The sequence below is a fragment of the Dasypus novemcinctus genome, chromosome 25 (genome assembly GCF_030445035.2).
Source record: "Dasypus novemcinctus isolate mDasNov1 chromosome 25, mDasNov1.1.hap2, whole genome shotgun sequence".
Classification (NCBI taxonomy): Eukaryota; Metazoa; Chordata; class Mammalia; order Cingulata; family Dasypodidae; genus Dasypus; species Dasypus novemcinctus.
The window spans coordinates 10,371,213-10,515,391 of record NC_080697.1 but is presented as its reverse complement, the minus strand read 5'-3'; the positions used below and the strand labels follow the sequence as shown (position 1 = coordinate 10,515,391).

The 144,179-nt window shown below is 42.4% G+C and overlaps 2 protein-coding genes across 21 annotated transcripts in view; both read left to right on the top strand.

Moving 5' to 3' along the window:
- Nucleotides 1-34,283: 34,283 nt before the first annotated feature.
- Nucleotides 34,284-120,785, top strand: PUM2 (pumilio RNA binding family member 2). 19 transcript variants are annotated; one of them, XM_071211888.1, is made up of 22 exons: nucleotides 34,324-34,569; nucleotides 54,342-54,410; nucleotides 55,381-55,505; nucleotides 61,303-61,411; nucleotides 64,451-64,638; nucleotides 66,080-66,249; nucleotides 69,033-69,303; nucleotides 69,543-69,636; nucleotides 74,250-74,375; nucleotides 77,028-77,176; nucleotides 79,109-79,247; nucleotides 93,149-93,292; nucleotides 93,406-93,696; nucleotides 97,684-97,920; nucleotides 109,068-109,335; nucleotides 110,382-110,511; nucleotides 111,542-111,676; nucleotides 114,764-114,901; nucleotides 115,601-115,726; nucleotides 115,875-115,996; nucleotides 116,507-116,699; nucleotides 117,766-120,785. In XM_071211888.1, the coding sequence occupies exons 5-22, from the start codon at nucleotides 64,459-64,461 to the stop codon at nucleotides 117,895-117,897; spliced, it is 3,045 nt and encodes a 1,014-aa protein (XP_071067989.1). In that variant the 5' UTR covers nucleotides 34,324-34,569; nucleotides 54,342-54,410; nucleotides 55,381-55,505; nucleotides 61,303-61,411; nucleotides 64,451-64,458; the 3' UTR covers nucleotides 117,898-120,785. The 19 variants fall into 19 exon arrangements, with proteins under 19 accessions (XP_058143650.1, XP_058143647.1, XP_058143645.1 ...); XM_058287664.2 differs by lacking the exon at nucleotides 55,381-55,505 and having other exon boundaries at nucleotides 34,298-34,569; nucleotides 74,253-74,375; nucleotides 111,542-111,670; XM_058287662.2 differs by lacking the exon at nucleotides 55,381-55,505 and having other exon boundaries at nucleotides 34,298-34,569; nucleotides 74,253-74,375.
- A 15,235-nt stretch (nucleotides 120,786-136,020) lies between these two features.
- The window catches only part of SDC1 (syndecan 1), a 22,555-nt gene continuing 14,396 nt past the window's right edge, over nucleotides 136,021-144,179 (top strand). Inside the window, exon 1 of one of the 2 annotated variants that reach the window (XM_071211887.1) lies at nucleotides 136,021-136,281. In XM_071211887.1, the coding sequence (XP_071067988.1) occupies nucleotides 136,036-136,281 (246 nt within the window). In that variant the 5' untranslated portion in view covers nucleotides 136,021-136,035. Of the gene's footprint in view, nucleotides 136,282-137,208; nucleotides 137,616-144,179 lie in introns of those variants that run through there. The other variant, XM_058287660.1, reaches the window with a different exon arrangement.

Here is a 144,179-nt window from a genome sequence, read left to right as displayed (position 1 = left end):
CAGGGGCTTTGTCCGTGGCACCACGGTGGCTCATGCTTAACTTTTTCAAGCCATCAAGGGAATCACAGAGGAACTTCTGGTCAGCATGAGATCATCAGTGTGACCACTTCAGCTGATGCAATTCCAAGCAGAAGAAAGAAACTTGGTGTTTCACTTTGCCTGTACAGTCTGGCCAAAGGCAACTAGAGTCACAATTTCCACTGGACTCCTGGAATGTTGAAAATATATGGCAGACTCACAGATTCTTTAAGGGTCCAGGATTCCAGAAAAAAAAGAATCTGCTATCATGGGGGAAAAAGACAAGTCTTTGGAGTCTGAACATCGGTAGTCACATCCTGGCTTCGCTTCTTACTCTGTGCTAAGGACAAAAGGTACAAAAATGAACAAGAACAGGACAGTCTCTTGGCGCCTCCAACTAGAATAGCTGATTGCTTTGCAGAGTGAGGAGTGCAGCAGTGGAAAAGCCCAGAACATTCAAAAGTGCAGAAGAGACATGTATTTGTCAGCCAAAGGGGTGCTGATGCACAGCAGCAGAAGCCTGTTGGCTTTTATAAAAGGTATTTATTTGGGGTAGAAGCTTACAGTCAAGGCCCTAAAGAGTCCAATTCAAGGAACCAGGAGAGATACTCACCAAAGTCTACTGCCACATGTTGAAGCAAGATGGCGGGTGATCTCTGCCTGGTCTCTCCTTCCTTCTTCCTCTTGAGGTTCCATGGGCCCAGCTTTTCCTGATCTCGGCTGTCAGCTGGCATAGGGCTCTTCTCTCAGGGCTTCGTGCAATCAGTCCAGCATAGGGCTCATGTCTTTCCAGGCTTGCTCAGCTGCTCAGGTGCAAACTCTCAGGCCAATGGCTCATCTCTCCCCCAGGGTTCCAGGATCAAAACTGACAAAGTTCCCTCTCTTCTGTGGAGCTCTCCTCTTCCATGTCTTCTTCCGTGTGTGAGCATGAGGATCAGCCCACCAAGGGGGCGGGGACTCAACCTGAGACACGCCTCACTGGTGTGGTGGAATCAAAACCCTAATCTTAACAAGTAGTTTAATCAAAGACATCTCAGCTGAATCCAATACAATCAAAGGGCATCACACCCAGAGGTACAGACCAGTTTACAAATATAATCTCTCTTGGGGGATTCTTAAATAATCTCAAACTGCCACAAGACACATAACCTCTTCAAAGGGATCAGAGCAGGTTTCTGGAACACACAATCCCTAAAGCAATATCTGAAAATAGGTGCTAGGCCAAGAAAGGAAAAAATCATTCTAGGCAGTGGAGCAAAGGCCCAGAAGAAAGAGTGAACATGAAACAACTCAGACTGAAAATATTTTGGATATTACACTAGAGTATACAGCCAATGAAACAAGGTTCCATCCATTCCCAGTAACATGCCCCTAAAACCTTAATTTACCCAGAATTTTATAAATGTGATAAAGCTAGTTAACTACCATACCTGATGCCTGGCTATCATCTACTCACTTTCCAAAGTTAAGTTACTTTCATTAAGCCTTAGTGACAAACTGAAAATTTTGTAAATAAACTACATAAACATTGATAGCAATAAAATTCTCTGACACAAATTTACTATGAAATCTGGACAATCAACATTACTTCCCCAGGTTCTATGATCCATATTGAAAATAAAGAGGTTGGAGTCAATCCTCTCAAAGCACTCAAATTCTGTGTTTGGAACAGTATTCAAAACATTGGACATTGGACAATAAAGGACAGCGTTCTCTGACAGATGGGAAATAAATGAGGTGAGCTCTGGCTGCACCAGCTTACAGAGTCACCTCTGATATGACAGTATGGAGCAGGGGACTCGAGGAGGCCAAGGTGGCTAGAGCTCAGGAGGCAAAGTACCAGAAAGGAGGGAACTGCAGAGAGAAAGAGAAAGAGAGATTCCACCCAAGTATTAACCAAAAAGATCTGGAGTAGTGATATTAATATTGGGCAGAATAGGTTTTAAATACAAAATTGTTATAAAGGTTGAAGAAGGTCACTATATACTAATAAAAGAGGCAATTCACCAAGAAGAAGCAACTGTAATAAATATTTATGCACCTAACCTGTGTGCCCCAAGATACATGAGGCGCACACTGGCAAAATTGAAGGGAGAGGGGAGTGGATGTGGCTCAAGCAGTTGAGTGCCTGCTTCCCACTTGGGAGGTCCCAGGTTCGGTTTCTGGTTCCTCCTGAAAAAAAAAACAAAACCAACTGAGAGAGCCAATGTGGCTCGGTGGTTGAGCAGTGCTGGCTTCCCACATCCAAGGTCACAGGTTCAATCCCCACCCCAAGAGGCTCCCAGTGCCTCCTAAAGAAGATAAACAAACAACAAGCAGCCAATGAGCAAAAAACAGTGAACAGAAAATGAGGAAAAGCAAAAACAACAATGAGCAGACACCAGGCAAAAACTATGAGCAAAAACAAAATAAGTAGGGAGCAGATATGGTTCAAGGAGTTGAGTGTCCACCTTCTACATGAGACATCCCAGGTTCAGTTCCCAGTGCCTCCTAAAGAACAAACAAAAACAGACAACGAGCAAAAACAATGAGGAGAAAAGATGAGAGAGCCATCCCAGAGGAGGGGTGAAAGACATTGAGTGAACATACAAAGAAACTGTAAACATACACACAAAAACAGATCTTATGGTAATGAAAGACACAAAAGAAGAAATTAAAAATACACTAGAATCACACAACAAGCAGAGGAACAAATTAGCAACATCAAAAATAGGATAACTGAAGTTTCACAGATAGTAGAACAAACAGACCAAAAAATGGAAAAAATTCAGCAGGGAATTGAATGATAGTTCAAAACACACAAACATATGCATTACAGGTGTCACATAGGAGAGGAGAAAGGAAAAGGGCCAGAAGGAGTATTTGAGGAAATAATGGCCAAGAAGTTCCAGACTATTATGAAAGTCATAGATGTACAGGTCCAGGAAGCACAGCATACACCAAACAGAATAAATCCTAGCAGAACTACCCCAAGATCCATACTAATCAGATTGTCAAAAAACAAAGATAAAGAGAGAATCCTGAAAGCAGCAAGAGAAAAGAGAGCTATCACATATAAAGGTAGCTCCTAAGATTAAGTGCTGATTTCTCATCTGAAACTGTGAAGATGAGAAGGCAGAGGTATGACATAGTTAAGGAGCTGAAAGAAAAAAACTGCCAGCCAAGAATTCTGTATCCAGCAAAACTGTCTTTCAAAAAGGAGGCAGAGGAAAGTGGCTGCGGCTCAATCAGTTGGGCTCTCGTCTACTATATGAGAGGCCCTGGGTTTTCATTCCAGGGCCTCCTTGTGAAGGCAGGCTCACCTGCACACTGCAGAGAGCCGCCTGGCTCATACGCTGCAGAGAACCACCTGGCCCACAAGCACCAAAGGAGAGCCAACTCAGCAAGGTGACACAACAAAGAAAGGGAGACAAGCAAAAACACAGAAGAGCACACAGTGAATGGACACAGAGAACAGATAGCAAGCAAGCCGCAAGGGGGGGCGGAGAAATTGTTAAAAATATATAAATAAATTAATTTTAAAAGAAGAGAGAGTTCAAAATATTCACAGAAAAACGAGAGAAATTGTCAGCAAGGGTTCTGCCCTTCAAGAAATACCAAAGGGATTTCTGCAGGTTGAAAAGAAAAGACAGGAGCGGGAGGCTGGAGGAGAATGTAGGAAGGAAGACCATTACCAGGGTAACGAAGTATCCCTGTTAGGTGGGCCATCCAGAGACTTCTCTTCCTTCTGTGGCACTGACCACCTTCCCTTTCATTTTCTAATGATGTGTTTCCTTGTCTGCTTACCCGCTCACCAGATGAGTGCCTGGGATATGGGGACAGGTCTCCTCTGCTTCTACACCACTTGCAGTTGAACCCAGCACAGAAGTGATCAGGAAATGTTTTCTGGATGAGTGAGGGAGTGAATGAATGAATGAACGAATGTAGAGATGAGTGAATAAATGAGTAATCGGATGGATAAGATGGTGTGTGAATGAATGCACTCCCACTAAACTCTGGCTCCAGGGGTCGGCCTGAGGCTTGGCTGGATGGCACGAGGTGGGTCCCCTGCACTCCATGGGAGGAGACCTGGGATGAGCATTTAGCACCACAAGGGCCTGGCAAGAGGAGAATGAGCCCCCGGGCAGAGTCCCCAGGGAGGCAGCCTAGACCAGGCCAAAGAGCCTGGCCGGTGGCTCTGGGAGCTGGTTGGATGCTGGGATCTCGGCAGAGGTACCTAGGTTGTCCCTGGCCTAAGCAGCGTGCCCACCCAGGAGCCTTTGGGTCCCCCCACCTAATGGGATTTAGAAATGAGACTCTGGCCCCCATCTCCGCACACATGGGCAGGCCTCTCTTGCCTCTCTCAGGGGTCCTGACCCTGGAGATGGGGGCTCTATCTTCTCTTTGCTTTCATACCTGACCCCAGACATTAATATATAGACCCCCAAGGTTGATGTAGCTCATGCGACCCTCCTCACCTCTCCCTGCCCAGCCCCATCCATACATCCATCCCATCAAGCTCACCTCCAGCCACACTTTGGACCTTCCTAGAAGGAACACATTAAAGAGCAGGCAAGCAAGATGCTAAAGACGCTCCCCATCTCCCACTAGACCAGCACTCTCAGAGGGTCATCCAGTTGTGCCAAGGAAAGGTAGCTTCCTTCCTTTCTTTTTTTTAAAGATTTATTTTATTTCTTTCTCCCCCCATCCCCATTCCCCTGTTGTCCGCTCTCCGTGTCCCTTTGCTGGGTGTTCTTCTGTGTCTGCTTGTATTCTCATTAGGTGGCTCCAGGAATCAATCCTGGGACCTTCCAGAGTGGGAGAGAGGCAATTGTTCTCTTGCACCACCCCGACTCCCTGTTTTGCTACGTCTTCTTATTTTCTTTCCTCTGTGTCTCTTGTTGTGTCATCTTGCTGCATAGCTCTCAGCATCAGCTGGCACTCCTGCGGGGAGCAGCTTTCCCTCGCTGAGAGGCATTCCCATGCAGGGGGGCCCTCCTGCATCGGGTGGCATTCCAGCATGGGCCAGCACTCCTCATGGCCCAGCTCACCAGATAGGCCAGCTTGCCCTCACCAGGAGACCCTGGGCATCGAACCCTGGACCTCCTATGTGGTAGACGGGAGCCCAGTTGGTTGAGCCACATCCATTTCCCTCTTTCCTTTCTCTAGCTGATATCAATAGCCCTCTGAGTAACTGGGTGGGAAGACTTAAACTTGTCCATGAATGGTTTCTCCATCTCTTCTATTTAAAAAGTCTCTTTAACTCAATCCCTTCAAACCCCAAGTTCTTCACATTTCCTCACTCACCCTGCTACCCCCCAAAATAGCATCTGTGTATATGTGGGGTCTCTGGTGACTGCATAGCAACAGGGGTGCAGGACCTCAGAAGGTGCATGAAGGCCCGGGCCCGCTCTGGCCTCTGGACACAGCACCAGCACACTTTGTCTGCCTGGCCCCTGGGCAGCAGGTGGGCACCCATCCCTAAGGCCCATGGCTGGTCAGGTTTCAGCCTGTTCTGGCTCAGGCAGGTCCCAGTGGCTGATTCACACCCACTGAGTCCCAGCCACCCCTCCCTCTGCCCTGAGTCCCAGGCTCCTAGGGGAGGCACCCCATGGCCTCCCCCCATAGGCAAGGCCCCTTATTTTCCACACAAGGACATTCTGCTATGGGACGTGGGAGGACTTCTAGACCTTTTCACCCCACGTGGAGACCCAGAGAAGGGTGGCTCAGCCCTGCCCCTAAATAACCACAGCACGAGGACAGTTGCAGGGGCTCAGGGACAGCGGTCCAGTGCCAAGAGGTCCGCAGAACACTGGTCAGAGAGAGTGACTCGCTACTGAGGGCGCTGGCCCCCTGCTCCTCCCTCACTGGGATGGTTCTCTGAGCCCAAAGGCGCCGACCCCACCCAGAGTTCCGGGTGGAGCTGGCTGGGGAGGAGGCGCTGCTGGAGCCTGGCTTAGTGCCCAAGAAAAACCTGCACCCGACCGTGTCCAATAGACAAGGATGACTTTTTTGGGGAGTGGCACGTGTCTGTCGGGGTGGCAGGATGCTGCTGGGGCCGGGCTCCAGGCAAGCACTCTAGTCCCCAAACTGCCATCGTCGGGGCTCCTTTCAGGCCCCTGCTCCCCTGGGGGGTCTCGCTTGACTTTCCTTCACTTGGGAAAATGCCCTTTCTCTTGGCCTGCCCGTGTCTTTAGGAAGACACAGAGGCCTCGGACGCAGCGCCCCTGACCTCTGGTCCCCAGGGGTCCATCTGGGGTCCCCAGGCCTAACGCGCCCCGGCACCCAGGCCCAGGGGGGGCGGGTCCAGGCGAGATGGGCTGGAGCGGCCCAGGACTGGGTGGGCCTTTCACCCCCTGCACAGCCTTGGAGCCCTTTATTTCAGGCAAAATCCTTTCGAGAATACCCTGGAATAAAAACACCGAGAACCTGACTCAGTCCCCACTTTCTAATGCCCTGTGGCCCCGAAGCCCCGCGTGGGGCTGGGGAAGTGACTGGCCCTAGAGAGGCCTCTCTGTGCCCCAGCCTTCCCAGTGCTCCACACGGGACCCCTCACGCTCTCTGCTGAGCACATGTCCCACCACCCCCCAGCTCGGGAGAGGAGCTGCCTGGCCAGGTCCAGGCACTCTCTCACCCAACGAGGCCGCCGCAGGGACTGGATGCTGCTGCCCCCTAGTGGCCAAGAGGGAGGGAGGGAGGGAGAGCTGGACAGTGGGGGTTGGGGGGGCAAGAGGAGCCAGGGAGAAAGGCCTGGGAGCCAAGGCAAGTAGAGGGAGGTGGAGGAGGGAGGGGGCGGAGGGCACCCCTACTGAGCCTCCCCACCCTGGGCAGTTCTGCTGCTCCCCAGGCAGTTGCTGCTGGCCCTGATTGGCACATCGATCACCGAGAGCTCGGACCGATGCTCACACTCAACTCCAAGAGATCTGACCCAGCTGCACATCTGCTCCCACTGAGCCAGGAGGCCAGCCGGATGCTCCTCTCAAACGCCCTCGCAGGGCCAGTGCCAGGTGGGTGTGCTCCAGTGCCAGCTCTCCTTCCAACTCCAGCTGCCCCACCTGTTCCTCTGGCGTCAGCTCCCCCTTTCTGCCTCAGGAAATCGGAATCTCTGGTCTCTACCCCCGGCCCGAGCTTCAGCCCTCTATGCGTGGATGCTGCTGGCTGCCCCAGCCACAAGTCCCTTAGACCCTGCAGTCAAGTGCCCCCCAACCCCACTCCTCCTTCTGCATTCCTCACCTCACAAACCGCACCATGTTCCCTTCGTGTGGTGTATGTTGGAGGCCCCTCAGGAACCGGGGGCTTCTCCCCAGCTGCTGGGAGTGCTGCCAGCACAGAGCCTCAGCTGTCCATCCCTTTCAGAGATTTCCTCGGCTGCAGCGAACTGCCTTGCCCAAGTGCTTAAGCTTCCCAGGCAGACTCACACCCGGTGACTGGTCCATGTGGGGACAGAAAAGTCCAGAGCCACTGCCCCAGTTCAGCCCAACTAGGCAGAGGCCCCCTGGTCTCACCACTCCCCGTAGGATCACCTGAGCCTGTAGCTCAACTTCTCCCACCTCTGAACTCCACTTCCCGGCCTTACCTTCCACAGGTGCGATCCCAAGAGCTCTAATCTCTAATTGCCTAATCTCTAATCCAGAGCTCCAGTCTCTGGCACCCAGACTCCTTCCCAGGGGATGCAGTCTCGAACTCCTGTCACCCAGGTGACACCCAGGTCCCCCCAGTCATCACAGACGTCCCCTCACCTGGGACCCGGAGGACCGGGCAGTTGTCCCTGGCCGCACCTCTCAGATCTGCCCAGGCCCCGCAGAGCCCCCGCTACGGCCCGAGGTGGCTGCCCTCCCGCTCGGTCCCCCTCCAGAGCCCGGCTCGCTCTCTGGCCTGCCCAGGGCCCTCCACTCCCCGAGCCCTGTCCCCTTCTCCTCACTCTCCTGGGCAGGGTCCCCGGGCTGCCCCCTCAGGCTCCCCATGTTCCCGGGCGGGCAGACACAGGGGGGCCCCCGGGACAGAGCCCGGAGCCGGGGACGCCACCTGAGAACTGCCCGCTGCCCGCGGGGCTGGCGTGAACCCTCCCTGGGCTGGTCACCGCGGGGTCCCGCCTCACGCTGCAGGGAGTGGAGTGACCGTTGTCCTGCTGGCACCAGAACCCAGGCCCGGCAGACGGAGACCGCCCGGCGCAGGGTCGCCAGGCGAAGGCGGGGACACCCAGCCTCAGCCTGCCCCAGGGCCGTGGGCGCCGAGGGGGCCGCTCGCCTCTGCCCAGGGGCTTCTTCCTACCAGATTCTCTCTCACCATCTAGGCTTTTCTTTTTCTCCCATCACTGAATAGATTTAGTAATACTGACTAGGTAAGAGATTGATCTATTTACCCTTTTGGTGAAATCAGGCATATAAATGCCATTTACTCTTTAGATTCAGAAATTTGTCCTTCTAATATTTTTCAGGGTCTTTTAGTTCTTTGTTTCGTTTTAGTTTTGCTCTTTACACTGTGTTTTTAAAAGAACAATGGTTGCCCTCTGCTCTACAAGGTTTAAAATGGCATTTAGACCAAACTATAAACTTTTGTCCTTTTTTCAATAGTAAATAGTTTTTCACCATCATAAACTAGAGAAGCTTTTGTTTTTAAATGAAAAAGATGTGTATATACAAATCCAAACTTTACGCCTAGAAGAACAAATTATTTTTGAAGTTTATCAGAGTTAAGTGCATTTTCTGTTATTTATTTACTAATACTGTTTCTAAATAGTTCATATCCCCAAGGACCCCGATTTCATGGTAAAGACAAGGTTTGGGGGAGACCCACTTAAGCGACCCCAATTATAACCTACGATTCTTCACTTAGGAAAGGCATCCAAAGAATGTCCTTCGGGAATTGGATTTGGCCCAATGGATAGGGTGTCTGCCTACCACATAGGAGGTCCAGGGTTCAAACCCCGGGCCTCCTTGACCCGTGTGGAGCTGGCCCACGTGCAGTGCTGATGTGCGCAAGGAGTGTCCTGCCACACAGGGGTGTCCCCCGTGTAGGGGAGCCCCATGCACAAGGAGCGCGCCCCGTAAGGAGAGCCGCCCAGGGCAAAAAAATGTGCAGCCTGTCCAGGAGTGGCGCCGCACACACGGACAGCTGACACAACAAGATGCTGCAACAAAAAGAAACACAGATTCCGGGTGCCGCTGACAAAAACAGAAGTGGACACAGAAGAACACACACCGAATGGACACAGAGAGCAAACAACTGGGGCGTGGGGAAGGGGAGAGAAATAAAAAAAAAAAAAAAAAGAAGATCCTTTAAATGCGTTAGCAACCAGACCAGAATTCAGTGGCACCCTTGTTTTACACACACACCCACGCACAAGCGTACATTTTGTGCGTGCTGGGAACATTTCTGGAAGGATCCTGGAGGAAATGTTAACTGTCGCTGCCTCTGAGGAGCCGGGTTGGGCCGTGAGATGAAGTCACTCTTCGGGAGCTGCCGCTGGCGGCCAGCAAGCACCGGCGGGGAGGCGTTTGTTTCTTCTGTGGTTGCAGAGTCAGAGCTGGCAGGGGCTGGTCCCAGCTTGGGGCACGACAGGAGCCAGAGCGTGGGACTCCTTTTCTTTACCAAGGACTGCAGTGGAGGTGGGAGTTCCCAGGGCAGTGGCTTCCTGAGCAGGCAGCCCCATGGGGGTATGTCAAGGGAGTCTGTTTCGGGAGACTCTGCCCTGAGTATACTCCTCTAGCTCTACCGGCAACGTTTAATCACCCAACTCCCATACTGTGTCTTTCTACTTAAAATGCCTGGAGTCGAGGAAGCGGATGTGGCTCAACTGATAGAGCGTCCGCCTACCATATGGAGGGTCCAGGGTTCAAACCCAGGGCGTCCTGCCTGTGTAATGAGCTGGCCCATGTGCAGTGCTGATGTACGCAAGGAGTGCCGTGCCACCCAGGGGTGTCCCCCGCGTAGGGGAGCCCCACGCACAAGGAGTGCACTCTGCAAGGAGAGACGCCCCATGCAAAAAAAGCACAGCCCACCCAGGAGCGGCACCGCACACAAGATGAAGCAACAAAAAGAGACACAGATTCCCAGTGCTGCCTGACTAGAATACAAGCGGACACAGAAGAATACACAGCAAATGGACACGGAGAGCAGGCAATCGGGAGGGGGAAGGGGGGGAGATAAAAAAATAAAATAAATCTTAAAAAAAAAAAAGCCTGGAGTCATTTCCATGTTCAGTAACCAAGCTTGAAGAGATAACAGGATGGAGAAGAAAATCACAATTCTCAGAGAAAGGGGTTTTTCACACAATATTTAAAGAAATCCCCCTCTATTCAATCGACCCTCTAAGTACGAGCACTGACGCCCTGAACTGGATCTTGTTCTCTGCCCAGCAATGCTCAACCTTTCCTTGTCCTAGTTTCCCCACCTCTTCAGCAAAATATCTGTGTTCACACAATTAGTCAGGATTATTTGGTTGCAAGTGACAGAAACTGTTCATCTATTTTAGGAAAAAAAAAAAAATAGATGGCATGAGATGACAACCAACCAGCAGGCAGGGCCAGGTGGATTCCACTTTTCCTCTCCCCCACTGTTTTTCTCTAAACTGTCTTTCTCTCTTTGCACCTCACTGCTGCAAATCTCTATCTGCTAGCTTCTCTCAGTTAGACTGGCTGTCCCCATAAAGGTGTAATCAGGACCGCATGAGACTCTGGGCTCCTGTCACAGCTTGCAGCAGAGAGGAGAGGGGCTTTCCTCTCCCAACTTCAGTTTGAAAATTTTCCTGGGGAGTGACATATTGAATCATTCTTCAGATAAATCACCAGACATGGGAGTGGCTTAGCTTGAGTCAAGCAGGACCTGATACTGGGAAGGACCAAAGGAAATTTTTTCTAGAAAAGTAGATCACCATTCTCATGTGTCCTTTGACTGCTCAGCACATAGGCAACCCTAGTTTTCTATTTCTGCAATTCTAATCACGGGTCGGTTTTAGAGTTGGGACTCTCCAGTACCACACTGAGTATGACAGATTGCAAAAACAGCTGCACTCCTCCCTCTCCTGTATCCATTTCCTCAAACAACCCAAGTGGTATCCTGGGAAATGGATTGTCTGAAGGAAAAAGCCCCAGCATGTCTCGTTTGCCCATTTCTGTAGTATGAGGTCTCCCACCAAGGCCAATGTCAAGGCGCCAGCAGGTTAACCACAGGTTCACAAAATTCCTGGAACTTTAACAGCAACCCCTCAAGCTCTCATACCACCTTTCATCCTTTCACTCCGGCCCTGGGTTTAGCATCACGTCATTTCATGTGACGGTTGCAAATACAAAGCAACCAGAGATTTGTGCTTTGAAACTTATCCTCTCTTGCTCCACTTGGAACCCTGACATCAACTATGTGACTATGTCAGGGTCAGCCTGCTGGATGGTAAGAGACCCATCCCCATCGCCCTTGTCGCCCCTGCCAGCAATCAGAAATGTGAGAAGGGCCATCAGCTGAAGGTCTCAGAAGCTTGTTTGAGGCCAGGCAGTAGAGATGTCCAGTGGAACCAGCCCCAACCGCTGAGCCACAGAACCATTGACTAAGAAATGGCTACTCTTTTAAGTCACTAAATGGTGAGGTAATTTGTTACACAGCCTTAGCTAACCAATACAATCAATCCTACTCCTGAAGGGAAACAACCAAGAATAATACCCAGTTACTGCATTCAGCTTTGTCCACGATCTAAGTGATCTTGTTCATCTCTGAAAGTTTAAGGTATGATTCAGCATCATCATATTGCAATGCATACATTAGATGGTAAATTCAACCATATCCAAAACACCTGATAAAAAAACATGATGGAGGAAAACAGGAGAACAAAAGTCCCTTGCAGAAAAGAAAAAGAGAAGAGCAAAATAATCTCTAGTCGAATGACATTGGCCATTATTTTTGGCTGCCAAGCACCTGAACTCTTTTTTGTATTCAAGGAGGCTCACACCTTCTGAAGCAGAGCCTACACCCCACTAGAGAAGCTAAAAAATATTCCACAGACTCCCTGGAGCTTGGCTCCGGGCACCTGGCTTCATTTACATTTTGAATCAGGAAATTGTGACGGGCAGGAGTGGGCCCACAAAGACCCCTTGGGTGGTGAGTGGTGGCCACGGTAGTGGCAGCAGTTCTGGGGAAGTGTCCAGTGGTGTTGGCAGGGAAGTGTCAGGGTTTCCCCTGGGGGGTGCGACGGTGGTGAAATTTTTATGTTATGATCTGGAATATTGCTCCTGGTTTCCTCTCCTTCACGCCTGGTATTTCAGCCTTCCACACACATACACACACCCCCAGCGGGGCAGGTGCCAGAAACAGATAGACCCCGAGTTTCTCTAGCGTTACTTAGGAGGCAGCCATGTGACCTTGGGCAAGTTCCTTAATTTCTCTGTGCCACTTCCCCATCCAAACTGTGGGGTTAAAAATAGCACCAATCTCAGAAGGACAATTGTGGGTGTGAAGGTTGTGGAAAGGGTTAAGTGTGTTTAATCCATTTGTGAAGACTACTATTCTTGTAAGAGTCATGTTAGCTATTCTTAATATTACCGAATATTAGATTGATAAATTCCTTTTCTACTTAAATCAGCCAGTTTCTGTGGCTTGCAATGTAAGAATGTTGCCTGCTCCAGTAGGTCAGGGCTAGCTCCCCTTTTGGGGCCCGCTTACCACCAACTTCCTTATCCTTTTGGCAGAACCGTGTATCTTAAATTCTAACTAAATTTATTTCTTCCAGAATTAAAGCCTTTCCCAATAAGATATTAGTTGCATGGGGATTTCATCCAGTTCCAACCATGGTGCCAGATGGGTCTTCCTTCAACTCAATAGAAGAACCCTACTCTCTGCCAGGCAGGGCCCTACAGAAGAATGACCATCGCCCTTCAGCTCCACCCCCCCACCTTATTTTTTCTGCGCAGCTACACTCAGCTCCCCCTTAAGAATAAGGGTGTAAACTCTCTGAGGGGGAGTTGAGGCAGGTTAATATAGGAAAAGAGGGAAGACGGGTCACAGCTGAGACCCGGCAGGGAACAGGGCCCTGAAACCCCGCCCAGAACCCTCTGCTCCTAAGAACAAAGCTGGAAAGACCCCACCTAGGCCCTGGCCACCAGGTTGCATTTGGAACTCTTTCCAGGGTCAAGGGGAAGCCCGGACACCTTCAAACCAAGGGCCTCCGCATTGGGCCCCTGAGAGGTAGGAGGTGGGGATCGTAAGGCAACCAATCAGAACAGCAACGAGCCGGGGCCCCTCCCCAACACTGGGCAGGGGGAGGAGGAAAGGTCTTAAGGAGGCCGGCCCTGGAGCCCCACACGTGCAACTCATCCTGTAGCACACCCACAGCCGATATCTTGAATTGTGTACTTATCTCTTTTCTTCTTTCTTAATAATCTCTTTACTCCCTTGCCTACAAAAATAAAACATTAAATTAAATTTTAAAAAAATACTACCTGGTACAATTTCACGAGTCCTGAATTTGTACCATATCCTGCTGACCAGGACTTACTAAGTTTCAACCGAGCCGCTTTGGCACGGCCCTGGCTGGGTCTGCCCCACCCGCTGTGGGTACAGCTGTAAGGACAGTGGGGAAGGCCCTGATGCTCCGAGCAGCACTCTGGAGCCACAGGAGGTCAGAGGGGTTTCTTAAGGCACTTGGCCTAAACATTCCGTGCCAACACTTCCCCATTTCCATGCAGCGGCCTGCTGGCTTGCAGTGGGGAGCTCTAGGACCTTGCATGTTCTCCTGCCTCACCCCCACTCCGCCCCACCTTGGAAGTGAACCCAGGTTCCTCTGCCCTCTGATCCCTGGACATATTTGGGCATTCTTTTGTCTCTCCATCACTCCTGTGTTAGTACATTTGCACACCCCACTACATAGGTGTTTGTGCAGGTCCTTTAAGAAGCAGATGCCAAAATAAGATTAATTGAGCAAAAAATTTATTTGAGGAAACACTGATGAGAAAAAATGGGGACGAAGCCAGGAAAGGCTGGAAGGGATATCAGTCCATAATGCAAATCTGACCTTTAGGGAAGGAAGGAAGGAAGGAGGGAAGGAGGGAAGGAGGGAAGGAGGGAAGGAAGGAAGGAGGGAAGGAGGGAAGGAGGGAGGGAGGGAGGGAGGGAGGGAGGAATGGAGGGAGGGAGGGAAGGAAAGTTGTAAGGAGAGTTCAGTAAGAATTTTGGGGAGCCCTGGAACCAAACATATATATAAAACGACTTACACACCACGACCAAGCAGGATTTATTCCTGGAATGCAAGGGTGGTTCAACATAAGAAAATCAATTAATGTAATATACCACATTAACAAACTGAATGTGAAGAAAAAAACACACATGATCATCTCAATGGATGCAGAAGGGGCATTTGACAAAATCCAGCTCCTTTCTTGATTTAAAAAAAAACACTTCAAAAGATATGAATGGAAGGAAAATTCCTCAATATGATAAAAGGCATATATGAAAAACCCAGAGCCAACACTGTACTCAATGGGGAAAGGCTGAAAGTTTTTCCTCTAAGACTGGGAATAGACAAGAATGCCCACTGTCACCACTGTCATGCAACATTGTACTAGAAGTTCTGACTAGAACAATTAGACAAGAAAACAATAATAAAAGGCATCCAAATTGGAAAAGAGGAAGTAAAACTCTCACTATTCACATATCACATGATCCTATATTTAGAAAATTCTGAAATGTCTACGACATCTATTTGAGCTAATAAACAAGTTCAGCAAAGTGGCAGGACACAGACTCGATATGGGAAAATCAATAATGTTTTTGTACACTAGTATTTTTTTTTAAAGATTTATTTATTTATTTATTTATTTCTCTCCCCTTCCCCCCCCACACTCTGGTTGTCTGTTCTCTGTGTCCATTTGCTGTGTCTTCTTTGTCCCCTTCTGTTGTCAGTGGCACGGGAATCTGTGTTTCTTTTTGTTGCATCGTCTTGTTGTGTCATTTCTCTCTGTGTGGGCAGCGCCATTCCTGGGCAGGCTGCACTTTCTTTCACGCTGGGCGGCTCTCCTTACAGGGCACACTCCTTGCCCGTGGGGCTCCCCTACATGGGGGACAACCCTGCATGGCAGGGCACTCCTTGTGCGCATCAGCACTGCACATGGGCCAGCTCCACACAGGTCAAGGAGGCCTGGGGTTTCAACCGTGGACCTCCCATGTGGTAGACGGACGCCCTAACCACTGGGCCAAGTCCACTGCTGTTGTACACTAGTATTGAACAATCTGAGGAGGAAATCAAGCAAAACATTTCATTTATAATAGCAACAAAAAGACTCAAATACCTAGGAATCATTTTAATCATAGAAGTACAGGTCTTATATGCAGAAAACTACAAAACAATCCTAAAAGAAATCAATGAAGACTAAATAAATGGAAAGACATTCCTTCTTCATGGATTGGAAGACTAAATATTATGAAGATGTCATCCTACCCAAACAGATTTATAGATTCAATGCAATACCAATCAAAACTCCAACAGCTTATTTTACAGAAATAGAAAAGGCAATTACCAATTTCATTTGGAAGGAAAAGTGCACCTGAGTAACCAAAAGCATTCTATAAAAGAAGAGCAACATGGGAGGAATTTCACTGCCAGAACTTGAAACATATTACAAAACTAAAGTGCTCAAAACAGCATGGTACTGGCATAAGGACAGACACACTGATCAGTGCAGTAGAACTGAGAGTCCAGAAATAAATCCTCACCTCTATGGCCAACTCGTTTTCGACAAACCTACCAAAGCCATGTTAATGGGACAAAAACAGTCTCTTCAAAAAATGGTGCTGGGAGAACTGGATATCCATAACCAAAAGAATGAAAGAGGACTCCTAACTCACTGCCTATACAAGAATCAACTCAAAATGGATCAAAGACCTAAATATAAAAAGGACCATAAAACTACTAGAAGAAAATATAGGGAAATATCTTAAAGACCTTGTGGTAGGTGGTGGTTTCTTGGACTTTGCACAGAAAACATGAGCAACAAAAGAAAAAATAGATAAGTGGAACCTCCTCAGAATTAAACTTTTGAACCTCAAAGGACTTTGTCAAAAGGGTGAAAAGGAAGCCGACTCAATGAGAGAAAATATTTAGAAACTACATGTCCGATTAAGGTTTAATATCCATGTTATATACAGAGATGCTACAACTCAACAATAAAAAGAGAAACAACCTGATTTAAAAATGGGCAAAAGACTTGAATAGACATTTGTCCAAAGAAGAAACACAAGTGGCAAAAAGCACATGAAAAATATGTTCAGCATCACTAGCTATTAGGGCAATGCAAATCAAAGCTACAATAAGATATCATTTCATATGTATTTAGAATGGTCACTATTAAAAAGACAGGAAACTGCAAGTATTGGAGAGGCCATGGAGAGATAGGAACATTTATTCACTGTTGGTGGGAATGTAGAACAGTATAGCCACTGTGGAGGACTGGTTGGCAATTCCTAAAAAAGTTGAATAAAGATTTACCATATGACCCGGAAATACCACTACTGTGTATACACACAGAAGAAGTGAGAGCAGTGACACAAACAGACAACTGCACACCAATGTTCATAGCGGCATTATTCACAATTGCCAAAAAACAGAAACAATCCAATTGTCCTTCAATTGATGAATGGATAAACAAACTGTACTGTATACACACAACGAAATACTATGCAACTGTAAGAAGAAATGAAGTCACAAAGCATATGACGACATGCATGAACTGGAGCACATTATGCTGAGTGAAGCAAGCCAGACACTGAAGGACAAATACAGTATGATTGCACTATTATGAACTAAATATATTATGTAAACTCATGGAGTTAATAACTTGAATATGAGTTACCGGAAAATAGAAAGAAGTTAGAGAATGGAAAGCTGAGGGTTAGCTCATGCAGAATTGATCAAAAGGATTTGTGTTAATCTTTGGAAGTGAATAGAAAAGGTAAAAGCCCAGCATAATGTTTGTACCTGGCAGTACTATTCTGTGGGCATGAAAGTGGTTTAAAGGGAATGTCTAAGGTCATGTACAGTACTAAAAAGAAAGCTAAAAAATGTAACATAAGACTGTATAGCATAGTAAAACTGCATGTGAAATATGAATATGGGTAAAATTGCATATATGACTGTTTTTCTTTGAAATTGAACTAATACATGTTAATACTACAAGATGTTAATATTGAACAAAGAAATTAAGTGAAAGAAACAAGACACGTGCTACATATATGATTCCTCTTATATAAAATATAAATATAAATCAATTTATAAAGATGAAATTAGATTACTGGTTATGTAAGGCTAGGGATGGATAGAGGGATTGAGAAGTGACTGCTAAGGGGTGTGGAGTTTTCTTTTTGGAATAATGAAATTGTCCTAAAATTTTCTGTGGTGATGAATACATAATATTGTGATTATCCTAAAAGCCATTGATTATACACTTTGGATAGATCATATGGCATGTTGTGGGAAACTGGCTTACCTGTTTGTTATTGTAAATGTTACACCTGTTAAATGTAGCAGTTGTTAGCTGTTGCAGTTGTTCCCTGTTATTGTAAATGATGTTGCAGTTCAGATAGCAAACAGCTGCTTGGTAGTTTCCCAATAAATGCGAGGTGGAAACTAGGGTTGAGGCTCTCAGTTCCAGAAGCTGTGAGTTCCCTCGTCCCAGGTTTGTCACCCCTCTTGTGTCTCTACCTTTATCTCTGTGTTGCCTTCCCTTTGAGCCAACCTATTGTGAGCTGAATGCAGCAGTATGTGACTATATCTACTGCTTAGAAATAATTAATTAATTAATATGCAAAAATAGGCAGAAATAGCAGCTTTGAAAAAGAGAGAGAGATTATGTGAAAATCAAAGTTTAAAAGAATGTGAAGAAAATGTAGAAGAATCAAAAGCAGAAGTTTACTCATATTGTTTGGAAACAAGAATCTAACTGCCAGAAGATACAGCTGTAAGAGTCTAGACTGATTCTCTCTGGGATAGAGAATTCTGCTACAAAATACTCTGGGGGGGTGCAGGTCCCTCAAGCAGCTGAGTGCCCACCCTCCCACATGGGAGTTCCCGGGTTCAGTTCCCGGTGCCGTCTAAAGAAAACAGACAATGAGCAAAAACAACGAGCAGCCAATGAGCAAACAACAGGCAAACAGACGAAGGAGCCAACTCACGGGAGCTAAAGTGGTTGAGTGCTGGCCTCCCGCATACAAGGTCCTGGGTTCAATGCCCAGTCCCAGTACCTAAAAAAAAAAAAAAAAAAAAAAAAAAAAAGCTCTGGAAGAGAGGAAAAGTCATGCTGGGCCAGCCCAGTGCCTGAGGCAAGGGATTGCTGGCTGCAGGACACACAGTGCAGGGAGCAGGGCTGCAGAAACACTGTTTCCTAGGAAAGGAGGACATTCCTATCAGTGTAAACTGGGGAAATTCCTAGGGCTACATGCACATGCCGTCCTTGTTTCTGAGGAACAAAAAGAAAAAATGAAGAAAAGTGAACAGAGCCTGAGGGACCTGTGGGATAGCGTCAAGCACGTCCGTATATGCACCAGGGGAGGGCCAGAAGAAGTAGGAGAGAAAGAGGCAGAGAGAATCTCCAGAGAAAGTATGGCGGAAAACACCCCCAATCTAACAAAAGACATGAATACACACAAGCAAGACACTCACTAAACTCCAAAGAGGATTAGCCCAAATAAACATACACCAGACATATTATAATCAAACTGTCAAATGATGATGATAAACAGAATCCTGAAAGCCACAAGACAGAAGCGAAGCAGTTGATAAGCCCCAAGTTAGTGTCCTCAATCTGACTCATCACTGCTTCCTCTCAAATAATGTATTCCATTGTTAGTATAAAAGTGTACTGTTGTTGACTCAAAAGAACTTGGCACTTCATAAATAAAGAATGAAAAAAAAAAGAAGTGCGTCATGTACAAGGCAACATCAGTAAGGTTAAGGGCCAATTTCTCACAGGAAACCATGGAGTCAAGAAGGCAGTGGGATGACATTCTTAAAGTTCTGCAAGGAAAAAAATCACCAACCAAGAATCTGGCAAAAAAAAAAGGCCTTTCAAAAATGAGGGAGAGGGAAGCGGACTTGGCCCAGTGGTTAGGGCGTCCGTCTACCACATGGGAGGTCTGCTGTTCAAACTCCGGGCCTCCTTGACCCGTGTGGAGCTGGCCCATGCGCAGTGCTGATGTGCGCAAGGAGTGCCCTGCCATGCAGGGGTGTCCCTGCATAGGGGAGCCCCACATGCAAGGAGTGTGCCCCCTAAGGAGAGCCGCCCAGCGCGAAAGAGAGTGCAACCTGCCCAGGAATGGCACCACACACACGGAGAGCTGACACAACAAGATGATGCAACAAAAAGAAACACAGATTCCCAGTGCCACTGATAAGGATAGAAGCAGTCACAGAATAACACACAGCGAATGGACACAGAGAGCAGACAACTGGGGGGGGCGGTGAGAAATAATTTTTTTTTTTAAATGAGGGAAAGATTAAGACATTCCCAGATGGACAAAAGCTGAGGGAGTTCATCTCCCTAGACCAGCCCTTCAAGAGATGTCAAAGGGATTGCTGCAGGTTGAAAGGAAGTGACACTAGACAATTGACAAAGTCACATATAGAAATAAAGATCTCTGGTGAGGATAACAACAGGGGTAAATATAAATGCCAGCACTCTTGTACTTTTAGTTTATAACTCCACTCTTTACTCTTTATAGGATCTAAAGAGCAAATGCATAAAATGTAAAGATGAATCAGTAGTTTCAAACTCATACTGTATAAACATGCCATTTGTGACAAGAACTACATAAAAGTGGGAGACAGAGGTCCAGGAATATAGTTTGTGTATACTGTTGAAGTTAAGTTGGTACCAAAGCAAACAAGATAGCTATAGATTTAGAATATTAAATTTAAGCCCCATGGTAACTACAAAGAAAATATTGGAGAATATGCAAGCTTATAAAGACAGAAATTAGAGTACAGGCTGCTAGGGGCAGGGGCAGGGGGAATGGAAAGTTCATGCATAATAGATATAGGGGAGATGGGAAAGTTTTAGTAACGGAAGGCGCTGCAGTATTGTGAATGTGAGTCATGCCCCTGAACAGTATGCTTGGAAGTGGTTGAGATGGGAAAGTGTACATTGTATACATGATCCCACCATTTAACAAAAAGAGAGCAACTAAATACAATACATGATCCTGGTTTGGATCTAATAATGGAGGAGAGGGAGTGGATGTGGCTCAAACAACTGGGCACCTGCCTCCCACATGGGAGGTCCCAGGTTCAATTCCCAGTGTCTCCTAAAGAAGACGAGCAGACGCCGCAATCAGCAGATGCCACAGATGCTGCAACAAGCAAGCACCGCAATAAGCAGAAGCCACAACCAGCAGATGCCTCAACCAACAGATGCCACAACCAGCCAGGAGCAGAAGTGACTCAAGCAGTTGAGTACTTGCCTCTCACATGGGAGGTCCCAGGTTCAGTTCCCAGTGCCTCCTAAAGATAACGCTCAGACAAAGGAACCATCTTGGGGGTGGGGGTGGGGCTAAATAATAGTAATAATAATAATAATGGAGAAGAAAAGGTTAAAAAGAACATTACTGGGACATAAGAAAAAATTGAACTATAGCCTATAAGCTTTATAACAATGTTAAATCTCTTAAACTTGATAACTATACTTAAGGTTATTATATAAGTAAATATCCTTGTTCTTAGGAAAGTACAGGGAAGTATTATGTGTCCAAGAAGCATGATGTATCCCATCAGTGCCTCAAAAAAAAAAAAAAGCATGATGTATACACACTACTTTCAAATGTTTAGAAAACAGGATGATTCGGCAAATGTGGCAAAATCTTAAAATTGATGGATCTGGTATCTGATAGTAGTGGAGCTATTGGAGTTCTCTGAGTTCTGTATTATTTTTATAATTGTCCTATAAGTTTGAAATTATTTCAAAATTAACTATTAAAAGGAAAATAGCCTATTAGAGTACACCAATATCCATAGCAGCATTATTCACAATTTCCAAGAGTCCATCAACAGAAGAATGGGTAAACAAAAGATGGTATATCCATACAATGGAGTATTACTGAGCCATAAAAAGGAATGAAATTCTCATCCCTGCTACAAACAGATGAGCCTTGAAAACAGTGAGCCAAGTAAAATAAGCCAGGCACAAAAGGATCAATATTGTACGACTCCACTTACATGAAATTTCTAGGATAAGCAAATTCATGAAGAAAGAGGGTAGATCAGTGGTTCTGAGGGAGGGGGGGTTATTGCTTTGGCAGGACAGTGGTGATGGTAGCACAACTTCGTGGATGTAATTAATGCCACTCAATTGTGCATTTAAAAAATGGCTAAAATGGCGAATTTTATTATATATATATAATAGACATAGGCCAAAGAAGAAGTCACATTGTTTTTTTTTTCAGACTCGCCCTGGAGACCTGATCCCATGGGCTTCTTAGGACATGGGGAGTCAGAGACAGAAGGAAGTAAAGACGGGAGCAAAGAGGCTGGATGGGAATGAGGGGGAGGCCAGAGTCAAGAGGAAAGGAAAACGACCTGGAGTCTGAGCTAAGAAACCAGCAATTTCTAAATTTCGCTCCTGATGAGACTTGACTAATAACCCACACGCCCGCCTTTTAAGCCATACCGGCAGGGACAGAAATGCCTTGGAGGTCTTCTGTGGCCCATTGCCTGCAGGAAGATGGGGGTGGGATAGGGGCTGAGCCCACAGGTCGTGGGCCTGTGCCCCAAAGAGCCAGGGAGGCAGGGCCGGGGGCTTGGAACCTACTGCCCAGAGAATTAAGGTGGGGGAAGACGGGCCGGCTGTGCCGACCTGAGCCAGCGCAGTAGCAGCCTGCACGGGCCCCGCTAGGCCGCTGGCCACCCGCCGGCGAGGCCTGGCCTGCTCTCGGCAGTGGCTGAAGCGGGCCCTGGGGACCAGGGCGTGGTATTTTAGACGTCGGCCAGTGCTAGGAGCCCCGGGCTGGCTCAGCATCCGTGACGGGGAACCCATAAGGATCCCAAAGTCGCCACGTCCCAGCAGCCCCCAAACAAAGTCACACGAGCATCAACTCATCAGTCTCCTGCCCTTGTCCCCACTGGCCAGCTCAAGACCCCAGGGACGTCAAATCACCCTTGAGTTTCTTGGGGCGTTCTCGTGTGGACCCCCAGACCAGTCTCCCGGGCAATCCTGCTCCTTTTGGTCAGCGGCCCAGCTGGTGACCTGGATGCCACTTGCCTCATCCGGGCTCCGAGGCTGCTGCCCCTTGTGACAGCGTCAGCACCCGTCCCAAGAAGGCTGGGGATGCTGGGGTCCAGGCCGAAAAGAGGGCTCTCCTCCTGGTTTTGTGGAACACTTGATCACCTGGACCCCGGGGCAGCCGCCCGGCCAGACCTCAGGAACCTAGACGGTCACAGCCGGCCATTTGAATGACAACAGCTACACCGTAGGGACCCCGAGGTCCTCTCCACCCCCCACCTCCCTCTTTGCCAAGTTCAGTACCAGAGACCCCTGGGGACATTCTGCTGCTTTGGTTTGGTTTCCCTCGTCACACCCCTGGTGTCCAGGGTCAGCAAATGTCACCTCTGCACAGTCCTGCGGCTGACCTGGGTTCTCTCCAAAGTATCGTGGACATAATTTGCCCTGGGAAGCACAAGGTGCTGTGCTCACAGTGCCAAGCGTTCTTTATTTTATTTTATTTTTTTAAAGATTTATTTATTTCTCTCCTCCCCTACCCACCCCCACCCCAGTTGTCTGTGCTCTGTGTCTATTTGCTGCGTCTTCTTTGTCCGTTTCTGTTGTTGTCAGCGGCACAGGAATCTGTGTCTCTCTTTGTTGTGTCATCTTGCTGTGTCAGCTCTCCATGTGTGCGGTGCCATTCCTGGGCAGGCTGCACTTTCTTTTGCGCTGGGCGGCTCTCCTTACGGGGCGCACTCTTTGCACGTGGGGCTCCCCTACGCAGGGGCACCCCTGCGTGGCAGGGCACTCCTTGCACACATCAGCACTGCGCATGGGCCAGCTCCACACGGGTCAAGGAGGCCTGGGGTTTGAACCGCAGACCTCCCATGTGGTAGACGGACGCCCTAACCACTGGGCCAAGTCCGCTTTACCCGAGCGTTCTGTAGAAAAACTATTTGCCCCGAAGCCCCTGAGCTCCCCAGCTTCTCAGACGGACCCCAAGTGCTCACAGGGTTCCACCCCAAGAGAAATCCAGGCACTCCCAGGGCCGGCTGCGTAGCCCTGTGCCAGGGGTTATGGCCGAGTCGTCCAGGCCTCCCACGTCCCTCCAGGCACTGGCACCTAGGAGCTAAGGCCCCCCACTCCCCTCCAAGCACCCAGGAGCGCCTCCACGAGACCCAGGACGGGACCCAGGGGCAGTGACGGGCTCCCAGCATCAGCGGCTGAGACCCCCCTCCAAACTCCCCACCTGCCCGGCTTAGAACCGGGCCAATCGCCACCCGAGCCGTGCCGGCCACACACCTGGCCTGCACCCCCGGAGCCCCTGCCCTGTAGAAACAGCATGCCCGCTTTCTGCTCTCCCGCTCCCGCTGCCTCCTCCTCCTCGCCCCCAGCCAACCGGCACGGAGCAGCCTGCAGTCCCCAGGGCAGCGAGCGCCAGTCATTCTGGGCCCAGAGGATCGGGCAGCAGTGGGGCCAGGCTGCAGCAGGGAGATAGCCTCTGCCTAGTGCAGGAGTGCCAGGGGTGATAGCAGGGTGGGGACCTGCAGAGGCTGCCCGGTGCCTTACTGGGTCACTCCCAAGCCTCGGGGACGCAGGCAGCCTGAACTCTGCGGGTTGCGGGGAGACCACTGTGCCCCATCCCTGCAAGAAACAGGGGGACTCGCCACAGAGGTGATCTGGTCACTCTCCTGACCACCAGGGGCCCATCCTTGGGGTACCTCCAGCCTCTGCGTGGCCGGCAGCTGCTGGTCTGATGGAGAGACAGGGCATAGTACTATCCTTTCTGCATTGGGAAGATGCCCGGTGCCCTTCGCGGCCTCAGCCCTTCACCATGAACTTGGTGGGCCTACCCCAGGTCTCTCTGCAAGTCCCACAGGCAGGTGGGCAGAAGAGGGCTGGGAAGGCTCCCATGCTGCTCCCTTACGTCCTGGTCTGATGGGAGTCTGGCCTTCGCACTGCCAGGCCAGTTTGGGTGACTTGACGGCACAGAGCCCACGCTCCTAAATGTGGCAGCATCTCTCCCACAAGTCATCATCTCACTTCCCTGGAGCAGCTGCCTGCATTGGTAGGGACAGAAGCTGCACCAGATGACTAAGGGGCTAAGTTCTTCCTGAACATAAGTCTCAAGGGACTTCCTATAAAATATTTTTTCCCCAGGGAAGCGGACTTGGCTTAACTGATAGAGCGTCCACCTACCATATGGAGGGTCCAGGGTTCAATCCCCAGGACCTCCTGGCCCATGTGATGAGCTGGCCCATGCACAGTGCTGCCGCATGCAAGGAGTGCCGTGCCACACAGGGGTATCCCCATGTAAGGGAGCCCCATGCATGAGGAGTGCGCCCCACAAGGAGAGCCGCCCCACGCAAAAAAAAGTGCAGCCCGCCCAAGAGTGGTGCTGCACACACGGAGAGCTGACACAGCAAGATGATGCAATGAAAAAGAGACGCAGTTTCCCAGTGCTGCCTGACAATACAAGCGGATGCAGAAGAACACACAGTGAATGGGCACAGAGAGCAGACAATGGGGGGGAATGGGAGAGAAATAAATAAAATAAATCTTAAAAAATATATATATATATTTTTCCCCCAGAGATGCTTAGGCAAGAGTGAGTAGACACCTTCCCATGATGAGTTCATTCATTCATTCCAGTTTATTTCTTAATAAGTGTGGCAGTTAAGTCTATGCGTCATCTTAGCTAGGTTGTGATGTCCAGTCATGTGGTCAAGCAAGCACTGGCCTGGTTGTTATGTGAAGGCTATTTTGTAGATGGGTTCGACTGCATCTACAATCAACAAAGGAGACTGACTTCAGTAATGAGGGGAGAATAATTTGACTCTCTGACTCACCCTTGCATAAGCTCAGAATCACCCCTATGGTATGCAAGTCATACCCTGGGAATTATGGAAGAATGGCCCATCTGAGCCGGTACAGGGTGTCTTGGTTCAGTTTTGCCCTTGCCTTGGTCAGAGACATGGGACAAAGTCATACGTCTCCCTGTCTCTAGGACTTTCTTATGGTTTAGCCAAGGAAGTCCCCCGCCCCCCCCCCCACTCTGCCCAAGTGTGACGCCTAGCCAGGATTTCCCTCTGAGAAGACACGGAAGCTGGAAGAGCACCCCTTCCCCATCCAGGTGCTCTTCAGTCTGCCTCTCCTTCAAGGTCAATGGATGGTGTAAGATTACCACTTGGCACCCCCTGCACAACAATCCAGGTAAAACTGGAGCCACCCACCAGAGCAGTTAATAATCTAGGTCATTTAGTCATTTGCCCAGCCAGAGTAATTGTCCCCCAGACCCGAAACATACGACAATCCAGATCCCCACTGCTTTATTGTCATGAAAGAACCATAGGTAGTCACAGAGGGGTTTTGTTTTGTGCAGGCTGTGAGGAAGGGGGTGGAATTCAAGCCTGCATGAGCCACGTCATTCTTTAGAATTCTACCAGCATGACAGAAGGAAATGGTGGAAACTACCTTGAGATCGGAAAGAAAAGCTTTGGGGCCAGGTAAGGGATGTGTAAATTCATCATATGAAGAACATCTAAGAAATTTCTTCATACTCTTGAAAATGAGAAATTAGTATCCACCCCGCTTCCACAAACCCACAGCTGCTTAAGCAATTGGACTCTGTTCTGGAAGGGAGAGGAGTCAGCTTGGGCTGGTCCAGAGCCCTGATTTTGACAAGTGCTGAGACAGCCCTCTAAGCCACAGGATGCTCCCACGGGACGAGCCAGGGAGCAAAGTGGAAGGCACCATAGCTTGCCATCTTCCAGGGCATTCTTAGATGACAGGACAAGCTCCAGACCCTAGTAGGAGAAGAGCCCCCCGCCTGGGTGCCTTATACCCTGGAAAAGGATCTCTATTGAGAAATCAGAATCTAGGTTCTCCAGCAAGTTTTCTCTTCCCCACCCTGGTGTCCTCAGGCTACAGGAAAGAGGTTTAAAATTACACCATAGCTCAGAAGGGGTGACAATTTGGCCCCACACGAATGAGAAAGCTGTCAAGAAGATTTCAGTGCCAGGCACAGAGCGGATAGAAAGTCTGCCCACGGTCACCCTGCGTTGGAAGGAATTGTAAGAAGTGGCTTTACCATTAGGCAAATATACCGTGGGGAGTGGAGTGGGACACTTCGCACAGAAGACAAAGCACCCGTTCTGAAAGAATCCACAACTGAAGAAACAAAGGCACACGGAAACGTGATGCCAATGCCAGTGGCGCGTTATTCACAGCTGCCCAAGCAGAAACAACCCAAGTGTCCACCAAAGGATGAACGGGGAAACAAAATGTGGCATGTACATAAAATCAGAATATAATTCAGCCATAAAGAAGGAATGAAGTTCGTATATATGCTACAAAATGGGTGAACCCGGAAAATATTATGCTAAGTGAAAGAAGCCAGACCAAAAAAAGCCGCATATTGTATGATTCCATTTATACTAAATGTTCATATTAGGCATATCTATAGAGAAAGAAAGTAGATTTGTGGTTGCTTAGGACAGGGGGGTGGGGAGGGAGGTGGGGAGGGGTGGGTGAATTGGGGGGGCGATGATAGCCTAAGGGAATGAGGTTCCTTTCTGAGGTGATGAAAATGACTCTGGTGGGAAGCAGCTGTGACTCAATCAATTGGGCTCCCATCTACCATATGGGGGGTTCTGGGTTTGCGTCCCGGGGCCTCCTTGTGGAAGCAAGCTGGCCCACGCCCGCAGAGAGCTGATGGTCCGCGCCCATGGAAAGCTGGCACAGCAAGATGATGCCACAAAGGGAGACAAACAGACACAGAAGAACGCACAACAAATGGACACAGAGAGCAGACAGTAAACAAGCTGCAAGGGGGGAGGCGGGGTAAATAAAAGTAAATGAATAAATCTTTTTAAAAAAATTACTCTGGTGATGGTTGCACATATCTGTGATTATATTAAAAGCCATTGAACTAAACACTTTAAATGGGTGAATTGTATGGTATACAAAAAAATAAGAGGGAAACGGACTTGGCCCAGTGGTTAGGGCATCCGTCTACCACATGGCAGGTCTGCAGTTCAAACCCCGGGCCTCCTTGAACCGAGTGGAGCTGGCCCATGCACAATGCTGATGCGCGCAAGGAGTGCCCTGCCACACAGGGGTGTCCCCCCCCGGGGGAGCCCCACACGCAAGGAGTGCGCCCCATAAGGAGAGCCGCCCAGCGCGAAAGAAAGTGCAGCCTGCCAGGAATGGTGCCACACACACGGATTGCTGATGACTCAACAAAAAGAGACACAGATTCCCGTGCCGCAGACAACCAGGGTGGGGGGGAAGAGGAGAGAAATAAATAAATCTTTTTAAAAAAACAAACAAACAACAAAAAAAAAGAACAAAGGCACAATTACTGCAAATGCCTATACTAGAAAAGAATTTAATAACATGACTTCAGTAAACCAAGGTCTAGAAGATGATGCAATAGTGCATCAGGTAAGGGCCAATCAGGAAAATTGAAACCACATTTATTATTTTAAAAAAGATAATATGTGGAAAGGGTAAAATGGCTATCTGTGAACTGACCCACCCCCCCCCCCCCCAATAAAAAGTTAGTGAGGGCACAGGCGGGTAACTGCAGTAAGCAGCTACCACCCCTCGGGCTGCGGATATTAAGGAAAGAGGTTGATCTTCTCTGAACTTGGAGGAGTGGCCCCAAGGAGCTGGGACATGGACCTCTGAGGAAGACATGTCCTGGTTGCTGCTGACACCTCAGGAGTGTGGAGAAGAGTCTCATGATACTGGGTCCTAGACCTTGGAGGAGGGCTACCGCCCAGCTGCTGCGAACACCTCTGAGGCTGTGAGAAGGCTAGTTCTCAGAGTGCGCAAAGAGGTTAGAACCCGGGACAGCTGCTGCAGCTGGACGGGGTCATTCTGATGGGAATAACAGGCAAACGGGAAGGAGCTAGAGGCTTCCCCTTCCTCCTGCTTCCACCCTCTCCTCAGGTGCCCACTCTTGGCATAGCCAAACAGGAAGGCAGCTGGGAAAGAAGTATTGTGTTGGCGGTTGAATCAGGCAGGCTCAGGTCCCAAGCCCCAAGGGTGTGAACCCATTTGTAAATAGAACCTCTGGGGATGTCATTCTTTGAGGTGTGCCCAAATTGAATGAGGGTGGGTGTGGCGGACTGAATGGTTCACCCCAGTTTGGACATGTTCTTTGTCTGCCTTCAGGTGGGTGTGGACCCCCTGTCAATAGGACCTCTTCCAGGTGTTCCTTCAGGTAAGGTGTGGCCCCACCCCATCGGGTTGGGCTTTAATCTGAATTAAATCTGAAGGTGAGAAGGAGAGAAAAGCCTCGGGGAGCGGCCAGAAGCTGGGAGTCAATGGAACCCCAAGAGAAAGGAGATGCTGTCCCCATGTGCATCAAGCCAAGGAACCCCAACGTGGCCAGCCAACCAGAAGATACCAACCCTGGGCAGAAGCAAGCTTCCTACTCTCTGACACTATGTGCCAATAAATTCTCACTGTTCAAGCCAACCAATTATATGATATTTGTTTTAGCAGCCAGGAACTAACACATGAAGCTTGCTGAATCCCAATCTCAGCATCACAAAGTTGGAGCTGAGAAACAGTAGATTAATAATCAGTTCAGATGATCTAATGCAACATCAAAATGAGATGAAATGGAACAATGAAACCAAAACAACCCTGTTAAAATTTCAGGATGCACAATTTGCCTAAAACTGAATTAGCAACATGGAGGAAAAAGACAAAGATAATAAAGCATTAGCAAGCATGGAACATTAATAGTTGTCCTTGAAGTAAAAAACTATCAAACTGTCAGAAAAAAATATTTAGAGATATAAGTTTTTCCCTGAAACGATAAAAGAGTTAATTTTCAAGTATCAGGAGTATACTGTGATACCACAACAATCTATTAGAGAATGATTGGCATTGAGACACAGCATAATTAAGATATTGAACTTCAAAAGTAGAGAAAAAACTCTCAAGGAGTTTAAAATCAAACTGGCCTCAGACTTTTCCAAACACAATAGAGCAATGTCTACAATTTTCTGAGGGAAAAAAGAGGTCCAAGAATAGTTTTTTAAGTTTAAAGGAAACAGGAAGATATTTTCAAACATGAAATTTACGTAGGGAATATGAAGCTATCATGAGAGGTTGCAAATGGATACAAACTCTTTGTAGCTCTTCCCATCAAAACATAGTGTTTCTTCATCTTCTGAATATTGATTGGACTTATGGTTTGCTTTAACTGAGAAATTCTGGGGGAAGAGACACTAGATGAGCTCTGAGCCACGGTCTCTCTCTGGAGGACTTGCAGCTTCCATTCTCACTGATTGCTACCACATGAACAAGCCTGAGCTAGCTTGCTGGAGGGGCTCCAAGTTGCTTTGGCTGACAGCCTGCCAACCGCCAGGCACAGGTGAGGCCATCCTAAACTATGCTGCCCTGGCCAAGCCACCAGTTAATTGAGATCACGTATGTGGAGTCCAGCCCAATTAGCCAACCCACAGAACTGTGGTCTACTAAATGACAGTTGTGTTAAGTCACTGTTTTAGAAGTGGTGTGTAGCATCAGTAAAGGCTGATATAAGGCAAAACCCCTCTAGCCAAATCAAAAGGAAGTCAGAAATGGAAAAGCAGTGAACAGTGAATACATTTAAATACGGATATTAAAACAAGTCAATAGGGGAGGTAACAGATAAAAATAGAATGGAAATGTTATAAACCCTGACAAAATGAAAATAAACAAAAAATTCAGTGGCCAGGGGAAGGAAGTGGAGGAGTGCTAATCTATCTTTCCCAACAAGGAATACAGTACAGACTGTCTAGTTTCCCAGCTGCTATGACAAATACCACACAACTGGTTGGCTTAACAACAGGAAGTCACTGGCTCCCAGTTTTAGAGGCTAGAAAGCATGCTTCTTCCCAGGGTTTGGTAGCATTCTGATTGGATGGCAGTCCTTGGGGTCCTGGCTTTTCTGTCACATGGTGATGTCTTCTCTCTCTTCCGGGTTCTGTTAACTTCTGGCTTCTGGTTCCTCCCTGTGGCTCTCTCTCACTATTTCTGAATTGTTTCGGCTTATGAAGGACTCCAATAAACCAGATTAAGATCCAGTCTCATTCTGTTGGGCCACGCCTTGTCTAAAAATAACATCTTCAAGAGATCCTATTAGAATGGGTTTACACTCACAGGAATGGCATTAAGGTTTTTTCTTCCTGGGGTACAAAATTCAACCATCACACTAAGCAATATTGAAACACATAGTTTGAAAAAGTTACTCTCTCCTATCACTTTTTGTGTTTAAACTTAGAGAAACCTTTTATGAATCAATATCTCTTGCGATGAAGAAATACATGTTGGACAGTTATTTCAGTTTTTTGTTTTGTTAAATTCAAATGTGAGTTCAGGGAAGCAGACTTGGCCCAATGGATAGGGTGTCCGCCTACCACATGGGAGGTCTGCGGTTCAAACCCCGGGCCTCCTTGACCCGTGTGGAGCTGGACCACGCGCAGTGCTGATGCGCACAAGGAGTGCCATGCCACGTAGGGGACCCCCATGTGCAAGGAATGCACCCTGCAAAAGAAAGTGCAGCCTGCCCAAAAATGGCGCCGCACACACGGAGACCTGACACAGCAAGATGACACAACAATAAGAGACAGATTCCTCGTGCCACTGATAAGGATAGAAGCTGTCACAGAGGAATGCACAGTGAATGGACACAGAGAGCAGACAACTGGGGGGAGGGAAGGGGAGAGAAATTTAAAAAAACAAAAAATAAATCTTAAAAAAAATGTTAGTTTAATACTATGTTTCAAAAATACTTTACTTTTAAAATAATATGTGCGGAATGAGCCTATTCCTTTACCTGTTGCCCTAGCTACGTCCCCCTCTCTCTCTCCATTCTGCTGTCTATATTTATGCACATAATGGTATCCAAATGTGGATAGTACTATTTGTGATTTTAAAATTGGGATGATTCAAACGTTTCTGGATTTCTTGAACTTTTTAAAAAAGGGTCTGTATTGTTTTTATTTTAAATAAAAAACAAAGTTTTAAGAAGAGTTTATAAGACGCTTCATAGCCCAATGAGAAGGGGGCATTTGCATAGGAAATATTAAAAAGGCATTTTGCTATAGGGTGTGATCTAAATTGGCAGCTCTCAATCGTGGCTATACCTTATATCCATTGAGGAGCTTTTTAAAACTACCTATGTCCAGGCTTCCGCCTGGACCCATTAAATCAAAATCTCAATTCTCGCCACATGATTGTAATGTGTAACTCTGGTTGACAAGCATGTGTCTCAACAGGCCGTACAGACACATTCCCAGGATGCAATGCATGTTGTTGGAAAGCCAGACGCTCATTCCGTCGGGTGCCTCCAGAGCCCTCAGGAGCATCACACCCGGACCTGTTGGTGCTCAGGAATAAGGGGTGGATGGATTCTGGCCGGGCTACTAACAACCCAGCAATCTCAGCCAGTCTGGTTTCCCCTGTGGTCTTAAGATGCCTGCCAGTGGGAACTGGGGCAACATGTTTTCTTGTTGACCTCCAGAAGGGGAAAAAGACTGGCTTCTCTGAGCTGGCACCCCTTTGTGTCTCACTGGCTCAAAATGCTTAAGGCACACTCATTACCAAACCAAGTGGGTGGGAATTATTGTGATTGGCTTACCAATGCTTCTTCTGCACGAATTTAATTGTGCACAAGAGTTACCCAGGAACCTTGTTAAAATGCAGATTCTGATTCAGTAGGCTTGGAGTGGGGCCAAGATTCTGCTTTCTAACAAGTTCTGAGGTGTTCTGAGGTGATTAGAGGCTGCTGAGGCATCGATTACAATGTCCACCTTAGCTATCAAGCAGACCAGATATTTATATTAGCTGAGGAATACATGTTTTCATTGTAGGTAAATGTGCGGGAGAAGCCAATTGTAATCAGAAGGTGCTTAATGACCATGGCCAGATTGCAAAGCATATATGTGAAGGTGCAGAAGGGACCACAAGACGATGCTGGAGAGGAGACAGGGAGTTAGGCAGAGGCAGGTCACTAAAGGGTTGAGCTTTATACTGTGTTCTGTAGGGCACAAAACCTGTAAGAGATTCTCCAGCGGTGGTGGGGGAGGGGGTTTCCACCTTGACTGCAGTCACCTGCAGTCAGATTTGTTTGGAAAGTGTTGTACACTATGTCCCTTTTACTTGGATATTTACAAATGTTTCTTTTGATTTCAAAGGTGCTAAGTAACATCTGGCTATGAAGAATCTTTTTTTCAACTGGAAGTAATACGGCATAGGCTGGGCCTGTTACCTATTTGTGGAGCCCAGTGCACAATGAAACAGGGGCGCCTTATTCAAAAACTATTAAGACTTTCAAGAGAGCGTTGACAGGGCGTTAAGCCAATTGTGGGGTCCTCCTAAGCATAGGCAGCTGCACGGGCCACAGACAGATATTGGGAGCCTTAAATCAAACAACATGTGGAAAGTGTTTTGGTGCTCTTATTATAAGCACTAAGTAAATAACTATAGTAGTATACACACAGCTTTTAATTAGGACTTTTGGTTGTGAGAGACTCACTTTACCTAATTTAAGCAAAAAAAGCAGAATTTACTGCATATCCAGGAATGTGTCTGAGAATCCAGGGGGTGAGAGAACCAGCCAGACACAAAAACAAAGTGGAAGAAAAGCACCATCAGGATTCTCCTTTTCTCTCTCAATTTCACTCTTCTAGGTTCAAGAGGCTTCCCAGGGAAAAGACGGCAGCCTCCCAGGGAAAGACAGCTCTGTACTCTGATGCACCCACCTATTTTCACCCAGAAACCGAGACCTGGGAAGAAGGCAGTATTAGAGGGAAGTGGAGGAAGAGATGATCTCCAGAAATATTTAGGAAGTAAAATTGCAAGGCTTGGCAAGTTATCTATAGGGATAGGCAAAGGGGACAAGGATCAGTTTCGGGGACTGAATAGGTGGTGGCACCACCGCTGTGAAATAACGCAAGGCTTGTGAGTTCAGTGTTTAAAGTTTGGTGCCAGGAAGACTATTCACGTGGACATATCTAGAAGCCTGAGACTTGGGCAGGAGGCAAAGGCTTCAGATGGATTTCGATGTCATAAACTTTTTGATAATAATTAAAAATCGAAGAGCACATTCGTTCTGGAAATGACCATTAAACACCGAACGTAAGCACAGACGCGGGGGAAGGGGTAGAGGGGTGAGGAGCACATGGTCCCTGTCCTCGTGGTTTACACTCGCCCAGGGGAGGCACACACACTAAGCAAGGCAACGCCACGGCACTGCATCAGGGATAAGAAGGGCTGTGCCAGGCCATCGAGAACAGGACAGACGCGGCGCCCAGGCTGGACTACATTACAGCTATGTGAATCGGGGGGAGACGTCCCACTTGGCCACAACTCTGGAATCACACCACCAGAGGGCCTGGGTCAGTAGCCGGCTGTGCCTCTGCGGGACCTTTCGGCGTCTCCAAGTACCCTGAAATTCGGGGAGGGGACCACGCTCAGCCAAGGTGGGCTGCCGGCGACGAAAAACAGCCGCGAGTGAAGATCACTGGCCCCGCTGGAAACCGACATGCGTTTCCTTGGTGTCCCCCGCACCGGCAGCCGGAAGTTTGCTGACAGAGCGCTCCACCTGCTCCGGGAGAGAAGTCTAGAAGATCGTCCCTTTCCAAGATGTGCCCGCCCGGTCTAGCTAGGAGGCAAAGGCAAGGCCGAGCGGCCTGGGTCGACGCCGGCTCCGGTGGTCCCAGCGCCCCGGAAGCGAAGGGGCCGGAGACACGCGGTGGGGAGCGCGCCGCCGAACCCCGCACGAGCAGCCGGGTGAGAACAATGAGGCCGCGGCAGGCGGCGGAGGTCAGCGAATTCCGAGGCCCGGCCCCACGCGACGTTCGGACTCCACGCCTGCGCGCTCTGAGCTCCGCGCGCGCTCCCGGTGCCGCGCCTCCCAGCCGGGGCAGGCGGCGAGCCCGCAATGGGGAGGGCAGGCGCGTGCGCGTCGGGGCGACGGCCGAGAACGTGAGGGCGCACAGGACGTGCGCACGCGCAGAGCGCCCCCCCGCCGCTGGCCGGGCGCGGGCGAGGGGGCGGAAACCACTGAGCGGACTGGCGCCTCGGTGAGTGGCTCGCCCGCCCCTTTCTCCCGCCGGGCACCGCGCGGCGCGGTGGGCGGAGGGAGGGGCGGGGAGGGGAGGCGGCGGCGGCAGCCATGTTGTTGTGACTCTCTGTGTCTCACCCTCGGTACTTCGGTGGTGCGGAGGAGGAGGGGGAGGAGAAGGAGGAGGTGGAGGTGGGGTGGGGGGGAGGGAGGCAGGTGGAGAACGAAGAGGTTGCCGCCACCGGAGGCGGAGGAGGGGACGACGGCCCAGAGCGACGCCGCCGTGTGCCCAACGGTCGGTGTCCCCGGCTAAGGCAGCGCGGCCGCAGTAGCCCCGTAAGTCAGCGCGCTCCTTCCCCCGTCCCTTGGTGCCGCCGAGGCCGGCCGCGCGGGGCTTTGTGTGGCGGCCTGGGCCGGGCAGGCAGGCGGGCCCGGAGGGGCGCCGGGCGGGCTGCGGCCTGGGACCCGCGCGCACAATGCAGGGGGAGGGGTGCCGGAAGGGGGTGTGAGCGCGGGAGGGGGGCCCTCGCGGCGCTCCGGCTTTCCCGCCTCGCGCCCTCCCCCGCGACGCAGCCTGGCGGGGCCCGGGGACTGACCCAGTTCTCGGGCCCGCGCTGGGCCTCGACACCCAACTCTCCGTGCGCCCAGCCCTCGGGCTCGGAGAGCGGGAGGCACAGGCTGGGTCGGGCCCGGGAAGTGGGTGACGAGAAACGAGTGGGCTTAGGAAGCCGGTGTGGGAATGCTCGAGGGCCCGGGTACGTCCCGGAAGAGCGGGCCGTGGACAGATCGGGGGCTGTGAAAGGACCAGTGACTTAGGTTCGACTTGCCCGGTGCTATTGGTCACGGACGTTGTGTGTTTTAAGAGGTTGATACCCAGAAAAATCTGTGCGTGAAAAGCAAACAAAAGGTTGGAGGTTGCAAGTAACTTTAGCTATCATTTTGTATCTGAATTGTGCCAAGCGTGGGGGAAATGTTTATATACAGAAAGTTGTATGCCCAAGCACGAGTGTAGAAGTTAGTGCTACTTTTGTGAACACAGCTGGAGAAAACCACGCTTCTGGACTTAGCTTTTCGTTCTAACAAATCCATTTGGGGGGAAATGCATAGCTGACATAACAGGGTGCAGTAGGACAGTCATGTCAGTTAAAATTAGGGCTTGGTACTTTAAGAGTCTTTTACTTGTTGAAAAAAACTGAGAACAGACTTATAAAACCTTTAAAAACTTAGAGAAAAATGCTTTTAAACGTTTAAGGGAAATGTAACATCTGTAAACGGATTGCATGTTGGGAAAGCCAATATCAATAAAAAACCCTAAGGATTTTAAAAGCTTGTTTACTGCCTAAATTTGCCTTTAATAGGTGACTCCACCATGAGACCTGGGGTATTACAGTATGATTTAAGGAATTCCGGCTAGTTATCCTGTTAAAAATATAGGGATAAATACTTTAGTTGGTTAAGTTTCTTTTCTCAGTCTTTTAATATCTTTCTGTTTTAAATAATGTGTATATCATGTGCACAGTGGATGATAATTTCTTTATAGCAAGAATGTCTTTAAAATGTCAATTTTTGTTGAAATTAAGTTGTATAGAATTGTTTCCTGGTATCCTTAAGAGTGGTTTCGTAGGTAGAAAAGGTTTATACTATTTAAAATTAAGGTTATAATTAAAGAAGTCTGATCCTTAGGCTTTTATGTTCAGTTTTCTTATTTTTTGTAAAAGTCTATTTTATCTTCAAATTAGATTTGCCAACATAAACGTCTTCAAGTAATTTAAGCTGCATTAAACTTAGTGTTTTAACTTCATTTGTCTCAGCCTCGTTCTCTTAGATGTTTCATTACTCAGTAAAATTTGAATTTTGAATTTGATTTAAAATTACTAACATTTTAAATTAGTCTTACAAGGTTGTCAGTTTTAATAGGCCAATTCTCTTAAGCATTACAGTATGTAAAATAATGCAGAGTTTTAGCACAGATATTAGTATTATGATTTTCTCTTAAATCTTTTCATACTTGTTTATAAATATTTTTGGTTTTTAAAGATAATTTGCCTTCCTGAGAAGGTACTTATCATCCCATAATTTAGCAGAAGTATTTATGTTGAGCAATTTGGGCCAGGTGTGACATCCAGAGCCATTCTTTCTCAGTGACCAGCCTGTCTCCGTAAGTGGAATTTGGTTCCTGGTTCCTAGCCTCAAGTTACACCTACTTCCTAATTCAAAAACATGTGAATTTGATGGGTTCTATGTTAATGAAAATATTTTTCCCATTTAACTTTAAAGACCTCTTAACTTGATTGAATTCTGTATTTTTTCATATTCTTAAAACTTGAAGGTATTTAAATTAATGGAATGTTTGTATTTGCATGGTTTCATATGATTTGCATTCCCAGTTTGAGGCCATTTTACTGACAAGTCTAATTAAAATAATTCTTGTACTTAAAACTCTGGGTAAATTGGTATGAGACATTAGATGTTCTGTTTTTAAGAAGGCATAACAATAGTCTTACTTGTTCCTATTGTCCCACCCCCTCACTCTTCACTTTGATGTGTTTGTGAGTGGAAAGTGGTGGAGTATGATGGCTCAGCCCCTTTCCTGTCTTTCTCTTTTGAGAGTCTGACCCCTGCAGGAAGCATTTAATCTGCTCTGCTTCTTCAGGAGACCACCAGGAATAGACTCTTTCCCTTTCATGAGAATGTTGTTTGTCCGGTGCTCTGTGACTGAGTTTGGATAATTATGATGTGCTGTAAGGAAGCCCACTTGGCCTACGTCTAGGTCATGGCTTCCAGTCTATAACTTTATCGGTAATAAAGGTGATGCTTGAATTGCCGTCAGCCTCACTCCTGCGTCTTCTCACTTGCTTTTGAATTCTGGTGTAAGGGGAAAAAGTTTCCTCAAACCCTATCATTTAGAAACTAACATTTTAATAGTGATTTTTCTATTCAGCAATATGCGTAGAAGACATTTCATTTAAAAGTTATTGCTTTTGTAATGGAAAAAGTGAATTTGTGAAGAGAGAACTATTTTCGGAGTTGACCAGCGATAGAAGCACCATAAAGAATTGTTTATATAGGTAGCTGCATGATAAATGCTTTTCCTTCTGAATTTTAGAAAGCAGATTTAGAGACAAGGTTAAAATAGTTTTCCCTTAGTGACCTTTTCTTCCTACAAGTCAAAGATCCAGCTTCTTTAAAAATGAAAAAATTAAGACTTACCAAATTAAACACAATTGTCATCTTCCAGAGAGACATTTTAATTCTTAATGAAAGTGAGGAAGTTTTTGTCTTTTGTTGAACTTTTTTTTTTTTTTAAACCATTTGATTGACTCTGGCACGGCTATTTTTTATATTCTTCTAAGTACTTTAAAGAATTAACAAGGATTCAATTGTGTTGGTAAGAAGATAGTTTCTTTACTATGTTTCCTCTACTGTAATCTTACCCATTTTTGGTTTACATATTACTGATTTTCATTTCATTTACTATTCTCTTGTGAAAGGATAAAGATTTTAGGGCAGAACACTGGGAAATATCCAAATGTGCATATCCCAGGATTTTATTGTAGCTGCCAAGTACCCCCCCCCCAAAAAAAAAAAACAATTATGAAGTATGAAGGGAGAAAGGATAGTTGGAGTGTAAGACTACTTTAACTGCAACTAGGACAGGAAAAAAGGCAGCATTTATCACCTGCTCTGGGCAAATAAATGTTTGGACCAAAATATTCTTCTGCTTCCTAGAAGGGATTTGGTAAAATTGACTATGAAGGGACATAAAAAGTGTTACAAGTTCTCCATTTCAAAGTTTTTAGGCACTATGTCTAAAAGAGTTATTAGGAATCAGTAGAAGATAGTCTTGACTATATGATATGCAACTGGTTTTATTTTTTCAGATATTAAAGAAGATAAATGGGTGGTAGCAGCAGGTTTACCCTAAGTATAGATCTTTACTAGGCAGTTAAATGAGGTAAGTTTTAGACAGAAAAATATGGACTGCTTTGCATGATTTTGTTAAATACCAAGAAGGAATAATATACAGGTAGGAGTTCATCTTCATTTTGATGACCAGGTCATCTTTTGCACTAGTTTATTTTGAGCATCTCCTGTTAATACATCAGTAACTCTAAGCATGATTAAATGCAAAATATCAAGTTTTCTATGATAAAACCTGAATCTTTAGAACCAATTCAACATAAAGTATTAAATTTTGAAGTTCAGAGATGATAGCTTCAGGTTTTGCCTACAGGTGTTTTTTAAGACAGTCTTCCAATTGAAGTTCAATTGCTTTCCATGCAAGGGCATCTTAGATACCTTAATCTCAAAATTCTGTCGATCCTGGACCAGCAAAAATCAGATTTTCTCTAAGCTCTTGCCAGAGATAAATTGTGTGCTAATTCTTATTAGAAGTCTCGTTGAGAGGATATTTATGGAGTATTAAGAAGATTCAGGGAAGCAGATATGGCTCAAGTAATTGGGCTTCCACCTACCATATGGGATGGCCCAGGTTTGATACCTGGGCCTTCTGGTAAAAAAAAGAAAGAGAAAGCATGCCTATGCGGCAAGCCAGTGCCTGTGCAAGATGGTGACACAACAAAAGAGAGATCAAGGAGAAAGTCAAGGTTGAAGTGAAGCACAGCAGAAACCAGGAACTGAGGTGGAGCAAGTTACGGAGAACCACTGTACACATCAGTCCCCAGAATCAAATCCCAGTGAATCAAAAAAAAAAAAAAAAAAAAATGAGAAGACAAAAAGAGAAATAGATGCAGAAGCCACACAGCAAATGGACACAGCAAAAACAGCAGGGCAGGAGGAGGGAGAGTGGGAAAAAAGAACATTCAGGTCTTTTTGTTATTCTGGACAATTTAAGAGTTATGGTTTTTATCAAGCCAAGGCTACTAGGTTAACATTTTTGAGACTAGCAGACCTATTTTGTGACAGACACTGTCCTTGGTATCCTTTGGTGATACCAAGACGAATAAGACACAGTCCTTGTTCATAAGGAGTTTACAGAAAAGTGATTAAACTGGTGAATATGGTACAGTATACCAAGTGCCATGAAGACGGTATTATAAAAGTGCTGTGGATTCCCGTAGATATTGACTTCTAAACAAACTGAAAATATGTTCACTCATGGGGTGTCATTACTACTCTAGAAAACACTTGACATATTTCAAGTGTTACCTCGTTTAGTCTTCACAATAACCCCATGAGGGAGGCATTGTTATTCCCATTTTATAAAGGGGGAAATGGGTTCAGTTTCTTGATTAAGATATTCAGCTAGAGACAAACTTGAGACTGTATATTAGGTCCTTTGAATCTCATTTCTGTTACACCATGATGAAGAGGGTGCTAACAAAATGTTTTAGCCAGAAAACACTCTAGGGTCTTTGTTGATATATTGCTTAGCTATAGGTGATGTGTACGGATCTCAACCCTCTCTGCACAGGAAGCATCACCTGGAAAGCTTTAAAAAGTACTAAAAAATTCTGTGCTTGTCTGCCAGCCCAGACTAACTTAAGCCAGTATTGGGTTGGATCTGAGCATTTGTAGTAGTTTTTTTTTTTTTTTTTAAAGATTTATTTATTTATTTAATTTCCCCCCCTCCCCTGGTTGTCTGTTCTTGGTGTCTATTTGCTGCGTCTTGTTTCTTTGTCGCTTCTGTTGTTGTCAGCTGCACGGGAAGTGTGGGCAGCGCCATTCCTGGGCAGGCTGCTCTTTCTTTTCACGCTGGGCGGCTTTCCTCACGGGCGCACTCCTTGCGCGTGGGGCTCCCCCACGCGGGGGACACCCTTGCGTGGCAGGGCACTCCTTGCGCGCATCAGCACTGCGCATGGCCAGCTCCACACGGCTCAAGGAGGCCCGGGGTTTGAACCGCGGACCTCCCATATGGTAGACGGACGCCCTAACCACTGGGCCAAAGTCCGTTTCCCCATTTGTAGTTTTTAAAAGCCTAGATATTGATGTACTATGAAGGTTTGGGAACCTGTGTCCTTAAAATTGAAGTGCTCATATCCCTGAGGTAGATGAAGAGTTTCCAAATGTCTGTGAACGTTTAGTTTTCTGGAAATCAGTTAACAGGTTCTCACTATGTATATTTAAAAAGGCATTATCCCAAGTCTTAATCTGATTCATTTACTCCAGAGTGGTAAACCTTCAGGATTCCGCACATAGATGAAGTTTCATTTAATTATTAATCAGAGCTTCCTATCATTCAGATTGCTTGTATGAGTGAAACATGGTTTTAGAACTGGGATATACTGGCCTCCACTGGGATTTTTTTAATTCACATCAGTTATAGTCTTGAGTAGTAAAAGTAATGACATTTTTTTAAACCAGTTCTTTTCCGTCCTTCAGCTAATGCCAAAGAATGCATTATAAAGCAAAGAATAATGCTAAGAAATACTTGAATTAAATGTACATTAATACTTCAAGGGAAACGGACTTTGGCCCAGTGGTTAGAGCGTCCATCTACCACATGGGAGGTCCGAGGTTCAAACCCCGGGCCTCCTTGACCCGTGTGGAGCTGGCCATGCGCAGCGCTGATGCGCGCAAGGAGTGCCGTGCCACGCAAGGGTGTCCCCCGCGTGGGGGAGCCCCACGCGCAAGGAGTGCGCCCGTGAGGAAAGCCGCCCAGCGTGAAAGAAAGTGCAGCCTGCCGAGGAATGGCGCCGCCCATACTTCCCGTGCCACTGACGACAACAGAAGCGGACAAAGAAACAAGACGCAGCAAATAGACACCAAGAACAGACAACCAGAGGAGGGGGGGAAATTAAATAAATAAATAAATCTTTAAAAAAAAAAATACTTCAAAAAGTATTTAAAATGTAAAGTAAAAGTTGACAGCTAGAAATACCTAGTGTTTAATAGAGTATGTTCTGTCAAATATATTGAAATAAATATATGATTTGGTTAGCTCCATTTTTACACTTGGAGGAATATGTTAAAAAAGTAGGAAAGAAGAGGAATGAAGAAAAAAAGCTTTAAATGGAGGTGGCTTAAGCGATTAGGTGCCTTTCTCCCACGTCAGAGATCCAGGGTTCAGTTCTGGATGCCTCCTAAAGAAACAAAGAATATAAACAGGCACAGCAAGTGCAAATAATGAGGGGGTGGGGAGATAGAAATAAAATCTTATTTAAAAAAAAAGTCATGATATATTATTATATAGTCTGTGTATAGGTGTTTTTATCTTGGGAAAAGCCAGTTCTTGCTTATTTTAAAAAATACATTGTAGTAAACATAAATTCTTCAAAGGTAACCTAAAGGACTCACTTTTTTTAGAGACATTAATGTGGCATATTAATAACTAATTGACTTATTAAATATTTGAGGCCATTGATTGCCAAGCTAACTTGATTATAGGAACTGTTAATATGCTTAGTGGTTTTTTAACATCTGTATATATTAAATATTTTCAAAGATGTAAGTAATGAATGGGAAATAAGTAGTAAAGAACTATAAAATGTAAAGTAAAAGTTTTCGTATACCTTCTTTCCATATCTAAGGTCTATTAACAGTTGTGTTACTCTTTCTCATTGTTTTCTGTGTATACATGTATATGAATGCTTGTTTCCTGTTTTTACAAAAGAGGAATGATAATAGACGTAGACTTTTTCACTGACTTTAACTTAAAATCCTTGGATATTTTTCCCCATAGACACACTGATGGAGCTATCTCCTACTACTTGATAGTTGCATATTTGATAATTGTATCAGTTTCCCTTTCTCCCTTTTATAGAATGCTTCCTATTCTTCCTTTTGGTCCTCTCCCTCACAGCTAATAATATTTCATGGCACCCTGGTATAACCAGAACAGTCTGCATTTGTGCCTAATTCTGATTTAGAGGCGTTTTAAAATCTTACGAGTAAGATGTTATTAGTACATTGAAAATACCAATTAAATACTGTGGAATTAAGAGAAGGATTGCTTAGGGTTGGCTTTATGGAGTAAGTGGCATTTGAGCCAAACTTTGAGGGATTTGTAGAATTTGCATTTGGAAGAGAAAATGGTGAAGAGCTGTCCATTGGGCTGTGGAGTAGTGTGAGCAAAAGGAAGATTAAGGAGAAAGCACTTTTAGAGAGATATAATTAACATAGCTCAGTGTTTGTATGGAAAAGAACATGGGGCTTTGGGTTTTTGACAGTATTGAATCCTCTGCCATTTTAGTATCTTTGTTTGGGTAGGGTTATCAGCCACAATTTGTGAAGTACAAATACAATACCTTTTTGGAAAAAAACAATATTTTGGGCTGTAGTGACAATTCGATTTATGTACATAGTGTGAACTCCAGCATATAATTGAGTGCTCAGTAAATTCTGTTGGTGTACTCTTTGGAGGAAGGTTTTCTCCCCTGAAGGAGGTTTTACTCATTTCTAAATCATTTTTTAGGAAAATATTTCATGAACTATTTGTCAAAAATAGAATTTTAGGAAATAATAGGTGAAATTAAGTTCATACAGTAGCTTGGACCCTAAGTGGTAAACATTGTGTAGGGTAAGATCTTTTTTGAGTTGTAGCTCATAAATGTTTACTGGGAAAAAAAAGGTTTTGTCCAAATTGTACATATCCTACAAGGCCCAGCTTAAATGCCTTCTGCTTCACAGTGCAATCTGTCATATTGTTTTGAAAACAGTATGTCCCTCTAAAATCTGACCCATATGACCTTGGCAATCATCACTTTCCTTTTCGTACCTTTGTCTTCTGATACAGAGATGCCAGGTATTTAATGATACCTTAATAGTCCTTAGTTAATGTTCTGACCAGTTTGTTTATATCAACTTCAAGGCATCTAAATGAAATACATTTTTTGTGTTCAATTTATTAGTTTTATTATGTGTATTTTGTTAAACTTTATAAGGGAAAATTTCAAACAGAAGTGGAGAAGAATAGTAAAATCACCAGATGTCTTTCACCATATTCAACAGTTATGGTAATCTTGTTTATACCTATATTGTACTTTCTCAAAAATATTTCAGAGCAAATCCCCAGCAACATGTTCATTTCAAGCATAAATTCTCTTACTGATGAGGACTTTTTAAAAAATACAACCCTTTTGCTGTTATCAAACTAATATAATTCCTTAATATGACTAATATTCTGTATCTGGATTTTCCTGATTGTGTCACAGAAGTCTTTATAACTGGTTGTTAGACTCCAGATTCAAACGAGGTTTCTACAATAAACATTCTCTTAGTTTGTAATAGTCCTCTTTCCCTCCTTCCTCCGCTTTAAAATTTCATGTCATAGGTGTGTAATTTTTTTCCCTTTAAGCCAGGTGATTCCCCCCCCCCCTTTTAAACATCTCATTCTGGGTTAGGCAATTACTTTCTTTTATGGTATTTGTTGATTTTATTCTTTTATCTCTCATATTTCCAGTAAATCAGTGTTTAGATCTAGTGGCTTGATTAGGTAGATTGAAATTTGAAGTGGTTTTCTTGTTGTTGCTTTTGGTTTGTTTTATAGGCAGGAATTCATTCATAGGTGATGATGATGTTTCCTATTGCATTACATCATAAGGGCTATGTCTGCTTGTTCGAATTTTAGGACAGTTACCCATACTTAAAAAAAGAAAAGGTAACTTAGAAATACTGGTTTTGGGGGCTCATCTCAATATATCTTTAACAGTTCACATGTGTCTTGTACATTGTCAGTAAAGCCATATTTGGCATTAACAGTTTCCTAAAGTATGTCATTTTTGGTTTCATCTAAGTTGTTTGCCCTCCTCTCAGATGATGTTGAAAGACATCAAAAACTAGCATTGATTGAGGCTGTTTCAGGCTGTTGCTCTTCTCTGAGCAGTACTTTGTTTTTCAAGAAAAGCATTTGGGAGAATGTCGGGTGATAAAGGACTTTGTAAGGACTCAAATATATGTTAATTCTCCTTAGAATTTTTGAGGAAAAACATCTTGCCTTTTGTTTGCATTTTATATACATATATGTGTGTATATATATATATGTATGTGTATGTATGTGTGTGTGTGTATATATATATCTATATATATATAAAACTCTTGTCTCCTTGGTTAATAGGATCTCCCAAATAGGTTTATCCTCAAAGAGCTAAAGCATTTTTGCAAATAAATAAATTTGGTAAATTTTTATTTATTATGTAAATGCTGATGGTAGAATAAAGCGTTTAATTAGAAGATTAGAGCTAATAATTGGACCTTTGAAGGAACTTACGGTTGCAGGAACCTGTAAGTTGATAACACTTATTTTTATGCCAAATTTAATTCAAAACATAAAACTTGACTTTTCTTTAATATAACTGAATCAGTAATACTGTTCTGTGCCCTAGAGTTTTTGCCTTTTGAATAAAACGAGCACAGACAATCCACTCGTAAAGTACATAGACAAATAAGTAGAAAATATCAAGGGTGTTCTTAAGGACGTTAAACCTGTTTGTGGGCAGTGGCCACCTGTTCAGTGGTTAGGGAAGTGGACTTGGCTCAGTGGTTAGGACATCCATCTACCACATGGGAGGTCCACGGTTCAAACCCCAGGCCTCCTTGACCCGTGTGGAACTGGCCCACACGCAATGCTGATGTGCGCAAGGAGTGCTGTGCCATGCAGGGGTGTCCCCGTGTAGGGGAGCCCCACATGCAAGGAGTGTGCCCCCTAAGGAGAGCCGCCCAACGCGAAAGAAAGTTCAGCCTGCCCAGGAATGGTGCCACACACACGGAGAGCTGACACAAGATGACGCAACAAAAAGAAACACAGATTTCCGTGCCGCTGACAACAACAGAAGCGGACAAAGAAGACACAGCACATAGACGCAGAGAACAGACGGGGCAGGGTGGGAGGTGGTGGGAATAAATAAAATAAATAAATCTTAAAAAATGTTCAGTGGTTAGGTTCATTAGAAACAGTCCAAGCGGGATGACTATCAAGAATATTTCATACGTACCTTAAATCTATCAGTGTGCATTGTTTTAGGTTTATGCAAATCAGTTAAGTTTCCACGTAATTTTGTTGTTTTTGAAATTGCTAGAAAAGGTAGCAATGGCTTTTTAGATATAGAGTTCCAATTTGGAGAACTAATGCTGGTGGGAATTTGCCCTCGTTAGTCATTTTGTGTTGGTAAATATTTTCAGCAGTACAAAACATCTGAGGAAGAGCCTGGTTCGTTATCTATAAAAATAAGCATTATATATTGATATATATGGAGGTATTTATAAGCAGTCACTATCTAGATATTGAATCACAATTCAGGGAAAAATTTTTTTTCGTTCAATATATATTTGCACTTTTAGATGGCTGAGATGTAATTCCTAGTCCCTTTAACCTTAGAGTTTAATTTCTACTATGGTATTAAAATACAGCTAATTATAATATGAAAATATGATTAGTTCCATATGGTGGTAGAGAGTGCTTTAATTCCATTTATTTGTACCTCTAAATGTTTTTCCCCCTTTTTATGGCAGGCATATGATAGGGAATTGGATCAGATATCTGAGAAAAATTAGTGCTACTAATGATATAAATGTATTATGTTAATATATTAATGCATATTCTTGGTTCTTTACACAAGCTATTTATAAACCTTTTGGATTAGATGTTAGTAAATTTGGAAACCATCAGGAACTTAACCACGTTATTGTATTTGAGGTACTTTATTTTTTCTCACATAGACATGATAATGCTTCTTACAGAAAAATTAGCTAATGTTAAGCTTTAGTCAGACTGCTTATTTCTTTTGCTAGGAAATAATTTTAAAATCATGTATTTCTATAAATTTTATTCTATATTAGCAAATCCTAATTATTCAGTAGTATTGGGAGGTTTCATGTTGTAATAACACAGACCAAATAATTGAAGACAGAAGTTACACTGGATTGGTGTGCTACATCTGCTGAATACCTTTTCTTCAGATGAACCTAGTTAACTCTGTTAATTGGATGCTAGTAGATTCTCTTGCTTGTTAGAATAAAAGATGGTTCTGTTCCTCTCCAATATCCAACCATTCAAGGTAAAGTCATTAAACTCAATGCAAGCTCTTCTCCTTTGCCATCAGATGACACCAGATCTGTAGCTGCTTAGGAGGTAGCCGACTGATTTGTTTTTAGTTCTGGGTTGTTTTTTACTTTTCTGACTGGTATTTTGCGAAAATTTTTAGAGTCCCACTTAGTGGCATATGTATAACCCTCTTCCCCCTCAACAATATGGAGGTTACTATATGAAAGTTGAAATAGTGCTTAATTTCTTTTGTTTTATTTCTGTTCCATTGTCTTGCCCACTTTCTCCCCCCTCTCATTAAAATAAACAATAAAACCCTAAACTGAAAAGCCGTGCTTGAGTCCTGCCATGTGGGGTTTGTGGTTTTGCTTAAGTCTTTTCCCTGTAACTTTCCCTGGCCATTTTGGAAGATAATAAAATCTAAACCTCCATTTGCATATCATCTGAAATCCCATTCATTATAAGAAAAAATGGGTGTGGATAATGGAAATGAAAAAGTTAAAAGCAAAGGCCTGATGCTTAATTTTTGGTTTTCTCCTGTTTGGGAGTGGCCTACTTACATTTGGTTTTTGTGTAGCAGTCAGAAGAGTAAATACACTACAGTAGAGGTTGGCAAACTATGGCCTGAAGGCTAAATCTGGCCCCACCACCTGTTTTTGTATAGCTCACTTACTCAGAATGATTTTTGCATTTTTAAATGGTTTTTAAAAATCACAAGAATAACACACTTAGACACATCTCACTGTTCATAAGTAAGTTTTATTGGGATACAGCCGTGGTCATTCATTTAGGTATTATCTAGGGTTGCTTTATTCTACAAAGGCAGAGTTGCATCAGAAACCATATTACCCTCAAAGCCTAAATAAAATGTTTACTATCTGGCCCATTACAGAAAAAAAAAGTTTTATCTAGAGGTACCTTAGCTTATGACCTCTTCTGTATGGATCACAGATGAAAATGTGAAAGTAAGTAAACAAAATAATGTTTCAGTAAAGCTCCAGTGCTTTACTCCTGAGAAAATTTCTTAGGTCTGTTACTGTTCCCTTTTTTTTTTAGAATAAAAATTCCCCTCCCATTCAGGAGTTATACAGATTTTGTAGAAAGACAATAAAATACAGATAAATAGGTAGAAAAAATTAGTGGTAATATTATCACTTAAAAAGACTGGATTTTTATTTGCTTCCTTGCAGTCTTAACATTACTATATAAATATTTTCATTTCAAACATATTTTTAATAGCGTCATGATACCGAGGTTTTATAGATGTTGTTATAGCTCTTGTTGGACAGTTAGCAGTTTATAATGTTAGGATCTGTAAGTAACACTACTATGAGCATTTTCATACATAAAGCTTTTTTATATTTCAGGTTTTGTTGTTAAAATAGATTTCCCAAAATTGGAAGAAAATGGTTCAAGAGATGAACCTAGGCATGAAGCCAAATTGCCTGCCTTAGGATAGTTAGAGGTAGTGTCTTTCTTAGAGTCTGTGTATTCTTTTCTGAGGTTCTGGCGCCAGGGATTGAACTGGGGACCTAAGGTGCTTAACCACTGAGCTACACCGGCTGCCCCAAGTTGGTTTTTTCATGTGTTGTTTGGGAAGCAGGCACTCGTCCCCATGAGCTACATCCACTTCCCAGTGTTTACTCTTACAAGTCTACTGTACTTGGATATCTGAGGCTACAGATTGCTTGTAAATTAAAAGCAACTGTCTAGAACTGTCAAAGTGGCACCCTTACTATGTTAAAGTCACCTGACACCTGACCAGAAGACAGGAGGCTGAAATACTATCAAAAGCAGATACAAAGCACAGAAACACTGGGCATCCCAAGAGACTGAGAAAACTTTTTGTTCTTTTTGTAAGAGTATAGTGCAATGATGATGGTGGTCTTGATGATGGCTAGTGTTTTTTGAGCACTTACTAATAGCTCACAGAACAATTTTGGATGCATTATCTCATTTGATCCTTACAACAGTAAGCTAATTTTAGTAAACTAAAATTTGGAAAATTAGATGATGTGCAAAAGGCAAAACTTGAACTCCTTTGAGCCTAAATCAATTTTTCAACTCTACCATATTGCATTACAAATCAAATTTTATCCATTGTACTTTTCTGTAGGATGGCAAAGTAGTAAGAATCAATTTTAGAGCCATTTCCACTTTACATAATAAGAATGTTTTCAACCCTAATGTTCATCTAGTAAGGACAGTCCAGAGGATACCGGTAAATAAAATTTAATTACATGAAAGATTTAAGAAAAAAGTTACCCTAGTTGGTGTGATCTTTGTACTTTGAGCCCAGGGTTTAGGGCTTAATATTATTTAATACATGTTTATAAATTGAGTTACGAAATCAGAATTATATGTATGGTTGTGCTCTTTCAAACTGGTAGGATTTAAATGTGAAGCATTCTCGACAAATGAGAAAATGGCATCAGTATCAGGGAATGATGAATTTCCCCCCAAATACAATCTTAAAATCTCGTAAGTGATTGAAAGTAAGTGATCCCTGATAACATATGAACAATATCCTGAAGTTTGCAGAGGACTGGCTGTTAGATTTAGGAAATAGTTAATGATAGGTTAAAACATTCTTTTTTTTTTGTCTTTATTCATTTTTTTAATATTACATTCAAAAAATACGTAAAACATTCTTAATGTCTTTGTTACAATGAAGTTGTTTTTTTTTTCTGACTTGGAAGAAGTTGGGACCCTATGTGATAGGAAATCTAGAAAATATAAGATTTAAGAGAAAGTGAGGGAAGTGGACTTGGCTCAATGGATAGGGCATCCACCTACCACATGGGAGGTCTGCGGTTCAAACCCCAGGCCTCCTTGACCCGTGTGGAGCTGGCCCTTGCGCAATGCTAATGCTCCCAAGGAGTGCCGTGCCTCGCAGGGGTGTCCCCCGCGTAGGGGATCCCACACACAAGGAGTGCGCCCCATAAGGAGTGCCACCCAATGCGAAAAAAGTGCAGCCTGTTCAGGAGTGCTGCCGCACTCAGAGAGCTGATGCAGCAAGATGACGCAACAAAAAGAAACAGATTCCCTGTTGCTGACAAAAATAGAAGTGGACACAGAAGAACACACAGTGAAAGGATACAAAGAACAGATCATTTGGGTGGGTGGGGGGAGAGTAATAAGTAAATCTTTTAAAAAGAGAGAAAATGAGACCACAAATTTAAATCTAAGAAAAACTATTTGTAAAGGACATAGGGTCTAGGGCAGGAATTCTTAACTTGTTTTGTTCCATGGGCCCCTTCTCAGAATGTGGTGGCAGATAGTTTTATGACACTCAACGTTGGCATGTCTTTAAATTAAATTCTAGGATTATTCAAAATTATATTTTACAGCTTTCCCATAAATTCAATACCTGATAGCCTAACATGGCTCAACATCTGTTTGAACAGTCATTTTTGGCAAACATTTAGAAATTCTAGTTTTCCCACAGAGTCATAAAAACAACTCCGCCATCCTTACCAACATTCATCTGTTGATGGGTGTATTAGTCAGCCAAAGGGGTGCTAATGCAAAATACCAGAAATCTGTTGGCTTTTATAAGGGGTATTTATTTGGGGTAAGAGCTTACAGAAACCAGGCCATAAAGCATAAGTTACTTCCCTCACTTTGTGCATGCAGTTATTTACCACACTCAAAACAGGCTACATCAAAATAAAAATCAGATTAGGTCCACACTATACAGTGTATTGTTTAATAAATATATCACACCCACACCAGCATGTCACCACAAGGATGATTTTTTGAATTTTCAGTTGAAGTTCACAGAGCCCCTGAAATCTTTGCTTGGATCCCTGGTTAAGAACCCCTGGTCTGGGGCAATATGGGAAATTTTATGAAGTGGTACTTACAGAATAATCAAATGTCAAATTTAGGAAATTTTAAAGAAACGTTTAGAAATTAAAGCTGATCGGAGCAAAATATAGTAGACATTAGAATGGATTTCTTTTTGTGTGATCTGTGTATCTTTAAAAAAAAAAGATAAATTTTAAAAAATACTGCTATAGAAAAAGAATGGATATCTATGATATTCAGACTGAGAACTTTGGACACATTTAGACCAGGATTCTTTTATTTATATTGGTAATTGGAAGGTGTGTGTTTGTCTTCCTGCCGTGAGAGAATATTTGGTTTTACCGATAATTTTACCTTTTTTAAACCCAAAGTGTCATGACGGTATCGCTAGAGATATTTATAGGTGTTGGGTGTACAAGTAAAATGGCTCATTTACGTATGTGATATACCCCCACAATAGTGTTAAATTTTTTGCTTTAAACAGATATATGTATTTTGAAGAAATTAAGAGGAAAACTAGTTCTTTGTATTTGTGCATATATTTACCATTTCTGGTACTCATCATTCCTTCCTGAAGGTCTGACTTTCCATCTTGTATCATTTTCCTTCAAAAGAACTTTTTTTTCCTAAGCATTTCTTGAGGTGTGTGGAGGTATGCACAAATTTTCTTAGTTTTTTTTTTAATCTAAAAATGCCTATTTTAAGCTTTTATTCTTGAAGGGTATTTTCACCAGATATAACATTCCATGTTGGTAGTTTTTTTTCCTTCATCACTTTAAAGATGTCATTGAATTATCTTCTTTTCTCCATTGTTTCTTTTTAAAGAAGTCAGTGGTGATTCATATCCTTGTTCTCCTGTGTGTAATGTGTTTGTTTCCTCTGGCTGTTTTCAGGATTTTTCTATCTTTGGCTCTTAGCATTTTGATTGTGATGGGCATAGGTGTGAGGTTCTTTTTATTTTTGTTGGATTTCATTGAACTCCTTAGATCTGTTAATTCGGCTTTGACTGTGTTTGGGGAATTTTTGCCATTATTTCTTCAAATATTTTTCCCATCCCATTCTGCTTTCCTCCTGGGGCTCCAGTTACATGCATTTTAAACCTTTTGATATTGTCCGTAAGTCATTAAGGCTCTGTTCTGTTTTGTTTTTTTCTTTCTCCAGATTGGAAATTTCTTTTGATTCTTCTTCAAGTTCTCTAATCCTTTCTTCTTTTATCTCCAATCTGCTAGTAAGCACACCTGGTAAAAATTTTCCAGATTTAGAATTTTCATTTGGTTATTTTTCTAGTTTCTGTTTCCCTCCTGAATTTTTTCATTTTTGTATTCATTAGATATATTTTTCTTTTAATCTTTGAATACAGTTGTAATAGTTTAAGATTCTTGCTTGCAATTCTAATCTCTGGCTCCTTTTGGAGGGCAGTCTCTATTAATTGACTGCCTTTCATGTAGGTAACATTTTTCTGTTTTTTCATAGGTCTAGTAATTTTGGATTGTATTCTAGACTTTATGATACCCTAGCCTTTGTTAATGCTCCTATGATGAATACTGGGTTTTTATTTGTTTAGCTTTGTTTTCATGGGACTTATAAACTCCAAATTCCTGCCACTCCTATGGTGGTCAGCCGCAGAAAGTTTTGTTTTGTTCTTTTAGTCTTAATTGTACTCACTTAGTGAGAAAACTGTTAATGAATCAAACTTATCAAGCATGTTAACAAGAGAACAGAATAGTTGTGAGCCTTTGACTTACGTACTTTCCCTGCTTCAAATTCTTGCATCTGTTCCCATGTTTTAGTTGTGATATGAGTACTTTAGCTGGATTTTGCTTACAGAAAAAAGTTTCTTTGTGCCCTAAAATTCTGTGGGTTTAAACAGTCATAGTTGTGTGTCTACTACCTGAGTCCCATAGAGATGATTTCATCACCCCAAAAATTCCTTTGCAGCTAGCACCTTCCCTCACCCCTATCTCCTGGCAATCACTTTGAATTTTTTTCATCCCTAAAGTTCTGCGTTTTCCCGGAATAGCATATATATGGAATCATACAGTACACAGCCTTTTGGATTTGGGCTTCTTGGTAAAATTCACTTAAGATTCATCTGTGTTGTGTGAGAATCAATAGTTTTGATATTGCTGAGAACTGTTCCACTGTATGGATGTACCCTAGTTTGTTGAAGAACATTTGGGTTGTTTCCAATTCTTGGCAATTATGAATAAAGCTGTAAACATTTGAGTACAGCTTCTGTGTGTACATAAACTTTCATTTCACTTGGATATTTAGGAGTGTAATTTTGGGGTTTGTGTAAGTGTATTTTTAACTTTGTAAGAAAACAGCCACACTGTTTCCAAAGTGACTATCATTTTGCGTTCCTAGCAGCAATCAATGAGAGTTCCTGTTGCTCTATAATCTCATCTGTACTTGCTATTGTCAGGCTTTTTTGGTTTTGTCTTTTAACTATTCTAATATATGTGGTGATATCTCATTGTGGTTTTAAAATTATATTTCCCTAAAGACTAATGATGTTGAGCATTTTTTTTCATATGCTTCTTTGCAGTCTGTATCTTCTTTGATGTATCTGTTTGGAACTTTTGCCCATTTTTTAAATTGGGTAGTTCTCGATTTTTTTATATGTTCTTTGTACATCTATTATTGGATATGTGATTTGCTAATATTTTCTCCTAATCTGTGGCTTGTTTTTTTTCATTCTTTTAACAGTGTCTTTTGCTGTTAAAATCGAATTTATAAGGATTGTCTTTTTATGAATCGTGCCTTTGACGGTCTAAAAGCTCGTTGCAAAACACACAGATTTTCTCCTGTATTCTTATGAGTTTTATAATTTTACATTTAGGTGTATGGTCCATTTTGAATTAATTTTTTTATTAAGATGTGAAGTATATGTTATTATCTAATTCATTTTTCACAAATCTATGTGGCAGATGCTGCTTTTATTCTCAGATGAGAAAATTGAGAGAGCAAAGTTTAGCTTACTTGCTCAGAGTTGTAGAAATTGAGTTACAGAATTTGAATTCAGAAATTTGAGCTTTATCTTTAAGGCCAGTGGCAGGATTCACTTACGGAAATGACATATCTAACACCATCAGAAAGATGACTAAATGCATTTTGAAGTTTAGATTGCAGGATGGGAAGACAGGAACAACAGTAATTGGAATTGAGTGATATGGATGAATTTAAGCGAGGTAGGAGGTCGATTTGACAGGTCTTTGTAAGTAATTGGATAGTGAGCATAAGAAAGGATAGAAAGTTGGAAGTGGAGAAGAATAAAGTTGGAATTTCCTGTGGTAGATTGGGGGACAAGGGAGTGTACAAGGAGACAGACAGTTCCAACAGTAAGTAGATGAGATTGCCCCTGGGTGAAGGGTAGAAAAGAGAATTCTGAGGAACACTAACATTCAAGGGGTGGGAGACAAATAGTCTTTGAAGAAACTTGAGAAGCAGCAGCTAGAGACAAAGGGCAGTAACAAGATGAATTATTATTATTATTATAAGAGGGCAGCGTAGTAACAGAGAACTTACTGGAAGGGAGGGGTGCTTTATTACATCAAATGCTGTAGAGTTTTTAGAGTGATAACTGACTAGAGAAAATAAACAGGAATGTAAAGCCCATTTGGGTTTGAAGGCTATGAATTTGTCATGACTTCTCTGTAGTAGTTACTACAGGGAGCCAAGGGCCACTAACTGTAAAACACATTAATTGCCCTGTGAGATAAAAGGCAACTTCTAAACTATTTGTTAGGAATATAAAGATACGCTTTAGTTTTAGTTTGAAAAGAAGGGAAGGGAATTGTTCTAAAGAAACCTTACTCTGACTACTGTAATTATTCTCACAGGAGATTAGTTTCCATGTTACTTTGAATTAGAACTGGAGCACCATCTTATTGAGTTTATTTTACTACTTAAATATTTTCAGTGAAAAATTTTTATTTATCATTGGTGTGTAAAAGCTATAAATAATGCAAGGCTGAGAACTTTTGAAAAATATTAACTGAAAAAATTAATTGCGAAATAATTTTCTAATAGGAAATACAAAATAAAAAGACAACTTTTTTGGTGTCTGTGTTTCCTTCTAATCTTTACCTTCTATCAATTCTTTTGCCCAGAAATTAGTAAGGGTTTTTGTTGACACAGAAGAATCCAACAAGGGCCCTCAATCTCTGGTTTTCCCCACAAAATTTAATGTAAATTATCATGTGCTTTCTTTGGAAAAACCTGTATTTTTAGAGAACTAAAGCCATTCTTGTCCCTCTCAGATTATGCTAACATCAGTAGTAATATTATATAAAAAGTTGATGTAGCCTATTGTCTAAAAATATTTCTATTAATTTTTGTTCTTATTATTCAACAGGTTTGATCTGTGGATGAAATGAATCATGATTTTCAAGCTCTTACATTAGAATCTCGGGGAATGGGAGAGGTAAATATTTATGAATATTTTGAATGGGAGAGGTAAATATTTATGCTTTGGTTATTTTTGCCTTTGAGACTTAATTATTTTTCAACCATAAATCTTGAAAATGGTTATATCTTCCTAATAAAAGTTTGGTTTAATTTCAGATCATACAGTTATGTGGTTGTAATGATTTTAAGCTGTGTCTCTTTTTTCTTTATCTTTTAGCAGTAATTTTTAATGTGATAATGATTTGTGTCTAGGTGATTGAACTGGTTAGAGAATGTCTTATGTTTTTGGTAATGAACCTTGATTAGCTTTCCTCGGAAGAAAACACATTCTTTACCGTTGTCCTGATATTTTATATGTGTATGCCATTTTTGCTTTAGCCACACTTGACTATTCACTATTCTCCCTCCCAAAAATCACTCTTGTTCACCCACAGCTGTTAGCTTAATAAATTAATCATCTGTAAGACTCTCCTGAAAAGTGACTTGTCTACTGTCCGGTTGCTGTCTGCAGTTGAATTAATTGCTTCCTCATCTGACTTCTCATAGTTCTTTATACATATTTTGGTTATCTTATTAGTCATTTTTTATATTTGTCTCTCTCCCTTGTAGGTTGTTAGCTTTGACTGCCTAAGCATACAGTAGGTACTCCAGAATTTTTAATGGATTTTATCACTCCTGTTAATCTATAATTTTCATTCAGGGCACCGCATTTAACCTCATTGTTATATGTTTAAGACTTCAGAAATACTTAGTTTTCTATATACCTAAGAATATTTAGAAAACTTTTAAATTAATTATGAAAACCCTTGTGGTCTCATCTTTACTTTGTCATTTTCTTAATACCTAACATGGTGTGGACTTTGATAATAGAAAGTAACAATGAACAGACCTAAGATGTAATTAACTGCTTGCTCCTGGAGATTATTTTACTTTGGTAGATTAGAGACCTGCATGAGACTCACACCATCCAATGCTGTGCTCTTCAGATGCAGAAAAAGAGTCCAGTCACTCCTCTGGGCCACAAGAGGGCACCCTGCAGCTAGCTAACCCTCCCCTTCTTCAGAACAGCGTTTTCCAAAGAGTTTGTCAATTTCAGAGGACTGATTTAAGGGTGAGTTAAGGTGCTTAAGCTTAAGTATTGCCAACATAAACTTGTTAGTCCAGTGCATAAGGTAAAATTCTGGGCCCTAAATAAAATGTGAGAGAGGGAAGAATTTTTTATTAAAACGAACCAAAACTACAGCTTCACTGCAGTGCATTGGCTGCTTAGGCATTATTTTCACCACAGAGGAATAAAAAGATGCCATTAGAAAGGGCTTTCGTTTTTTCCCCCTGCCTGTTGTTTTCTTTGGTCTTTAGAAAGGAAGCAAAATAACGGATCTTAAAAGTGGGTAAGAGTACACACCCCTACCCTAATTCTAGTTAGACTCCTATACTACTTCGCAGACCTGCATTGTACATGTATTTTTAAATTGGCTCTTCTCTTTTTTCTAAATATAGCATTTGACAAATCCAAAGACATTTTTGCAGGTCAAATAGATGGCATTATCAGAAATGGTAGTTGACAGAGCTTAGTTATTTGGGGCCGGAGGAGGATGTATCTGAGTTTTCAGAAGAGGAGTTGGATGGAATAGTTTGTTAAACTAAATAAACATAAATCCAGGCTTTCTTAATGGAAGCGTCAGTGTGCAGAGTAAACATGACTAGGATTCTAGGCTATTTGCTACCCTGCTGAAAAGCAGCAAGTTATACTGCATTAGTGACCTTCATCCAGAAAAAATACATTTTTAAATACACTGTTATTCACTAATTTTCTTTTCCGCAACAGTTTATTATTTACCAGTTAATACTGCTACATCTAAGAAGTAGCTAAGAAACCTACTCCAATTTCTGTCTCTGGGTTCTGTCTCCCACCAGCCTTTCTATCTTTCCTCATCTCACAGGCAGCAGGGAACCTTCTGGGATTTCCTTCTTTGCCTGTCTCTCTCTCACCAGTCTTCTCCTCCTTTCCTGACAGGTGAGGTTTTTTGTTTTTGTTTTTATCCCAGAATTCATTCTTGTAATAAAAAAAAATAGCCTTGAGTTTCTGCCTCTTGAGTTTTCTAAAATTGCTTGGGTTTTTTGGTTTGTTGTTGTTTTTTTTTAATGCAAAAATCCTTTTTTAATGGATTGCCCTGGTCTTGACTTTTTAAAGAATAAAGTTTTTGCTTTCTATGTCTTAAGTTGTTGTACATCTCTAATGTCCAAAACGCTGCATTTACTTACAGAACTAATTGCAAATGTACTGGTTTTTTGTTGTTGCTGTTGTTTGTTTTTTTTCCTGTAGATTGTGATGACTTTTACTAACCCATTATCAGAGGACAGTCCCTTATAGTTGTTCATCCAGAAATAGGAACAAAAGTGTATTTTTCTATTAATACACTCATCCTTTCCATTTTTTCACTAATAGCACTCTTTTTGGTCAGAAGACCTTACTGATGAGAGTTATGCCAAGTGGTTTAAAAAGAGCAAAGCTAAACCATGGGAATGTGAACTCAGATTCATTAATATAATGTTTTAAATAAGAGCAGAGGGCTGTGCCTAAAGTTCCTGAGGGAACTCAGAATTTAACTGGTAATCAACTGCTTAATATGTTGTATTTTGGCACTGTATTCATAGGTTGGTATGATAAATAATGTTACCTCCTTTCTTTTCTGAGGTGATAACTTAAAATATTTTTGTATTAAGATCCCAGGTAGTTTAGTGAGAGGGAAAACATAGTGGATAGGGAGAAAGAAACTTCTGTTTTCTCTCAGATCTGTCATTAGTGGTATGAACTTGAATAAGAATGGAATTCTTTGAAGATAGTGGTAGCCTTTTGTTTGAAGCACATGTGTCTTTTGAATGTTCTACCTCTAATCTGAACTCTTAGGGATAACTGGCATGGAAATCAGGTGTTTCAAACATTGTTCAACAATCTCAGTCTTTATCTACTATAATGAATGTCCACCTTATATGGGAAAATGTATCATGATAATATCTTACATTGTCTTATCTCATTGTGTTTCTCATACTGGAAATGTTCAGAAATACTGATGATTTAGACTGTCTTTTATGGTAGTTAAATATAAAGAGCATAGGCCTCAGAATTAAGTGAATAAGGGTTCGAATCCTTATGCTGCCATTTACTAGCTAGCTTTGTATATAACCTTGGACAGTTTATTAAACCTGATTGTTTCCTTATGCAAAATACTAGGCAACTATTCTTCGTAAGTACGTGGGGAGTCGTGATTCCCCTCCTACACTCAAAGACTCAAGAAAAAAGAAGGCAACCGGCTGTGTATGAGATCTTTGTAATGAATCTTTGAACTAATTACCTGGTTAAATGTTGCTGGCCTTTGTGCTATTCATGTTTTATAATGTTTATGTGCCTGCTATGTGCTCCATGCTGTGCCAACTAGTTTGCTTAACATTATGGCATTCTAACCTCATGAGAACTCTGACAGGGTCTTTATTATTATCCTTACTTGACAGATGAGGAAACTGAAGCTGAAAAGATTAACTGATTGGCCCAGGTCCACATGATAGTGGTTGAACAGTGGTTTGAATTCATGAGTGTCTTAACTGTTCACAATACTACTTCCCATTGGAAGTGACATCATTGCTGATGATATTATGTGATATTTGGAATGGAGACAATTTGGGGAAATGTATGAGTTGGAAAAAAGATAAGTCGTTGTAATGTCTTTTATTAACAAAAAAAATAAAGTCTGGAAAAGCACCATTCTGGACTTCCAGGAAATTACCTTGTGGTTTTGGGTCTCTTGACAATTTAGTTAATAGCATCAATACCTATCTTTTATGAACTTCCATGATAAATATGGTGACCCTTACATTCTAATTTGTCCAGAGGCTATACCTGTTGTTATGGCATAATTATTAATAGAGCCCCCTTTCTCTAAAATATCCCACTTTGGATGATAGGTTTTGGAAATACCTATCATAATATGGGTGTTTAAACTTGAAATCCTTTTAATTTTTTGGAGTATGTTAATTTGTTGGTTTTGGGATTTTATGAAACAATTTGTACTATGAAATCTTAGTGTTAATGCACTTCATAGCATAAATCCTTCTAGCAGGATTTTTTTTTTAAGGCACTATTCTAGGATGTTGACTAATTAGTTTGTGGAGATGGACAGAACAAGCCATTAATGCTTTCTGAAGAAAAGAACAAATAAAATGGTAGACAGCTAGAAAATGAATTTGTACGTTCATTCAGTCATCATCTCTTAGGTAGGAGACCAGAGGAGCAGGTTGACAAGAAATAGTGAGTTGCCTGGCCTTGGTTTAGAGCTTTTGTGAGTTGGAAAACTAATATGAAATGGTATAGGATATTATATTTTATAGATCTTCAAGATCTCTCCGCCCTTGTTTTCTGTAGTATGCTTCCTCATTTCTACTAAAGTAAAAGAGTCTCCAGGGGCAAATCTCTTATTTTTGTTGCTATTCTAGTCAATATGTTGCTGAACTTTTAAAAAAGAACTGTTTAACACCCTGAATTATTGCCTTGCCCTATATTTAATCCTTTTTAATCTATTTTTGGTTATAAGCTAGTAGTTTCTCTAAAAGTATTTGAATAATTGAAATCAATGTTTAAACTGTCACAGAGGTTTCTAAATGTTGGTGTAGGCCTTCAATAAGCGAAGTCTTAATTTATTAACTACTAAATTTTAGTCCAGTGCATAACATATGAAAGTTTGCAAATTGAAGAAATGCTCATATTGCATAGTATGTAGGTAAAAATTAGCACATTTGATATGTGCTTGACTTTTTATTTTCATAGTCTACTCAGTGATTTTAAGATAAATATGTTTCAGCCACTTATATATATATGTAGTAAATGCTTCTGTTTGTTGATACAACTAATTTTTATTTTAGATTACTTGTTTGTTACTCTTATTTTGATATTAAAGCATTTTTCTTGTAAGAAATGAAGTATGGATGAAATCACTCTTTTATTTTCTCAGGAATTATTTTCTTCTGCCCAAAATGGCTTATTTTAAAGATCTGTTAATGGGGGTTAATATATTGAATGTGATTCTTTAATGTGTTATCAGCTTTACATTTTGATTTAATATTTACATGAGTCTTTTATGATGAGGTGGTTGTTTTTTAAGTCAAAAAAAAAAGCATTTTACTTACTGGTATTTTTGTTAGAGTAGATTATTGTTAAATGTCTGTACTTTAATACAAAGCATTTGCAGCCCAGGAAGACACTAATAAGTAAAAATTTTTCTTTTTTAAAGTAGGTGAAGTTAGTTTCCTTTAATATTATAACTATTTAGTTCAGCAAAAGATCTGTAAATTAGAAAATGTCAAAATTGAATTTTTCCCCCTTCCTTCAAAAACCAGAGCAGAACACCTTGCTGTTCTCCTGTTTTTCTCATTTTGGTCATCAGCACTACCTTATTACCGAAATTTTTTAAGTTTTTATCCTTTCATCCACACCCATTCCCCCCTAACTTGTATTCAGATCCTATTGGCTTTCCCAGATGTTTCTCAGAACCGTTTTATTTTCTCTTATCTTTCTGCCAATCCTCCCCTCTTTCATTCTTGCATCTTGAACCTGCTATAATCCTCCACAAGTGGTTTCTTTTTGCCTAATCCTTCCTCCTTTCTATCCATTATTCTTACTGCCACTTGAGTTGTTTTCTGAAACATAGTCATATCCCTCTTGTCAACCTCTCTTGATTCCCTATGGCTTTCATTTAACATCCCATTTCCTTAGCTTGCCTTTAAAGTTCCTCTTGATCTGACTTAGCTTTTCTAGCTTCAACTTCTGACCTTCCTCCATTGGTTCCTCCATCTCATACTCTGTTCTCCTCATTGTGCATTTTTTTAAAGTTTTGCCTTCGTTCATGCTTTTCCTGTGCCTTCTTCATCTTCCACTCCCACTTTCAACCCCTAATACACATACGTATATTCTCTTTCTCTCCCTCTTACCTTTCAGATCCAATTTGGGTATTACTAGGTTACATTCTATTATAGTTAGGTTTTATACTTGTGAGCTCTTTAAAGATGAGCTCACCATGCCCTTAAGGAGGCAAACACAGGTAATTTAGTAGGATCACTGCAGTAATAGATAGATACACAAGTTTAACTATGAGCACTGAAAGACTGGGCACCTAATTGTGGGCTGAGAAGATAAATGCCAAATGCATACCTTAGAAAACTAGTATACTCTTAAACATATCCTCATTCCACCTCCTCTGAGTGGTCAGACAAAAGAGAGAACAGACCTGGATGAGTGTTTAATAATGAATAGAAGTTAGCTAAGTGTGCATTTTGAATAATCAGTGAATGGTTGTATCATTTTTATGTACTGTGTCTGTCACAATATAGGATACCGCATAGAGACTGGAGATTGTTATCTCAAAAGTATTTGAGTTCTTTTGTATGTATCTCTGCCATCCAAAGTATCCCAATTTGGGGTTGACAGATTGTTAGTATGTGGGAGCTAGTAAGAATTGTGAGGTTAACTTCCATTGAGTAACTGAAGCAAAAATGAAAAATATTTTCTGTTCTGGAAACTAGGATAGGTGGTAATCCAAGGGCTGTTTTTTCACTATGTGGAAGTGAAAGAAAATCTTTAATCATTCCTATAAACATTGTTGGTTCTTGAGTGTGAAATTTAGTAAGCCTTATTTATATATAAAGAAAGTCTCATAATATCCAAAAGATTTGGAAGTCAGAAGAGGACTTTTAAATACTCAGGTCTAGAATTACTAGAGTCAGTACCTAAACATAGACTGACTAGTACATACCAGTGTTAGATTTGCTTTCCCCCTCTCTACATATTAGTCATTTGTAATTAGGATAAAATTTAAATGTAATTATTTGCTTCCCTTTTTTTTTTTTCCTCCAAATAGCTTTTACCTACCAAAAAGTTTTGGGAACCTGATGATTCAACAAAAGATGGACAAAAAGGCATATTTCTTGGGGATGATGAGTGGAGAGAGACTGCATGGGGAACTTCTCGTAAGTTATTGGTATATGTGTGAGAATTATGAATTTATTCAAAGTTTTTTTTTAAACAAATCCTCTTTACCCCTAGGATATATTGGGAGAAAAGTTGTAGTAGCGTTTGTTGAAGATTTCATAAATTATTATAATGCACATTTTCTTATGACTTTTAACCTTTGACAGCGCAACTATTGGCTAGATGTTTTTGTCACCGTAAGATTTTAAGTTTATTTAAAATGAACTCTGATTCTGAATTTCCATTAAACTGATGACAAATTAGTTTACCCATAGAAACTTTCAACCTTAAATTGTATTAGATAGGAAAGACTGATTTATCTAATTGTAGCTCACCGCTGTAGCTTTATTAGACGTTTGTCACACCAGGAAAGGAAGTCACTCAGTAATGTAGTAGTCCCAGAAAAGGAGCGGAGTTTTGAGTTTTTTTGATTTCTGGAAATAAGTAGTGGATAGAGACTCAGGTCTGAGAAAACTGTTAAGGGGAAATGAACTGGCAAATAAGGAGTGTAACTCCTAGGGAGCATATATTCTTAAAGTAGCCAGCAGATTTTTCTAATAATATATTTTAATGTTTTTGACTAGTAAAGTATGAAAGATGTGCAGATGGAATTACCAAAATGAATTTTTATAAATAAGTTTTCTCTCTTTACAGCTGAGTTTAATGCAGTTTGCTTCAGCTATGCAAAATGATCAAATTTTTTTGAAAAACTAATTTCGGGATTTTAATTATCAAATTAACCTTATATTTTGAGTGTAAACTGCCAGGTGGTTATTTATTCTCCAAATCATTAAAATATATTTAAAGGTTTTTAAACTCTATAGTTTTAAAAATACAAGTTATCATTAATCTGAAGTAATTGCCTCAAACCAAAAAGGTTTGGAAGTTCTAGACTGTTTTGGTGATAGTACTTCTCATAATCCAAATGGGTTAGAAACTTTGGTAACAACTAATTGAGACTAAAATTTCCTTAAAATGTTGGAAATGTCCTAGGAATTCAGCCAACTTATGCCAGGTTTGGAGGAAACAAAGGTAATGAGATATGATCCTTGTCCTCAAGGATTGTTCATTTTCTGCATTAGAATTAGCCTGAATTAGATTGGGTTAATTTAAAATACTAGTAATTTGTACTGGAACACTTTCTCCCCACAAAAAGTACATTCTTTGGTAAAATCACGTGTGTTTTGATGCCTCGGTAGATGGACATAATTTTGATTTTCATTTTAAAGACAGAATGGTTAATTACTTGACTTACCATAACCTTTTTTTTTTTTTTTTAAAAGGAGTTACTGAGTATTAGAGCCAAGACCTCATACAGGGGAAGCAGGTACTCACCCACTGAGCTACATCTGTTCCCCAATGAGAGATGGCTTTTTTGTTGTTGTTTTTTTTTTTGTTTTTAGGAGGTACTGGGGTTCAAACTCAGGACCTCATACATGGGAAGCAGGCACTCACCCACTTGAGCTGCACATTTTAGAGGTGTTCAAAGCAAAGCATCTCAAGCACAACATGGTAATGAGAGATTGTTTTCAAGATAGATAGATGGTTGGGAAATATTTTTTATGCTATATTTGGAGCACAACTAGTATCAGCAATCAAACATTTAAGCAACACATTTATATGTTCCTATTATTGTAAAGTTTATAACTTCAGTCAGTTCCTTCTATCACTCCTCCAGACTTAACTCTTTTAGTTATACAGGTATTAGTGCTTTACCGGGAAATGTGAGAATATTAGAAATGAATGGAATTTTATGTTTTCTGGACTTTTTTTTAATGCCAAGCATGTACAAATACGAAGAACGCATTTCTTGTTCTAGGTGAATTGTCATTCTAAGGAAGATTCATTCTTTAACCCTGGAAAGCTTTATTTTATACTGTGCTCCCTTCTCAGCTGAACTGAACTACTTGTAATTATCAATTACATTATGTTCTCCTAGCACTTCCAGACCTTTGAACATGTCAGTTTTTCTAACTGGCTCTTTCTGCCCCCTCCTTCAACCAATTTTGTGCTCATTTTTTAACCCTTCACCCTTTGTATTTAGTTTATGCATCACTTTGTTTGAGATTGATTCACTAAGATTGGGAAGAGTTGATTGATGCCTGTTTCTGTTCCAGTGGTGTCCTGTATTATTTTCATTGAAGCGCTTTTACTCCATTATGATTGCCTCAACAAAAGCAGCAAACATTTAAAAACTACTGCAGTTAATGAAATAATGACTGACTACCCCTTTGGTAGTTTAGCCCATTAAGAGTAAGAACCAATGCTAACTATTAAACCTTTGCACACAGGAACTGGAGGTAGCTGGTAACTTAAAAAAAAAATTCAGCAAAAATTCTGAATGTTGCATCGGATGTTCTGTTTGCATTCCATTAGCTCTTGGATATTAAGTATTGCTATTCTTTTTGTTATAAAAATATATAGAAAAGGTAATTATTCATACCAGATGAATCATTTTGTTTTAAACAAACAAAAAGGAAACTATGCTATCATGAAGGATATTTTTGGAAAAGATTTTTGGATGATACTTATTTTTTTTCACCAAGAACAGAAAATTTTGTGGTATAACCATGTTTTCAGACTTGTTTGTTTTTCCAGACCTATATTCATGCATTCTGAATCTGTCCAGTAACGTAACTGTCAGTTTGAGAAGTGCCTCTGCCAATGTGAAATATTGTTTTTATTTTTCGGGATCTGTTCCCTGAAGGTTTTTGTTATGACTCCATTTTACCAAAAGAACATTGCTTATAGGCAATTTAGCCTTCAGGTTAATTTTTTCCCTCCATCGACCTTTGTGTTTTGCTTGTTCTTTACATAAGAATTTTACTTATTATCAAATGGCTCTTCCCATCTGTATTTTCAAAAGATGTGACTAGGTCAGTGAATCTCAAAAGAATGAAAAGCTTTTTATAAAGATTATAATAACCTTCACAATAAAACTATGTGATTTTTCTTAATTTAGTATATTGTATAAATACTTTTTGTTGTTGTTGTTGTTAAAGGTACAGGTACATAATTATATTCTTTCTTCCAAACAGACCATTCAATGTCCCAGCCTATTATGGTACAGAGAAGATCTGGACAAGGTTTTCATGGAAACAGTGAAGTAAATGCAATACTGTCTCCGCGATCAGAAAGTGGAGGCCTTGGTGTGAGCATGGTAGAATATGTATTAAGTTCCTCTCCTGCTGATAAATTGGATTCTAGATTTAGGAAGGGAACTTTTGTAAGTATTTTGAATAAAGAAATATTTCATATTTGCTTGATGGTTTGTTAAAATTTATTGAACTATATCATTCATATATAAACATAAACAATAATTGTATAGTAATAGTTGTGTACTTAACAATGCATAACATCATACAGGGGTCCTATACATCAATCTAGTGCCGACACCTTCCATTGTTGTGAGGCATTTGTTACAAATTATGAAAGAATATCATCAAAATCTTAATACTGACTATAATCTTTATCTTAAATGTGATGTATTTTTCCCCTAACCCATCCTATTATTTTTAAAATATATTTTCATGACAGAAGTTGTAAACTTACAAAATAGTCATACACATGTGCAGAATTCCCTTACAACACCTATCAACACACCACAGCACACCGTGGTGGGAACATTTGTTATAGATTATGAGATAATATCAGACTATTACCAGGTCCGTATACTACATTTGGCACTTTTTCCGTATTTCCCATTATCAACATCTTTGGTGTAGATGCCTGAATATTAAATCATTACTGTTAACCACAGTCCATAGGTTATTCCAGTTGTATTTTTTGCTTGCTTCTCCACATTACCACCACCCTACATGTAGTAATGTACATCTGCTCTTGCTCACAGAGGACACTTGCATCTGTACCATTAACTACAATTCTCATCCACCTCTGGGTTTACTGTATTATTTAGTCCCTACGTTATTCTCTAGCTTCTTTCATTTGGCATTTACATCCCTAGACTACCCTTTTCAGCCACATTCTGATTTGTAATCAGCTGTTACTCACTATAATGTATTACTATCAACTCTATACATTTTTAACACTTTTAAAATAAAGTTAATTAAAATTTCTACATACATTGAACATCAGTAGTCCTTGATGGTTTTCTTTAAATTAGTTTACTGTCCCTTTGCTTCCTAGAGCTAACGGATCGAGCTAAAGGAAATTTAGAAGCTAAGCTGTTGGTGCTCTTGTTTTCTTCATTTGGCCACTTCTTGAATACTTAATGATGGAACAATTATGGAAATTCATAATCTTAGCCATGTTTTAAAAAATATCAAACCTCGTTAATTTAAAAGCAGATAATTTGCAAGATTAAGAATATTTATTCAAGGTAGTACTTGATCTGAAAGAAACTATAAACATAAGTCTGAAGTTTTGGGGGTATATTCCACAAAATTATATGTGCATTAAATGGAGTTGTCATCCAGTTTGGTGGTACTGCTTTTTAAGCACAGCTTTGAAAGTTTGCCTTAGCCCTTCCATTATAAGTCACCGGCTTGTACTCAATGTTTTTGACCTTTAATAAAGGAGTTAATTACAAAATTAAAGATTCAGTGCTTTCATTGTTAACATGTACTATAGTATAGTCTTAGGTCACCCATGGTGCCTTTTTTGTGTTCTATTAAATACCCAGAATCAAACAGATTGTTTTTCCTCAGGGCACTAGAGATGCTGAAACAGATGGACCTGAGAAAGGAGATCAAAAAGGCAAGGTTTCTCCATTTGAGGAGGACCAAAACAGAGATCTTAAACAAGGAGGAGATGATGATTCTAAAATAAATGGCAGAGGTTTGCCAAATGGAATGGATGCCGATTGCAAAGATTTTAAGTAAGATTTTAACTTTCTCAAGAAGAAAAGCATATCTCTAGGGATTATTGCTGCTAGTTGATTTGATGGATTTAGATGTTTTTCCACCTTATTTTGTTCCTTTTGTATCTTGTGTTAATCTGAACTAAGTTTTGTATTTTTATAAGAAAAGTTAATTATGAGCCATTAACAAAAAGACAGTTCTTCTAAACAATTCTTAAAAGCACATTCTAAGTGATATTGCAGGGACAGATGCTGGACATTATATCTCTGCCCTAACTCACTGAATGGACTGGGGAAGAGTGTAAACTACAATATAAACTATAATCCATGCAGTACAGCATTGCTCCAGAATTTATTCATCAAATGCAGTGAATGTACCACAGTGATGAAAGAGGTTGTTGATGTGGGAGGAGTGGGGGGGTGTGGGGTATATGGGAACCTCTTACATTTTTTAATGTAACAGTTTTTATGATCTGTGTATCTTCAATTTTTAAAAAAGACAATTAAAAAAATAGCACATTCTGTTGAAGGAGTAATGTTAGAAGCTTCTGTTACCGTTCTGCTAATATGGTAGTCTAAATTAATTTTAACTTTTTCTTCCCTGATAAAAGTTAGTAAATTTTAAATTTATTCTGTGGTTTTTCTTGGCAAGCTCTTGGGAATGCTCTTGAGCACCATTCTGTGTTTTCCTCTTCTGTCCCTGACTGTCCCACTCCCCATTTAACTTTTAATCTTAGAAATGAGACATAATTTGCATAAAAAGCATTATCTTTTCCTATGATACATGAGATTGTGCTAAACTTTGTTCCTGTAGTTTGAAAGTGAGAAATATATTAGATCTTTCAAAAAGTTAGCTTTAAGCTCAGTATAAGTTGCTTTTTATGTTTATAGCAATTAGATAAGTATTTTCCTTTATCCTTTAGGCCAGTTTTAGGCAGTGTGTATTTATCTAAATATTAGGGAGTTGTTTCTTCTTACTGCTTACCTACATACTATACTTTGATAGTTGCTTTGGAGTCTATATCTTTTTTTTTTTTTTTTTTAATCTCATTAACGAGGGAATTTCAGTTAACAGAGTATTGGGTACATGAAGGTTGTATAGCTTTGCGTATGAAAAACAAAGTAACAATTTCCTTAAAATTGGGTGCCATTTCTATTCCAAGTGCAAAATGCATCCAAAACGGGTAAACCTCTTTTGACAAGAAGTAAATTTAATGCTGTTCAATTTTTTTATAATCTTATACTGATTTTACTCTTCTGTTATTAATATTGCCTAATCTAAGTCAAGGGCATGAGTTTAAAAACTGAGTTGATTATAAATCCTTTATATTATACATTTATAGTTGAAGTGTTGAAACACCATCAACTATAGCAAGAAAATAGCACCACTGATAAAATGACTTTTTGATATTGTACCCTCGCCTCTTTTGCTTTAATAGAGTTATTTTGTATGAAAGGCTCTCATTTCCCTTGAAAATATTAATATGAACTTTATCAGCATTGTAATTTATTCTCTTAATTTTTGGATATGTGTTTTAAGTTATTGGTGAATTATTTTAGATATACAACATTAGTTTTTTTGCCATTTACTTAATTACTCGTATTTGGATACACTGTGGACACATCGTTCCTCAGAATAGTCTACTACTTTCTGGGGAGGGAAAGGATCCTATGTAAAATACGTAGAAGAAAAGAATAGAGTATAAATGAGAATTGATTAAATCTAGAAATAAGGTGAAGGGGGAAAAAAGTTTAGACCATGAAGGATATTGATTAAAAGAGAAAAGCTAAGAATAGAAATGGAATAAAAAGAAAAGAGAGAAAAGCTAAGAATTTTAGTCCAGGGAGTGGGTATAGCTCAGTGGTTGAGCATCTGCTTCCCATGAACGAGGTCCAGGGTTTAATCCCCAGTTTCTCCTAAAAAATAATAATTACTATTACTCTTTATGTGCCAGTGGGCAAGAGAGGAGTATGGCCTGCTTTTTATACCAAGTATTCATTTTGCCTCTGATATGAGACAAATATTTCACGTAATAGAAATCTAAGTTGTGATATTCACCAGTTTTCTTATCTATAAAGTTGGGTCATGTTTTTATGGTATTCAGATTGGAGAGAGTAACTTTTAGTAATGGGGAGGGAAGCAGATGTGGCTCAAGTGATAGGACCTCTGCCTACCGTATGGGAGGACCCGTGTTTGATCCTTGGGGCCTTCTGGTGAAAAAGAAGAGAAAGCGTGCCTGTGCTGTGAGCCTGAGTGCCCACGTGAGTGCCTGGCGCAGCAAACCGAGTGCCTGCGCAGGTGAGTCATGCAGCAAGATGATGTCACAACAAAAGAAAGACAAGGGGAGAGTCAAGGCGAGACGCAACAGAGACCAGGAACTGAGGTGACACAATTGACAGGGAATCTTTCTCCACATCAGAGGTCCCCCAGAATCAAACCAGGGAATCTTAGAGGAGAAAGACAAGAAGATAAAAAGAGAAATAGATAAAGAAGATCACACAGCAAGTGGACACAGCAAAAACAGCAGAATGGGGGAGGGGGAGGGGGAGGGGAAGAAAAAATGCATACACTAAGACTATAATTTTAAGTTAAAAAAAATGGGAAAAATAAACCATCTCAACTCTTAAGAGGAAGTTATATTAAATAGAAAAAATGTGATAAAGTTGAATGGTTAGTTACCCAGGTTGCCTAATTTTCTGTCTGTATTTGGTCACCATTTGTCTTTCATGATTTTTCTATTTCCCCATTTCACCTTATTTATTACTTCTATTCATGTTGCTTTTCTGTTTGCCTTATGTAGTCGTACTCCTGGAAGTCGTCAAGCCTCTCCAACTGAAGTAGTTGAGCGCCTGGGCCCCAGTACTAATCCCTCAGAAGGATTGGGGCCTCTTCCTAATCCTACAGCTAATAAACCACTTGTTGAAGAATTTTCAAATCCTGAAACTCAGAATCTGGATGCCATGGAACAAGTTGGTTTGGATTCCTTACAGTTTGACTATCCTGGTAATCAGGTACCAGTGGACTCTTCAGGAGCTGCTGTGGGCCTTTTTGACTACAATTCCCAGCAGCAGGTAAAGCATGGTCCTCCTGTAAAAAGCTCCTCCTAACTATACTGGTGTAGCCTGAAGTGCCACAAGGCATTGACAGTAGTGGTAGGGGTTCTTGAGCTCTTGGTGTTTTATTGGAGATAATGTCCTGGTAGTTGTGAGAGTGATTCAAGTAAGTGTTTAAAATACTCTTTCCCCTAGCTTTTTAAGTAGAAATGAAATGCTTTGACACTGATCTTTGCTTTAAATATTTTCCCCAATAGCTCTTTCAGAGGACTAATGCACTAACAGTTCAGCAGTTAACTGCAGCGCAGCAGCAGCAATATGCACTGGCTGCAGCTCAGCAGCCACATATAGGTGAGTCATTATAAGTTCTAATTTTAATTAGACTGTTGGAAAATCTTGTGTTCAAGAGTTTAGAATGCCTTCCTTTTTCATTTACTGGTTGATGATATATTTTTTGCACTGTTAAATAAAAATTTATACCTTGATAAAATTTTAACTCGATAAAATACATGTAAGTTTTTTTTCCCCAATGTGAAGTTGAAGGAGTAAAACAGTTGGAAATTCATTCAAGTGTAGTTATTTGTGCCTATTATCAAGTCAATATTTGTTTTAAAAATTGGATATCCCAAGGAAAATTCTTAAAATACCCTTTCTTCTTTACTTCCTTAAGGTATTTGGTGTCTGACTTTAGTCTTTACTGTAAGGTGAATTATTGTAATTATAAATTTGTTACTCTAAGAGTCTACACATTGGTATATGATATCAGTGTTGAGATTTTTTTGCTTTTTCCTTTTTGCTTGTGTGTTTTCCTATCAAGTGCATATCTTTATTGTTTGTTAATTACAGATAAATCTTGCTGATTGCCATATCATGATTTGTTTCATTAATTGTTTTACTTCCTAGCTATCTTTGTGACTCTGACCGTTCTCATAGTAGAGTATGAAGTAAATTGAATTGAACAGTAATTTTTAAAACTTTATTTTGAAGTAATTATAGATTCGTGTGAAATTGCCAAGAGAATACAGAAGTTCCTGCCTACCTGATTTTGGCTAAACTTGATTTATATCCTGGTGGGAAAAGTTGTGAATACTCTCAATATCAGAATCTACAGAAGGGGGATATATACTAAGTTGATCTCTTCTCTGACCTTTGTATTGTTCTGGATCTGTCTAGTAAGATTTCCCAGGTCCCTAATTTGATGGTTTAATCAAAGTAGTACACATTTCTAGATGACCTCTACTAGAAGCGTGCGTTCTGAACCTGTTTCTTTTCTCTTTCTCCCCAAATCCCATTATCCATGTACTTAATCCTTCCCTCTCTTCATTGCTTGAAATGTACTGATTCCTTTCTATTCATGGGCTGGTACACTGTTTATTCAGGCTTTATGGAATGTTTTATTATTCAGCTGACTAGTCTACCGTTATTTCTCTTTTTTGGGGTTTTTTTTTTTTCCTGTTCTTTCCTATTTGAGTTTTCATGTGAATTTTTGAATAAACTTATCAACTTTGAGAAGATTAAGTTAAATTTTCAGATTAACTTAATGAAAATTGTCATATTTATGACAAAGTGGTCTTATCCCAGAACACTATACAGCCTTTTGTTCAGGTTGACTTAAGTATTTATTGTTTTTGATGCTTTAAAATTTTCCTTGTTTGCATATTTCTTGATAAGTTCCATTTGTAGATTTATAGGTGTTTTATTGTCTTTTTATTGTAATTGGCTTCTCTTTCATTGTATCTTTAAACTAGTATTTATTGGGGAGCTGGTGTAGCTCAGTGGTTGAGCTCCTGTTTATCATGTACAAGGTCCTGGTTTCAATGCCCCCCATTGCCTCAAAAAAAAAAAAACACTAAAACTTGTATTTATTAAGGCTTGATTTCTAAATTTTATAATAATTGACTTATCCTTCCACTCTTGGGTTAAAAAAGACTTGCATGTTATTCTTTTGTTGTGCTTTTAGATTCAATTTATTAATGTTTTATTTATTTTTACACTAGTACGTATACATGAGAATTAGCCTCTAGGTTTGTATTCATGTGTCTGCAGTTTTTGTCCGGCTTTGTATCATACTTTTCCTTATTAAGAATTGAGATATTATTATTTTTTGCCTTAAAGTATTTCACATGGTAAACAGAAGGAAAAATTTTATAGCTGCTTTGTACAGCCCTATGCAAATAAATTCAAAAGCCTTAATAAAAATGAAAATATTTTTTTAAGAAGACATAATTTATCAAAGTTTGCAGTTATTTCTTGGCTGGCCAGTAGCTCATCCTATAGAACAGCACTGTCCAAAAGAAATGCAAGGTGTATGTAATTTTCAGTGTTTTACTAGCCACCTTTTTAAAAAGTAAAAATAGGTGAAATTAACTTTATTCCTCCAGGATACTATCACTTCAAAATGTAATCAATATAAAACTTAACTAATGAGGAATTTACCTTTTTCTTCATAGTAAGTCTTTGAAATCAGGTTTGCATTTCCCCCACTTGGAGCACATCGCAGTTGAGACTATTCATTTCAAAGTGGTCTGTAACTGCATGTCGTACCTCTGGTATAGTGACCATGTAGATGGTGGTAGTGACCGCCATCTTCCACAGTGGAGCTCTACAAAATTCTTCTAGAATGGGAGTTAGCATGTCTTTCTATTACAAAGGACCAGATAGTAAATATGTTAAGCTTCTTGTGCCTTATGGTTTCAGTCACAGCTACTCAACTCTGCAGGTATAGCATGAAAGTAACCCTAGATAATATGTAAATGACTGTGTCTGTGTTCCAATAAAACTTTACAGATGGACATTGAAATTTGAACTTCATATAATTTTGATAGGTTAAAAATTATTCTTTTGAAATTTTTTTCCCAATCATTTAAAAAATGTAAAAACTATTCTTAGTCACAGGTCTTACAAACGTGGCAAGTAGCACTTGACCTATGATTGAAGTTTACCAATCCCTGCTCTAAAAAGTCATGGCAACATATTCTGAGTCCTTTTGTGTTCAAAACTGTAGCATTTGTATCTCAAGGCATAGCCTGACTGGTTATAAAATTCCTGGTTGTTGCTTTACTTTTTTGAGTATCATCCTACTTGAAGTTCTAGTTGCTGGGTTTTTTCAGCACATTTTGATAGCTGTGCAATTATAACTATTTAGAAATAGTGAAAAACACATTTATTATAGAAGTTCTTAGAGGAAGAATAACTTAGTGGCTCCTAAACTCTTTCTACTTTCAAAGCCGCTATTTTGATTGGCCATGTTGTTTTAAGAATACAGCTATGAAGTTATAGTAAAACAGGCTTCATATTTGATGCAGAGGGCTGAACTTATCCATTGAACTTAAAATATCTAGAACAGCCTCAAATGATTTTTTTTTACATAAATGCTTCCTATGAATTCAAATTCATTCTGCATTCACATATTAGTGCCTTTTATATGCTATGCACTATGGTTAGAAAGATTTTCTCTATCTCATGGTCTTGTGGGGAGCTTACAGTTTCAGTCAAGAGGAGCCATCATATTGGAGGCACTTGCAGTTGGTTGATTTTAAAGGTGAAGATCTACAGTGTTCAACTATGAGCCAATCCTAATCGCCTGCCTTCAAATTCCTAAACCAAGTTAAATCCAGAGTTATAATACATTAATTCAAAATTATTGATCAGTGCCTCTTGTGCCCAACACTGTGTGTTAGATAGCTTATAGACTTAAGGCAGGACATAATCTCTCTGTTCTAAATTGCTCACTCTACTGGGTGAAAAAACAACAATGACGGTATATAAGGGACTTCTGGTTGTTCAATCTTAACCTGAAGCCTTTCAGCAAAAGAAATGAGTCTAGCCTCTGTGTGCACATACATGTTGTTCAGTTACTAATTTTTAAATTTTCTTTCATCTCTTGCCTTCGGTATAGATGAAAGAATACTGGTTCATGTTTTCTCATTTAAAATATAAACAGATAAAAGAATGATGGAATGAGCGCACATTAAAACCAAACTGAAAGAGAAAATATTATTTAATGCTTTAGCATAGATATCTACACTCAAAAAAAAAAGAGTAAAGAACAGGAGTGCAGAGGTGGATAGGGAATTTCTGCAATACAGGAAATTTAGGCAAAATTCATATGAGTAAATTAGGAATAAAACTATGCAGAGGGTTGAAAGGTGGGGTAAACAAACAAAGGGCCTACCTACTGCTAGGATTGGGATTTAGAGTTTTGCTTACTGAATAGGGTAACAGTCCCCAAGTTACTAATAAAATACTTAATTTGGAAACTTGACCCATTAGTGTATAGTTGAGGCAATTGTGATCTCATCTATTGGAGAGATGAGTGCATGGTGTCTCAAACAAAAATTATAATGCAAACCAGAAAGATAAACCAGAAAGCAGTCATATATGTCAAATAATAGTGTTTATATGTAAGAGGTAAAAATTAGAGAAACCCTCAAAACTTTAAAAATTAGTATATTTCAAATCTTTAACAATGGACTTAGCCATCGGAGATCAGAGATCCTTGAAACAAAGTGATGTGAAAACCATTTCAGAATCTTGTTACTGAAAGTCATTGACCAAACAGTCATAGGTTGGCTGCATAAAATGGGATATCATCTTCGAGTAAAGGAATGAAAGATAAAACTGAGGGAGTCTCTGAGAGCACTGAAATAGCTCATAGTTGTCAGTATATCGAAAATATAATGAGAAATTAAAAGCTGTGGGGCAGAGTAGGGATTGAAAAACACCAGCATATATATAACAGGAATACTGGAAAGAGACAATGAAGAGAATGTAAGAAAAGGGAGAATAGCTGAGAATTTTCCATAATTTAAGGAAAGATGAGTCCCCAGTTTGAAATGCCTATACAATGTCATGTACTTTCCTCCCCAACCTCTCCCAGAATCAGAGTAGAAATGTCTTTTTACCTAATAGAGAAAGCCATGCTTTATATTTTTATTCATTATTTCTACCCTTTTTAAATACAGCAGGTGTGTTCTCAGCAGGCCTTGCACCAGCTGCATTTGTGCCAAATCCATATATTATTAGTGCTGCTCCTCCAGGGACTGATCCATATACTGCAGCAGGATTGGCTGCAGCAGCAACATTAGCAGGTAACTTACTGTTCATCCTTGGATTTAGTGTTAATTTTTGTGTTTTTTGTTTTTGTTTGGGCACTTTGAAGTTCCTAGGAAAAATAGAAATATTTAGCCAGAATGATGTGTAATTTCCGTATGGTTGATTTATTTTCACCTGTAGTGCTACAAGAGAAAGCCTAAGCAGTAACGCTTTTCCTCATATACGTAGTTGGTTTACATTTCAGTTTTGTAGATTTGGAAATCCTGTATTGTCAACCACATATTGCCATTCTTGTGATCAAACCCATTACCCACAGAGATAATGCAAAGTAAAGAAAATAAGCTGGGGGTAGATGGTAGGAAACCCAGTTCAGGGAGAGTGTAAGGTAAAGAGCTTCAGTAATCTTAAAAGAGTTAAGCATTATAAAGTAAAATTTGTTTAGCAGTATTAAAAAGTACAAGCAAGTTAGGGGACAAAGAGATAAAACTGTCAAAGGATGAGACCGCTACCCATAATATGAAATAATAAGCAAGTGACTTTGTTATTTAAGGAAGAGTTGTGCTAGTCAGGCACAGTGTCATTAAGTTAAGCCATTTGCTAATATATAAAATTTGGGGAAGTTTGTTTTAGTGTGGGTTGGTCACAGGACAGAAATGAGTCTTTAAGTGTGGAATGGGTTGATGTGAGCCTTAGAAGGGTATTCAGTGGAGTGGGTCTGCTGATTGACTGACATACAGAGCTTTGAGGCGGTCACTTTGGTTTTTTTTTTTAGGAGGTACCAGAATTGAACTCAGGACCTCATACTTGAGAAGCAGGTGCTCAACCACTGAACCACACCCACTCCCACTAATTTTTTGGCTTTCAGAGATAGGGTCACTGAAGTGAACTATCACTGATCCATTAGACAAGTTTAAATCCAGTTCTAATAGTTACTTGTTATCATAACTATGGAATAGTCTCTTTTCCTAGGAGTGTAGGAACCTTGTTTTAGAAAGAAAAATAATAATAATTTCAAATTGTTGTTTGATGATAGACTGAAACTAACTTAACAGATTTAGTAGCTTTGGGTTATAGATCTGCTCATGGTTCTGTAAGTATGTGATCCTTCCTGGTGCCGTGCATACAAAGAGTCATTAACTTATGGGTCTGAAAGGAATAGCATTCTCGATTTAAGGCTTTCTAGGCCAGTGCTGTTTGGTAGAAATATTGAATAAGTCAGATAAGTAATTTTAAATTTTCCAGTAACCACATAAAGAAATAAGAAATTAATTTTCAATATATTTGATTTAGACCATCATATTCAAAATATTGTCATTTCATCATGTAATCAATATTTTTTAAATCAGTAGATGTTTTACTGCATAGTTAGAGCACATCTCGATTTGGTTGACTCACATTTTATTTGCTCAGTAGTACACCTGTAGTTCCTGGCTATTGTGTTAGATAGTTTTAGGTAGGGGGAATACAACTGCAGGTTGTATTTACCTTACTATCTTTGGAAATGTATTATTTTATCATTAAACATCCTAAAGCTTTTCCTTTCGGTAATTCAGTCAGTTATATTGGGTATTTTCTTCCAAAACAAAGTGAAATCAGTACTTTTTCCCTCTGTGCTTACATTATCTAGTTCTTCTGTTGTGTGTTTTTTTTTTTTAATAGATCTCCCGCATGCCCCACCCCGCCCAGATGGCTTCCTCATCTGTTTGGTCATTCTTTTTGCTCATTGTCTGCTCTTGATTTTGCTCGTTGTCTGTTTGTTTCTTCTTTTAGGGGGCAGTGGGAACCGAACCTGGGACCTCCCATGTGGGAGGCAGGCACCCAGTTGCTTGAGCTGTATCTATTTCTTGCTTGTTCTTGCTCATTGTCTGCTCATCTTCTTTAGGAGGCCCTGGGAACCCAACCCAGGACCTCGCATGTGGGAGGTGGGCATCCAGCTGCCTGAGCCACATCTGCTCCCCCTGGTTCTTTTTTGAATTCACTTGCTGGTCCTATTTTTTAATAGAATAGACATTATTGTCATATTTGTTTCCGTGTGATTTTCAGTTGTTTTGTGAGAATCTGTTTCAGATATGAACACTATTTTTAAATACAGGGTGTGCGCTTAAAATACTGTTACAACAAGCTTGGTGCCGGAAGTTCCCTAGTTTTGTGTTGTAGATTGCAAAGCTAGATAAAATCTTGTTATGTTTTTGTGTTTCTTTTCAATAGGCAGATGATACTTTTTTTTTAGAGTTTTGAATGAATTGAGCATGAGATGTGTAATGTTCTCTGTATATATTACCTATGTTTGTCAATACCAGACCCATAATTTGGCATTCAGTAAATATTGGTTAAGTGTCCTGTCAGTTCATTGACAACCTTGAATTTAGTGACGCATATCTGCATTAAGGAAACTCTCATCTCCTGAATTGTTAATCTCTTAAGAATCATGTGAATCATGCTTCCTCTCTAATAAAATCAGAAAAGGTATAAAATGGTATAAGCTTTTAATAATCATTATGTGACTCACACTTTAATAGAATCAGAAAAGGTATAAAGTGGTATAAGTGAGTGGAGAATTATAAGGACATTGTCTTCTAATAGTCTCATGTACTGTCCTCGGTTTTAATCTAATGATAACTGACCATCATATGACTATAGCGACTTATTTTCTTTTTCTTTTTTTTTTGCGGGGGGGTGGCGGTTAGGTCCAGCAGTGGTTCCACCTCAGTATTACGGTGTTCCGTGGGGGGTGTATCCAGCCAATATATTTCAGCAACAAGCTGCAGCCGCAGCTGCAGCAAACAACACAGCAAATCAGCAAGCAGCATCGCAAGGTCAGCCTGGACAACAACAGGTATAGTCCTTCCTTCATTAAATAATGCCTGAAGATTGGTTCTTTGAAATTCTGTGAGCTCTTTGAGTACAAGGTCTGTGTCTTTATGCTCTTTTCTTTCCTCAGTATATAGTTTAGTAGCTGGCATATAGTTGATATGCAAGTACTTATTTCCATGGTTGTGTTCTTTTAATCAGCAGTGTCTGAATTTAAGGATTTGTTTGTATTCCATTTTCTACGTTTATTTGTTTGCTGTCTTAAAGTCTCTAGCAATTTTGAAATTTCTTTTCATCATTTCTTAAAGCAGATTAATATTAATGTTCTGTTTTGTTTTGTTTTATTTTGTTTGTTTCAGATACCAGGGCCAGGGATTGAACCCTGGACCTTGTCGGTGGGAAGCCAGCACTCAACCACTGAGCCACATTGGCTCACCTGAGCTGGTTTTTTCATTTGTTGGGTTTTGTTTGTTTGTCTCTAGGAGGCACCAGGGACCTCCCATGTGGGAAGCAGGTGCTCAACTACTTGAACCACATCTGCTCCCAGAAGTGTTCTTACCAAGTAAACATCACTTAATTTTCCTCTGGGTATTTAAATTATTATTTGAAATATTTCTGACCAGAAAAAGGAAAATAATGAGTATTCTATATTTTAACCAAGAAAAGATGAAATATTTTTATTAAATTTAGCTTTAAGTTCTTCAGATAGGCAGTGTCCTTGTAGTTCAGTAGTTGAGTGCCTTCTTTGCATGTATGAGGTCTGGGGTTCAATCCCCAGTACCCCCCCCCCCCCAAAAAAAAAGGAAGTTTTTCAAACAGGATGAGAAATGTTAATTGCAAAGTTGGTTTTTTGTGGGTTTTTTGGTTTTGTTAATTTCAACTGCTGTCATAAAATTATCTTGATAAAGTTGTAAAAACACTGTTGATGAACATCAGGATTCTTGGTACCATATTCATCATATTTATACCAAAAGAAGCAGTATAATGACAAGTGTGGTGTTACTTAGTTGGTGGTGAAATTTTATTCTAAATTGCCTTTACTATAGTTTTAAATTCTATATTGATGCTTTGTTGAAGTGGTCCTCTGGCTCAGTCCTTGGAGATCATTCCCATAGTATGTTTAAATAATTTACTATTTTTTTAACCTATGTCTTTTCATGGGAAATATAAAAATAACACTACTTTTGCTGTGCACACACCTGTATCTGATGCTTACTTATGTGGATGGGACTTAAAATGAAGACACTTTGTCCTAAACTGTTTGAATTTCTGTCTTTGTGAAATTTCATCATGCTTGAATATAATCACTACTACAGTTGCTGTGTATTATAAAGTAGTAAAATTTGATCAGCTTTAAGAGTTTTCACTTGTTTTGATATAACTCTTGTGCTCTTTATTACCATAAGGCTTTAAGTTAAAATAAAGCTTTGACCCACCTTTATTAGTTTCTGAATTCTCTAAACTTGAAGTGTCATTTAGCATTAGTCTGTTAACGACTCAGTAATCATACTTAATTTGTTCCCTTAAACTTCTTTATTACTGTTTTCAACCTTAGAAAATAATAAACAAAATTTACGTTATCTTTATAGTCTTAATCTAAGATTTTGCCATTTCCCAATTACCCCCAAACAAATCTTTTTTGAAAGTATTACTCTGGTAAGTTAAAGAGCCCAAATGTTAGAAATAATTATTTTCAAAGACTTTCTAGAGCCTCCATGTTGCTTTGTAGGTTTTTCTAATTGTCAAGAGCCACTCAAGTGTGTGTTGTTTTTTTGATGTTAAAGTATTTTGTATTTTTTAAATGCTAAATCTACATTGCATTGTATGCAGATATATTCAGAGACTATTCAAAGCTAACCTTCTTTGTAATATATACAAAGTTGTCCGAGATACACTTATTTATCTATTGTTTCATAGTTTCGCTTTTTAAGGAAAGAATATTATTTGTCCTTTTTAGGTTCTCCGTGCTGGAGCAGGTCAGCGCCCTCTTACTCCCAATCAGGGACAGCAAGGGCAGCAAGCAGAATCACTTGCAGCAGCTGCAGCAGCAAATCCAACTTTGGCTTTTGGTCAGGGTCTTGCCACTGGCATGCCAGGTATATAGTTGGTTAATTGTAGAAATTTGAGTAAATTTAAAACGTTGCATGTAGACTGTCACACTGAAGGGTGAGAAAAATTCAAGAAGTGTCTTTAATATCTTGCCTATCTTGGAATTACTGAGAACTCAGATACTATTAATTCAAACCAGTACTTTGTGAGACTCACTGAGAGGGATGGCAGATATTTCGTGCATGTGTTAGAATTCTCAACATAACCATTTTTTCTTACACTCTTATGGCATAAGTCATAGCATCTTTCCTGCTGAAACTATCCCAGAAATTGCAACATGGTAATTCCAGGGGGAAAAAAAACAATTGGTTAGAGTTGGCATGTTAAAACAAAACCTATTTGCCATTCCTGCATCGTAAGAATAGTTGTTCGGGTAATGTTGAGAAGTTTGCAGCTGACATTTTCTTCTTTGCATATTGTTCAAACTGGTTTAGTGTTTTTGTGGCATTTTAAATTTGATATTTATAACTTCATAGCAACTGTGTCCATAATGTTCATATACAGAAATTTGAATTATAAAATCTCGGTCATTACTACTATATAATTTTTAGAATAAACCAACAAAAATGGATTATGAAGCTAGATATAAAATTACTGCTTAGATAATAAAGAGGAAAGGCGAAAGGAAGATATTTTTCTTGAGCCAAAAATGCTTTTGTTTTTAAAATCAGATTTAAAGTTACATTTGAATGTTAGTAGATAAGGTATTACGTCTTATTCTCTTCTTTCATTCTGTCCACATATAAGAGTAACTTTTTCCCTATAACTATACATTTTTTTTAAAACATTTATTTATTTATTTATTTCTCTCCCCTTTCCCCCCACCCCAGTTGTCTGTTCTCTGTGTCTATTTGCTGCATGTTCTTCTTTGTCCACTTCTGTTGTTGTCAGCGACACGGGAATCTGTGTTTCTTTTGTTGTCATCTTGTGTTAGCTCTCCATGTGTGCAGCACCATTTCTGGGCAGGCTGCACTTTTTTTTGCGCTGGGCGGCTCTCCTTATGGGGCGCACTCCTTGCGCGTGGGGCTCCCCTACGAGGGGGACACCCCTGCGTGGCAGGGCACTCCTTGGGCGCATCATCACTGCGTGTGGGCCAGCTGCACACAGGTCAAGGAGGCCCAGGGTTTGAACCACGGACCTCCCATGTGGTAGGCGAATGCCCTGTCCACTGGGCCAAGTCTGCTTCCCAGATTATTTTTTTAATGAAATGTGAGTTCCACTTTCCAATTAATTGCAATGTAGTTTTCTGTATAGATAGAATAGAAACATTAGGAAATGTATTTTGTATATTGGGGAGAAAAGTGTGGGAGTACACAATTGAGGGCATTTTCTGTAAGTTTTTTTAGGATTTATGTGTTGATTGCATTCATTCCTGTCTCTTGATTCTTTTTTTTTCCATGCCAATTTTTAAAAATTAAATTATTATTTTTTTGAAGATACACAGATCCACAAAAATGTTACATTAAAATATATGAGGTTCCCACATCCCCCACACCCCACCCCACCCCTATTCCTCCCACATCAACAATCTCTTTCATCTTTGTGGCACATTCATTGTATTTGGTGAATGCATTTGGAGCACTGCTGCACTGCATGGATTATAGTGTACGTTGCAGTTGACACAGTCCATTCAGTGGGTTATGGCAGGATGTATAATGTTCAGCATTTGTCCCTACAGTATCATTTAGGACAACTCCAAGTCCCAAAAATGCCCTCCATCTCATCTCTTCTTCCCTTTCCCTGCCCTCAGCAACTACTGTGGCCACCTTCTCCAGATCAGTGCTGCAGTTTCTTCCATTACTAGTTACAATAGTTCTATGGTAGAATACCAGTAAGTTCACTCTAATACATATTTAATTCCTCCATCCTGTGGACCCTGGGTTGGTGATGTACACTTGACCTCTATATCGAGAGGGGGCTTAGATCCCACATGATGGATGGATGCGATTCTCCTGCTTGGAGTTGAAGGCACTCTCAATTCCCTGGTGTGGTGGTTGACCATCTTCACCTCCCTGTTAGCTGACCTGTGTAAGTCCAACAAACTGGAGAATAGGAGTTGCAACTCTGCTGAGGCTCAGGGCCCAGCTAGCACGTGGCCAGTCCAGAGATTCAAGTCTCTTGGATATACACCAACCCCAGTGCCAACTACAGGTTCAGTGGAAGTGACAGAAGAGGCTTGTATAGAAAGTTCACATCTGAGTTCAACTCCATCACACTCAGGAACACAGATTCCAAAGTAGGGCCCACTGACAAGGCACTGAACTCCAGAGCCATCTGCCATGACCTTAGAACCTGTGGGTCTCCATAGCCCTCAGGAGCACCAGTACCTGGGGTTGTATTTTCTATGCTGTCTCTGGGATCCTGCTGTGAGGCGTGCATAAGCATGACCCCTCTGATGACCTCCTGGCTCTTTTTTAAGACTCTTAACCATATAAACTCATTTGTCTTTACCATTTTCCCCTTTTATTCAAGGTCTTTTTCTAGTTGTATCACCAGTTAGTGATTGTAGTAATCCCTCGGTGTCAGGGAGGCTTATACCTGGGAGTCATGTCCCATGGTGGGGGGAAGGTAGTATGTTTACATGCTGAGTTTGGCTTAGAGAGTGACCACATTTGAGCAACATGGAGGCTCTCGGGAGGTAACTCTTAGGCACCCTGCAGCAGTTCTAGGCCTAATCCTCCCTGGCATTCTTAAGATCTAGATTTATCATCTTGCCTATTCCATCAACAAAGAAGATGTTAATACTCCTGTCCCTCAAGTACAGAATGATTGTAATAGAGTACAGACTGTTGTTCTCTTTCTATTTTTTTAAGCTATTTTATTGATATATTAATATACCATGCAAACCATCCAAACTGTACATTCAGTAGATTTTGTGTAGTCCCAAAGCATTTATCAGGACAATCAATATTAGACCATTTTCATTACTCGAAAAAGAAACCCCCCACCCACCCCTTAGTGTTTACCTTTCAGTTCTTCTGTCCATCCTCTGCCATATTTATGAACGTCGGTGTGCAAATGTCTTTGCATTCTTCTCAGTTGGTACGTAAAAGTGGAATTGCCAGACTATATGGCAGATCTGTATTTAATTTCCTGAGCAACTGCAAAACAGCTTTCCATAGCAGCTATACCATTCTACATTCCCATCAGTAGTAAATAAACATTCCTATTTCTCCATTTTCTCTCCAACACTTGCAGTTCTGTTTTTTTTTTAATAGGTATGGAATGGTATTTCATTGTAGTTTTGATTTACATTTTTCTAATAGCTAATGATGTTGAACATCTTTTCATGTGCTTTTTTGCTGTTTGTATTTTCTCTTTGGAAAACTGTCTATTCATGTCTTTTGTCCATTTTGTCATTGGATCGTTTGTCTTTTTATTGTTGAGTTGTAAGATCTCTATGTATTATGGATATTAAACTCTTAGCATATATGTGGTTTCCAAATATTTTCTCCCATTGAGTAGGCTGCCTTTATACCTTCCTGATAAAAAGTCCTGAGTTACAAAAACATTTATTTTTAAGAAAACCCCATTTATCTGTTTGTTTGGGTTTTTTTTTCATTGCTTAGGATATAAGGTCTAAAAAACCACCTACCAAAAGATCTTGAAGATGATTTCCTATATTTTCTTCTAGGAGTTTTATGTTCTGGCTTTTATATTTAGCTCTCTGATCTATTTTGAATTAATTTTTGTATGTGGTATAAGATATGGGTCCTCTTTGATTCTTTTGAATATGGATATCTAGTTCTTCCAACACGACTTCTTCAGAGAGACTGTCCTGTTCTGGTTGAGTAGGCTTGGTAACCTTTTCAAAAACCAGTTGAGGGGAACAGGTATAGCTCTGGTATGAGTGTCTGCTTCCCATGTTCAAGGTCCTGGGTTCAATCCCTGATAGCTCCTAAAATTAAAAAAAAAAAAAAAGAAATCGACTATAGTGACGTGTGGGGGTCTGTTTCTGAACTCTCAGTTTAATTCCATTGACCTAAATGTCTATCTTTGTGCCAATACCATCCTGTTTTAACCACTGTAGCTTTGTAATATGCTTTAAAGTCTGAAAGTGTGAGTCCACTAACTTGGTTCTCTTTTGTAAGATATTTTTTGCTCCTTTCCCTTCCAAATAAATTTGGTAATAGATTTTTCCATTTCTGCAAAGTAGGCTATTGGAATTATGATTGAGATTGCTTCGAATCTATAAATCAGTTTGCGTAGAATTGACATCTTAACAATACTGGTTTTCCAATCCATGAACACAGAATGTCCTTCATTTGTTTGTGTCGTCTTTAATTTCTATTTAGCAATGTTTTGTAGTTTTCTGAGAATAGATCTTTTACATCCTTGGTTAAATTTATTCCTAGATACTTGATTATTTTAGTTGCTATTGTAAATGGAATTTGTTTCCTGATTTCCTCCTCAGACTGTTCTTTTCAAGTGTTTAGAACCACTACTGATTTTTACATGTTAATCTTTTATCCCACTACTTTGCTGAATTTGTTTTATTATCTCCAGGAGTCTCATTGTCCATTTTTTGGGATTTTCTAAATATTGGATCACATTTTACTAATTCTTTCTGATGTGGCTTCCTTTTTTCCCTTCTTCTTCCTTCTTTTCCCTTTTTTCTTGCCCATCTGCTCTACTAGAACTTCCAGTACAATGTTGAGTAACAGTGGTGACAGGGCATCCTTGTCTTGTTCCCCATCTTAGAGGGCATGCTCTCAGCCTTTCACCATTGAATGTGCTTGGCTGAGGGTTTTCATGATGCCCTGTATAATGATGAGGATGTTTCCTTCTGTTCCTAGTTCAGTTATTTTTTTCAAGAAAGGATGCTGGATTTTGTCATATGCTTTTTCTGTGTCAATAGAGGTGGTCATATGATGATGTTTCTCTTATTTGTTAAAGTGACTTATTACACTAATTAATTTTCTTGTGTTGAAACCACCCTTGCATAGCTGGGATATAACCCACTTGATCATGGTATATAATTATTTTAATATGCTGTTAATTTCAGTTTGCAAGTATTTTTTTGAGGATTTTTGCATCTGTATTCATTAGAGCAGTTTGTCTGTATTGTCTTTTTTTGGTAATGTCTTATCTGACTGGTATTAGGTTGATGTTGCTTCATAGAATGTTAGGTGGTAGTATTCCCTCTTTAATTTTTTTGGAAAAGTTTGAGCAGGATCGGTATTAATTCTTCTTGGAATGATTGGTAGAATTCACCTCTGAAGCCATCTGGTCCTGGGCTTTTCTTTGTTGGGAAGTTTTTGATGACTGAGTCAATCTCTTTACTGTGCTTGTTTGTTGAGGCCTTTTATTTCTTCTCTCTTTTTCTTTTGTCAGTCCAGCTAAGTAAGGGTTTGTCAATATTGTTGATCTTCTCGAAGAACCTACTCTTGGCTTTTTTCTCCATTTCATTTATATCCGCTCTTACCTTTGTTATTTCTTTACTTCTGCTTGTTTTGGGATTAGTTTGCTATTTTTGTACTTCCTCCAAGTGTGGTTTAGGTCTTTTATTTTAACTCTGCTTTTTTAATATAAGCTTTGAGGACTATGAGTTTCCTTCTCATCACTGCTTTCATTGCAGCTCATAGGTTTTGTTATGTTATTTTCTCATTTTCATTGTCTCCAGATATTTGTTGATTTCTCTTGCAGTTCTTTAATTACCTTTGTCTCTTACAACAGTTTTGCATTTAAAATCTGTTTTGTCCGATATTAGTGTAGCTAATCCATCTCTCTTTTGGTTACTGTTGGCATGGATTATCTTTTCCCAGTTTTTCATGTTCAGCTTATTTTTGTCCTTATATCTGAGGTGATTCCTTTGTAGAGAGCATACAGGTTGGTTCGTTTTTTTATCCATTCTGCCAGTCAGTGTCTTTTGTTTTGGGAGTTCAACTCATTTATATTTAGCATTAGTACTGTAGGGGCATTTCTTACTTTGGCCATTTTATCCTTTGACTTTCCTGTGTCATCTTGTACTGTTGTCTATCTTTTTACTCTTTTAATTACTCTTACTGATAATCATTTCTACACTCCCAAGTCTCTCTCTTCTGTTTTTACCCTTCAGGCTTCAGCCGTCCCTTTACTATATCTTATAAAGCTGGTCTCTTTGTCATGAACACTCTCGTTTTCTGTTTATGAAAACTTCAAACTCGCCCTCATTTTTAAAGGACAGTTTTGCCAGATAAAGAGTGCTTGGCTGGCAGGGTTTTTTTTTTTTTCTTTCAGAATCTTAAATATGTCATATCACTGCCTTCTCACCTCCATTTGTTCTGGTGCGAAATTGGCGCTTAATCTTACTGAGCATCCCTTGTATGTGACGAATTTCTTTTCTCTTGCTGCTTTTGGAATTTTCTCTTTATCACTAGCATTCGACATACTGAATAGTGTACCTTGGATTAAGTCTATTCAGTGTTTGGAGTACATTGTCCTTCGATATAAATATGTTTTTCATAAGGGTTAGGAAATTTTGGGCCATCATTTTCCCAAATATACTTTCTGCCCCTTTTCCATTGTTGTCTTCTTCCATGCATGTTTGTGCATTTTGTGCTGTCATTCAACTCTCATGTCTTTTTTTTCTGTACCATTCTTCTCTACTTCCATATGCCATACGTTCACCTGACCTCTCAAAATCAGTAACTAAACAATAATACTGTAGGAATTAGAAACTTTGAATTGAATCATAGTGTTACATAGTTAAAATTGTTGACTATAGCTAAAGCACATCATAGAGGGGGAACGTATAGGCTTAGGAGCAAATATTAGAAAATAAGAAACTATAAAAGGAAGAAAATTAATCCAAAGAATGTAGAAGGAAGCCAATAATAAAGATAGGAGCTCATGTGAATTAAATAGACAAATCTTCTAATCAAGAAATCCCAGGCCAAGGTAGCTTCTATGGTAAATGATACCACACATTCAAATAAGAAATATTTCCCATGTTAAATCAGTTACTTCAGAGAATAATCTTGATACTAAAGCTTGTCAAAGGCAATACAGAAAAGAGAAATTGTAGACTAATGGCACTTAAAAGCGTCAATTTAGAAATCCTAAGTATTAATTATCAGCAAGCCAAATCCAACAATATGTAAGCAGTATATATCATTTACAAGCTGGTTTTATCACAGGATTGCAAGGTGAACATTGGAAAATCACTGTATAATTTGCCACATTAAAACATTAAAAGACATTAAAAGACAGAATTCTCATGAACTTCTTCATAGATGTAGGAAAAGCATAATACAGCCATATATTCACGAACTAACTCTTCTTAGCAAATTAAGGCTAGAAGATAACATATCTGCTGAGGGGGAATTGACAAAAAAAAACCTAGCACAAGTTTCATTCTTATGGGAAATGTTGAAAGCTTGCCTTTTAATGTTGTAACAAAAGAAGGATTCCTATTAACATGGCTTTCCTTTAACTTTCTAGTAGAGGTCCTGGCCAGTGCTGTAATAAGAGAGAGAAAATTAAATGAAAAGGCTGGTAAAGGAAGAAAACAAAACTGTCATGTGCAGAAAATATGATTATGGGGAAGCAGATGTGGCTCAAGCAATTAGATTTCCATCTGCCATAAACGAGGTCCAGAGTTCGATACCCAGGGCCTCCGGATGAAGGCAGGATGGCCAGTGTGGCAAACTGGCACACCAAGATGACACAACAAGAAGAGACACAGGAGAGACGATAAGAGATACAGCAGGCCAGGGAGCTGAGGTGGCGAAAGAGAATGATCGATCACCTCTCTCCCACTCCGGAGAGTCCCAGGATTGGTTCCTGGAGCCACCTGATGAAAATACAAGCAGACACAGAAGAACACACAGCAAATGGGCACATAGAGCAGACAGTGGAGGGAGGAGGGGAGAAATAAATAAATTTTTAAAAATATATATGTATGATTATGTATTAAATGAATCCGCATATAGTATTAATAAGGGTTTTAACAAGGTTTCTGGATACAAAAATTAAAAGACAAAGCTATGACTAACACATAATGTTTGAAAATGTTTAAAGATTCTTTTTACCATAGTAACAAGTACCTAGGAATATAATTTTAAAATTGTGCATGATTTCTATCAAGAAAAATTTGAAGCTTTATTTAGATATTAAAGGAGGGCTAAAGGAGAGATTCCATTTGGCAACTCAGTATTTTTAAACACATCAGTTGTCCCCAAATTGATTTTTACAGTGCAATCCCAATATAAAAATCCTAATGGGTTCTTTTTGTGGTATTTGAACCCCTGATGGTAAAATTTAAATGGAAATGCAAAGGGTCAAGGTTAGTCAAAACACTCTCAAAGAACAAAAATAAGTTAGAAGGATGTGCAGAATTCTATAGTAAAATTTACTCCAAAGCTTTAGTCAAGTTACTGCATGGAGAGACAGAACAGAGACCTCACGAGAGAGATCTCCAGAGAATGAGCACCTGATTGATACCAAAATAAGCACTGCAAGGAAATGGGAGGGAGTAGGTTTTTTGTAAATATGAGAGAGTATAGAAAATTGGTTGTCTGTATGGGAAACAGGGATATTGGACCTCTTCCATACACTGCGTTCTGTAATCAGCTATTTGGATTTGGGACCTAAATGTGAAAATGAAATCTTAAAACTCTTTAAAAATAATACAGGGGAATTGTTTCATGAAGATAAAGAAAATTATAAGACCACATTACCCCAGAAGTCACCATAAAGAGAATGGAAGACCAGCCAGAAATGGGAGGTGTTGCAGTAAGATTTTGAAAGAACTAGAAATCAGTAAGAAAAGTCAGGACAATAAGCAAGAAGAGTTGAACAGGCCTTTTACAAGAGGTGATCCAAATGCCCATTTAAAAAATGAAAAGATGCTCAACCTCCTTAACAATCAGGAAAAGAAAATCAAAACCACATTGAAATACTTCTGTGTGTCTTCCAGATTGGCAAAAAATTTAAGTCTGACAGTACCACCTATTACTGAGGTAATGGAGCAATGGGAATTCTGATACCACCTGGTAAGGGTACACATTTGCACAACCACTTTGGAATCGGTTTGACATTTACTGAAGTTGAAAATATGCTTACCCTATGACTCAGTGTCAAGGGATATAGGCCCCTAGATACAGAGACATACATGCACGTAATGCAGCAGGGTACATGTGCAAGAATGTTGGTGCAAATACTGTTGGGAACGTTCGATACTGGGAACAATGCAAATACAGATGGATAATGGTATCCATCCAATAAGTTGCTGCGTGGTACTGAAAATGAACTAGAAGGTTCTACATACAGCAACATGGATGAATCACATGCAGAATTTTAAAACTAATCCAAACCAAATGATAGCTTAGAGGACTGCATTTATGGATAGTTGTACAGTATGTAACACTTAAAAGGGATGGAGAAGTTAATGGTTTATGGAATATGGGAAGTGGTTTCTCGGGTCCTAAGCAGTTTTCTATCTTGTGGCTATACTTTTCTTTTTCTTTTTTTTTAAGATTTATTTTATTTCATTCCCCCTGTTGTCTTTTCTATATCCAGTACTGTGTGTTCTTCTCTGTCTGTTTCTATTTGCATTAGGTGGCTCCGGGAACCGGCCCTGGGACCTTCCAGAGTGGAAGAGAGGTGATTACTCTCTTGCACCACCTTAACTTCCTGTTCTGTCTGACTTCTTATTTTTCTCTCCTGTGTCTCTTGTTACATCATCTTGCCGCACCAGCGCTCAGTGTCGGCCAGCACTTCTGCATGGGTCAGCTTTCCCGCACTGGGTGGCATTCCAGCATGGGCTGGCACTCTTTGTGGGCCAGCTTGCCCTTATCAGGAGGCCCTGGGCTTCAAACCCTTGACCTTCTATATGATAGATGGGAGCCCAATTGGTTGAGCCACATCCATTTTACCAACAGTTTTTTTGTGTAACTGACCTTACACTATACTCTTTTTATACACTTTATGTAGTATATTTCAAAATAATTTTTAAAAATTATAAAGTCACATGTTCTTTAAAGTATATTTTCTGGTTTAGAAAAACACTCCTTTTCCTCTAGCTCTTATCTTTTTCTTCTTTTTTTCTTTTTTTTTTTTTTTTTTACAGCAAAACTATTCAGAAACATTGTCTGTACTTGTTCTTGGTGGTTCTTCCATTCTTTACCAAACCTATGACAGTTTGGCTTTCACCTCTGAAAACGATGGCTTATATAATTGTTGAATCCAATGCTCATTTCTCAATCCTTAAAAGCTTTTAGCAGCATATGACATTGATCACCAACTCTTCATTGAAATTCTTTTTTCTCTTGGCCTTCACAGTACCACATTGTTCAGTTCTTACTTCCTCAGTGGCTGTTCTTTCTCAGTCACTTTTCTGGTTTCTCCTCTTTCTAGCCTCTTAATGTGAAATGCCCTCAGTATGTAAAACTCTTTATTTTCTTAGTTTCATCCTGTCTCATGGCTTTAAATACCATCTTGTGCTAAACTTAAGTTTATGATTCTAGCCTGACCTGTATATCCAGACTTGTATATCCAGCTACCTGTTTGACATCTCCAGTGGGATATCTGACAGTTTGTAGTTATCAGATCCAAAACTGAGTTCCCACAACTTTTTCTCTTGCAGTTTTTACACAACATTAACATTCTTGAAATGCTCAGGCATCCAATCTCTAGAAATCCTGTTGGCTTTCAGAATCCAACTATCTATCTCTACCTCTCCTGCTTTCCTTTGACTAGTTATTATTATATCTCACCTGAATTCTTGAAATAGCTTCCCAGCTGGGTTCCCATTTTTCCTTTTGCTCTCTTCTCCCCATCAAGTCTATTCTTCGTGGCTAGAAAGATTATCCCACTCTTCTCAAAACCTCCTGATGGTGTATTAGCCAAAGGGGTGTTGATGCAAAATACCAGAAATTGGTTGGTTTTTATAAAGGATATTTATTTGGGTTAGGAGCTTACAGATACCAGGCCATAAAGCATAAGTTACTTCCCTCACCAAAATCTGTTTTCACATGTTAGAGCAAGAGGGCTGCCAAGGTCCGCAACATCTTCCTGGGTTCCTCCCTTCCTCGGGCTTCTTTTTCCTGGTCTCAGGGTTCCTCTCTTTCTGGGGCTGGCTTCTTTTTCCTCTGTGAGCTTACTTCCGGGGGCTCCAGCTTAAGGCTTCAGCGTCAAACTCCCAACATCAAAATTCCAACATCAAAAACCCTCAACTCTGTTCTTTGCCATGCCTTTTCTCTGTGAGTTCCCACTCACCAAGGGGTGGGGACTCAGTGCCCTAATCATAACTCATTCATGCCCAGATACAGATCAGATTACAAACATAATCCAGTATCTATTTTTGGACATCATAATCATATCAAACTGCTATAGATGGTTTCTCATCTATTCACTGTAAAAGCCCTAGTCCTTACAGTGGCCTCTGGGGCCCTACAGGAGCTAACCCCTTGTTGCCTGTCTTCACCTACTCTCCTTCATCTCTGTTTCAGCACAGTGGCTAATTTCCTGTCTGCCCTACTTGGAGAGCTCTCCCTATATAAATCTCCTTTACTTATTCTCTCAATTCCTTGAGGCCTTTCTCTAATGTATCATTTTCTTAAGGAAGCTCTTACTGCCAACTTAAAATTGTCACCACCCCACACTCCATATTTACGTTCTCTGCCTAATTTTTCTTTACCTTTACTACTATCTAACATACTGTTTTAGTTTGTTTTTTTGTTTTGTTGTTTTTGGTCTCTATTTGCAATAGAAAATAATCCCCTGAGAGTAAAGATTTTTCTCCTTATTTTTTGCTGCTGTATTCCAATATCTAGAACGGTGTCTGGCATATAGTAGCCACTTGATAAATATTTGATGAATGAAGGAATGAGTACATGAATAAGTAAGTTTGCAAACTGAATTAAGTAGGGGATGGAAGAGGGAAAGAAAACTGTCTTTGTCAAGGAAACAATACACCGAATCCTATGCTGAGAGAAAGCATAGTGCCTTTGAAGAATATGAAACCTCATTGTCATTGGAGCATAAGAGAGGAGGGGCTGCCAGATGAAATTGGAAAGATGGCCAGGGATCAATCAGATCACTTTATAGGCCACATTAAGAGGTTTGGTTTTCATTTTAAAACCTTTGGAAAGTGTTGAGCAGGTGTGCAGTATTAGATTGCATATTAGAAGATTATTCTGGAGAATAAATTCTGAAGTGTGGGGCAAAAGAGAGTGAGCAGTTTAGGTCCACTTAAACATGATAGTAGCCATCAAGAGAATAAATGGGTTTGAGAAATATTTAGAAGGTGAAATGGACAAGTCTTAGGGGATAAACTGACTATGAGATAATTCTTTTGTGGAATTTGCTATCCTATTTCGTTGGGTGACAATTTAGTTCTGATTTCTCAGTAGGGTGCTTGCAGCCAAATGTGCAAATAGCTTAGCTTTATTTCTTAATTCAGATTCTGATATTATGTAGATGATAATGCTTTTAAACAAGAATATTTTCTGTATGTATTGTATTTAGGATTAGATCACATGTACCAGTTAAAATCATTGAATAGCATCTATGGCTTATGATTACCAGTAATTTGGATGTGTCATTAGCAAGATGCTAATGCTTATTTTTAACCAGATTACTGTACTTTTTTTTTCTTTTTTTAAGATTTATTTATTTTACTTTATTTACCACCACCACCACCCTTGTTTGGTCTCACTCACTGCTCTCCGCGGCAGTGTGGCTGGCTTGCCTTCATGAGGAGGCCCGGGGAATCGAACCTGGGGCTTCCCATATGGTAGGCAGGAGCCCAGTCGCTTGAGCCACGTCTGCCTTCCTGTTTATTTTTTAAAGTAACCTTTGCGTATGAAAATACCAGTCTTAGTGGTGAAGCTGTGTTTATCCCTGCCGTTTATTCTTGAACTGAATTTAATCTGCTATGTTTAAAAGCAGTAAAATTTGCATGCTGTTTTTTAACCGTCATTTTACTGTGATATTTTATTCTATATGGTCTTAACAAAATGAAACCTATAATCTTTCATGGGATATAGTTCATTATATTCTGCTTAAAAATTTAAAAGTTTAGTACGTTTTTGCAGGTGGTTGTCAGTCTGTTGCCCCTGAGTCTTTGTCACACTTAAAAGGCAGCCTTTCTCAACCTGAATTTGGGGGGAGAATTAAGCTGTATTGCCCTAAAGCATCCTCTGTATGTAGTTAACATCTCTCCTGTGCATCTAGAGTGGTACTAGTTATGTACCATCCTTGAGAGAATTGAGAAAATAAATAGTCACCAGAATCATTTTCTGTGTTCCTTGGTACAGCTGAGAAATCCTCATTGAGAAAGGCTGCCAAAAGGTAAATAAACTTTATTGTAGTTCTAAATAATGCCAATTGTTAATTGCTTTGTGTTCAGGGATGTAACAAAACTAATGGCCTGTGTGGTTTTTATTCACACTGTAGCTTGGGGACCTTTTCAGGTAGACTATATTATGATTTTTAAAGTTATCTGTTTATATTCTCACACAAGTTTTTAAAGATTTGCTAAAAATGAAAATCTAAGGGGATGATATGTTGAGACACTTGATTTAAAAATTTATTAAAAATTGAATAATAAGTGTAATAACTTTCCCTTCCCCTAGTCTTTTTATCCATCTTCTTCAGACTGATTTTTCTAATAACAGTCCATGATAACCTGTAGTTTCTATATCAGAGAAAATACCTCTTCATTTTGTGGTCTGTGAGTAAGACATTTTTGTTACAAGTTAAAATTTAGAGAAAAAAATTTAACTATGTTCTATTATATTTTCATAGTTAAGTAAAACTTCAAATGTGTTTGCTTTTTATATGGTAACTATTAAGGGTTTTATATTAGTGGTATAAAATAACTTTCCTGGTTGACATAAAAATACAAATTCAAGGTTTCTATTATGATGCATGTTTTCATTAGTAAATGTTTGATTTTATCTAGGCTATCAAGTACTAGCTCCAACTGCCTATTATGATCAGACTGGTGCCTTGGTGGTTGGCCCTGGAGCAAGAACTGGCCTTGGAGCTCCAGTTCGATTAATGGCTCCAACACCTGTTTTAATTAGTTCAGCAGCAGCACAAGCCGGTAAGTATAACTGACATTTTCAAGGATATTTTTTCTAGTGTTTGAAATATTTTTAAAATACAGAATAACTTTCTAGGTAGTTTGATGAAGTATCTCAAATGTGTATTTTACAGCAGCCGCAGCAGCTGCTGGAGGAACTGCAAATAGTCTTACAGGCACCACAAATGGTCTCTTTCGGCCACTTGGTACCCAGCCACCACAGCAGCAGCAGCAGCAGCAGCAGTCAAGCACCAGTCTGCAGTCTAATTCATTTTATGGGAGCAGTTCTTTGACTAATAGCTCCCAGAGCAGTTCTTTATTTTCTCATGGACCTGGCCAGCCTGGAAGTACATCTCTTGGCTTTGGAAGTAGTAGTTCTTTGGGTGCGGCTATAGGTTCAGCCCTCAGTGGATTTGGCTCATCAGGTAAGTTGGTTTTTAAGATGAGTTTACTCTTCTTAGTGGACACGAGGTATATGTGTTATTAAATATTAAAATATATTTCTTTTAAAATGTTGAAATAGCACTAATAGCATGTAGTATAGGATGAACAGGAATACAGTGTTGTTTATTGGTTTAATGTTGTAGAACAAAAAAATGCCTCCTACAAATCCTTAAATATTTGTGGGTGTTGAACTCATTTCAAGCAACCCGTCCTCTGTTCACGTGTAAAACATTTCCTTTTGGCTTTACAATTGGGTAGTGTAATTTTTGCTTTTGTCAGGTTTGTTTAGAGCAGTATATTGTTTCCTAATTACTAGCTCTTCCTTATTCTCTATGTATTAATGATTGAGGAGCTAAATATTTTACCATTTTAGTTCATTTTTGGTGTTCTAGAATCATTGTGTTTATCAGGTAGATCATTCTTCTTAAATGTTGGTGGTTCTTTATTACAGTAAAATGTAATGAAATGTTGTAAACAGAAGCCCCTAAGAAACTACTAGTATGCTTATTTTTATTTTAGATTAAATAAATTTAGCCTTTGTCACTAAAAATTAATTTGGAAGAATGTTTCTTCCTATACCCTAGCTTTGTAACACTTTAGGCATTCATATTTTAAATACCTTCTAAAACATGATTCCTCACCTACAAATACTCGTCCCTAGATTTTTGATTGAGGAATAATAATTAAGCAAAGTCAGAAGAGGCCCTGGTTGAGTCCATGTTTACACACTGATACTTCTGTATTATAATTCTCTGAGGTTTCTGGAGTATTCAGAAACATAAGAAAAACTGGCTTACCCTAGTTTTCTTGCTATAATTGGCAGCCCCCCCCCCCCCCCCAGGGCAAGGCTGCTTATTTAGGCCTCAAGAGATTTTCTATTTCTGTAACACCCTAGAATCCTTAATATCTGCTTCTCATCGTTTTCCCACCACATCAAATAATATTATTTTCTGGTGTGGAAATGGCAAAATTAACATTTGCCACTCATTATTAACTATGCTTACCAGTTTTCCAGTAAAGTGTCTTCTGAACATTTAGCATTCATATTTATAAAATGGATACTGGAACAGCTGTAAAGTGTTAGGTGCTTCTTGGTTATAATAAAATACAATAGGTAAGTGACATACTTACCTGACACAGTCACCTAAAGAATGGGTACAAGAATTTTCAAAGTACAGTCTAGCAAATATGGAAACTATTTGATCTTTCAAATTTTCCTGCTTAAGTTTTTTCATTCCTTTTAGAGTTGTCTTTTTATCTTTAGCTCAAGCAGCCATGCATATAGTACTCATTCTTTGTTTCTAACACAATTGAGATAAGCATTTTCCCAAAGAATCCTAAATATTCAGAGAAAAACCAAAGACCAGAACTTAAAAAAAAAAAAAGCCTTTGTAGAAATAAGTAGTTTCTAAAGTATAAATTATAGATCCTCAGTAATCCAGGAAAAATATAAACAAGCTTTGATAAGCCCCATGTTCCCTACCCACCCATCCCCAAATTTCTCCTTTCTGACGTAGCTTGTTAGACCCCTTACCTTACCTGAGTCTTCCAGATTCCCATTTGTCTCTTAGTTGTTATGACCTTTTTCCAGCATTCAGGAACTGGTTGGCATGAACATTTTGTCATCTCCAGATGCCTCTTTCCCAAAAACTGATCTTTACTTCATGCCTCCCTTATTTAGAAGCACCACTTAATTCAGTTCTGATTTGCAGTCCTGGGTACCTCTGTTTTACCTTGCTTCAGTGGGCATTATTGCCACCCCGAATGCCAGTAAATAGTCTGTCATCTTCTTCCTTCTTCTTGGATATGTTATGGGATTCGTTCAAGCACTACACTTAACGTACTTTTATAAGTCTACCCATTGCCCTTTTCCATGGCAATAGGTACCACATCATATAACACAGTTGACCAGGAAGGTTAACCATTGTAACATAGTAATTAAGTCCTTCTTTCTGTGGTCAGTTACTTAGAAGATGTTGTTATAATTGAAAATTTGTATTTAACATTTTATACACTGTTGATGAATGATTAGTGCCTCCTTGTCTAGTCCCTTACCTATTTTAGATATACTTTGTTTAACGTTTCCTAGTCAGTGTTGCAGATAATGTAGGCCTATAGTAAGACTTAAAGAGCCAACTTGCTTGCGTTTAAAAGTAAAGCTGTTTCTGAATTATTTTAAATGTTTGGCTTGGCTTTTCCTTCCTAGAGTAAAATAGTATTGCACATGTCAAAACTCTTTAGTTTCTTTGATTATTTACCAGAAGAATGATAGTGCTACAGCTCTCTTCAAAGAGCTGTTGTCTTTTTCCTGGTCAATTAAAGTGTTTCCTGAAATAAATAGGAATTTTAAATGAGCCGTGTTTTAGGAAAAAATTGCTTCGACAGTGTCCTTTTAAATTAGGATAGTTAATGTAGTATACAGTGACATTTTGCCAGAACCAACTCAAGAAAAGCTATTTATTACATTAGTGTGTTTGTTTTTCCTATTAAAGTGCATATTGCTACTTAGTATTTTCCTATTGTGATATTTTAAAATGTTAAATTGTCACTAAAACATACGGTCAGTCTTTCAGAAACAGCAGTGGTTGGTGAAAAAGATTGAATAGCATCTTTTCCCTAATAGAACAGCATAAGCTTGTGTGCTTTTTTCCCCTTTGTAGAATTTTGAATTTGGCAAAACCAATGTAATCAAGTTCCCTGTTATATAAGCCTAGCTTGGTTTACCCACTATGTGCTCTGCTTAATTTTTCTTTTTAATCATTAATTCTATATGACTTATTTGACTTGCTATTTAAAAACCGACTTAATAGAAATTTCAGAATTCTCTTGAATGGAATTGTCATATTGGTCCGAATATAGAGCTTTTCATTAAAAACCCTCTTTGATAGGTTAAGAAATGTAATGTGAAATCCCCTTGGATGTAAAAGGGCTTAGAAATAAGAAAGAAACATACTTGCTCCAGGTGAGACTTGATAATTGGGAGTTTTGGACAGCCCTGATCGACATTGGTAAAGAATGTGATTATCCAGATGTATGCCAGTTAACCGGAGCTTGGATAGCTCTGCTGAGCATCTCTGGCTCACCAAGGCCTTTTATTCTTCTTATGATTTTTTGGAGTACAAAAAGGAAAAGGGATAAGTTTAATTTTTGAATTGGGAAGTAAGTAAAAAGAATTTATTATGTAATACATTAAGTGTGAGACCAGATAACCTGATCCACTCATCCTTTGAGTAAGAAAGTCTTAGGAATAGAAGAGTCCTGAGGGAGAAGTAAAAGCATACCTTTGCTGTACCATCAGTAATGAGAGGTATTTATTTTCTAAAAGAAAGTTTAGTATTTTCTTATATATTTTGTTTCTTACTTGTGGAAGAATACAGGGAATTTGTAGTGAGAAATGTACTGAGGAGTTAGTTGCCATCTATATTTCACAGCTGCCTAATATTCGGGCCAATATGGGCTTAAAGGGCTATGGTTTGAATGCAAGCCAGAAGCCAAATCAAAGTGAGTGGTGAAGAAAATGTAATAATATTTTGTTAATCAATATAATCTTTATTTTGACATTGAGTTGAAGTCTAAGAACCAGGCTTAAGAGATTAGGATACTACCAAAATTTAATCTTATTGGAATTTAATCTTTAGTATGTTCTAAAGGAGACAACTTGCAATTACAGGGTTTATAATCATAGCAGGGTATTAAAGCACAATAATCATATGTGTCAATGGTAAATATATGTGAAATAATGAAACATATGACTGCTCTGTTACGTATTTAGTTACTTATTGGGGTGCATTTATACCCTTTTATGATTAATAAGTTAGTTTCTATAGTTATCACAGTAATTATCTTCTCCATAATGTTTTTAAAAATAATTATTGTGATCACTTCTGTTATTGCCCAGCAAGAGTTGGGGATAGATTTTATTCAGTTAACACTGTATGTAATTAGGGTTTTTTTTATTTCTTCTTCAGTTGGCAGTTCTGCAAGTAGTAGTGCCACAAGGAGAGAGTCTCTATCTACTAGCTCTGACTTGTACAAAAGATCTAGTAGCAGCCTAGCACCCATAGGGCAACCATTTTACAATAGTCTGGGATTTTCCTCCTCTCCAAGTCCAATAGGCATGCCTCTGCCAAGCCAAACGCCAGGACATTCACTTACGCCACCGCCATCACTTTCATCACATGGATCCTCATCCAGTTTGCATTTAGGTAAAAAAAAAAAAAAAAAAAAAAAAACCAACAACCCTTTTTTTGTATGTATACATGTATGTGTGTTTGTGTGTGTATTTATAATATATGTAAAATATATTTAATGTTGGGTAAAGATGCCAAGTTACTTTTGCTTTTATGTGTTAGCCTTTTGAAAAAGTTCTGCTTTTCTGAAAATGCCAAGTGAGGCTCTGATGTACAGTAAAGACCCCTGTTGTATCTTATGTTTCTTTTACAAAATACAATGGTGTGTTTTTTTCTTGTCTGTGCTTTTGATTTGTGTGTGTTTTAGATCATTAGAAAAGTGAACTATTTAGACATGATAGTTTAAAAAGGAATTTGACTCTCAAGTATTTTGTACATAAGAACAACAGCATTAGTCATACAGTTATCAAACTTAAAATCATTTAGTTGAGAACAATGGTTTTTTGCTTTGGCCTTTGAATGGCCATTTTACCAAAGAGTTGTATCAGGAGGTATATTTGTGAGTAGAGGAGCTTAGGAGTCTTGGTCCATATACTTTTTTTTTTTAGTGTCATGTTTGTTTAAATAAAAATGGTTTAAGCTTGTTATACCGTGAAATCAGAACATCTAGGACTTTTTAAAAAAATTCTTTTCAGTTGCCTTCACCTCCAGTTACTAAATTGGTGGTTACCTTTTCTCCCATTCCTGGGTAGTTAACAGTATATTTTAAGGGATTTTAGATACCAGAGGCTCTGTAAGAGTCCCTGTCTCTTCGAAGAAATTATTTCAATAAAATTAGATTTTAAGTTTTTGTAATTCTTTTATGACCTCAGTTAAAACTGAAGGATTCTGTAGCTGACTTCCATGTGCTTAGAAAGATTTAAATCAGCTTGTGATTTAGAAGGTAATGTTGCTGGGGAGCAGATATAGTTCAAGTGGTTGAGTGCCTGCTTCCCATGTTTGAGTTTCCAGGTTTGATCCCCAGTACCTCCTAAAAACAAAACAAACAAATGAAAAGACTAACTTTGGGGAGCAGGTGTAGCTCAGTGGTTGAGCACCTGATTCCCAAGTATGAGGACCTGGCTTCAATTCCTGGTACCTACTAAAAAAATTAAAAAGGTACTGTTGCTCTTTTTAGCAGTTATACAAGTCAGCGGTTATATTTGACACCTAATCAAAGGGTATAGCTTTTTCCCCCCCTACTGCTCATTAGTGAATTAACTGTCTTTTATAACAAAGGTGTCTGTTGTAATGATCGTCATTTACATTTATGTTACTGCAAGGTGGGCCAGCTTTTTTAAAGACCTTGATCTTCCGCCCCAATTCTTGGCCTTTGCTCTCTTGGGAATTTGTTTATTGAATATATAAAACCATTTAATTTCTTTGGGTGGTGTCCTCAGAGCTGCTTTGTAGCACTCTTCGCGTGGACTTACCAGTTTTTAGCCTAATACCTTCTTTCATTTATCATCTTTTTTCCTTAGTCACAGGAGATACTCAGTTCCTCATTTCTAATACTATAGCTCACAAACCCCCTTATCTAATACATGCCTTTGAAACTTGAAATGTTTAGACACAAAAACTTGGAACAAAACAAACCTAAAATACAGTTATCGATAGCTTTGTGTTTTATTTGTTAAGAGTACATTCGTCATGTCTTCTCATTTTTTTCATAGGTAAGTTTCAGATCGGAGTTCTGTTCAACTTGTTACTGCTTGTGTTGTCCTTTACAGCCTGTATATAATGACGTTAATCATTGTTCTATATAGCTTGCGTAGAAATTGGATATAAATGACTTTTTAGATGTCGCTACAGCAATCTAGGTGTCTCTACTTTTTAGGCTGCCAAGAAATCAGCCTAATAGATGCTTAGGGTAGGAATTGTTGTCAGTTATGGAAAATAATTGTCATTTGGATCAGCAGTTTAATATTATAGCCTGATGCTTTTGCACCCATAGTTAAAATTCCTTAGTTTAGCATCAATTTGAAATGTGAAAATTTTATATACCTCTGATTTTTAGATGACCTGGAGTGTGTCCAAATTGGAATTGTCTGTAGATTATTTTCTTTTGTAATCCTTCATTTCTTTTGGTTTTAGTTGTTTTATCACTGGCAGTGTTATTAACAATGAATAGACTCTGCCAGGTTGAAATTCAGTAGATTTTATAAATATTCTCTTTACATAGCATTCACGGAAATTATCAATCTATCCTGCTCTATCCTGTGATTGAATCATGATGCCAGGCTTACATGCTGTTGTAAAAAATATCTTTTTTTTTTTTTTTTAAGATTTTATTTTTATTTATTTAATTCCCCTCCCCTCCCCTGGTTGTCTGTTTTCTGTGTCTGTTTTCTGTGTCTTTTTGCTGCGTCTTGTTTCTTTGTCCGCTTCTGTTGTCGTCAGCGGCACGGGACATGTGGGCGGCGCCATTCCTCAGCAGGCTGCTCCCTCCTTCGCGCTGGGCGGCTCTCCTTATGGGTGCACTCCTTGCGCGTGGGGCTCCCCTACGCGGGGGACACCCCTGTGTAGCACGGCACTCCTTGCGCGCATCAGCACTGCGCATGGCCAGCTCCACACGGGTGAAGGAGGCCCGGGGTTTGAACCACGGACCTCCCATGTGGTAGGCGGACGCCCTAACCACTGGGCCAAAGTCCGTTTCCCTGTAAAAAATATCTTAAATTGTTTATCCTTGAAGTGGATTTCTTCATGAATCAATTTTTTAAGATTGCTGGTTTATAAAATACAGAAATGAAATTTGCATATTATTTCAAAGAATTTTTACTCCAAGTCATTTTCTTGTGAGGTTTTAAGACATGAATGTTTATATTCATTAAATTACTAACGAGCCTTGAGATCTATATTCCCAAAGTATTTGAGGAACTACACTTTTTTTTTAACTAGCTCTTTCTTTGCTTCTGCAAATTGTTTAGGAGTCACAGAAAGGCCTAATAGCAAAATTGTGTACTTCTGGCTTTCCAAAAAGATGTCTTGTATTTTTTAATTATAGGCATTCATTTGATCCGGTGTATGTGTTATTAGCTGATGACTAGTCACTTTTTGGTTGAAGAACCAAGAATTTCAATTCACAGTTCTTGAGTATTTTGTTTATTTCTTGTAATCCAAAATGTTTTCAGATGTGCAACCCTGATTTTTACTATCATGATTGTACCTTTCAAAGTTAATAATTTCTCATTATTATTCTAATTTCCCTAATTGGCTCAAATACCTTTTTACAGTTGTTTTGTTTGCCCCCAGATAAGGGCAAACATTGCATTTGTTTGAAATGTCTTTTAATCTATAGCAATTTCCCCTTCCTCTCTTTTGTTCTTCCCATTTATTTGTTGAGGAAACTTTGCTCTGTTGAATTTCCTACATTGTATAGAGGAATTTATTATATTTAATTTCTGTGTACACATGTATTGATCCTAGTTGTGCTTGTTTTGGGTCACAGTGATTAATTTTGCACTTAGTACTACTTGAATAGTAATGAATCTCCAACTTTGTGGCTCTGATCCCTTAGAATGTTTTCACCAGTTAGTTCACTAGATAATCACAGGTTGATTGATTTGTTATTTTTAAAAATTTTTTTAAACATGTTTATTCCCCCCTCCTCCTCATTGTCTGCTGGCTGTGTCCATTCGCTGGGTGTTCTTCTGTGTCTGCTTGTATTCTCATCAGGCAGCACTGGGGATCTGTGTCTCTTTTTGTTGCATCATCTTGCTGCATCAGCTCTCCGTGTGTGTGGCACCACTCCTGGGTGGGCTGTGGTTTTGCATGGGGTGACTCTTCTTAAGCGGGGGCATCCCTGCATGGGTTGGCACTCCTCATGCACAGCAGCACTGAGTGTGGGCCAGCTCACCGCATGGATCAGGAGGCCCTGGGTATCGAACCCTTGGACCTCCTGTATGGTAAGCGGACGCTCTGTCTGTTGAGCCACATCTGCTTCCCAATCACAAGTTTATGACTTAGAAAATACTTGGTGATCTGATCCAGTGGTTTGACATTAGAATCATTTGGGGCACTTGTTCAAAATACCTAGCACTGAGCTTCATAAGGAAGTGAACAATTTGGAAATGTATGGGAACAGTTTTTGCTTCACAACAGATATGGGGATTCTATTGCTATTAAATGCCAAGCAGCCAGATGCTAAACTTTATAGTCAACGCTAAATGAAGGATTGTGCCACTGAAAATTCAAGTAGCACCCATGTGAAGAGAGGCTCTGAATGGAAAGAAGGAACTCATACTTTATAGATAACTTTACTCCAGTATCACAGTTGCTTTTTAACTTCTAATTCTAGGGTTTCTTTTTGATAAAAGCTTATAGGATGAGAGGCAGAAAATAGAAAAGTCTGATCTCTTTTTTGTATATATTTTAAAAATGCCTTTCTCCCCCTCAGTGTGTAATTTTGCAGAGTAGAACCCTTTCTTTAATTTTATTGACCTAATGTAATTTTATTGTTTTCCTTTTTATTCATTGTCCCTTTCTTTCACATTTGCATTCCAGTTCCTCAAACTGTTTTTTCCTCTACTTTACCTTCTTAGTGAGCTAGCAGATAAGTCTTCATGTGCTTTCAGCATTTTGTCCTTTATATAAAGCATATTGGAGGTGCATGTTCATGAAATCTGTTCAAAATTTTAATACTTAAGTATAGGGTTTTTTTTTGGGGGGGGGGGGGAGTATTTGGTTTTTTGTTTGTTTTTGGAGGTACCAGGACTTTGTACATGGGAGGCAGACACTCAACCACTCAAGCTACATTTCCCCTTGAGTATAGCTTTGTGTTAAAAATTCATCTTTGGTTTTATTAAAATAATTTGTAGTTACTACTAAGAACTGGTGGAGACTTTTTAAAAATTCTGTTAATCTAAAGAGAATTCACCTGAAATTTACATTTGGCGCTACACTTAAGATGTTACTTCAAGTAAGCATAGGATTAAAAAATAGCTTTTAAAATATAGACAGGTAGGCTTCACAAAGCAACTGCAGCTTTAGCTGAACAACTGAAAAATTGGAGCAGCAACATTAAAACTTATATTTTCTGTGTGGAGGATATTTTCATGTGAGAGTGTTCCCTCATAATGTACCAATGAAAGAAGGGCAGGAGCTTTCCACTGGTAACTTTAAAATACTGACAGAAGTTTAAAAGAAGTCCTAAATAGATGTGGAAGGATATGCCATGTTTGTGGATCCAAAGACTCAGTTACAAAGATATCAACTCTCTTCACATTCATCTATAGATTTAATGAAATCTCCATCAAAAACCTGCAGGTTTTAAAAATAAATAAATTGACAAGCTGGTTTTTTAAAAATGAATAAAGAAAAGCAGAGCCAAAAAGCGTCAAGACAATCTTGACCAAAGTTAGAATGTTTAATTCTTAACAGATATCAAAACTTAGATACCTACAGTGATTAAAGGTACAGTATTGGGACCAGGATAGACAGATGGACAATTGGAAGAGAATAGTGGAGCCAGAAAGAGACCCACTCATTTAGTTCCCTGCGTTGTGACCAAGGAGGCCCTCCAGTTTATAGGGAAAAGGTGGTCATTTCAGTGAACTGGCCTGGAACGTTGGATAACTAAATTGGGGGAAATAAACTTTGGCTCATATTTCATGCCGTACAAACAAATTCCATTCTTTAGAACAAAAATTTTGAGTCCAGGTCTATCTGACCAGGGTTGGTATGCTGCCTCTCAAAGAATATTTTTATTTCCATTTAATGTCTAAGTAAATTAAAAGGATCTTTTCTGTTCTATAAGTTTAGTGTCTTTGTGAACTTTTTATAGAAATAAAATATAATTCTATAATATATAATTTATTTTAATTTTAAGCTTTTGTGACTTGGTGTAAAAAAGTGAATTTTGAATGTCAGTGGATCGAGGCTTCTTAGTGGTTTTCACTTGATCACAATTGGCCTTTAGTTCAAACTAAGTACTTATTACCTCAAGGATCTCTTAAAATATTTTTATTACTGGTTTTCTGTTAAAACTACAACTAAGGATCTTTAGTGTGATGTTTTGAAACAATATAAGTAAGTTTAATTTATAATTACTCGTACCATTTGCTATTTTCTGTTCATCTTTTACGTATAGTTTTATTAGCCTTCTTTTTAGAATTTTGTGTTTGATCAGAATTTTTACTTGCAAGTCATTCAAGTAAAATTTATTGAGTGCCCACAAGTCAAGCTCTCTGCTTGACAGACGTACAGTGTTGAGAAAAAATAAACACCCTTCCTACGTACTGTCTTCAAGTTTTATAGTCTTGTGGTGAATACAGAAACATAGTAATTGTCTCTCTGTTGCAGTTATTGTCTTTCCTTCACAGTTTTTTTACCAGATTTACCACAGGCTGCTTATTTAAGAGTTGATTCTGGGTTTATTTTCCTCACTAGATTAGAAACAAGAGAGCCCCAGAACTTCTTCCATAGCTTTTAAGTGTATTCAGGTCACAATAAATGCTTGGTAATTGAACATTTTGTTTCTTTGTTGTATTGATATTCTTCAAGGACAGTGGATTAAAGACAATTTAAAGTAGGACTAAAAACTTTTTGTTTTTAAATCCTACTTTAAAGCATTTTCTTCACACAGTGTGTTAGGATCATCCTCTTTAGAATGGTATGCTTTGAAAAGTTTCATGACTGTCAGTTATGGGTGGTGTTTTTTGGTTTTGTCTTGTTTTTTTAGTACTGTTAGCCAGGTTTATCTGGATTAAATATATCCTTCACACAGTACCTTCCCAGTTCAGCCCCTGTCCTATCACCATCATTACCTGGTCTGATGATCAGGTGTGCATCCTTGAGTTAGCCTCTCTAACCCTAATTTCTCACAAGTAAATGGAGATATAACATCCTTGTATTGTGGGGTTGTGAGGAGGATGGCATATTACTAAAACTTTGCCTGTCATAATGTCTGATAGGTACAGGTGTTCTATAACAGTAACTTCCTTTTTAAACTGTTGCTGTGCACAGGAGGTTAAGGCCATGTTAATGTGCATGTGGTTAGTTTGACTGAGGCTCACTAATAGTTGCTTTCTGTTTCAGTTTGGTTTCTCAATAAAACAGTAAATACGTGCCATGGACCCTTGGGGTCTAACAGTATTGTCTAGCAAATAGTAAAACGTATGACTATTAAGTCATTGAAAGATGCTGGTTATGTTGAACACAAAACTTGCTTAAAATTTGATACCAGAATTTAAAACAAAAATATGAACAATGTTGCCCTGTGAAAATTCATAGCTTTCATTATTAGAAATATGTAACCATTGTGGTAATAATTTCAGTGTTTTCTAAAATTTATAAACTCTTTGGTCATGCTTTTCACAGTATGGTGTGCGGACCAACAGCATTAATGTCACCTGGAAACCTGTTAGAAATTCAGAATCTCGGGCCCACCCAGATTTTTTTTTTTTTTTTTTTTTGGATCTGCATTTTTAGCAAGATCCAGAGGTGATTTTTGTGTGCATTGAGAAATACCACTCTGAAATAGTTTCTTCATGTCAACATCGGGTTTCCCCACTGAAGTCAAGCTACATGCCAGTAAATATTATAATAAGTCAGATTATTCATGGTCCTTGCAGTCTATTCTAAGTGTTACAAATATTTTTCTGAAAAGTGCTCAGAAAAAAGTACTAAGCTTAAAGTTCTAAAGTGGACCTCTTTAATGGGCTAGAAATTACTAAAGTTTATGCTCTTAAATAGACTGACCTCATTTTAAGCTGTTTTTCTAGCTCCCGTTCTGTGTCATTCCGTGATTACTATTATTCCACCAACTAACTAGCCATCTTCCATTATCATCTTCCTATTTCTTGAGCTTTGCAGAACCTTGTCTTTTGAAACACTCTGCCTGGTGGCCTGTATGTAATTGTAAGCTTTCCAAGACCTAAAATCAACTTGAATTACTGTTTGAAATTAGTAATGACAATCTGCTATGAAATGAAGCTTTAAATTTAAGGTTCTGATTTATTGATTCCCAATTATTTATGCTAGAGTTTTTCTAAAATAAAAATAATCCAGAGGAGATAATTTAGGTAATTCTGAAGGTCTAAAGTAAGACTCAGTAATCTGTATTTCCAAAAGAAAACATAGGTCTAGTACACATTCAGATTTGGGAGCTGTCATTCCAAATCCCAGAAGGGTGGAAAGTAATGAAAAGTGAAGGCTAGACAGATTTATTTATTTTGTAGTAGTTTCTATTATTACATTGTTTTTTTCCCAGTATTTTGAAATCTTTTGGACTTCTGATATTTATGAAAAGTATTCTAAAATAACTAATCACAGAAATTGAGAAGTTTTCAGATCATATTTCCATTATAATTGTAAGACGTTTGCCTGCATTTACTTGCTTGTCAAGGGACTCTGAGAGAAGCCTATGTATATAGCATAGGAGAGGGAGCACGATGTTTTATGACAGACTCTGGCCTAAGGGTCCTGGCCCACTAGTCCACAGCAGTATTATGAATGTGGATTTTCTGTTTTTGTGTATTTTTTCACTTATTTAGAAAAAAAATTCAGGCTTTGGGGAAAGTTGCAAAATTTGAACAAAAAAATTGCCAGAATACCTTTACCCAGATTCCCTAAATATTACAGTTTTACCACATTTACTTCCTCAATTCCTCCCTCCATCTCTCTCCCTTTCCCCCTTCCCTTCACCCCTACTCCACACACACATTTTTAAGAGGAAGTTGCAGGCATGATATCTGTCCTTTTTCCTAAATATTTCAGTGTATGTTTCTTAATAACAAAGTCAGAAATTAACATTCTTAAAACACTACTGACAAATCAGCAGGCTCTTCAAACTTTTCTGGTTTTCTTACAAAGAAAAAGAGAGCCAAGGATTAGTAGGGAGATTGACTGATGACTTTCACCTTTTGTAGACTGTCCCTCAGTCTCAAAACAGGTTTTGAATGACCTGCTTTCAGTGTTTAGATGATCAAATTCTAAATGTTTAGTGTACATTATAAATTGAGTTATAAATGCTTGTTTATTTAATTTGTAAGGGAAGTAAATTTAATTTTCTCAACTTTATAAATGATAATGCTAAACAGTCTTTCTAGAACTTGAAAGCTCAAGAGTTTTGTGTGTGTGTATTTTTTTCCCCAAAAGGTACTGGGGATTGAATCCAGGACCTCGTACATGCAAAGGAGATGCTCAGCCACTGAGCTACACTGTTCCACTCAGGTTTTTGTAATTCAAGGCCATTTGTACTCTTAGATAGTCTGAGTTGTTGAACAAAGAACTGCGACAGGAGTTGGTGCTAGGAGCTGATAGAATACAGTCAAAGAGTATAACGACATGGGGGTATTCAGGTAGGCATGCTTGGAAGGTACCCTATAAAGCTAGCTTAGTCTTTTCCTGGGGTAAGTATGTGCTTTGAACTTGGTGTTGAAAATCTGAAAGATAGAAGAGTAGGATTAGGCCCTCTATTTGTGGTAATGAGCAATGAATTGGTACAGAGACAGCAATGAATAAAAGTGAAAGCATTTAGGACACGAGAGGAAATTTGTGTAAAAAATAGGTTTGGAATAATGACTTGAAAACTAGGCTGAAGAATTTGAGAAGATGTACCCTCCAGGATGCTTTAGGTTTTCAGCATAAAGTGACATCATCAAAGTGGCCTTTGATGGGGAAAAAATATCATAGCTGTGTAAAAACAGTGCAATGATAAGCCAACTTTCCTACCACACAAAAGGGCAAGGAGAATAACTACAAGCAATGCAGGGAGTGATAAAGACCCAATAGTAGTATTTGTAAAAGTCATCTGAATTGTCCTTAAAGTGGGGACTGGGCTAGTGCAACAGATGATGAACCTGTGCAATCAGATGTAAGAGGGGGGCCTTCCTGGTTGGTAGTACTAAGGAAATTGAGACAGTGGTAAAACACTGAAACTGTTTCACATTAAGGATGTTTCATACTGACGTATTTATGTAGACCTGGAGAAAACGTAAGAATTTGGTGTTAGTGGTTTTGGTATATCAAATGGCTTGTTAAATTACACAAAGTCTGGGCTCCCAGGGGTCTAGCATGTAGATGAGTGTACTTCTATGGCAGTGCATTGGAAAAGGGATGCTGGATTATCGGAATACAGAGAAGAAAAGTAAAGCTAGGGCCGTGGGGACAGTAAGTGAAGGAGGAATCCAGTTCACCCCCTGGGATTTTAACTTGTTCTCTGCTTCCTATCCCTGCAACTTCCTTGGGCCTTTAATGCATCTGTATGACTTTGCACTGACAGTGTGTCCTTGGGATCATCTCAACCTTGTGGCCTCACTTGTATACATAGCACTACTCTAGGCAGAGTTGGTATATAAAATAGCATGGTAGATTTTATTCAGACTACTTACTAAATGTGCATTTTACAGTTTGCTATACAGTTTTTTTTTTTTTTAAAGGACACTGTCAAGTACTTTTAAACTATTATTTGTTTAAAATTCCTGCTTGTATTTATTTTTGTTTCTATTGACAACCTTTTCATTTTCTTGTTTGGAATGGAACATAGGTTAAAGAAGCTTTTTATTCATTTGTTTTTAATTATCAGTTTTAAGGCCCTAGGAATAATAACTGCTATTACTGCTATCACTACTATTTTGTGTCTGTAAAATAATCGTATTTGTTATAAAGAGTGTTTTTAAATTTAAAAATTTTTTTAAGTTTAAACTAAGTGTATAATTTAGATTTTTATCTACTCTTCTGGATAGATTTATCTACTTTTGTTTGTTCGTTTTTTGTTTTGTTTTTTACCTTACACATTAATAAATGGGTTAACTAAGGAATGATTTTTCTTTACATTAAAGTATATATAACTTAGTATATTTTGTACGTGTACCAAAAATACAAATTTAACAACAGGTGAACTTGCTTGTTACCATAACTGAAAATTTTGTTGGTGGTTTCAGCATTCTGTATTGATCTTGGTGTACATAGCATTAGATCTTAAAATTACATTTTAAACTAAGTTGCCAAGAACCAACTATAGGTATATTTTCCTCATTTTCTAGCCTTTTTTTAATACAACCACACATATTAAGTAAACATGTAAGCTTCTCACACCAGTTTTATTTTTCGGTCATAACATGAGTTAAGGGAGAACGAGTGTGGGGGGTATTTCTTTAGTAACAAAATTTATAGATTAAGTAGCCTTCATTTGAGGAATGACTGTCAAAAAATATTTGCTGACCACAGCTACTTTGTTGTAGGAGGACTGACAAATGGTAGTGGTCGCTATATCTCCGCAGCACCTGGAGCAGAAGCAAAATATCGAAGTGCTTCAAGCACTTCCAGTCTATTTAGCTCCAGCAGCCAGCTCTTTCCTCCTTCTCGGCTTCGGTATAATAGGTCTGATATTATGCCTTCTGGCCGCAGTAGATTATTGGAAGATTTCAGAAACAACCGCTTCCCAAACCTTCAACTTAGAGACTTGATTGGACACATAGTTGAGTTCTCTCAAGACCAACATGGTTCTAGGTAGGTGATCATGATTACTTCCCCCTCATTTTTGTTTTAAGAATTGCCACCTTGTAAAAGCCTAACTGTTCTTGGCTAAAATCAGCTAATCTACATAAATGTTGGAAGCTTTTGAAAAAAATAACAGCCAGTATGGGTTATATATTTTTTACCTTCATTTTAGGATAAATATAAAAATACAGCTTTGTTTATTTTTTAATGGTTTCCCAGGATTCTGCCAAGGATATTTTTATAATGGAAATATAGTGATGCCTCTTTATTGGATTATTTTTGTTATAATGGCTCTGAATTACATTTGTAAACTTGTGTTCCTGATGTATAATTTGTCTTAAAAATAACAAAATGCAAAGTTAAATGCTTTTGTGTTGCTTTATGAGTTAGTATTTAATGTGACTTGGCATAAATTGAAGTATTTGGGGCCTTTTTATACTAAGCACATTACATGGGTTATAATGCTTGAGAGGTACATGCAAATTCATGTTCTCAACATAGATCATAGAAAGGAGCATAGTATAATTCTAACACATTTATTAAATTTGAGATGTTTTCTCTTTTTATAGCTTTTATTTTCAGGTAAACCTGTCATTTAAAAATTAAAATTTAGATTGAATAGTTACATACAAATTATACTTCTATAGTTGAGTGTTACATTAAGATTAGCAAACAAATCTTGTATCATCCTTAATTAGCTAGGTTAGTTAGGAATTCAGTAGTGTTTGATGAATTTTATTTCTAAGGGTTTCTTTTTTTTTGTTCTAAATATATATATTTTAGTATATATTTAGTGATATATATTATGAAAAATAAATGAGTAATCAGCAGAATAAATTAATGACCAGCAAAATCTTTGTAGTTTTCTCTTTCATTGATTATAATGCAACTGAACTAACCAAAGAAGGATTAAACACCTTTGTGTCCAGGTTTTTTTTGTGTATTTCAATGTAGGTTTCATGTGTATGTGTAACACTGAAATCAGTATTAAGAGATTTTTAAGGAACTTGTTCTCAATTTACTGTCATGTCATTTTAAAAAATTCCCCCACATAGATTCATTCAGCAAAAACTAGAGAGAGCTACTCCAGCTGAGCGTCAAATGGTATTTAATGAAATTCTACAAGCAGCATATCAATTAATGACGGATGTTTTTGGCAACTATGTTATACAGAAGTTTTTTGAGGTGAGCATGCATGCATATCTGTATATTCATCAAACAGTATATTTAATGCTGAGGAATGCTTTAAAAGTTTGATTGGCAGTATTCATATTCATTTATAAAAAATACATGGGGGCATGGGGGTTGGGGAATATGGGAATCCCATGTTTTTTAATGTAACATTATGTATCTATGTGTAACATTGTGATCTATGTGTCTTTTAAAAAAAATAAATCTTAAAAAAATGAAAGTTTGTGTAGAAAAATAAAAGTCTTAAGAATAGCCAAGAAAATTTTGAAAGAACATGATGTGGGATTGCCCTACTACATGTTAAGGTTTATTTGAAGCTATAACTTGAAACTGTAGGTATTTCTTTTGTGCTGACAGTTAATTGGGGAAACATTTTAAAGGTCAAACCAGCACAAGCATAAATATGAACTTTGTGTAATTTCATATCAATGAGCAATAAGTGATGTTGGGATAATTTCGGAAAAATATGAGTCTACTTTTAAATGTTCATTGTTAATATTTGAAAATATAAAGCATTGGGAATAAATCTTAGGAGTTTGAATAATATTTTGAATAATATTTGTATTCTTAGGGATTTTTTATAATTTTGTAAATTTAGCTGATAACTAAATATCTATATTGTAGCTTGACTTAAAGTTCCCACAGTTATGTCAAAATTATCTGGGTGATGGTGTCTTCATGGTCTGAATGGTTCAGAAATCCATATATTAAAGATGAATTATTTTGTTTGAAATGGAAAATAAAGGTGTTTACCTTTTAAAAGGAGTGCCAGTATTGATGGTTAATATGTTAGTAACAAAGAAATGTTAGATAGTATTTGCCCAATAAAAAAGGCAGTAAAATTGTCATTTCAGACATCTCTGGGTCTCTTAATTAGCTTTTACATAAATATCCCCTCTCCATAATTATTAAATGTGATGTTTTAAAAAATAGATTCAATAGGCTGCAAACAGTGTCTTACACAAGTTAGAGTAATATTGTTGTCACTGTCTTTTAATGTTTTTTTTTTTTTTTTTTCTGTCAGTTTGGGAGTTTGGATCAAAAATTAGCCCTGGCAACTCGTATTCGCGGTCATGTTCTACCCTTAGCCTTGCAGATGTATGGCTGCCGTGTTATTCAAAAAGCATTAGAATCTATTTCATCTGACCAGCAGGTAATTGTAAGTTAAGACAAAATTTTTGTATTTTATTCGATTTTTCTTTGCCTTATTTTTTTTATCTTACAACAGTCTTGAAGTGAAATGATTTATTTCTACATTTAGACATAAACATTTATGTTTGTAGGTTTCTCAGATACACATTACTGTATCATAATTATAAAGCAGACCTTTGATCTATCTTTCGTGTCTATTCTCCATCTTTTTGTCTCTAAATGAAGATATTTGAATAACTGCCATGTAACAGGCAGAGTGCTTTCACTTTTTTGGTTTTCTGTAATATGAAGAATGTATTTTACTGTTACCAATGTTTATTTGAATTCTTATTTTTCTATCATTTTTTTAACCAGTAGTATTCCTATGTACCATTTAAAATACATGCCTATTTTTTAAACTCTTACTTAACTGAAAAAGTAGCCTAATAATCCTCTGACTGGGGAAAGGGGGTGGGTAAATAAATGAAAAACAAATATTAAAAAATCTACAGTTCTTTAAAGAAAAAAAAAAGAGAACACAAATTAAATGGGAGATATACTGTGTCCCTGGATTTTTTTTTTTTTTTTTTTAATTTTTAAAATTTTATTTATTTCTCTGCCCTTCCCCCCGCCCCATTGTCTGTTCTCTGTGTCCATTCGTTGTGTTTTCCTCTATGTCCGCTTGCATTATCAGGCAGTACTGGGAAAGTGCATCTCTTTTTTGTTGTGTCATCTTGCTGCATCAGCTCTCCATGTGTGGTGCCATTCCTGGGCAGGCGGCGCTTTTTTCACATGGGGTGGCTCTCCTTGCAGGGCACACTCCTTGCGTGTGGGGCAACCCTATGCAAGGGCGCCGCTGCGAGGCATGGCAATCCTTGCACGGGGCAGCACTCTGCATAGGCCAGTTTACCACATGAGTCAGGAGGCCCTGGGTATCAGACCCTGGACCCTCCATATGGTAGGCAGATGCTCTATCAGTTGAGCCATGTCTGCTTCCCTGGATGGAAAGTCTTAGTATTTTTAAGTTAATAAAGGATTGCTGTGATTCCGTCATGTGCTCATGAGAATTTTCTTGTAACCAAAATAATTTTTAAAATTATTTTAAATAGATGAGAATATTAAGGCAAAGTAGCAAACAAGGAGAAATGCTGATCCACTTGATTTTTTCAAAGACATGATTTTTTTAGGTTTATTTAATTATTTACTTCTCCTCCCTTCCCCCCCCCCATTGTCTGCTCTCTGTGTCCATTTGCTGTGTGTTCTTCTGTGTCCGCTTCCATTCTTGTCACGCGGCTCCGGGAAACTATTGCTTTTTTGTTTTTACTACTTCATCTTGCTGCATCAACTCTCCGTGTGTGCAGTACCACTTCTGGGCAGGTTACGCTTTTTTTTTTTATCTGCACGGGGCGGCTCTCTTTGCGGGGCGCACTCCTCGTGTGTGTGGCACCCCTATGCGGGGGACACCCCTGCATGTCACAGCACGCCTTGCACACGGCAGCACCGCGTGGGCCAGCTCACCACACAGGCCAGGAGGCCTTGGGTATTGAGCCCTGGACCCTCCCTATGGTAGGCAGACACTCTTATCAGTTGAACCATAACCACTTCCCCAAAGACTTGATTTTTAATTAGTGTGATTCTTGCTTCAGATAAAGCAAACTTAAAATGGACTCGATAACCCCTAATAGATACTATTGTAATGGAGAAGGAAATAGTTATTTCTTTCAAAATATAGGTAATTAATAAGGAGTTTTGAAAGAGGTCAGCTTTGACTCGACACACATAATTACTAAACTAATTCCAGAATTAAAAACAATAATAATTGATGTATTGGTGTGTGGGATATGTATGCGTGTGCTTCAGTCACATCATTGAAAATCTATAAGAAAATAGTATTCTTTCCATGGAAGAGCTCCTGCATTCTGGAATAGTTGAAGAAAGATCAACAAATTTGGTTATGTAAAAGCTTAGAACTTCTCTACCAGAACTCTAAAACTGGTATTGTTATCGTAAAGATATTTTAAACATCCTTTATATTTAAAAATATATAAGGCATTTTGAATACGTCTTGGTTAACCAGTTAGACTTTTTAAATGCCTTTGGAATGGGTAAATGTATGCCATTTCTTCACAGTACTGTTCCCTGTTGTTAATTTAATAAGGCAAATAGATTATTGTACTGACCTGTCTATATTTTTTCCAAAGAATTAATATTAAACCATTAGCTAAAAGACTAAAAAAGACAAGAGTCCGTAAAAGAGGGAGTATGCATTTAGTAAATAAACCTTATTATAATAAATTTAACTTAATTAATAAAGAAATATAAATTGAAAGTGAGGGGTTATTTTTTGCCTGTGAAATCAGCAAAATTTTGATCTCAGACTATTCTTGAAGGAGGTATCAAAAATTAAAGTTATATGATGCAAATTTATTGTAAGAGCACTAAAAAGAAAAAACAAAAATATTCAACAGTAACTCCCAATAATAACTGAGATATGTGAAAATCCCATAGCCTATAAAATCTCATTTCCATTCGTTTACTAGATTTATGCAGACATTAAAAATAGAACTTTGAAAATGCTTAAGTATGTGAAAGTTATAAAACTCAGAATTTGTTATATTATCAGCTGAAAAAAATGAATGGAAGTATACACAAAGAAGACAGTTCAAGCATGGCAAATTCAATACACTAGATTAAAATTAGATTTTCACAGTGTAGATTACCTTATTCTGTAAAATATTTTAGTAATTTTCAACCTCAGTGGCTTCTGCTAATTACACTTTAGGGGGAAAATTTTTTAAACTTTCATATGTTAAAAAATTTGCACACTAGGGGAGGGGATGTAGCTTAAGTACTTGTGCCTGCTTCCCATGTAGGAGGGTCCTGGGTTCAATATCTGATAACTCCTTTTTTTTTTCAAAAAAAAAATTGCAAGCTGCCTTTTTGGGGGAGGGTTAACAGTTCCAGGGAACCCATGACCTATGCGGGAAGCTGGCGCTCAGCCACTGTTCAGTTCATACACCCCTGTAAACTGCTTTAGTTCCTCTCTCAGTATTTTTAATTGTGGTGGGGTTTTTTTAGCGAATTAATTATTTAAATGGCATCTTATCTTTTACAGAGTGAAATGGTAAAGGAGCTAGATGGTCATGTACTCAAATGTGTGAAAGATCAGAATGGAAACCATGTTGTACAAAAATGTATTGAATGTGTTCAGCCACAGTCACTACAGTTCATCATTGATGCTTTCAAAGGACAAGTATGATTGGTTTTTGGCTTTTAATTAGTTAGGACATTATTTTAAAATTTGTGTGTTAGCATATTTCATAAATTGCAAGATAATTCCTTGTACTTTCATGTAAAAATAGGGGACAAAATAATAAATGCATTGATTTTTACTTCTGTCAGTAGGATAAGGCAATAGATTATTTTTTTGAAGCTGAAAAACTTAGATGTGTATGAGTTTAAGCATGTTACTTAAAGAAGTAAAGGTGACTACTATTAGAATTATACATCCGATGATTTATAATTTCCAAATTTCTTAGAAGAATTGGGGGAGAGAAGACGATATAAGACTGTATAATAAAAGACAAAAAAATAAAGAGCAATTAGTAACCAATATACAGTAATTAATAAGTCTTAATTATTATGCTACACTACCTCCCCTGAATCCATTCATTCCCATTATTACATGCCTTCATTCTTCTGGTTGGGCTCCCTTTGTTCAGAATACCTATAGCTCCTAAATTGAGCAACAGCCTCTTCTTCCCCCACCCCCACCCTCCATCTCCCTCCCAGTCTTTGCTAACATGGTGGTCATCATATTAAATGGGAATCCATCACTCCTGTTTTCAATTAAATCACAATGTGATTAAAAAAAATTTTTGTGTGTGTGCCTCATAGTGCTTTTCCAAAACAATAGGAAATGTGAATTTTAATTTTTCTAATTGTTTTTAAGGTATATGTGCTTTCAGCTCATCCTTACGGCTGCAGAGTCATTCAGCGCATCCTAGAGCATTGCACTGCAGAACAGACCTTGCCCATCTTAGAAGAACTCCATCAACACACAGAGCAGTTGGTACAGGTAGAAGTTTCCTAATAATCTGAAATGTCTGTAAATTTTTTAAAGTTCTGTCTTGTTTTGTTTTTTCCTTAATAAATTGGTTAGCATTTTTTAAAGAAAATCATTGTTTTTTTCTTAAGGAAAGTAATTTTTAAATATCTGTCTTTAGGATCAGTATGGCAATTATGTTATTCAGCATGTGCTAGAACATGGTCGACCTGAAGATAAGAGCAAAATTGTGTCTGAAATCAGAGGAAAAGTCTTAGCCCTGAGTCAACACAAGTTTGCCAGGTATTCCAATATTTTTGCATTCCAGAGGCCAGTTCTTTCAATCCTTGGCTGTTGGCTGATAGGCACAGAAATTCGTATAAAATATAACATTGAACTACAGTCTTTCTTACTGAAGGCAGATAGATCTCATGCAAAGCATTGCTTTTATTCCTTAAAAATCTACATAACAAATTGGTTCTACCCACATTTACTCCATTTTTTGAAATCTGTATTTAAAAAATATTTGTCCCTTGACCTATGAAGAAATTGTATTTTTGTGCATGTTCTTGAAGTCTCAGACCTTATTAATAGCTTAGTTTCCTTTAAAGAAAAAACAAAAAATGAGGCTTGAAATTAAACTTGTAGATATTAAAATGTGGGTTTTCCTGTGATCCTCTTTTCTGTTAAAAGTAATTGTAAAGACAAGAGAATCCTCTCTTGATTCTTTTGTTTTTTAATAAATGAGCTTTCATTCGGAAACCAAGGTAATTTTGCTGCATTAAAAATTTGTTCACGTACTTTAACTTTTAGCAATGTAGTTGAAAAATGTGTTACTCATGCCTCCCGTGCCGAGAGAGCTTTACTGATCGACGAGATTTGCTGCCAGAATGATGGTCCTCACAGTGCCTTATACACCATGATGAAGGACCAGTATGCCAACTACGTGGTTCAGAAGATGATTGACATGGCTGAGCCTGCTCAGAGAAAGATAATCATGCACAAGGTAATACCACTCATAGCACTTAAAGACATCACTCCAGTTTGTCTATTTCACTTTAGGCTAAGCATTTAACTTTCATAAGCTTTTTAATTTCTTCGTATGTATTATATAACTGGAGAAAAATCTAAAATCATGGGTAACTTCGGCAGATATTAGAATGGTTTTTCTTTTTATTAAATTTATTAGGTAATCTAGTCAGTAAAATTACCTTTATTTCTTAGCTGTTTACCTGCAACTTTAGCATTGTTCATCTCTTCCATCTTATTCAGCTATACTTTATTTGCCCTGGGTTGAACATTGATTTTAAAGTGTAAAGATTTTTCCACTAACCTAATACATTTTTTAAAGAGGGAATTTATGTTGATTTGATGTATTTTTCAGGTAGCGTTAACTCCTAATACTTTGCCTTTATATAGTTCTCTTTATACCTTTCACCAAGAAAGGCTGACTGTTGAGAAGAACACTGGAAGAAGTTATATTTCAATACTCATTCTTGATCTGTTTCTAAATGTATTCATTCAAGGAAACATGAAATAAAGGAAATGATCTCTTAAAATCCCTTCCAGCCCTAAAAGGGTTTTGGCCCTCTTGTTTTTAAAATACATTCCTCAATTCAGTGTAATAAATTAATATTTCTGCATGTAAGTAATATATACTTACAAAATGTGTGTATCATTGTAACCAATTTTCAGTCTTATTTTTTTAACAGCCACTTACTTAACCAGTATCATATTTATGAAATTGTACTCTGTCATTTTTTAACTACTATAAGTACTGTTTTGTAGTGACGTTTAGTAGCTCACTCGTGATAACTCTTGTACTGTTTGGGACCCCTTTACTATTAGCATATGAAATAGTGAAGAAGAAATGGTTTGTTTATTCATTGAACAATTTTAAAAGCAGAGACTTGACTGAATGATTTTTGCAGACAGTGCATTTCTTTGGGTTTGAAATTTAAAATTGCAGTTATCCTTCTTCTAGATCCCAGGTTTGGGGTTGCTTTATTAAGAAATCAAACTAAAATAACTGAAGTGGATTTTATTTCCTTAATTGATTAATTCTTTTTCAGATTCGACCTCACATTACTACTTTGCGCAAATACACATATGGGAAGCATATACTGGCCAAGTTGGAAAAATATTATTTGAAAAATAGCCCAGATCTAGGGCCTATTGGAGGACCACCAAATGGAATGCTGTAAAGGGAAAGAGAGAAAGAAGATGATTTAACCATGTGAAAAGAAAGCATCTTTTGTGAATTATCAAAACACAACTCAACTATGAATCTGCAAAATTTTTTTTAAAGCAAAACTATTTATTGACTTTATTCATCCATTTGTAAATTTTTTAAGGTTCTTGTGTATATTTGGGAGTGGGGAGTTGAGGTGAATTATAAATTATATCTAGCCCTGAGCAGAGACCTATCAGATTGGATTGCTGGTAAAGCACAGAATGCTTGTATATGATGTAACTGTATCCAAAAAAAAAAAAAATGCTGTTACATATTTTGTAAATTTTTACCTTGTAAAGTCACAAAAATAGTTTTTAAAGGGAAAAGTACAGTATTCTTTTAATAAACTGGCTTACAGTCTGGTAGGTCTATGACCCCATAGCACAACAGGTTTATAGAGATGTATATAGAATAATAGTCCTTTGTGGGTTTTTTTCCTTTGTGTGAAGCCTTTTATAACAGATTAATAATCAACTGCATAAATATTATTAATATTTTAAAAGAGAAAGTTAAGTTGTATTTTGGTAATTCACAACTATCATGCAAAGAAAAACTCAGCAAGGAAAACAAGAATTAAATCATTTGAGAAGATAACTTACACTATTTATAGTGGATGTGGTTTTAATACAAATACTGCCCTAAAATGTCTCTGGCAATGTACAAAAATGTATTGTATATACTTACATATGTAGTTGTAAGAGAAAAAACAAAATCATGGTGATACTTCCATCCAGTAAAGTGCACTAAATGAAAAGTTAATTCCCATATTAACTTTTCAGTTTGGTTTGCAATGAGAAAGAATGGAAATTTTTATTTTGTTTTGCTTATAGAATTACAAGGACAGATTGAGAAAGTGTTGAGCTTTATTTTGCTTTCTTCACAGTAGATGCAGAAAGTAGGAACCAGATAGTGGTGAAAAGGGGCCACTGAAAAGTGAATTTGATAGCTCAACATTTAAGCATGATTACATATTCATATAGCTTTTTTTGCTTCCTATAAATATATGCATTGTGTGTGTAGTAATAGGTGTAAGTTTACACTTCGAAAGCAAATCTTGTTTCGATGTTTTATTATAAAAGCCTTGCTAATTTAGTAGTGACACTTCCCTTGGTTGTACAGGTGTACATTTGTAAACCTTCATGCTGTAAATGGAATTTGTTTTATCTCTTTGGAAAACATTTGCATTTTAGTGTACATTTATGTCCCTGCCCTCTTTGACCTGGCATATAGTGTTGTATAATGTAAATTTATTTCTCCAAATCGAGAGTGATTTTTTTAAAAAAATTTTTTATCTTTATATGGTTTCAAAGGTATGAACCAACTTTCTTTTTATTATTGTGAGAAACATTTTGTTTTATAACATAGTTGTTGACTCTGTTAATACAGACAAGCTAGGATTTTGGATCGCTTTCAATTGAAGTCAGGGTATTGTGCATAATAGAAAGTATTGGACTGAGACATTTGGTTACCGTGGAGGCCAATGCTTTTTCCATCTTATTAAATGTGATGTGACTTTTTTCTTTGTACAGAAGAGTACTGTATTTTTGAATAGCCTACTCCCAAGTAAGAACAAATCTGTATGATAACATTTTTTCCTCTGGACATAAGACATTATAACAGTAACCTATGATGTACATTTACAAGCGGCCTTATGTACATTTCCCAACAATCTTTTTAAGGCAAAATTGTGACCATATGTGTATAATTAAAATCGTTTTTAATCCTTTGCCTATGAAAATATTTTGGAAAAAAAACTTGCTTTGTATATTCAGTTTCTGAAAGATAAAGATAAGTGCTTTGTATTTTGTTGAAGTCAGTATTTTGTATAAAACATTTATGTTGACCCACTTAAATTTAGTACAGAAAACTAATAATCTTGCTATCTTGGTCGATTGAACATGTAAGGTATTTTTTTATTAGATGTCTGCAGAAGAAAAACAAAATCTTCTGAGCACAAGTGGAATACAACGATTTTATCATTGAGCTGTTCATCTCATGAATCTGAAAATAATGACAAAAATTTGGGTGCCAGGTGTTTTTCATGTTTGGAGTTATACTCGTTTTCTAACCCAACATTCCTTGGTGAGGCCATTAAATACAACTACATTTACATTGTTTCATGTCCCGGTCACAAGTGGCAGTGGGGTTTGTGTGTTTTTGGTTGTTTTTTATTTTTGTTATTTTTCCTTTTGCCATACAAAACTGCTCTCTTCCACCCCTCTCTACTTTGTTTTGCCAGCCTTAGAGTGTCTTGCCCCTATGTCAAACTTTTGTTCCCAGTATCAGCCTATGGTGTCAGGATCAAAGCTGTCCTTGTTGGAGATTAGTGGTAACTTTTCCTTTATTTGCACAGCTGAATTCCAGGTTTTCCTTCATCCTTTACCCTCTGCTGGCCCAGGCATTTACCTCTGCATCTTTAGAAAATGATAAACCCTAGAGGATATTACACTGGGGACCTGAGCCTTTTCTCAGGGTCCTACTGTTTCTGTATATTCCCATGTTGACAAGCCAATCTTCTGAATACTTTTACAGGTGTGGGGGGTGCCAGTCATGGTAGAAGTCTGTGGTCTATTTCTGGTGCCCACCTTCCTGAATTCTACCTTTTAATAAGTTGACATGAAGTTTTGCTAAGATCTGAAGAAGAAATTTCAGAATAAAGAGAATAAAGGAATTTCATTTGGGCAGAACCACTTAGGCTTTGCTTTTGAGTGTCTCCTTTTGACGTGGATTGTTTCTGGACCAGTTTAAGTCCTAGCTCTTATTGGTTCCTATGAAATGATGTTATCGTCACTTCTTTGTATATTATGTATAAATTAGCAAGTGAAAAAAAAATGTGTGAATAACATTGTATGAAATAAACCTGGTCTTGTGTTTTTCTCTAGATAAAATAGCCCTCTACACTTTAGTTATAATTGAGATTGCCCAATCAAGTGTATTCTTACTTGAAAACAAACATATTTTGATAACAAGAAGCTGTTCTGGGGCCACTGATCCGTGTGATGGTATGGATCCATCTGCTGATGACTGTTCAGGTGCCCTGGCAAGTTCCATAGGTGATTACACACCTCACAGGATGAAGCTTCTTATCCTGTTTCTTTATCGATAAAATAGCTTCTTAAAGGTTATTCTGAGGATGAAGTTAAATCCCATATCTTCACCTATAAGTGCTTGTTTCCCTTCCATGTGAACTTCAGGAGACCATGCTGTCTGCAGGAGTGCAGCTTAGACGTCTGTTCTTCCCTCACTGTTCCCACACTGAGCGGTGAGCCTCGGTGCCGCTGCCTGTCCCGTGGGAGAGTACTTCCTCTCCCCGGCTTCAAGAACCGAGGCTGTGTGTGAAAGACGCCTAAAACCTAGTCCCCAACAAATGCTAGTAGCAGTCCATTTTTCTTTCTTCCGCTATGAGCAGGTAAAAATCAAATGGCTAAATAATTTGACAGACTCTAAAATGGAGATCTACATAAAACAGGTAAAGGACCTTTGCGCCCATGGTTAATCATTAATTTTAATGTTGTCTTGGTTAAGCTAAAAGCAACTCTTCTGGAATTCTAGATATACTCTGGTAACAAAATTAAAAGATCCTAAAAAGGAAGGCCATGTCACCACCTCCCACCCTAGCTCACCAATCTTAGAAAAGCAGTACTCTCCAGTTTACTCCTGATCTTGCTTTCTCAGGAAAGTAAAAGTGGGGAAGTAGGGCAGGGCCAAGAAACCTCTAAGGAAGCAGCGGTCAGTGTCTCCCTGTGCCACCTGGTTTAACGAGTCTGGTGGGGTTTTGGCTCTCCAGGCATTCAGAGCCTGTGAACACGGAGGGGAGGAGTGACATGCTGTCATGTGCAGGAGATAGCCTGGGCTGTGCTGCAGGAGAGCACTGTGCCAGGTGGGGCTGGGGGGAGTCTGGGTCCTTGGCTGAGCGAGAGGCTTGGGGATGGTGGTGATGGGCTAGCTTCACTCATCCTTCTAGGACATGGTGCATTACCTGTAAAACGGAGAATAGCCTCACTGCCCAAAGAACGTTGGATCCAAGGAGAACCTGATTTAAAGGACTCAGAAGAAGTGCGGGTAAATCCTACAGCTCAGTATTGGGTGGGATTTATAGGGAACTTGATCACTCGCATAATCCAGCAGACAAGTTCTCCAGTTTCTTTTATTTCTCCTATATTTTGACTTGTGTTCCAGTTATAGAACTATTATTTATATCCACAAGGAATTTAACGAAATGAAATAGTCTTGTATTTTTTTTTTTTTTTTTTTTTGGTAGTTCATGGAAAAAGAAATTAGATTCAGATTGGTTCAATCCAGTCATCAGAATGGAAGTTTCAGTTTTGGCTCGAGTTGGACTGCCCAGATTCCAAGCACTAGCCTCCCTGCCCGTAGCCAATTGGTTTCATCTCTTAAGCTTCAATTCCTCATTTGTAGGTAGGGATGATGATACCCGCCTCCTAAAATTGTGAGCGTGAACTGAGATGTTTCTGTTGGCTAAATCTGGCGGCCCTGCTCCTCTGACCACCAAATTCCTCATCCCTGTAGACTGGGCTCCCTGACTCCCCCGTGGAGCCTTCCAGAGCGGATGGCTCTTCACCGCAGGTCTTGACTGCCCTGGTGACTGATCGCTGGTGTGCTTGTTTCCTTGTCTGTCTAGCCAGACTGGGAGCCTTGGGGAGGCCAGCTTCACTCTCTCCCAGCCCAAAGCCTGGCATGAAGTCCTTGGAAAATGTTCGTGTAGTAGCGGGGCCAGTGCCGCCCCAGCCCGTGCGGTGGCTCCGCATGTCACGGTGCGTGCAGTGTGCCCACAGGTCTGTCTACCTCAGCACCTCATGGCCTAACGGCCAGCTTCTCTGAGTTACTTTCAGATAAAAGCAAATTAATTCTTGTAATTTTTTTCAAACAATCCAAAGCATAATCGGTGGAAACAACCTCCTCTGGCTGCCTCCACCCTCAATCTCACTCCTCTCTGGAGAGCTAACCCTCAACAGTTGGGTGTGTACCTGCCAGACTTTTTCCCTCAGATTTATTAGGCCATAACGAAAAGCCCAGTAAATTCCCCAAAGCTGAGATCATGCACACATGTTACTGAATATAATGAAAAAGAATGTGAAAATGTATCTACCCTCTTAGAAGTATGTAAAAGACCTAAATCCTAGGTTAAAAAGCAAACCTAATTTTTTAAGGAATATATAATTCCTAGTTTATATAATTTTTTGTGGAGCATGGAAAACAAAGCTCAGTCATTCTACAAAATATAACTTTGAAACAAAACAGTACACAAACTGTAACCCTAGACTATTCTCATCACTCCTAAATAAGAAGTAAACGAATTGAGTCCAGAAGAGGATGACTTGATCATCCCAGGATTTCAGGATGGTTCAACATCAATAATGTTCTTAATGTAATAATGAAGCAAGAAAAATTATATAATCAATACCAATAAAGTAAAGCAGTTGATATATTTTAATACTTAACATACAGTGCAGTGTTGAGAGGTTGCCTTAGCCGGAAGAGCTGTATCTACTAAAATCTTTAAGCAAACAGCAAACCTAACAATGGAAACAATTAGCAGCAGTTCCATGAAAGACAGAAACGAGACTGAAATGTCCCATAATCATCTCTACTAGTCAGCATTGTACAGGTGACCTGAGATGGGCACTAAGAAAGGACAAAGAGACATATATATTAGGAAGGAAGAGATGAGGTGATTGTTTCAAAAAAAACTCCAAGAGCATCAACTGAAAAATCATAGAACCAAGAAGAGTTGAAGAAATGGGCCAGTTATAAGATTAATATGCACAATTTAATAGTAATTACAGTTGACTAAAAATGGCCAAATTTTTAAAAAGTCATGTTAGTAACAAAAACTATAAATTAACCTTGGGGGAAAAATAGTTTCAAAAAGGAAAGTCGCAATGTGAAGCAAATTATTTTCCTCAAACGATGGTAAAGAAGACCTGATTCAATAGTGACAGCATGGTGTTCCTGGACAGGGAGCTACAATATTGGGAATCACTTTTTTCTCCCCCAAAAATTAACGTATAAATTCAGTTCATTCCAAGAGTTCAGACTGTGGTCCCAAGTATTGTCTCCCACCGGCTAATTGCAGGTCTAGGGTAGGAAATGTACAAGATGAGCCTGGAACACCTTGTCATGTTATGTTTTACTTACCTGTTTGCGATAAAGAATCTCAAAACTCAGGGGTCTAAAACAATAGCAATTCAGGATAGCAAACAGTTGAAATGGGAAAGTTTATTTTGCCGATGTAATCCAGCTAGTAAATGAAGAAGAAATAATAATCAGAACATCACCAGTCTGCATCCCCCAGTGAAATAATTCCATAGAGCCAATCCAAGCTGGAAACTCCAAAGAAGGTGAGGGTGACTTCCCCAGGAGAAGCTAGCTGGCTGAAGAAGAGGCAGAAATTCTTTCTGACTTCTGAAATTCATAGTTCTTGCTGTCAGATCTCTTTAAGATTGGATAGGGGGAGGCAGATGTGGCTCAAGTGTGTTAGGGCCTCCGCCTACCGTATGGGAGGACGCAGGTTCAATCCCTGGGGCCTCCTGGTGGAAAAAAAGAAAAAAGAAAGTGTGCCTGCACAATGAGCCAGTGCCCACGTGGCAAGCCAAGTGCCTGTGTGGTGAGCCGAGTGCCCACGCGGCAAGCCAAGTGCCTGCATGAGTGCCCGCGCGGTGAGCCAGTGCCCGTGCAAGTGAGTCACGCAGCAAGAGAGTGACGCAACAAAAGAAATGAAGGGGAGAGTAAAGGTGAAGCACAACAGACCAGGAACTGAGGTGGCGCAATTGACAGGGAACCTATTTCCACATCAGAGTTCCCCAGGATCGAATCCTGGTGAATCCTAGAGGAGAAAGACGAGAATAGAAGACAAGAAGAGAAATAGCTACAGAAAATCACACAATGAAAGAACACAGCAAAAACAGGGCGGGGGAGGGAGAGGAAAAGTTTTGGAAAAAAAGGTTGGATAAGGAGAATCCCCTCATTGAGGAGAGGCAATGTTTTGTTGGCTGTAGATGCAATCAGCCATAGATGCAATCAACTGACTGATGATATAAATCCACCCACAAAATCGCCTCACAGTATCAATCAGGTCAGGGCTTGCTTGACCAAACAACTGGACACCATCACCTGGCCAAGTTGACACATGAACTTAACCATCACACACAGGCTGACCTGGCTTCGATGAGGCTTCTTTTAAGGTCTTTTCACTACAATTCTTAACAACCTATTATCAGTTTATTACCTTAAAACGTGGGAAAGACGCAGCATTTGGAGACAATGTACAGGGCTGCTGTTGTGAGCTAATGCCCCAGATAAGACAGTGCTTGAGGGCCGGTGGCATCTCACAAGGGCCTCTGCCCTTGGCCTCCCCCAGGGTCCCTAGCACACCAGGAAGCTCAGCCTGCGTCCTGCACGCCGACCAACTCCATTCTCCCCTCCCCGCTGGGCCTCCGTGTTCTCTTCTACCTCCGTGGCTCCCATCGCCAATGCAGGGGCCTCTCAAACCTGCATCTCCAAGCCAGGCCGCTCTCCTGAAGTCCAAACTGTATAAAGAACTGCCTTCTAGAAATCTCTTCGGGCTGATGCAGGGGCCCCCTTCCTCTCTCCCTGCACCCCACCACCTCCTGGCTCTGCTCCCTTCCTGGGTTCAGTCCTGATGCAATGGCTCAGCTCCTCAACCAGCCTCCAGAGCCCAGAACTGGGGGTTCGGCCCAGCACCCCACCCCAATCACCATCACCTGGCCCATGGCTTTGGACTCACTCTCATCCTAACCCAGTCAGTACTACCCAAACGGAACCCTCCGCTTCCTCACAAAGGCAGCTTCCACGCGAGGGTGCTGTCTCCAAAAAGCACCCCAAAGCGGGAGGCTTTCTGTGTCCACCCACTTCCTCTTTTCACCTGGAGCCCCCCCCCCCATCACCCTCCACTCCACCTTCCAGCAGCCTCTAAGGCAGGCAGTTGTTCCCCCACTGCCTGAAAGGGACCCTGGAGCAAGTTACTTCAATCTCAGGGACACACTTCCATCGTTTGGAAAATAAGAAACACGTGGGAGTCGGGGATGGAGACCAAATTGGACCCTCGGTGCTCTAAGTGGTAGTGTTTGATTTTCATTGACCATGAGAATGTATTCCTGTACTGTGACATTTAAAAGGAATGACTAATGAAAAAGAAAATGGAATGATTGAAAAGAAAACTCCCCTGTTTCACCCAAGCCCAAACACGGTGGGCTCTGCAGAGATGGGGGGCTCCCGTCCATGGGCATCGGCCCTCTTTCCCTTCCCCCTTTCCTGGTTCGGACTTTGTCATGTGTTACCTGAGATGACACCCGGCAATCTGACGTCTCTGCTTAAAACCTCCCGTGGCCCACCCAGGGCTGCCATTTGCCCTTCTTAGCTTGGCATTCAAGGCCCTTCCTGGTCTGTCCCAAATTTCCCGTGTGCCTCACCTCCTGCCACTCCCTCACCTGGGGCCCTAAACGCTAAGGGAACACAATTACTCACCTGTCCACAGGTGGCCCAATGCTCTACCTGGAACACCCCTTCCCACTTGCTACCTGCCTGGCAAACTGCTGCCCGGCGCTTGGGTCTCTGCCGGGGCGCCGGCTCCTAAGAAAGCCGCCCCTGACTCCTGACCCCAGCCCCGGGGTCCCCTGGCTCCTGAGTCACCCCCTCAGAGGACTCGGAGCCTGGATCACCTGCTCCCACCTTCTCCGCTGCCCCCTCTGCCGGCCTGGCTCCTTCGGGCCACGCGTTTTGAACCCATGTCTGCCTGTCTCCGGGAGAGGGTGGGTGCCGGGGGTGAGACCACCTCCTTCTCCCCACACCTGCTCCGACACTTAAAGGAATCCCTTTCCGGCCTTCCCTGCCCTCCATGCCCAGGGCGTCACAGGAGGGTGGGGAGACGACCAAACGCGGCCCCACAAGGGCTCAGGAGCCCGGCGCCTGCGTTTTTCTGGGTTAGGCCCACAAAGCGTGCGTGGGGCGGGACCAGCTCGTCCCGTGGCGGTCCTCGGGGGCCAGGCTTCTCCCGCCTGTGCTCCAGGGACCACCCGCCACCGGCATGAGGCCCGAGCAGAGCCAGCGGGCACGGTGCCCATTCAGGAGCGTCTCCTCCGTCTCCCTAGAGGTCAACTTTTGTCTGGGGGAGGGGACCGGACCCAGGACCTCGCCCGTGGGAGGCAGGGCTCAACACTGAGCCGATTTTTTCTTTTGTTTGTTTTGTTTTCATTTGATCCTGAAATCCAAGTGGATGCGAGAAACCACCGCCGCGAGAGCTGGAGAGGCTGGCACGTAGCCTGGGCGCCGGGCACCGGGCGCTTTGCGGGGATCACCCTCTTCACCGCATAGCTTCATGGGGAGTGTGGTATCATTCTACCCATTTTACAGATGAAGAAACTGAGGCTTAGAGGGGTCACAGGACCAGTCCAGGGTGGCAGGCTGGAGTGCAAATCCAGACAGTGCAGTGCCAGAGACCAAGTGCCTCCCCGCCGGGCCCCGGGAGGGACGTGGCTCTCGGTGACCTCGTCTTCTGGTGCTGATAGAAACGTGGGACGAAAGTCCACAAACCTGGATTGTCAGGCGCAGTGCCCTGAGGGAAATCTCCTTTCCTAATCCAAACCCTGGCCCGGGCCGGCGCCACACCGGGCGCTGTCGCTGCCAGCCCTCCGCCTGGCACCAGCCTCCTGGCCGGGCGGCCAAGCCGCCTTGGGCCGAGTGGAGTCAGGGACCCCATGGGCGGCGTGGCCAAGTGCTCACGGATCCGGGTCTGCGGGGAGGTGCGCCGCGTGTGTGCACGCAGTATGCGCCAACAGCACGCCAGGCTGCACAGCTGCACAGCCTGGCCTCGGGGTCCCCAGGACCCCCTCCGAGTCCCCCCCAGAGCTCCCCCAGCTGGTGAAGGCCCAACTTCTCTGTTATTTTGGGTGTCCCGCCTGGAGGCCTGGGCTAGGTGTTTTAGGTGCAGGAATCCGCTCCATCCTCACCACCAGCTGGGTGCTGGAGGCCCCCCTGGGGAGAGGGTGGCCCAGCTGAGCCCTGGGGAGGCCCCACCCTGCGGCCCAACGCGCGATGGTGCGTGGGGGCTGCCAGCGCCCAGCACGGGTGAAGCGTCTCACCTCTTCCCGTGTCCTCCCTCCGATGCCAGGGGCAGGGCCTCCTAGGGGAGCACTCGAAAGCACAGAGAGGTTCAGTAACTTGCCTTAGGCCGCACGCCCAAGTCTTTCCAAGACGCGTGCCAGGAAATGGCACATCCGGGGATTTGTCAAGTCCCTTGGCAGCCCCGAGGCGGGGTGTGGGGAGACAGGTGGGACCTGGCGCTCCCCCATCCTCTGCCTTTCCAGAAGGGGGCTGAGTCAGAGGGAGCCCGGCGGCCTGTGGGACGCCCCCCCCCCCGTCGCACCCAGGAAGTGGCTCAGGGTGACTCGGCCCAGCGCACCTGGAGGGCGGGGCTGCCTCTGCGCAGGGCCCGCGGCACCCACCCTCCGCGGCACCCCCCCGCCGCGGCACCCCCCCTCCGCGGCACACCCCCCGCCGCGGCACCCACCCTCCGCGGCACACCCCCGCCGCGGCACCCCCCCGCCGCGGCACCCCCCCGCCGCGGCACCCCCCCGCCGCGGCACCCCCCCGCCGCGGCACCCACCCGCCGCGGCACCCCCCCCGCCGCGGCACCCACCCGCCGCGGCACCCCCCCGCCGCGGCACACCCCCGCCGCGGCACCCACCCTCCGCGGCACACCCCCGCCGCGGCACCCACCCGCCGCGGCACCCCCCCGCCGCGGCACCCCCCCTCCGCGGCACACCCCCGCCGCGGCACCCACCCTCCGCGGCACACCCCCGCCGCGGCACCCCCCCCGCCGCGGCACCCCCCCGCCGCGGCACCCCCCCGCCGCGGCACCCCCCCGCCGCGGCACCCCCCCGCCGCGGCACCCACCCGCCACGCCAAGGCCCTGCGCTGCGGGAGGAGTCCACGTGCGACTCCAGCCCCGGGGCGCCCGAGCGCGGAGGCAGCTTCACGCCCCGGGCGTTTGGTGCCACCGACGCCGGCTGTGAACGCGGACCAGAGGGAAGGACGCCGCCCCCGGACCCCCACCGCGCGTGCTCCCGCTCGTCTGTCTCTAAGCCGGAGTCTGTCTCCACGGTTTCCTTGACCCAGCGCCCCCGCCCACTGGTCTCCCGGGGCGGGCCTGTCCTGCCCGCTGGACTCTCTGTGTCCAGCCCGCAGTAGCCCACCTGCAGCCAGAGGCTCTTTTTTTTTAAAAAACATTTATTTTTTTAAATTTATTTCTTATTTACTTCTCTCCCTTTCCCTCCCCCCAATTGTCTGCTCTGTGTCCATTCGCTGTGTCCGCTTCTATCCTCATCAGCGGCACCGGGAATCTGTGTCTCTTTTTGTTGTGTCATCTCGTTGTGTCAGCTCTGCGCATGTGCAGCGCCACACCAGGGCAGGCTGTGCTTTTTTCACGCAGGGCAGCTCTCCTTGCAGGACGCACTCCTTGCGCGTGGGGCTCCCCTGCATGGCAGGACACTCCTTGCGCACATCAGCACTGCATGTGGGCCAGCTCATCACAGGTCAGGAGGCCGGGGGTTTGAACCCAGGACCCTCCATAAGGTAGGCGGACACTCTATCAGTTGAGCCACAACTGCTTCCCCAGAGGCTCCTTGTAAAGCACAAAACTGCCCTGCCAGCTCTCTGGGGGCCCCTGTGTGGCACCGCGGGCTCCCCAGGCTGCCCCCCCCCCCCAGCTCCAGGCCGGGCTCCTTCCTGCCCCTGCACACCCTGGACCCGCTCCGGCTTCTCCTCCCAGAACAGCCTCCGGGCCGCTCACCCCAGGGTGGTCGGAGCAACCCCAGGCGCCGACCCAGGCGCCGAACCCCGCACCTGCGTTACCTGCCTCTGCAGGTGCGCCGGAGTCCGGAGGCGCGAGCCCTGGGCTTTCTGGGCGGGCCCAAGTGCCATCTCGTGTGCCCCAGGGAGGCCGAGGGAGATGTGACGCACGTGCAGGAGGCGGCGATGGGAAGAGGGAGGAGGGCGAGGCTCCGGGGTGCTGGCCTTGAGGTCCGGGGCGGCATGGTCCCCAGCCATGGAGGCCGGCAGCCTCCAGGAGGCAAAAGAAGCCAGCGACGGCGCTGCCAGAAGACCTGGAGGGAGCGGCCCTGCCACCTCTGTCCACGCTTCTGGGCACCGCCTGTGGGTGCCATTGACAGCCGCCCCGGGAAGCTGCCCTCCTGCCCAGACCCCTTTCTCCACCTCCGGCCGGTTTCCGAGGCCTTCCCAGGCCCTGACGGCCCCACCTCGGCCGGGAAAGCCTTGTCCCTGTCTTCATGATCAGCAGGCTGCGGTTACACTCACCTCTTGGTTTTTTGATTGTTTGTATCCGTTTCCCCCCCAAAGACTGTGAACGCCCTGAAAATGAGAACCTCATGTCTCTGCTTTCGTATCCCTAGCGTCCGTCCCTGCGCTCCCAGCTGTGGCCCGGTGGCCTTGTCCGACTGGGGGGACACGGGTCATGCCGAGCACTGTGCGACGTGGATTCCCCAGAGCGCAGCTCCGAGGGACTTGGTTCACGCGGAGGTCACCGTGAAGAGGGCTCCTGGAGGTGGGCAACGCTGCAGCCCTGGACGCGTTTGTCACGTCACCCAACTGTCCCCCACTCTCCAAAAAGAAAACAAAACACACAAGGAAAAAAACACACAACAAAACCCAGCCCTCCCCAGAGAGGAGGCGTTCCCCGGTCTTCCAGGGCTAATGATAAAAGACACATTTGTTCCCCTTGCCCTCGTGGACATTCTGCCGACTACATGGGGCGACCCAGAAGGCAAAGGAAACTATAGAGGAGAAGTAGACAGGTCGCCCGAGGGTCAGGAAGGGCTTGAGGATGGCATGGGGGAGCAGGACATAAAACCCAGGGCACAGGGACTTGAATCTGAAAAATCTGAGTTAGCCTATTTGTTTGGATTAGATTTGCCTGCAGGCAACAGGAAAGCCAGAGAAACGGTGTCTTAAGCAAATAAGAAGCCTAAGTCTCATCACACACAGGTCAGCCAGGGCGGGCAGTCAGGGCTGGAGTGGAGCTCCGCGGGCCAGAGACCCAGGCGCCTTCCAGAGTGTTGCTCTGCCACGCCTGGTCTCTCCCAAGTTCACTTCATGGTCCTAGATGACTGCTCCAGCTGCAGCCATCACACCTGCTTTCCCTCCGGGAGGAAAGAGAAAAAGCAAAGGAGTGGGGCACGTCTCCTTCTTCTAAGGACACCTCGCTGAAGTTGCACTTCCCACTTCTGCTCCGGTATCATTGACCAAACCTCAATTATGTGGCTACGCGTAGCGTTAAGAGATGCAGGGAAAGGTGGCCTTTATTTTGCCTGTCCTTGAGCCCAGCTGAAATTTAGGGGTTCGCCGGTCGTGTTTGCCCAATCAGTCAGCAACAAGACTTCAGCAAAATGTTTCCTAATGCTCAAAATAATATAACAATGAGATACCATTTTATTGGCATCCGAATGGCAAAAAGTAAAAGGCCCAGCCATACCAAATCATTGGGGGGATGTGGGAAAATGGGAACTCTCACAACTGCAGTTGGGAGTGTAAATTGCCATAACCCTTTGGAAAGCAATTTGCTAAGAGAAATTGCTTAGAGTAGTTCCTAAGAAAGTTGAAGATATAAAAAAAACTCCAGCCCAGAAATGCAAAAGACTCACACATGCACTCAAGGAGAAAGTACAGGCATTGTCTGCAGCACTATTTGCAGTGTTGGGAGACTGCAACGGCCAAATGTTCATGAATAATTTGTGGTGTAAGAAGGCAGTGATCTCTCCACTCCCCCCCTTCCCCTTTTTTTTAAGAAGGAAAAATAATAAACTTAGTTTCTGTACAAAAAAAGGAGAAAGAATGCAGTGAATTATCATCCAGTGATGAAAATAAATGAACCCGAGCTACATGTATCGGCATGGATAAATCTCAAAAGATACACAGGGAGACTTTAATTGTATCAGCAAGGTTCCTTTTCAAAAAAAGAGAAAGGAAACAAAAAATGACATCATGTTCAGTTTTCATAAACCGGGCGGCAGTTACACAGGTGTTCGTTTATTATCTCATATGTTGGAAGCAGTTCACAGCAGAGCAGGTGAAGCTCAGGGGCTGAGCACCTGCTTTGAATAAACAAGGTCCTGGGTTCAATCCCTAGTACTTCTTTAAAAAAAAAAAAAATTGAAGTTGTTCCCAATAAAACAATTAGCTGACTTTTGAAGTGTTTCACAATGGAAGGAAGTTGCTATGAACAGAAATTGAGTTTTGGGGAAACAGATGTGGCTCAACCAATTGGGCTCCTGTCTACCACGTAGGAGGTCCAGAGTTTGATGCCCAGGGCCTCCTGGTGAGGGCAAGTTGGCCCACGCAGAGTGCTGGCCCGTGCAGAAATGCCACCCAGCACAGGAAAGCTGCCCTGTGCAGGAGTGGCAGCCGATGCTGAGAGCCAGTGCAGCAAGAAGACACAACAAGAGACACAGAGGAGAGAAAATAAGAAGACGTGGCGGAACAGGGAGCTGAGGTGGCACAAGAGAGTAATCACCTCTCTCCTACTTCAGAAGGTCCCAGGATCGGTTCCTGGAGACGACTAATGAGAATATAAGCGGACACAGAAGAACACACAGTGAATGGACACAGAGAGCAGACAATGGGGGGGGGGGGGGGAATGGGGGGATGGAAGAATAAATAAATCTTTTTTAAAAAAACTGAGTTTTTTATCATCTTGAGGTAAGAATGCCCTTACATGCATCTGATGCTCTAAGTCAAAATACTTAGTGGATGGAGAATTGGCTTCCCTGAATCCATGCCCCGAGATGATGAATCTAAACCCGTTTGGTCATCAGGCTCCCGTTCTTCAGAAGTGCATGACCCACTGTGAGTCAATGAATGTGAAAAGAAGTGGGCTTGGGAATGACCCACTCTGAGTCAACGAGATGTGAAAAGAAGTGGGCTTGGAGAGCTGGTTGCTCATTCCTAAGAAACGGACTAGGAGGAAGCAGCCTCTCTTCTTGAAGTGGTGGTGTTAGCTGTGATAGCTGGAACACATGCTGCCATCTTGCTCCATGCCCAGGATGAGGCTGATGTTGGGGTGACGGAGCTGAGGGGTGGGGGGCTGTTGAGCTGTAGGTCATACTGCAGAGGGGTCTAGCCCCTCACAGTTTTCAGGAACGGGCAATAAATGTGCTCTTATTCAAGCTGCTGGCGGGAAGGTGTTTTAGTTGAGGCTGAAGGCATCTAAACTGACTCAGTAGACAATTTTTAATTTAAAAAACTAAACAAGGGGAATGGATGTGGCTCAAGCAGTTGAGCACCTGCTTCCCACACGAGAGGTCCTGGGTTTGGTCCCCTGTGCCTCCTAAAAACAAACAAACAACAACAACAAAGAAGAAGGAAATAAACAAAAAGGTCAACTCAGGGGAACTGATGTGGCTCAGTGGCTGAGTGCCAGCTTCCCACATATGAGGTCCCAGATTCAATCCCGGCCCCCAGTACCTCAAAAAAACAAACAAAAAGACAAAAATGAAAAAATAAAAAAACTAAACAAGTACTTCATAGCATAGAAAGAGTAGACAAAAGTTCTACACTATCCCTTTCCAGCTTCTCATATATGTACATTACACACATGCTTTTAAGAAAATTTTAGCCATAAAATGTAGCCCACTCTTTAACTTGCTATTTTTGCCTAAAAATATATTTTTTTAAAAGATTTATTTTATTTATTTCTCCCCCTATCCCTCTCCATTGTTTGTGCTTGTTGTCTGCTCTCCATTGGTCTTTTGTTTTTAGGAGGCTGGGAAATGAACCCAGGACCTCCCAGGTGGGAGGGAGGCACCCAATTGCTCGAGTCATCTTTGCTGCCTGCATATTGTGTCTCTCACGGAGTTTCCTCTCTATGTCTCTTCGTTGTGTCATCTTGCTGCGTCAGCACGCTATCTTGGGTATCTTCTTTAGGAGGCATTGGGAACCAATCCCAGGACCTCCCATGTGATAGGAGGGCACCCAACTGCTTGAGCCACATTCTCTTCCCTAAAAATACATTTTGAAAACTTTCCCATGTTAGGACTCAACCATCTACTTCATTTTTTTTTTTTTGTAATTTTTTTTTTATTACACACGTCGTGAACTTACAGAACAATCATGCCCATGTGTGGAATTCCCATATGTCATCTACTTCACTTTAAAAATGGTTGTAGAGTATTCCACAGTGTAGGAATACATTTATTTCACTTTTTCTTTATCAATGAATGTTTAGGCCCGCTTCTTTGGACACTGGGGAGAGTATTCCTGAAGATAAAATTCACCAAAGTACAATTCCTGAGTTAAAGGATAAGTGCATTTTAGGTTGTTTTTGTTTTTAGGAGGTACAGGGGATTGAACCCAGGACCTCATGCATGGGAAGTAGGTGCTCAACCACTCAGCTCCATCTGCTCCCTAAGTTTTTTTTTATTTTTATTTTTTATTTAAGTCTTTTTGCTCCCTAAGTTTCGATAGCTACGTCAACTAGCCCAGAGGAAGCCTGTGCCAACTTCTACCTCTAAGTCACAGCTGGTGGCCCGGTCGAGGGCCCCCGGCTGCTGACCTCCTCCCTCTCTGCTCTCTGCCCCCGCTGCCACCCCAGCGCCAATGGCGTGCATTTCTCCAGAGGGACAGCCTGTGCGTCCAGGCGGAAGAACGGGAGAGACGAGGGAAGGAGGCGCTGGTGTTGCCCCCAAGAACTTTCCTTCCCTATGAGAAAAGGAGGTCGTGGCTGGCGGGGTTGAAGGTCAGCACGCCTAGTATCCAGGGGTAGGAACTCCAGCTGGGTGGGTGCCAGCTGGGGAGCCAGGCACGAGCCCCCCGACTGCGGAAGGTGCCGAGAGCTGGCACGGGGTCGCGGGCCGCGCCCTCGGCGGGTCTGGCCCGGAATGCTGAGGTCGTGGGAGGTCCCGGCACTAGGGGCTCTCAGCAAGCCCCTGGGGGAAGGGGCGCCGCTGCAGCACCTGGCAGGCGGAGCAGCAAGTGGGGGGAGGTGGGGGGGTTGGGGGGGGCCCAGCAGGCCCAAGGCAAGCCCCCGCCCTGCGCCGCCGCCTCTGCTCACCCTGGGGCCCTGCCGTGGGCCTCTGCGCTGCCCAGGCGAAGACTCGTCACTCAGTTTGGAAGAAACAATAAACTGGCGATTTTTAAAATACGAGATTCCTCCGTCCAGCCCTGCCTGGCTCCAGCTGTCGCTGTTTTGAGCAGTAAAGGGAAGCAAAACGCCAAACTTCAGCCCTGGGCGGAAGGAGTGAAGAGCTAAGGAGAGCCCGGCCTCCGGTGGCCGCCTGGGGGCCTTCTCCAGAAGGGCTTTTATTTTTTCAAATGTTACATTAAAAAAATGAGGTCCCCATATGCCCCCCACCCCCCTCACCCCACTCCTCCCAAATCAGCAACCTCTTTCATCATCGTGGCACATTCACTGCATTTGGTGAATACATCTTGGAGCACTGTGCACCCCATGGACAGTGGTTTACATTGTAGTTTACACTCTCCCCCAGTCCACCCAGTGGGCCATGGCAGGACACACAATGTCCAGCATCTGTCCCTGCAGCACCACCCAGGACAACTCCAAGTCCTGGAAATGCCCCTGTGGGCAGCTGCGGGCCTCCGGGAGGGTCGACGCGGATGGCCAGGTGAGCTCTCCGGACGGGGGCTGCCCCACGGTTAAAGGAGAGGAGGGGAGTCGGCACGAAGCCGTTGGGCCCTCGCTCTCTCCGCTCAGGCACGGGGGACGCGCGGTGCAAGCAAAAACACCACGGAGACGAGGTCTAGGCACAAGTCTGATTTATTGTAGAAGGGGACATGGTTTTATAGGGTCTAGGGATACATAAAGGGACTTGATTGGTGCCGGCGGGTGCTGTTGCTTGCGTAGACGGTTACTGGACAGTAGGCGGTTACTGGACAGTAGGCGGTTACTGGACAGTAGGCGGCTAAAGGGTTAGGAGCAAGGGAGGGGAAGGGGAGAGTGTGGGCTGTCTAGATAACGGCTAGGCGGAAGACGGAGAAGGAGAGAAGGAGGGGCAGCGCCGGCTGCCAATACTGGGCGGGAAGGAGACGCGGACATGCCCCCATGTCATATCTCTTCTTCCCTCTCCCTACCCTCAGCAGCTGCCGTGCCCACTTTCTCATCAATGCCTTTTTTTCCCCAATCCACCAGGGTGGCCGAGCGCTCCCAGAGGGCCAGCCCTCCACTTCCGTGGTGCTAGGCTCTGCTGGGATCCCCGAAACCAAGGCACTCAGGGACCCCTCCTCAGGCGCAAGACCCCTGAGGACAGGCTGTCACCCCCACGGCCTAGGAAAGCTGCGACGCAAACAGGTATCAGGAGCGAAAGCAGGTCCGCTGGTTTGGCGGGGCGCCCACCACCTTGTAGCGCCCTGACCCAAAGGTGGGCTGGGAGCGCAGGAGCGTGGGTGGAAGAACACCCACAGGCCACTGCCCACCGTGCTGTCGGGGCGCTGGACCCTTCCACAGAGGCGCGCTGGAGACTTCCCGAAGGGGCCAGGAGCGGCCAGGCCTCCGCAGTGCGCAGCTCCGGCGGCCCGCGGCGGCCCTCGCCCTCTGCCCGGGGGCAGGGGCCACCGGGGCGGCCCAGGTGCGAAGGCCACTTGGCACCACCTCCCGGGCCCCAGCGTGCGGGCCGGGCTGCCCGGTTCTTTCCCTTTTCCCTCCCGCCGTTTGCCCTGCACCCGGGGGTCTTCGCGGGCTTCCTGGAGCCCCCGAGCTCCACGCCTCGGGGGGCTCACCAACCAAGGCGCAAGGGGCCACTGTGGCTTTGGGGACTCGCCTGGCCCAGAAGCTCGCCTGGGAACAAAGCAGATACTTATTTTCCCTTCAGCTCAGAGGCTGAAGCGAGAGGGCACTGTCCTCCACGGAAAGACGCCGAGAACTTTCCTCCAGGCCCCTCCCGAGCGCGCCCCGCGCGTTACGGGCGCCCCGAGCGGCCGCCACTCGGAGCTCCCGGGAGGAGGCGCGCAGGCGGGCGGCTGGGTGGGAGGGCGCAGGGCTGGGCCCGCAGGCGCTGGCCTCGGCCCCGCAGCGCCCCGCAGCCTCCCCACCCCGCCGGCTCGGGGCGGCCTTCGCACCTGGCGCCCCCGCGTCCACGCCCAGAGGGCGCTGCAGGCCCGCGCGTGGCCCGAGGACCGGCCGCCGCCCCCCACCCCCGGCCTCGCGCGGCTCCGCTTGGGTGCCCCGCGCCCGGCCGGCGGAAGCGGGGGCGCCCCGGGCCCAGCACCTAGGGGGGCGGCGGCGAGACACCCCGGCTCCCCGGGCAGGCGCGGCCCGGCCCCGCGCTGGGCGGGAAGGGGGCGGGCCGGGCCGGGGGCGGGGCCGGGGCGGGCCCCGGAGACCTGGCCGGGGGCGGGTGCGGGGCCAGGTCTTGCCCGGGCGGGTGCGTTTATTATAAGGCGGAGCTGGCCGGGAGAGGTGCGGGCAGCGGCGGCGCCGAGTGGAGAGGACACCCCGGAGCGAGCAGGAGCCCGGCGGCCCACCCCGCGGCCCTCGTCCCGGGCCGGCCAGGAGCCGAGGAGCCCCGAGCGCGCAGCCCCGACCCGCGCAGCCCCGCGCCCGCCGCCGGCCCGGGCAGCATGAGGCGCGCGGCGCTCTGGCTGTGGCTCTGCGCCCTGGCGCTGCGCCCGCCGCCGGCCCTCGCGGTGAGTGCGGCCCCGGGAGCGGCGGGGAGGCGGGCGACACGTGTTGCGGGGCACAGCGGGGCCCTCTCTGAGGCCCGGGGGAACCGTGAGCGCCGAGACCCGGGGGCCCCTCCCCGCGTCCCTCCGCCCGTCGGGGGGCGCCGGCGGGGGTCCAGGGCGCACCGCGCGCCCTGCTGGCCAGCGGCCCCCCAGGCTCGGCGGCGGCCCCCGCTTCCCTCCGCGACGCATTCCAAGCCCATCCGCGGGCTGGCTGCGCGCTGGCCACGCCACCCAGGGGAGGGCTGCGGGGGGAGCCCTGGGGCTTCCCGGTGGCGGCCCACCGCGGGGGGGACCCTGGAAGTTGGCTTCAGAACTGTCGCGACCCGGAGGAACCCAACTTCGGGGCTGCGGGAGCCGCGCTCTGCCCGCTGGGGCGCCTCCCCGGGCCCGGCTGCCACGCGCGTGGCCCCCGCAGGGCGCTTCCCCGCGCGAGCGGAGGTCCCCTCCCCCGGCTTTGTGCCGCCGCCGCGCGGAGGGAAAGCGGGTCCCTCGGCCCGCCCTGGAGGAGCAGAGGAGAGGGACAGCCGGGCCCGCGGCCGGGGCCTCCGGGAGGGACAACGGCATTCACCTGGGGCCAGGGGCCGGGGCCCGCCGAAGAGGGGCCGGAGCCCGAGGCTCCCGCAAGCCCCTCGCCCGCCCGGCCCGCCTTCCCCCACGGGCCGCTTTGTTCTCGGCCCTCGCAGCCCCGTCCTGGGAAGCGGCCCCGGCCCTGCGGCGGGCGGGGACCTGGGCGGCCGCCAGGTGTCAGCGCGGGCCGCCCGGCGCCCCCGGGTCCTCCCCGCGGCCCGGGGCGGCCTCCCCGGGGATGGAGGGGGGCGGTGCGGGCCGAGGGGCCCGGCCCCTTCCGGAAGCGGCGGGCTCCCGCCAGCACATCTGGACGGCGCGACTTCCCTCGCTCGGGCCGAGGGAGGCACGTGGGCCGGGAGTGGCGCGGGCCCGGGCCGGGCACCCTGGCGCCGGCTCCCAGCACCCCTGGCCGTCCGGAAGGCCTGCGCTCGAGGGGCCCGGCCGAGCTGCGGCTGGACTCCCCTGGAGGGGGAGCTCTGGTTTTGGGGGCTGATCTGAAAAGTGCCTCCCTGCTTCCGGGGGGCCTCTTGAAATCCAGGGTCCCCCAGGCCTCTTACGTTGCAGATGTTGGGGGAGGGGGTTTCTGGGGAAGCTCTGGGAGGAAATTCTCCAGTGCCCCCCTGGCTCTCAGGCCCCAGAAAGTGGTGCCCCTTCCCCTTGTCCCGTCAGGGCTGCTGTGCCTCGACGCAGGAGCTGCGGCCTCACCCCGGGGTCCCCTCTCCCCAGGCCCGAGCTGAAGCCTCAGTAGGGGGCTGCGGAGGGACCCCCTCCACCTGTGTTGAGCCGCCTCCGGTGAGGGCTGCCCATCCCCCGAGGAACCAGCCGGATTTGGGCTTCTCCGAACGGGTTTCCTGGGAGCCAGGTAGGGGCAGGTGTGGGCTGGGCCGACTTTCTCACCTGGAGACACTGGCGGTTCCCAGGCCTACCAGGGAGGTGGGCAGGTAGGCGTCTGGGGGCTAGGCTGTTGAGTCAGACCCTGGCTGGGAGCTTAGGCTTCCCTTCCTCCTTCCGAAAGTTTGTGCTGCTTTCTCTTACCCAGCCCTGCCCAGTCCCTCTTAACACCGGGTGTCCATGTTTGGTTAAAAACGGGGGCAATAAGCTTTCCCCCCACTTTTTTCATTAACAAGGAGTCCTTGGCCGTGTCATTTAACCAGTTGGTGCTCATTCACGTATCTTTCTGAACACTGGGGAAGCACTGAGTTTGTTTTTAGGATAAAATGAGGTGAATGTACCTGGACATTTTTTTTTTTAGAGCAGTGCTTCCAGCATGCCCAGCTGCCTTGTGTCTGTTACTGCAGTTTTTGAAGTTGAAATAAAGTTTACTTGAAAAGAGGACAGTGGGGGCCTAAAGTGCTTCCCCAGAAAGTTGGCCGGATGTGGGAGAGGAGGCGCTGGCAGATACCTGACTGCCCCGGAGGGCCCGCGTGGGCCCCAGTGGGAAGTGGGTCAGAGAAGCCCTGGGGCCCGTGGGGAAGGCGTGGCTCTGGGCACTGTCTCTGAACGGGCCGGGCGGGAAGGCTGCTGGGACTGGCGGCTGCTCCCACACCCCAGGGGCCACGCGGGGTTGCCTAAAAGGGCTTCTGGGTGTGGGCGGGGGGCGTTTTCCTGTGGCCTCTCGTTTTGACCACGTAAGAAAACTTTGCTTGTTCTTGGACAGTTACAGGCTGTTTTCTCCTTTCTTTTTTTCTCTCCCTCTCTCTTTCTTGAAAGGCATAAAATAAAACCCCTCTTTGCCTTAATTACAGGGGCCAGTAGAGACATTTCCCGGCGGCCTGGCAGCGCGGGTGGGGGGCGCCGGCGGCCTGGCCTGGCTCGAGGCCTCCTGGGGTTGATGTCACTCCTGGCTTGGGCTGATGGGAGGCGGGGCCGCTTTCCGTCTCTACCTGCGGCTCTCGGTGCCCATTAACGCAGACTGGCCGGAGAGTGGGAAGGGCGAGGGGGCCCCTGGAAGGATGACTGAGGAGCCCGAGGCAGGCGGTGTGTTCTCGATGCTTTCCAGCTGCAGTTTGGGCTCCTCTGGAAGTGCGTTGTCCTTGGTATCCGGGTGTTGCCGGCGAGCTAAGGAGCCGGTTACCTGAGACGTGTGTTCCCTTTGGCAGGCTCTTCCTGCAGCCCTCGTGCCCTTCCTTCACCCATAGGAGAACACGGGGCACACTTTGATTTCCGCCGGATGCCCCGCTTGCTCTTGCTCTGGGGTGAAGGCCCTGCCCCGCTGCTGGGCGCCCCCTCCCCCCACGTTACCGCATTTTGCGTTCTGGTCTGCTCGTTGCCGTCTTCCATCCCTGCCTGGTGACAGCCCGAGGGACGACTGTGTCCCTGGGCATGGCAGGTGGCCGCCCTGCCCAGCCCTGGCCTGCTGCTTTTCTCTTCTCCAGCAGGGCCTAAGGAACCAGTCGGATTTACTAGACTCGTTTCTAAAACCAGAGGTGGAGGCTCCTGCGAGGAAATTTCCCGGGGTGTCGGGTGTGTGGGGGGTCTTGGGTGTGGCCAGCTGTGATGCTGCCCCCCCCAGGCCTCGGCGGGGCCTGGCGGCTGGCAAGGGGAACCCGTCGGGGCCCCCCCGGCTGCGCCCACGGTCACACTTCACTAGGTTTGTGTTGCAGGTGACTTGCCGGAGCCTGCGCCCCGCTAGCAGTGAGCCTGGACTCTCTAAACCCCGACGGGCTTTCAATCCCAACAGGCAGGGCCTTCTCTTTGCCACCAATTTGCCCTCTTTGGGCTCCGCTCCTTCTCCTGTGTTGTCGGCTCCCACGCCATCTGACGGGCCGGAAGCAGCGGTGACTTCCGTAGAGGCCCGGGCCGAGCCACTGCGTCATCTCAGCTGAGTCACTCGCCACCCGAATCTCGATGTCATCCTCTGTGACGCCGACGTCGGGATACCTGTTCTCCCTGTCCTCGTTCTGTCGTCCCGAGGCATTTCACAACGGCTGTGGGAAAGCGCTAGAGGAAAGCCAGCTGTGGACCGAGGCAGGGCGGCCTGTTGTTGAGTGGTCGGTGCTTTCCCTGCATTACTTCATGGCCTGCACCCCAAACCTTGGCGATGCAGATCGCTGTATCCCCCATTCTGGGGGTGTGGATGCCGAGGCCTGTTGCACCAGCCCCTCCGGGGGTGGGACGGGGGGGAGCAGGTTGTGGATGAATCGATGGCTGCCAGGTGTCCCCCGAGGCCCGGCTGAGCCTGCAAGGCCGGTGCACCCTGGGGAGAGGCGGGTGGGCGTGGGGTGGGTGGGGGGCAGAGGCCGAGCTGGCCGGGCACTGCCTTCAGGCACACCCTGACTGTGCTGGCCTCAGCCGATGGCTGGGGATAGGTGAGAGCCCCTCACCTGGAGCCTCGGTCAGGAAACGGCCGTGGGTCTCAGGGGGCCGAGTGGGCAACAGGGGGACGGGGGCTGGTGCGCCTGCAAGACCCACACGTCCCGGGCCTGTGCGAAGTGGCCTGGGCGGGGGCATGTGGGCGGCCCCCAGCGTGCCCGTCTTTCGTCTTGGGCCCTGGGGAGAATTCTGCTCTTTCTTCAGCCTGGGTGGTGGGCACCATGGCACAGGTGCGGTGCCCGAACGCGGCGCCGAGCTCCCCGTCCTGGTCGCCTGCGGTGCCCGGTCCCGCTGGAGGAGCCCCACGTGCAGAACCGCCCCTGGGGTCATTGGAGCCCCAGAACCCTGGAGGTCCAGCCAGAGGGTGCCCGTTTGCAGAGCCAGCTCTTTCCTGACTGCCTTCTCTCTCTCTCCCTTTTTTTTTTCTCTTTTTTCAAATGTTACGTTCAAAAAATATGAGGTCCCCATATACCCCTGCCCCCCTCACCCCACTCCTCCCACATCCACAACCGCTTCCATCATCGTGGCACATTCACTGCACCTGGTGAATACATTTTGGAGCACTAGCGGTCTACTTTGTAGTCTACACTCTCCCCCAGTCCATCCAGTGGGCCACGGCAGGACACACAATGTCCAGCATCTGTCCCTGCAGCACCACCCAGGACAACTCCAAGTCCTGAAAATGCCCTACATCCCATCTCTTCTTCCCTCTCCCTGCCCTCAGCAGCTGCCGTGGCCACTTTCTCCACGTCAATGCTACATTTTCTTCCATTACTAATCACAACAGCTCCACAGTAGAATAGCAGTAAGTCCCCTCTAGTCCATCCTCTGTTCCTCCAATCTGTGGACCCTCTCTTAACACCCTATTTTGGAGTCTTCCGTTGATTGTCCCCTCGAGGGCCAGCGTAAATCTGTCTAGAGAGGAGGAGTGGGATTAAGGAAGTCTGTGGAGAGAGGGCCCTTGGGCACTAGGACCCCGTGCCCTGGACCCTCCCTCGCAGCCGCTCCGGCAGGGACTGGGCCCTGGGTGGCACTGTGCCTCCTGGAGCCTCCCTTGGTGTGAGCGCCATGGCAGGGGCGAGGGAGAGCAGACCCGTGCTTCGGCAGGTGGGCTTGGGGCGGCTCGGCTCCTGGAAGCCCTTTCTACCACTTCCCCTGCAGGGCGCCCTTGTGGACGTCCCAGCTCCTGCCTGCCCTCGGGAAGCTTCCGTGCGGGCTGGGAGAAAGCCCGGTGCTGGAAGGGGCCGGAGCAGTGGCAGCCCCGAGGAGGCCTGGCTGGGGGGTGGTCTGAGTGTGCTCCGGCCAGTGGCTGCGCTGCCTCTCACGCCGCGTGGTCTGGGCAGCTGGGGGCTCTGCCCGGGCCCTGACGTGCGTGGTGGTAAGCTCCCAGGGCACGTGAGCACGGGTGGTGTGAAATCTTGGGCTTGGGACCGTGGGCTCCAGTGAGGACAAGGGGCTCAGGGTGAGAGGGGCTGGGAGCTGGACCTGCGGACACTCTGGTACCTGCTGTTGCTTTATGAACGTGGGGGCTCCCCGGCGCGTCCCCTCCTGCCTCTGGCCAGAGGGCCTCGAGGGGCCCTCTCCCCAGTGTGTGACTTCAGGGGGCCCCCCTCTCGCCCTCAGCCCTGGGGAAGGCTCCCCTTCCCAGCGACTCATGGGAGAGCCTGAAGAGTCAACGCGCAACGGCGCGGGCCTGCGGCGCACCTGCCCCGTGTCTGGGCCTTGGGCTTCCCCTCTGGACTCCTGTCCTTCCGAGTCCACCGTCCTCGTTCTGGGGAGAGCCGGTCACCACCTGGCGGCCACGCCCTGCTGGGAGACCAGGAAGCTCCCTGCCTGCCTCCCCGTTGCTGGGCTTTCCCCTTGCTAACGGCCATCCTGGCGCTGCAGTGTCCTTGGCCCTGAATGTCTGCAGAGCTGCTCCTGCAGAGGCGGGCGGCCAGGCCACCTGCCCCTCCTGGTCCCGGGTTGGCCCCCAGGGTTTCAGCGCCCCACCGGGCTCGAGGGGCCTTCCTTCGGCACTTGCGTGGCTGTGGGCCCTTGGGGACGTGCAAAGGGCCCGGGGTCTTTGACCCCTCTGGGGGCGCAGGAGGCAGAACGTGCAGCCCGAGCACCTGCACCCGCCGAGGTGGAGGGCAGGCAGGCTGCCTGGAGGAGGTGGGCGTGGGCTCCTTGCGGGAACCAGAGGTGGGTGGAGGCCCCTGGGCCAGGGCAGACCAGGCACAACAAGCACCCCTGCCACCTGCCCCGAGGCCCGCTCCTCCGGGGGGGGGCAGGTTGTGGCAGAGGGACAGGTGCATGTGCTGATTGCGCCGCTCACAGCTGAGTCAGGTGCAGGCTCATGGACCCGCCCACCGGGTGCCACGGGGCACGGACTCGGCTTCCAGCCCTGGCCTGCCCTCTTTACTTCCGAGGGGGCCGCCCTTGGCCCCAGTGAGCCCGTCTGTGAAGTGGGGGGCTGGGGACAGGCAGCGCTCAGCGACTCTTGGCCGTGCTTTGGGGCGTGCGTGACCTCTCGTTGCAGTGCGCCCTGTGCCCACCTGCCGGGGCGGGGAGGGGGGGCGGGCAGGGGAGCAAGAGGCCTGCCTGGGGCACCGGGCGAGGAGGAGCCCTAACTGCCTGATGGGGTCTCAGGTCTGGGGCTCTGCG

Coding starts and splice junctions, on each gene's coding strand:
- PUM2 (XM_058287661.2), top strand. CDS start 54,360: ATGAATCATGATTTTCAAGCTCTTACATTAGAATCTCGGGGAATGGGA. Junction 66,250..69,032: donor GCCGATTGCAAAGATTTTAA/GTAAGATTTTAA, acceptor TGCCTTATGTAG/TCGTACTCCTGGAAGTCGTC. Junction 93,293..93,405: donor TTCAGCAGCAGCACAAGCCG/GTAAGTATAACT, acceptor TGTATTTTACAG/CAGCCGCAGCAGCTGCTGGA.